The sequence below is a fragment of the Ailuropoda melanoleuca genome, chromosome 5 (genome assembly GCF_002007445.2).
Source record: "Ailuropoda melanoleuca isolate Jingjing chromosome 5, ASM200744v2, whole genome shotgun sequence".
In the NCBI taxonomy this organism is placed as follows: Eukaryota; Metazoa; Chordata; class Mammalia; order Carnivora; family Ursidae; genus Ailuropoda; species Ailuropoda melanoleuca.
This window is the reverse complement of record NC_048222.1, coordinates 46579213-46685650: the sequence shown is the minus strand read 5'-3', so window position 1 is coordinate 46685650 and position 106438 is coordinate 46579213. Positions and strand designations below refer to the sequence as shown.

The 106438-nt window shown below is 36.7% G+C and overlaps 2 protein-coding genes across 10 annotated transcripts in view; both read right to left on the bottom strand.

The window, feature by feature from the left end:
* Nucleotides 1–15869: 15869 nt before the first annotated feature.
* On the bottom strand, nt 15870–84634 carry ICE2 (interactor of little elongation complex ELL subunit 2). 6 transcript variants are annotated; one of them, XM_002922960.4, is made up of 17 exons: nt 84502–84634; nt 83640–83780; nt 83413–83546; nt 81326–81430; nt 74587–74848; nt 73342–73461; nt 61698–61835; nt 60779–60895; nt 60257–60416; nt 59196–59377; nt 51207–52197; nt 50331–50506; nt 45894–46023; nt 29502–29586; nt 28126–28176; nt 20797–21055; nt 15870–17014 (listed from the first exon to the last, which is right to left on the bottom strand). In XM_002922960.4, the coding sequence occupies exons 3-17, from the start codon at nt 83451–83453 to the stop codon at nt 16892–16894; spliced, it is 2940 nt and encodes a 979-aa protein (XP_002923006.1). In that variant the 5' UTR covers nt 83454–83546; nt 83640–83780; nt 84502–84634; the 3' UTR covers nt 15870–16891. The 6 variants fall into 6 exon arrangements, 5 of the variants coding, with proteins under 5 accessions (XP_002923006.1, XP_019659035.1, XP_034516788.1 ...); XM_019803476.2 differs by lacking the exon at nt 83640–83780 and having other exon boundaries at nt 84502–84627; XM_034660897.1 differs by lacking the exons at nt 83640–83780; nt 84502–84634 and having other exon boundaries at nt 74587–74688; nt 83413–83446.
* A 6506-nt stretch (nt 84635–91140) lies between these two features.
* Nucleotides 91141–106438, bottom strand: part of RORA (RAR related orphan receptor A) — a 702106-nt gene continuing 686808 nt past the window's right edge. For all 4 annotated transcript variants that reach the window (XM_034660892.1, XM_034660894.1, XM_019803475.2 and 1 more), the window contains 5 exons: nt 105584–105716; nt 104807–104914; nt 103220–103330; nt 102182–102294; nt 91141–100552 (listed from right to left, as the gene is read on the bottom strand). In XM_034660892.1, coding sequence (XP_034516783.1) covers nt 100388–100552; nt 102182–102294; nt 103220–103330; nt 104807–104914; nt 105584–105716 — 630 coding nt within the window. In that variant the 3' untranslated portion in view covers nt 91141–100387. The remainder of the gene's footprint in view (nt 100553–102181; nt 102295–103219; nt 103331–104806; nt 104915–105583; nt 105717–106438) is intronic.

Sequence of the window (106438 nt, the reverse complement as noted above, 5' to 3'; positions counted from 1 at the left end):
TCGCCCTAGCCCCGCAGCGCGCAGCCAGGCCCGGAGCCAGGGTTGGCATGAGAGGAACCGGTGGGAGGCCAAAGCCAGGCTCCAAGATCCCACCCCCTCCCACCCCGGGACGAGCCCGTTTTTCCGGAGCGCGGACCTCTCAGCTTCTCTCCACGCCTCCCGCAACCAGGCTCAGCGCCCTGGGTGCCTGGCAGCGCTACGCGTCCTCGTGGCAGGCAGGCCGGCCGGGCTGGGTGGGGCCGGTGGCGTTGAGCCTCGAGTTCTAACAAAGAAGTTACCTCCCTTCCTTCTTTCGTAACTGCCGTTCTTTTCGCAGCTTCTTTGCCAGCTCCCTTCACCCGGTTTTGCTCAGTTTCTCGCTTTTCTCTCCTTCTCTATTTATACGAACTACAGTGGCAACACGTAAGCAAGCATGTTTTTGTGTGTGACTGCTCAAATACTGTACTCGAACTTCAAACCAGCAGGAATGTTTGGCTAAGAATCCTAAAGACCTCTCTGCACCTTTGAATTCCTTCCTTTCACACACTTCAGGGAGCTCTTCTCCTACTCCTGATGCTTATGTGTTTTAAATCTTACACTCATCTGGAGGTCTATTTTACTTCCTAGCTGAGCATCATTTCACTCCAGGGAACCATGAAATTAAAGGAAAGCCAAAAGACATCGGTAGCCATGCTCCGGGTCACCTAGCCAGCTAGCCACAAAAAGGGGTCCCTGGACACTCAGCCCTGAGCTCATACCCAGTTCATTCGCTTGTAATGATACACAATGGGCCCTTATCAGAAGGACACATAGAAAATTAACCAACTCTTTCCATACAATTTCTGATTTACATTTTTTAGAAAGATTTTATTTTTAAGTAATGTCTACACCCAACATGGGCTCGAACTCACAACCCTGAGACCAAGGGATGCTGGCTCCACTGACTGAGCCAGCCAGGAGCCCCCTGGTTTGCATTTATAGCTCAATTTAGGCTGAAAGCCTCACAGGCAGAAATCATGCTTTTCTGCCTACTCGTCTGAACATTTTGGAACAGATGGGGAACACAGGCCGACTATAATGGTAGACAGGATTCTGCCTCCCTTCTGTTCCTTTAAGGGCAGGATGCACAGCCCCTTACTCCTACTTGTGTGTGGTGGGTCCCCTACAGAAGGTAAGATTTAATTCAAATCATATGGAGTACATAAAAGCCACCAAGTCTCTGAAAGAACATTTTTTGTTTATCTTGGTACTCTAGCAAATTCAGACATACAGATATGTGCAATAGCTAGTTTGCTTCAAGTTCCTTCCAGGATTTTACACTGATGTTATAAAAATGAAGCTATTAGAAGTCATGGTTTGCTATCTGAGGAATGTGGGGCTAATTCTGCCAGTATAAAAGAACTTTTTAATCTCTTTGTGCAAAGATTCTCTTTTTCCTTTCTTTTCCCCCCATAGCTGGGGAGAATGTTTACTACGATGGATCTCAGATTATTTCTACTACTGTGCATACTGTCCTCTAAAGCCTCTATTTTAGTCACACTTTGTCTGCCATATCTGTACACTGCTAATTGTAACTAGCTAGCAATAATAGGCACTCACAAAAATTATAGAATAACAGAATCATTCACAGAGTAATAGAATGTTAGAGCAGAGAGAGGTTTTCAGACTAACTTGTCTAATCCTTAATTTTTATAGGTGAAGAAGCTGGAACCCACATAAAGTCTTCTGCCCAGTCCAGAGATTAAATAATGCACTCAAGTTACTTGTTGCAATGTAACAAGTTACTACCAAAACTTAGTGGTTAAGACACACATAACCGTTTATTTGCTCATGATTTTGCAATCTGGACAGGATTCAGTGGGGACAGCCTGACTGTTCCACATGATGTTGGGTGGGGCAGCTCAAATGGGGTTGGAGGATCAAATGTGACTTAACCCATTCGAGTAGTGCCTCTGCTGGGCTGCTAGAAGGTCTGAGGGCAGGCTAGGTCTCTCTGTCCCTTGGTCTCCCATCCGTGAGCTCTTCATCTCTATACTAGGGTGGTGATGGTGTGGCTTTCCAAGAAGAAAAGTTGTAGCTACTAGGACTCTTAGCTTGTAGGCTACACAAAAACAGCAATAGGCTGGATTGGCATTATGGGTTGTAGTTTGCTAATCTTTGCTTCAGTCTATTGTCTGATCAGTNACAGCAATAGGCTGGATTGGCATTATGGGTTGTAGTTTGCTAATCTTTGCTTCAGTCTATTGTCTGATCAGTTTTGGGCTTCGCCCTCTAGCCTCCTCACTAGTCTGAAATATCGCCTTTTCCTTAAGAATGGCCCATATTTGTAGCTGAGTAGCTCTCTCAATCTGCCTCATGCCAGTAGAAACCCAAAGGTCCAGAAACTTTTCATTTTGTCCTGTTTCTGTGTCCAAAAAAGCTGGCAATTCTTTCATTAACACAATTTTAAAAAAATACAATTATCTTTAAAACTATGTGGATTGTCTATAAATCTTATTGAGGTTCATTCTATGCTCCAAAGATTTATAACCGATACAATTTTCTCAAAAACATTATGGGTTTTCTGTAAATCTTAATGTGGTTTAACTCCATGCTCCAAAATTCACATGTATTATTCTTTCTAAAAACAGACCTCTCTACTTTGTGCTTGTCAGGCTAGAACAATGCACTTAAGATTCCTAGAAGACCTGAGATGGTCTTCAAAGTATCACATTAAATCTCCCTGGGATCCTTTTTTTTTTTTTTAAGATTTATTTCTTGATTTTATAGAGAAAGAGAGTTCACAAGTGGGGGGGGGGGCAGAGGGAAAGGGAAAGAGAGAATCTCTAGCAAACTTCCCACTGAGCATGGAGACCAACATGCTGGGCTGGATCTCAGGACCCATAAGATCACTACTTCAACCAAAATCAAGTCCAACTCTTAATGGACCAAGCCACCCTGGCGCGCCTCTGTGGAATCTTAAAAATAAAAAAAGGTTTTGTAGCCACACGTGATTTGATTTTTATCCTGAGGCCATTTTTCACTTTGTAAATCTTTTACTGGCTAACAATTCTGCTTGAAAACCAAACATCTTTCTTCAGTGCATTTTTCTCCTATTATACTTTATCATAAGCAGCTAAAAGACAACCATTGGCATTTTCAGGATTCTGCCTAGAAATTTCCTTGGCTAGATTCAGAGTTCACTGGGCATATTTTCTATCATTCATGTTATCTCCGGCAATGGTAATGTTAAATATTCTGCCAATACATAACCTAGGCTGCCATTTCTCCAACCTCCTACTGCAATTTCCTCACCACCCTTTCAACCTCCACTAACCGTTTACTCTCTGGTTACTGCCTGGCAGTAGGGTCAATGTCACATATTTTAGGCTTTTGTTACAGCAATATTCCACATCCGGATACTAATTTGTTTCAGTTACTATTATAAGGAAATAAACTACCTCCAAATCTTAGAGGCATAAAACAACAACTACCATTTGTTCATGATTCTGCAAAGGGCAGAGTTCACTGGGTCAGCTCATCTCTGGTCTATTTAGCATTGGCTGGGGAGACCCAAATCGAGTCTGGAAAATCCAAAAGGTACCCCCTGCAGCAAGGTGGTTGATAGTTTTCAGGAATGAAAGTGGAAGTGCCAGGCCCAGAACACTTCCTCTGTATTCCACTGGTCAAAGCCAGTCATTTAACCTAGATTCAAGAGAAGGGGAAATAGATTCCACCTCTTCATAAAGGAAGTGACATGTATTGACATGGGTGGAAGGAATTGTTAGCAGTCACTTGTGCAGACAATCTGCCACAACCCTTAAACCAATAAGTGGCAGACCTAAGGCTAGAATTTATTTTTCTGCCTTTTAAATCACTGCTTTTTCCATCACACCATATTTTTCACATACCACCATTGCTTTGGTGAGACTCAGGCTGGCCCCAAGTCCTCTACATTATATGGTTTAGACTCTCTCTAGCCATATAGCTGTTATACCTTTGAGCCTTGTTATATAAAATCAGTATATAATAATGTCTTGTATTTGAAGACTTGGCCAGAAAAGGAAAAAGAACTATTTGTAAAATCCAACATCCAAATAATAGGAGTTCTAGAAAGAAAAAATAGGCAAAACTAAGGGGAGAAAATAATGAAGAAATAACTGAAGACAATTTTCTACAACTGATGACCATGAGTTTTTAGACTAAAAAAGCCACAACAAATAGAACCAACCAACCAAACAAACCAACCAGAGTTTGGCACATCACCATGAAATTTCAGAACACTGGATTGCAAACAGGGAGAAGTTCCTAAAAAATTCCAGAGATTTTAAAAGGTCATACATGGGTATGAAGGGTAAGAAATAAGAATGGCATTATACTCAACACTCAGATCCTAGTTTCTAAATACCATTTTCCAGTAAATGAAATAGTTCTCCTAGGAGAAAGGCCTGGCTCCAGAAATGGGGTAGAGACAATACATGGTGAGCTCTGTGCTAAACAACTCATCAAAAAAACACAAAGCCAATTAGAAGGAGCCTCTCCTGGGGCGCCTGGGTGGCTCAATCATTGAGTGTCTGCATTTGGCTCAGGGTGTGATCCCAGGGTCCTGGGATCAAGCCCCACATCGGGCTCCCTGCTTTGCTGGGAGCCTGCTTCTTCCTCTCCCACTCCTCCTGCTTGTGTTCCCTCTCTTGCTGGCTGTCTCCCTGTCAAATAAATAAATAAAATCTTCAAAAAAAAAAAAAAGGAGCCTCTCCTGATTAAAATTTGGGATAATCTGAACATCACATTGAAAAATGATGGGAATTGATTACATTACACTGAATTGTCTAAACTGGTAATTTTAAAAAGTACACAAAAGGTGGGATAAGGAAAGCTCCTATTTACAGAGGAATGCCAAATTATAAATGTATCAGGAAAGAAATATAAAGTCACTATTTTGCAACTAGAATTCCATACCCACCCAAACTATAAATCAAGGATAAATACATAATAAACATTTTTCAAAAATGCGGTTTATGCTCACACACCCTGTGTTAGTTTCCTAAGGCTGCCAGAACAAATCACCACAATCCTCATGACTTGAAACAACAGAAGTGTATTCTCTTACAATTCTAGAGGCCAAACGTATGAAATCAACGTATCTGCAAGGCCATATTGCCCTGGAGGCTCTAAGACAAACCCTTCCTTGTCCCTTCCAGCTTTTGGTGGCTGTCAGTGTTCCTTGTGGCTTCTTCACTCTGATCTTTTCCCATCATCATGTGGCCTTCCTCTCTGTTTCTGTGCCTTCTCCTCTTCTGTCTCTTATAAAAACATTTGTCATTGACCTCAGCCATAGCAACTTATTAGACATGTCGCTGGAGGCAAGGGAAACAAAAAAGTAAAAATGAACTACTGAGACTTCATCAAGATAAAAAGCTTCTGCACAGCAAAGGAAATCATCAACAAAACTAAAGGCAACGTATGGAATGGGAGAAGATATTTGCAAATGACATATCTGGTAAAGGATTAGTATCCAAAATCTATAAAGAACTTACCAAACTCAACACCCAAAAAACAAATAATCCAATTAAGAAATGGGCAGAAGACATGAATAGACACTTTTCCAAAGAAGACATCCAGATGGCTAACAGACCCATGAAAAGATGCTCAACATCACTAATCACCAGGGAAATACAAATCAACCACAATGAGATAGCATCACACCTGTCAGAATGGCTAAAATTAACAACACAAGAAACAACAGGTGTGGGTGAGGATGTGGAGAAAGGGGAATCCTCTTCCACTGATGGTGGGAATGCAAACTGGTGCAGCTGCTCCGGAAAACAGTATGGAGATTACTCAAAAAGTTAAAAATAGAACTACTGTATGGCCCAGCAATTGCACTAGTAGGTATTTACCCAAAGGATACAAAAATACAGATTTGAAGGGTTACATGCACCCCGAGGTTTATAGCATCAATGTCCACAATAGCCAAAAGTATGGAGGGAGCCCAGATGTCCACTGACTGATGAATGGATAAAGAATATGTGGTATATACATACAACGGAATATTATTTAGTCATCAAAAAGAATGAAATCTTGCCATCTGCAACAACGTGGATGGAGCTAGAGTGTATTACACTAATGAAATAAGTCAGAGAAAGACAAATACCATATGATCTTATTCATATGTGGAATATAAGACCAAAAAAATATGAACATATGGGAAGGGGGAAAAGAAAAAAAGGAGGAGAAACAAGCCATAAGTGACTCTTAATGACAGAGAACAAACTCAGGGTTGATGGAGGGTGGTGCGTGGGGGAGGCGCTAGACAGGTGACAGGGATTAAAGAGGACACTTCTTGAGATGAGCTCTGGGTGTTGTATGTATGTGATGGATCACTGAATTCTACTCCAGGAACCAACATTGCACTGTTATGTTAACTAACAAAATTTAAATTAAAAAAATAAAATAAAATGGAGAAAAATAAAGTAAATGAATGTGTGTAGAATATTATCAAAATAAAAATTACAGGACAACTGTTTAATATTTCTAATGCTGCAAAGGAATTTAGATTTCCAATACTGTGAGCCTGGGATATACTCAGGTAACTAGATAAGGGGATTTACACTGGGGACACCTGTATGCAGATGCTCTCACTACTGATAGGGTACAAATGTGTCAGGATGCTATGGGATGACATCAAGAAGTGGGGGAGATCTAAGCTAGGTACCAAGGGAGGGGCAAAGAACACCAGGACTCGTTCAAAAGTCCAAAGGACAAGAGCAGATTCTGGACTGGAGATGAAGCCAAGGTTCCGGCTGAAACAACGCAGAAGCAAGCAGAAGGGAAGCAAGGAGTGTGGTAGACAGGCTGCGGGTGGGGCTGAGGTGACATCTGTCTCCCTCTGTGGCCCAACGACATGTAATACCTGAGGGTCAGGCTTGCTGCACATAAAGAGCAGCCACCAATGGTAAATCATCTGTGCCATTTCTTCAAACAACAACGCAAAAGAGCAGGAGGAGGAGAGGAAGATGACAGAGGAGAGTGCTACGAGGGAGGGACTGAGCGATTGTGACACAGAGAGAAACGGATGGAGAGAGCTATCCTCCTGAACCAGGCATATCTGTAATCTCTCAGTATCTCCATCCTAGTTTCTGCATCTGGGGACTACACACGTTGGCCCTGATCATCTGTAAATTCTCTGCTAGCTCTTACATTTGTAGGGTCTTGCTAAAACAGAGTTTCAAATTCTTTATGAATCCGTGAAAACAATCTTTGGAAGATTCATAATCCAACTTTATTACAGGCAGTACCGTTTTAGTTCAACTCCTTAACACTTTGGCATCTAGTGCTCCTGGGGCCTTGAAAAGAATTCCTGATTGTGTTCTAATAGGGTAGAGCTCAGGAAGCTGTTAGAAGCACAAGGCGAAGAGATGGGTGCGCTGCTCTAAGCAGTGCTAGTTGCAGTTTTTTCTTTTCTCTTTTTAAATGAGAGGTCAGTCTTCCCCAAATCCCAAGGCTCCACTTCCTAATTTGGAGATGAACCAGATGATTTCACTGGTCTTTTCCTTCTCTGGTTTCTATGATTCATCAGCTATAGCAACTAGGGTGGGGTAAAGAAAACAATTCTAATACTCAGGTTATGTTGTAGCTCAAAAGGAAGGAATCTAAGAAAAACTATTAAGATTGTAAGAGAATGCAAAAACTATGACTCACAATACTCCTAACTCAGAAATTGTTCCCAGGAGGTATCACTACACCCAGTGCCCCGATTTCGCCTCTTTAAATATCAATTACATGAACATTTTCATTCATCAAATGTTTTACACATCTTTTCCTATGAAATTGATAAAATGCTTAATGTAGTACAGATAAATACCTAGTTGGTTTTGATCACCCATGTCTCTGGAAAGCTGCCAGTAGCTAACTATAAAAATCAAGGAATTCTCAAGACAAATGCACTCAATTTAACAAACACTGAGTATTCACCATATGCCAGGCACCTGGGCAGGACTGCTCAGCAGATGCCTAATAGGCAAAAACATGGTAACTCTGACCTCAAGGTCTAGTAGAGGTAAATAAGTAATTATAATTTGACAAATGTATCAGAAATGAAATCAAAGTGCAGGGGAACCCAATAAGAGAATGACTAATTCTGTCAAGGGCAGTTAACCATTAGAGAAAGGAAGTAAGACATTGTCTTGGCCAATGCATTCAGTTACTCATAGTTATGTGAAGTCATTGTGAAACCACAGGAGAGGAAATGAAGCATACACCAATGTATTCTATATCTGTGGACAGTGTCCATGTAGAGGTGTGACTGTTTTTGTTTTGTTTTGTTTTTAAACAAACCATACTGGTATAAAAACAGGTAAAGAGGAATAGTCACTCATGTGAAAATTTGAAAATATTTTTGGAACTCCTCTACTTATTTCCCTCAGAGCCTAAGGCAAATCTTGGTCAACTGAGATGAGTTCCAAGCAAGAGTTAAAGTCATTCTGAGCCAAGGCTCATGACTAAGTGGGCAGAGGATAGCAGGCGTTTCAAGTGGGGCTAAAAATACATGAAATCATGAATAGGATCTCATTTGGTTACATTATTTGATGGAATCAACAGTATTGATTTTCTGGTTTTAAGGAAGTTTGATCATTTTGATACGATGTCTGAAGTGGATATCAGTCTAATAAAATTTTTGTAGTTCCTAAGATACCAAATATTCAAAATCATGCAATACAATTTAAAGGTACTTTTTTTGGTGAAAATATCCCAAAATAGGGGTGCCTGGGTGGCTCAGTCATTAAGCATCTGCCTTCGGTTCAGGTCACGATACCAGGGTCTTGGGATCGAGTCCCGTGTCGGGCTCCCTGCTCAGCGGGGAGCCTGCTTCTCCCTGTCCCTCTCCCTCTGCTCCCCTTGCTCATGCATGTGCTCGTGTGTGCTCGCTCTCTGTCAAATAAATAAATAATCTTAAAAAAAAATATATCCAAAAATATAGTGGGCTGAAATGGAATCTTCGATAATGACATACCTATGGATAAGGTGCTTATACATCAAAAAGAGTTTCAAAAACCAATACTCCATGGCCAAGAAAATAGCCAACCAAGTTGGCTACAGTTTCCCACGAATGACCCTGGCATCATGTAGGTCTCTATCAAAATGGATTAAAACCATCAGTCCCTTTTCAGAGCCAGTAGCATTGTTGAGTATTCTGGATAGCAGGTACAAATGTAGACATGACCCCACACAGCTGAAGAGGAAGAAAAGAAAAGGCACAAAGTTAGTGGACTGTGTCTAGAGACACTTGCCAGCCACTCCTCACAAGGACTGACCACTCTCCTGGAGTAGCAGCTACGCTTCCTTCATAAACGGAAATCCTTTCTCAGAAGCATTGACATTGCTTCTGTCAGTCTTTTAATGAATTAGTCTGTTTGTAAGTTATGTACATAATAAAATTACCTGCCCTGTATTGTGGGGAAAAAAAATACAAGAAGCCTTTATACCCTTTTCAGATATCAAACTGAAAAGGAATGAAGGGCAGGAGGCATGGCCTGAGACCCACATGGGCTGGCAATGCTGGTCTACATATTTCGTTTTAACTGGGTAAGCCAATTTTCTCATTCAAGGCTGTAGTATCCATGTTAAACTTTTTTTTTTAAAGATTTTATTTATTTATTCGACAGAGATAGAGACAGCCAGCGAGAGAGAGAACACAAGCAGGAGGAGTGGGAGAGGAAGAAGCAGGCTCATAGCAGAGGAGCCTGATGTGGGGCTCGATCCCATAACGCAGGGATCACACCCTGAGCTGAAGGCAGACGCTTAACCGCTGTGCCACCCAGGCGCCCCCCATGTTAAACTTTTAAACATTAACGTAATTATCATACAAACATCAAAATGTTCTGGGGAGGAGCTCATGCCATGACTTACTCTGACCCTCAAGTCTCTAAAGGGAGGGCAACTTAGGTTTCAATTTGGGCTTCTGGGCTCAGCTACTGGGCTCATTTTATTTTTCCCTCGTATACCCCAGAGTCCAGTTTTCTTTAAAGGTTGGGAAAGAGACCAACTAGGTAAAAGGGACATTTAAAGAGTTAACCATTCTTTTTTAAGCGACTTACTTGGGAGGATACCAACCTTTTTTCCAGATTTAGAGTGTACTTCCAAATGATATAATTAGAGTTAATTCCCCAAAGAATAATTTTTGCAAAGGAACCCTTACTCCATTTAACTTTGGGCTGTGGAGGGAGGAGAGGCACCTGACCCAGCTTGCGTGAGGGTCTGCAGTACTTATCACTCCATTTCTGACTTGTTCAACTCCAGCAGATTTAAAATCAGCACCTTCCATCTCATGGGCTTGACCACATTCTCACAAATGTGGCAGGCATTATTTGGTACTGCAAGAACAGAGGTTGACAGATGGTCAAGTAAGATGGATCACTAGAAGCTTCGGTTTAGATTGAAAAATAACCTCCCCTGATCTCCCTGCTTTCAGACTCTGATCTCCCTGCTTTTAGACTTCCCTACTTTCCATTTTGCCCCCCATCTAGCCTACATATTATATATTGCCTACAGTTTCCATGTTAGAAGTTTAACTGTGTTGCCTATCTCTTCTGCCACCCCCCATTAAGAAGTTTCTCCTCATTTCCCACCTCAAGACAATGCCACAGTCTCTAAGTCAATCACCCTGGTCATGTCTTAGCCACACCAATGCTATGCATGTTGGTACCTCTGAACACTGACTATACTTTGTCCCTGAGCTTGAATTTCCCTTGCAGTCTGGCAAACTCCTTTCAAGTTTTAGCTCAGATGACATTGCTCATTGATTTGATCTGACAATACTTCACATTTACACAGGGACTTGCAGCTTAAAAAGAACTTTTATATCCATTATTTATTGGGAGGCCACTAGAGCCTATAGAATATGCTGGCAAGGTATAAATATCTGGATTTCGCAGCTGAAAGACCCAAGATCAAAGTGGGGAGAGATACAGCCTTAGCAAATGGAGGAGTTTAGACCAACTCTGTACTCCCCACTTCCCACCCCCTTCCCAACCCTATGCCATCAAACTCCAAATCTGGCTGCCCTCTTCTGAGACTCAACTTCTCATACTTCTCTCCAAGTTGTAGCAGACAGTCTTAACATTCTAAAACCTTCCCCAACTGCTGGATGTGAATTAACTCTAGCACAGGCTCCTGGGAGGCAGAAGGCTTGGCTGACAGCAAACTCAGCACTCCCTGATATGCAAAATGACATTTTGGCCTTAGGCACTTAGTAAGTTATACAGTCCTTGCTCCTTAAGAGTAAAAGTTTTCAGGCACTAGAGTGTAGCATTAAAAAAAGCCAAACTGAATTAGGGACTGACCCACCACTTTATTAGCTTCCCACCATGCACACATATACAGAGACATTCAAGCCTCATGCACTGTGATTTCAGTTTCCCTCACCCTCTTCCTGAACTCAAAAGAACTCATTGTGCAATTTTAAGAGATTGCATTTTGGAATTGGACAGAGACTTCTTAACAGTTGCCCATTGTGGCACTTGGGAAACTATAATCTGCATCACTTTTCGTGGGACAGAAGGCAGAATTTATACTTGCGAAATGCATTCCGTTATTTACTTTTCACATTAGCAAAACTGCTGTTTGTGTATTGTTAGGACCCATGACTAAACAGTTAAAAATACAACACAGACACTGTAAAATACAGTCTATATCTTAGTCGTCTAGAAATGTTAACTTTAAACAGACTGCACTCACTTGATCATTTACACTGGACTCATTTCTCACTTCGGGTTGAAAACTTCAGGAGCAAATTTAAATATTATCTCATGGAGAACAATGCAGTAAGACTGTCTCTGGGCACAATATCCTCTTTATTTATTTGGCGTCGTACTCTAACAGGTTAAACCAAAAAACCCTACAGTTTATTTCTGGAGCTTAAGTTAGGCAGAGGTTTGTTGAAAGACCAACTCGAAAAACTGTGGATGACTTACATTTACTTGGCATTGGAGAACATTACCTGCAGATGATGAGACCTCAGAAGTTGTGTGAAAGGAAAGGCTTTTTTTTTTTTTTTTTTGGCTACATCAGGAAGAATAACAGGTTTGTCCAGACAAGTTTTGGCTGACAGGTGGAATGCTTTTGAGAAGTTTTGAAATGTGGTATCTTTCAAATTGTTTAATCTGGATTTGTACATCCTTTGTTGTTCTAAAATGAAATAGAGTAACACTGAGTGAGTCAGACAGTAATATACCACCTAAGTAAGGTGCTCTTCTTGGTATAAGAAGCAAGAAACACACATTGTTGATTTGTCTCATTACTGGTGATACTAATTTTAATCAGTTAAGATAGTTTCTGCCAGATTTCTTCCAGATTGAGTAAACATATAAGTATGTTATACCTAATAGTAACTATCTTCTGGGGAGATTTTTTAATAAGACAATGTGAATATTCCTGGGCGATCAGGTGGCTCAGTTGGTTAAGTGTCTGCCTTTGGCTCAGGTCATGATCCCAGGATTGAGTCCTGCATCAGGCTTCCTGCTCAACGGAGAGTCTGCTTCTCCTTTTACCCCTCCCAACTGCTGGTGTTCTCTCTTTCTCTCAAATAAATCAATAAAATCTTTTTTAAAAAGGCTATGTGAATATTCCTATTTGCCATCAAATTTTCACCCACCATGTTTAGCATCCTTTGAGGATTCTTACCTAAATTATTAGCTGTATAATGTTTGCAAGTTGATTTTTTTAAGTCCATCACTCCCTCTGGGTTTATTGACTGGCAATCCACTGTCGAACAGAGTATTTCCTTCTTCCCCATTTATTTACTCATTTATGCTAACACGTGCTTGTGGATTACTATTTTACTTAAAGCATTATATGTTACTATCATTCTTTCATGCTCAAATTTTCCCAGACCTAAGAACTCCTTTAAGCTAGTTCCTATGTTCTTTTAACATGCATCCATCACTCTTCGAGCACTTTCTTACTTTCTGATGCAAGACAGTGTTCCAGGTTCAACTTGTATTTTCCCTGCCCCAGACTTGGGATAATATCTCCAAGGAACACTGATTTCTTTTTGGGAAGAATGGAATTTAGAAACCAAGATCTGGGTGCTAGGTGTGTTCATTGCTATGTGAGTGTTACTGCTTCTAGGACCTATCAGCAGAGTTAGGAAATATGTATGCATGTATACACATACACACAGCTGTCTGTTTCTCCGTCTCTCTATATAAAGTACCACAAATTCACTCTGATACTTCCAATTCCAAAACAATACCACCGGGTTTATTCTTGCCTTCCTCTTTTGCATTATTCTCAATATATTTATTTGCTCAGTTAATCTGGTATGTAACCAAACTCCCTGTCCCTTGGCCCTAGTAAAGAGGAAGTAGAGGAAAGAAAAGGCCAGTGTGGTCCCAGACATGCCAGCCCCAATTGCCTGGTTTATCAGCCCAAACGTGGGACCCAACCTTCCTTTCTATTTCTCTCCTTTAATTTGTAGACCGACATTTTCAGTTTACAGATTCCATAGGACATCATCACGTTAATTGTACTGTTGACATTTGGTTAAAAACATAACTAGTTGTCTTTTTACACCATCTATATTCTTCCTCTAATATTTTCATTTAAGTCAGTGGCAGCACTTAGGCTAAAAATTTCAGTTGTCTTTGGAATCTCTACTTCATAATTACACACACACAAGCTACTTCATGTGCCATGACCTTTCGTTCTTTTTTGTATTCCCAACACCTAGTGTCTATAACCTATTTGTGACTCTATGTTACATGAGGTAAACATTCACTTGGGGAAGAGAATCAAATCTCATAGCGGCTAACTCAATAGCTTTCCAATCTACACCTTTTCTATCCACCTGCTATTTGTAGAGTTACCAATTCCTTGCCATAAGTCTTTCCTCTCTCTAATCCTTTATATTGTAAGTTTCCTAAAATTGATGTCATTTTGCTCAAAAAGACCTCAGTATCTCCTCATTGCTTTTAGAATCAAATCAAACTATCTGGAAATAATAAATACCTTCCACTATTAAGCTCTAACTTACCTCTTCAACGTCACCTCCTTATTTCCTTTTACCCCCATGCTTGTTATAAGAGCATATTTGCTATTTTGAAGATCAGCACTTATCATAGGATTTCCCCTCATGCTGTAATGCTCTGCCTCCTTTTTGTTCATATTAATATTTTTCTTGTCTTTCAGAACAAGCTTAAAGGTCATTTTTACCATGAGTTTCTCTTATTTCTAAGCACATCTTCTTACTCCAATGCACTATTGTGCCACTTAAATTCTGCTCTGTATTATAGCTAATTGTACATATCCATCTCTCCAACTAGATTAGAGAATACCCTTAAGACAGAAACCAATCTTACTTATCTTTATATTCCAAGAAATTGGCATAATGTACTATATCCAGTAGATGCTCAAAAAAGTATTAATTCATTTCCAAGTTTTTCAGATCAATTGGCAACGAAGAACTTCATTGTTTCCACCTCACCTTCTCCTTTGTCCTTAATGTTTATAACTCTGATTTCCGTCCTAGCCACTTTAATGAAATTTCTACAGGTGATAATAAATCCATGTAGATATTGCTTTATGAGCAAGAGCATGCAGGTAGGGCCTCGAATGGCTAATCTGTGTGCTGGCAAAACCTGGCTGGAGCAGATGGCGCACTAATGCAGTGCTTGGAAGAGAGGTGAAACCCACAGAACCAGTGTAGCATTGCTTTGCTGCACTGTGACTCTTAAGATTAACATGCACTCTCCTGTGCCGTATATTTCTGGGCAAGCCAAAACTAGGATTGTGTCCTCCACTAGAATGTGAGCTCCTGGAAAAAATAAAATCTATCCTTGATACCTAGACATTCATTTATTCATACATCCAACTTACATTTACTAAGCGACTACAAGACAGTAATACCAGGTTAGGTGTTTGTTACATAATCGTGAACAAAACAAATATGTTCCTGCCTTTGCAGAGCGCATAGTCTATTCAAGAAGAAAGACAGTAAGTCAAACAAACAAATACTGCGATATGTGAAAAGTAACAATGGGGACCTACTTTAGATTGTGTGGCACACAAATGAAAACATTTATTCTACTAAATGTTTTCCAAGAGGTATGTGTAAATTATACCTTCACCATAGATATAAGTGGACCAGGTTCATCAAATCCTTGCCAACACTTACTGTGCTTAACACAGGGTTGCCACAAACCTTCAATCTGTAAAAAAATGTAGTATCTGCAAAGTGCAACAAAGCAAAGTGCAATAAAATGAGGTATGCCTGTACCAAAAATCAAGGGAAAAAACACAAACATGATCAAATACATGTTATAAAAGAGGATTGATTACGCACGAGTGAAAAAAAAAAAACTAAGACTAGAATTATATATACTATCAGGGTTACTCAAATGTATGGCTAAGATAATTTCAAAATAATTACTTGCAAGACCACGTTTTACTAAGTAAAAAGTAATATTAAAAATTAAAAGCCAAGTCTTTCCAGTATTCAGAAGTCTGAAGAAATCTTTGTCTAGTTTTTTTAAAAGAGCAAATTCCAAGGGAATCCCTGCCTCTCCCTTGGTTCACTGCCAAATGAATCACAACTAAAATATTTCTGGGATATGGGAATATGAGACAAAGTTAAAAAAAAAAAAAGATCATGTCCATTAAAAAAAAAAGCTCAATGTTTTAAAAAGGGAATGGCAGGAGGAGGAAATTATATATTAAAATACATAAAATAGTTTTAATAATTATTCATTAATTTAAAAATATTTCATAACAGACTAAAATTAAAAAACAAAACTTGGTATTTGAAGATAAAAATATTCCACTGTTACTGATAATAGTTGAGAAGATTTCTTGGACTTGTTTCTTATATTAACATAAAACACATTAAAAAATTCCAAAAACAAAGCAGATATTACTTTGGATTATAAAACTTGCATTTTATAAATGATGCACATATTTCTGAAACTTTTAATGCACATTAAAGGACAGAGACACAAAAATTAAGTAAGTTCATTCCTTCTAAAGTCCAAATTAGCTACAGTAACATCCGGTGATGATAAGCTTTCCAAATTCATCTATGTGGCCCTAGGAAATTTAATCAATATAGATGAGAAAAAATAGCTTATGTTTTATCGTATCACGTTAGCCTTGTCAGTTGAAATAATGAGATTTTTCTGGAAAACATGCTCATCTCTGCTTTTAGTAGCATATTTCAACACTCAGCTGAAATTTGTGCCAAGAGATAGAGGGATCTATCACCAAACCTATACCACCACAGGTTTGTTTTTTTAAAAACAAAGTGATGGTTGAACAACAAGAAACTGTGAACTTGTGACTTTTCAGAAGCATGGACTTTTTTATTTTTAATTTTAGTTTTTGGCTTGTGCAATGGAATCTCATCAAGTTTTTAAAGATGTTAACTTCATTAACTTGCAACAATCATCATTTTAAAATAGTATATAAAAACTGTCACTATGGGTCAGAAGCAAGGTTTACACTGGCTCAAAATTATCTCTGACAGTGGCAAGACTCAACTTTTTGAGCCAATCTCAACAGACTGGTGATATAATTCAAATTATTAACATAACATACAAGGATAAATATTGCTCTTGAAAAAAGCAAATTATTTTCCTATTTACAGTTTTTGGAAAAGGTCTACTATAAAAATATTTCTCCTCTATGTTTCCCTGCCATGAGAATGTTAAAACATATCTAGAGTCTCCTCAAACATCAATATTAAGAGTATAACGTTCCATTTTAGCTGAAACATTCCTTCACATAGCCAATACATTTTTTCAAGGCACTCTAAGAACTCTCAAGGACACTAAAAGAAAAATGTTCATCTTGTCCACTGATCTTCTAGGCATATTTCCCCTCAAACTTTTCTAAATTGAACATTGTTACAACTAGTTTTTCTTCATTTTCCATGGTAGAGTCCTTAAGTTATTTTTCTTTTATTTGGAGCTTCTCCTTCATTTTCAACTTGCTGAGCAGGCAGACTTTTGGTTTCCATGGAAACCGGATTCCTGCGGCTGCGTGCAGGCATTCTTGTTCCACCAACCTAAGAGATGAAGCAAAGAACAGTTTAACATGTTTACAACATATGTATATACAGTCAACTCTGTGTTATTTATATATGTACTAATTACCTTGCAAATCGTCCTTTGTATGTTTTCAATCTCCAGCTACCTGGTTGCTTCTAAACAAGCTTTAATCTGACACAGTTTAAGGTACGAAACTTTCAAATAGCAATCAGGGAAGGAATAGGTCAGGGTAGATGGAGAGAAGTGAAGGGGAAAACCACTCTCTGCGTTAAATCTGGAAGAGGCTGAAATGTTAAATTAGAAAATGATGGAAGGACAGGACTTTTGAGCAATGTGTTTGCAATAATGACACTGAAGGGCAGGAGAAAGGAAAAAATGAAAAATACGAAGGGAGAGAAAGGAAATACAAGAAACAGGTCAGAAGTGGCAAAGAAGGAGAAAAAATTACAAAATAGAGAAAGGGACAAAGAGTAAGAAAGACAGACTAATCTACAGAGAAAAAGGGGGAAAAATAAATGTGAAAAACAGGAAGGCAAAAGAGAAAATAACCCAAGTAGAAAGGAAAAGTTGAGGGACTAAAAGAGAAGATTCTTGCAAGAAAGAAGGGGAAGAAAAAATTGGAAGGAGGCTACAGAGGAAAAAAGGAAGAAGGGAAATGGGAGCAAGAAAGTTCGTTGGGGTTCTGGTTCTACCTTAAATTCGACTCCTCAGAACAAGTAGCTGCCCACCCTCACTTTCTAGTCCACACAGACCATAGAAATGAGAAGGCATATTCTTAGGACACAATCTCTTGCTAACTACAGTCCTGCTGAAGATGAGATCTGGAAATTCTGTCATCTCCTTGGCCACTGAGAGAGCATAGTTTTAAAAGGGGCAATGGAGAAAGTCAGCCCTTAGAAAGAAGGGCTAAAGCTGTACAGCCTTAGCCATTTGCCCAGAACCTGTCCATTTCTGCCTCTATTTTCCCTGGCCACCTTGTACTCTTGGTTTCTTCACACCATGTCCAGTGAATTAAAGACCTGGTGGTGATGGGTGATATTGTTACTTCAAACACAGTCATATTTCCTAATATATCAGACATATTATTAGCATTCCTCCAAGGGGCTATTGGCTCACTAAGAATGAATCAAACTCCAGCTTCCCTAACCTAGTATGTTATCTCTTCAGGGGCATTTTTTTAGTTTATGATCAGGTGAGACCAAAAAGGAAAAACTCCAGTTGAGATTTGAGTCTGCCAGTGTGTCTGTCTGAATCCAATGAACTTTTCTAACACACTGATTAGAAAAGAGTTGTGGGGGCGCCTGGGTGGCACAGCGGTTAAGTGTCTGCCTTCGGCTCAGGGCGTGATCTCGGCGTTATGGGATCGAGCCCCACATCAGGCTCTTTGGCTATGAGCCTGCTTCTTCCTCTCCCACTCCCCCTGCTTGTGTTCCCTCTCTCGCTGGCTGTCTCTATCTCTGTCGAATAAATAAATAAAATCTTTAAAAAAAAAAAATAATACTTTGAAAAAAAAAAAAAAGAAAAGAGTTGTGATTTTTAGATTATCTATACTACTGCCCACTCAGCTGGTATTTACTATTAGGACTATACTGACCACCCGGATTGTATGTACTATATCGCTGAGGAAAGCATTTTGAAGCTTCCATTGTAAGACTGTGTGTGTGTGTGTGTGTGTGTGTGTGTGTGTGTGTGTGTGTGTGTGTAAAATGAATGTTTATTATGGAAGTTGTAGAAGGAGGAAAGGGATGGGGGCAGAGCCTTTGCAAAAGGACTGGAAGTGGAAAGAAGTCAGGAGTAGCATAGGAAGCAAATGGATTCTCTTATTAATCTCTTCTTCATGCAGCAGGAGGCAGACACAGACTCTACTGGAGTATCTCTCAGGGTTAGTACCTAAGGCACTACACGAGGATGAGAACTGAATTCAAGTGGACAGGGACTAAAGGATTGTATCAGAGGCAGTAACATATGTTATATGAGCTTTTACACTATGAAATATGTGGATGATTTTTGTTTCATACAGGGTCTTATTTCCTTAGGTTTCCTGAAGCTTTAGTCTTTTCCTGTTGCTGCTAAGGCTAAAAACTCTATCTGTGCTTACCTTGACTGGACTAGAAAGACCCATTCCCATGGCCTGGCTGGGAGGAAGTAAGGGAGGAAGGTTGGGTAATTCTCACCAAACACAGGGCTAGATTGTAGCGAGATGTATAAGAGATCACCAGAAATTTTCAAGGGCTTGGAAACATCCCAAACCAAGCATTAATTATCTACCTGTCTACTCTACCTAACAGCTGGGTCTTAGATAATTTCACTAAGGATTTGTCCCTGGCACTGAATGTGTGAAGTGTCTTAAAAAATACAAATCAACAACTGCTCAGTGGCATACATATAATTGAATTGTTTAATTTTGTATCTCTGTGGCCAAATGGCATTGTATCAAAGTATTTCAGAATTATATGTCACAGGTAACAGGCCATAATCAAAATTTCTAAATTAAAAAGAAATCATTATCCTAGAAAGAACATAAATCTTTCAAAAGTAGTTTTCAATTATTATATTTAAGTTAGTGAAGGAAATTTTGCCTTAATAAGTTATAAAAATCACTACTCAAATGAAATTTAAACTGGAAATAACCAACCAAAACTGTAGATAAGATGGTTTAAAATATTAACAACTTCATCCACTCTTTCATTTGTAGCAACTAGTTAACCACATTTATATATTCTCATGGCCAAAGTTAGCTAAGACTGTTCAAGGAGTTCTCATTTCTGAAAAGATCCTTCCAAAAAGTAATTTAGAAAGAACTGAAAAACATAAACAACTTCATTCACTGTAAATTATTTTTAAAAATCCTCAATTTTTGCATTCCAGCTATTTCTAAAAGGACTTGAAAACGTTTATGGATTGATATAACACAGAAAGAAAAAAGAACAGAAGATATCCACAGGATACACAATTGACAGATATTCTGGGACACACATATTGAGAAGATTATGGAAGTCAGACAATAATTTTAACTCCAAGATTTTTGGCAGCACAGAAGGAAAATACACTCAGTTTTTATTTCCTGAACATTCAGATTTATTTGTATAGAACAAAACTTTTCCTAAAGCTAAACCCAAAGTGGAATATCTTATATGATATAAAGAATGAGTGACATGGTGAACAGTATCTCTAGCCATGGCTTTATAAAAGTTTCAGACAAGGAAAAACCATTCAATTGGTATTTCTGGGAAGGATTCTATAAAGACAGTAATGTTAACTATAACTCAATAAATACTGAGTAATACAATACTAAGCAAACAATTTAGTCCTTAACAGTTTATTGTACATTTAATAAGGTACTGCATTCACTAATTACTAACACTTACTTTTTAATTTTTCTATATCCTACTTATCAATTTTTAATTGTATCATAATTTTATTGTAAGTATTCTTCTGCAAATTGCCTCAAATATATAATGAAATGAAACAGTATACATAAATAAGAATCACAAAAAATATATAACTTTGCTTCTCACAAGAACACAGGGATTTAACTATGTGGATGCATTACTCATGCTCCCGCTGGGCAAGCTAATGGAATTTTCCTTAGTTGACTTATAAACTTAACAAAAACATAAACTTCCACTGACAATGACTGGACTCAGTAAAGCATACAACTTTATCTACCCTTCTTATGAATATAATTTTTAGATGATGTTGTAACTAATGTGGACATGAAGTTGAAATATTGTATTATCAATGAAATACATGATTAATAAACAACTTAATGGAACATTAATTGCAAAAAAGATCTTACCTTTTGTTGTGGTGTGGGACCTAGTGATTTAGGTGGAAAAGTACAAGGTATTCTTCCATGATGGATATGATATGGTAATAACAGACTGGGATCTAAAGGGACCCAGGGAACTGAGAGACTGGAAGGCACACCAGGAAGGCCACAATGTGTTTTATGCAAATTGTAGGCTGTCCGAGTAACTTTTCCATCAGAGGTCTTGTAGATCAGGAGTGAAGAATCTTCCGCTGCATGAGACAACAAGTAGGAACCCTCCTGCAAACTAAATCATACAAGGAAATTTCAACTCACTGGCTCATGGTGTCAATTTCAACAGAATTTTTGTAATCACGATCTATTAGTAAAATCCAAAACAATTATGAGAATGGAATACCACCTCTAAAAATATTTTATGACCAAATAAGATTTAAGAAGTCTTATTATTTTTTTTTGGAGAAAATACCTGCAAAACATATATTTGATAAAGATTTTTACCCCAAATATATAAATTATTCCTCCAACTCAATAATAAGAAAATAAACAATCCAAATCTTTAAATGGACAAAAGATTTGAATACATACTTCACCAAAATGAAGTGGTGTGGATGGCAGATAAAAATGTAAAAAAATGCTCAACATCATTAGTCATTAGATAAATGCACCTCACAATCACAATGAGATAACAGTACACACCTATTAGAAGGGCTAAACATTTCTTTAAATGCTAACAATGCCAAGTGCTAGCGAGGATGTGGAGCAATTCGAATCCTCATCGCGTTGACGAGACAGCCGCTTCGGAAATCAGCTTGGCAGTTTCTTACGAATTTATTTTATTTTATTTTTTTTAAAGGTTTTATTTATTTGACAGAGATAGAGACAGCCAGCGAGAGAGGGAACACAAGCAGGGGGAGTGGGAGAGGAAGAAGCAGGCTCCTAGTGGAGGAGCCTGATGTGGGGCTCGATCCCACAACGCCGGGATCACGCCCTGAGCCGAAGGCAGGCGCCTAACCACTGTGCCACCCAGGCGCCCCTATTTTTTTTTCCATAACAATATTTTTATTATATTATGTTATTCACCATACAGTACATCCCTGGTTTTTGATGTAAAGTTCGATGATTCATTAGTTGCGTATAATACCCAGTGCACCATGCAATACGTGCCCTTCTTACTACCCATCACCAGTCTATCCCATTCCCCCAAACCCCTCCCCTCTGAAGCCCTCAGTTTGTTTTTCAGAGTCCATAGTCTCTCATGCTTCGTTCCTCCTTCTGATTACCCCCCCTTTCTTTATCCCTTTCTTCTCCTACAGATCTTCCTAGTTCTTATGTTCCATAGATGAGAGAAACCATATGATAATTGTCTTTCTCTGCTTGACTTATTTCACTTAGCATTATCTCCTCCAGTGCCGTCCATGTTGCAGCAAATGTTGAGAACTCGTTCTTTCTGATAGCTGAGTAATATTCCATTGTATATATGGACCACAGCTTCTTAATCCAGTCATCTGTTGAAGGGCATCTCGGCTCCTTCCATGATTTGGCTATTGTGGACAATGCAGCTATGAACATTATTTAGCATATGGCCCTTCTCTTCACTACACCTGTATCTTTGGGGTAAATACCCAGTAGTGCAATGGCTGGATCATAGGGTAGCTCAATTTTTAACTTTTTAAGGGACCTCCACACTGTTTTCCAGAGTGGCTGTACCAACTTGCATTCCCACCAACAATGTAGGAGGGATCCCCTTTCTCCACATCCTCTCCAACAATTGTTGTTTCTTGCCTTGTCTATCTTTGCCATTCTAACTGGCGTAAGGTGGTATCTCAGTGTGGTTTTGATTTGAATTTCCCTGATGGCTAATGATTTTGAACATTTTTTCATGTGTCTGTTAGCCATTTGTATGTCTTCATTGGAAAAGTGTCTGTTCATATCTTCTGCCCATTTTATGATTTGTTTATTTGTTTCTCGTGTATTGAGTTTGAGAAGTTCTTTGTAGATCTTGGATACCAGTCCTTTATCTGTGGTGTCCTTTGCAAATATATTCTCCCATTCCGTGGGCTGTCTCTTAGTTTTTTTGACTGTTTCCTTGGCTGTGCAGAAGCTCTTTATCCTGATAAAGTCCCATAAGTTCATTTTATCTTTTATTTCTCTTGCCTTTGGAGATGTGTCGTGAAAAAGGTTGCTCTGGCCGATGTCATAGAAGTTGTTGCCTATGTTCTCCTCTAGAATTTTGATGGATTCCTGTCTCACATTGAGGTCTTTCATCCATTTGGAGTTTATTTTTGTGTATGGTGTGAGAGAGTGGTCAAGTTTCATTCTTTTGCATGTAGCTGTCCAATTTTCCCAGCACCATTTATTGAAGAGACTGTCTTTTTTCCACCGGATGTTTTTTCCTGCTTTATCAAAGATTAGTTGCCCAAAGAGCCGAGGGTCCATTTCTGGGTTCTCTATTCTGTTCCATTGGTCGATGTGTCTGTTTTTGTGCCAGTACCATGCTGTCTTTGTGATCACAGCTTTGTAGTACAGCTCGAAATCCGGCATTGTGATGCCCCCAGCTTTGTTTTTCCTTTTCAACAGTTCCTTGGAGATTCGGGGCCTTTTCTGGTTCCATACAAATTTAAGGACTATTTGTTCCAGTTCTTTGAAAAATGTCCTCGGTATTTTGATCGGGATAGCATTGAAAGTGTAGATTGCTCTGGGTAGTATGGACATTTTAACTATGTTAATTCTTCCAATCCATGAGCATGGAATATTTTTCCATCTTTTTATGTCTTCCTCAATATCTTTCAAAAGTGATCTATAGTTTCTAGCATATAGGTCCTTTACGTCTCTGGTTAAGTTAATTCCAAGGTAACGTATGGTTTTTGGTGTTATTGTAAATGGGATGGATTCCCTAATTTCTCTTTCTTCAGTCTCGTTATTCGTGTATAGAAATGCAACTGATTTCTGGGCATTGATTTTGTATCCTGCCACCTTACTGAATTGTTCTATAACTTCTAATAGTTTGGGAGTGGATTCCTTTGGGTTTTCCATATAGAGTATCATGTCATCTGCAAAGAGAGACAGTTTGACTTCTTCTTTGCCGATTTGGATACCTTTGATCCCTTTTTGTCTTCTGATTGCTGTTGCAAGGACTTCTAGTACTATGTTGAATAATAGTGGCGAGAGTGGGCATCCTTGTCGTGTTCCTGATCTTAAGGGAAAGGCTTCCAGCTTTTCCCCATTGAGAATAATGCTTGCAGTAGGCTTTTCATAGATGGCTTTTATGAGATTGAGAAATGTACCCTCTATTCCTACACTCTGAAGGGTTTTAATCAGGAAAGGATGCTGTATTTTGTCAAATGCTTTTTCTGCATCAATTGAGAGGATCATATGGTTCTTGAGTCTTTTCTTGTTGATATGATGTATCACATTGATTGATTTGCGAGTGTTGAACCATGCTTGCATCCCAGGTATGAATCCCACTTGGTCATGATGGATAATCCTTTTAATGTACTGTTGGATTCTATTAGCAAGGATCTTGTTGAGGATTTTGGCATCCATATTCATTAGAGAAATCGGTCTGTAATTCTCCTTTTTGAGGGGGTCTTTGCCTGGTTTGGGGATCAAGGTAATATTAGCCTCATAGAATGAGTTTGGTAGCTTTCCTTCTGTTTCTATTTTTTGAAATAGCTTTAGGAGAATAGGTATTATTTCTTCTTTGAATGTTTGGTAGAATTCCCCAGGAAAACCGTCTGGGCCTGGAGTTTTATTATTTGGAAGGTTGTTTATCACTGACTCAATTTCTTCATAGTTAATTGGCCTATTTAAGAAATCTATTTCTTCCTGTTTCAGTCTTGGTAGTTTATAGGTTTCCAGGAAGGCCTCCATCTCTTCCAGATTGTTTAGTTTTTTGGCANTAAAATCATATGTTATCTTGGAATTAACTTAACCAGAGACGTAAAGGATCTATATTCTAGAAACTGCAAATCACTCTTGAAAGACACTGAAGAAGACACAAAAAGATGGAAAAACATTCCATGCTCATGGATCGGAAGAATAAACATAGTTAAAATGTCTATGCTACCCAGAGCAATCTACACTTTCAATGCTATCCCGATCAAAATACCGAGGACATTTTTCAAAGAACTGGAACAAATAGTCCTTAAATTTGTATGGAACCAGAAAAGGCCCCGAATCTCCAAGGAACTGTTGAAAAGGAAAAACAAAGCTGGGGGCATCACAATGCCGGATTTCGAGCTGTACTACAAAGCTGTGATCACAAAGACAGCATGGTACTGGCACAAAAACAGACACATCGACCAATGGAACAGAATAGAGAACCCAGAAATGGACCCTCGGCTCTTTGGGCAACTAATCTTTGATAAAGCAGGAAAAAACATCCGGTGGAAAAAAGACAGTCTCTTCAATAAATGGTTCTGGGAAAATTGGACAGCTACACGCAAAAGAATGAAACTCGACCACTCTCTCACACCATACACAAAGATAAACTCCAAATGGATGAAAGACCTAGATGTGAGACAGGAATCCATCAAAATTCTAGAGGAGAACATAGGCAACAACTTCTATGACATCGGCCAGAGCAACCTTTTTCACGACACATCGCCAAAGGCAAGAGAAATAAAAGATAAAATGAACTTNAAGTCTTATTTTTAAGTATTTTCGTGATTTTTGGACAACTAATTTTAATTGTTATTCTGAAGTTCAGGATACATAATTATTTTCTTTTTACTGTTATCTCAGTCAATTCCAAGTATTCAATAATTTAATGGGAAATAGCCTGCCTAATTCTCTAATCCATGCACAACACATACTGAAAAGCATTTCATGAGTGTACATACACAGTATTCCTATACAGACCATCTAATTCATTCAACAAACATAGCTCTCGCTTTGTATCCAATAATACAAAGATTAAGAGATATAAAAGGGAATGTGGTATATTCACTACACTTAGCTTAAAGTGTAAGAAAAAAATGGAACAATCACAATACAATATGAGGTGCTATGAGAATATAATAATAACAATAGCAGCTGATAGGTACTGAATGTTTATCATGAGCTAACTACTGTTATACTGCTTATATCCATTTTGTTATTAAATCCTCCACAACAAATCCTCAAGGTATAATATTAATAATTCATCCCATATTACAGATAAATAGAAATTAGAGATACTAAGCAATTTGCCCAAAGTTCTGAGTGTAGGGCTTAGATATAAACCCAGGCAGTTCAATCTACAGCCATACCCTTAATCATGATCCACTATTGTTACAATAATCACTTCTGCCAAACATCAAATCTACATTTTCCTTTTCTCCTTAGAAAGTTTTAAGGACTTCAGTGTATCAAAATAAAGAGCTAAAAGGATACAATTAATATTTTGTGCTTTCTTGGGATTTTACATTCCTCTAGCTCAAAGACGCTAAGGAGAATTTCAGTTCTTTCCCATATCACTTAAAATAAGGATTAATCATACTTCCTTGTATCCATCTGCCTACAAGCCTGATAAGTTAAATTTCCATAAATTTTTTTTAAGCAGAAAAGTAATAGGTGTTGACAAAGGAGGTTAGAGAATTATTCCTACCCTCTGGAGAACTTTTTTTTCGAAACAATCACCTTCATATTTTTATATAAGGAAATGAGTAATAACTGATTTGGTAGTAGGAATAAATAACAATTCAAAGATGGAGCTTTTATTGATGAAAATCATATATTTTAACTACCTTCACTAAAAACGATGTAAGCTCTGGTTTATAGAGAATTCATGGAGAATGCAAAACTTCAAGAAAGAGTATTTTAGAGGTGCCATACAGTGCAATATACATGGATGGATACTAACTATAGTGGACAGAATAATGACCTTCCAAGATGACTAGATCCAAAACCCTAGAACCTGTAAATATGTTACATTACAAGGCAAAGGGGAATTAAGATGGAATTAGAGTTCCTAACCTGCTGATTTTTAAGTGGTAAGATTTTCCTGGATTATCTTACTGGGCCCACTGTAATCATAAGAGTCCTTCAATGTAGGAGAGGAAAGCAGAGGAGAGATTTAACTATGAAAGGAGTCAGAACGATGTGATGTGAGGACTCAACTTGCCTTTGAAACTTTGAAAAAGGAAGAGGGCCACAAGCCAAGGAATGCAGGTGGCCTCTAGAATTTACAAAAGTCAAGGAAAGAGACCATACCCAGAGCCTACAGAAAAAAAAAAAAAAATCAGTCCTGCTGACATATTGATTTCAACCCAGAAGACCTGTTATACTTACAGAACTGAAAGATAATAAATTTGTGTTGTTTTAAAACACCAATTTTGGGGTAATTTGCTATAGGTGCAGTAGAAAGCGAACACATAAACTAAGATATTGATAATAAGATCTCAAAAAGCAGTTGACACATTTCATGCATAAGTACTGCACTTCACATGAAGAACACAATAAACAAAAGAGAATTTCTGCCACAGAATCACAGAACTGAAAAGTACCTAAGAAATCACCAAACTCAACACCATCATTTTATAAATAAGGAAACTAACATCCAGTTGCATAATAAGTAAAAGAGTTAGAACTTTGAGATTTTTCACTTTTATTTCAGACTCTTGAATTGTTTTTTAGTTTATCTTTTGGTAAGGGCATAACAGGAGTACAAAAGTTCACACAATAAAACAGTCTCATAAATCATCAGGTAGAGAATCCATATTCTAAGATTTCTCACGGACTTAATGATTTTTGAACACTAGCTCTATGTTGCTTCCATAACGGCCCCCAGGATATCCATACCCTAATCTTCAGAACTTCTGAATGTTACCTTTAATGGCTTTCTAAATGTGATTAAGGTACAATGTGATAAAGGGCAGAAATTTGAGTGATACGCTTTGAAGATGGACAGAGGTCACAAGTCAAGGGATACAGATAGCCACTAAAAGGTGAAAACCAAGACAAGGAAATGACTGCTCCCTTAGAGCCTCCAAAAACAATCAGCCCTGCTGACACAAATTTAGTCCAGTGAAAATGATTTCGGATTTCTGACCTCCAAAACTGTAAAAGAGTAAGTTTGTGCTGTTTTAAGGCAATAAGCTTGTGGTAATTTGTTACATGGCAATTGGAAACCTAACACAACAGAGCCTTACAGAAAAATATTTAACTGCAAGGAAACCAGATACTATCATATGATCTTCTTATTTATATTTTCACAATTTCAACCTTGACAAAAAAGAATAAATCTTGCATTTCTGGGTTACACTCTATGACCCCTAATAGCATATATTCAAATTTTCTATGAATTTCCACCCAAGAAAATCACATACATCAATGCAAAATGTCCCAAAAAAACAAAACAAAAACAAAAACACTTACCTACTCAATTTCTTTAGAATGTGTTGGAGGATGTTAAATAAACTTGAAATCCTATTAAACAGAAGAAGATTCTTGTAAAATTAAATGACAAAAAAAGTATTCTTAACAATTATAGCTCCTTAGAGAAATACCCTCACCAACAAAGAAAAAAAAAACATATAAAGTAGAAAACACAGAATACCAAAATCAATTAATTATAATGTTTACTTATTTTTTGCCATTTCCTGATTTCTCTTTAAGATAATAAAGTACTTAGCCTGTGTGAATCACAGCAGTTGTGAAGAGATCGCTATTTTATATTCAAATTATAAACTTTTGAAAATATTCAAGAAGTCTTTAGCAGAACTAATCTGCAAAAGAGTTTGCCTTTTAGAGATGGTGGTGAATTAGCTTCCAAAAAAACTAAGAGGTATTTCAAATGTGTGATACCAGAGAAGCCACTGAATGGCAGCAGGAGAGTTAAAGGGAAATGATATATTTCTTTAGTATCTATTCTAGCCCGAAATCCAATCCCCCTACAATTTATTTTAAAATTGGTTTCATTGGGAAAGGTGGGGCAGGCAGTGAGTAATGTACAGAAAATCTTTTTTATTCATGTAAAGAAAAAGTTACTCCTCAAAGGAGGCAGTCCTTATAATAGAAATGGACATTTTTAAGGGCAAGCAGAGAATTCAAGACTGAACCTGAGATCCTTCAAAAATTGTGTCAAGCCCCAAAGCTAGAACTATGGAACCAGTCTAAGTCAGGACAATTTCTCATCCTAATGGTGAATCAAATATATTAACTACCAAGGCTGCCACTCTAGCTCAGCTGTATGCGCTAGAACAAGTCAAAGTCCCAGTTTCCCCACATATAAAATAGGGATAATACTCCCACCAGTCCTTTCTAGAAAGCTGTGAGATATAAATTAATTTTTGTAAATTATTTTCCTTTGCATTTAGGTATTTGGAGTCCTGAGCACAATAAACTCATTTCAATATGATGTACAGTAATACTGGCACAGGGGAAACTTTTAGTAGTTAGGCTGTCTAAATGAATGTATAAAATCCTTAGAGCTAAGAGTCTATATGACTGTCCTGTTGTTTCCCAGCCCTGATAAGGGGTGCTCTCGTGTACGTCCCAGATGGTGGGCTACTACTCTTGCTCTAGCCTCCTTTGTCTCAAGTAGAAAGACTGGTGTCACTGGTATTTGATTTAATTTGAAAGTAGACATGAAATGGATCACAAACTGGGTTAGGGGAAGAAGCCTCAATGTATAAAAGAATTAAAAGTCTTGAAAATAAATGACTTAAGCTTAACTAATATTTAGAAATAGACAAAAGTAGTGATTATGTTCACAAGTTTTAAGAATCCCACCACAAAGTAAACTTTCTTACTTGAGTGCTGAAAGTTTTTCTTTTAATTCTTCTGAGGTAATTTCTTCTAACAGAAAAAGTTTTGAAGTAAATGCATCGATATGACCTAAAATAAAATATCAAACTTAAAAAGAACAATTACAGTATTAAAAAAAAAAGTTATCCATTCTTCTTAAAGATGTTTATACAAAACTGTAACAACTGTAAAGGAATTTTACATTCCAAAAAGAGACTTACACATTTTATTAAGTTTATTAATTAAAGCCATATTTTATTTATTTTTCTAAAGGATTTTATTTATTTGAGAGAGAGAGCAAGATGGGGAGGGACAGAGGGAGAGGGAGAGAATTTCAAGCAGACTCTGTGCTGAGTGCAGACTCTGCCACGGGGCTCAATCTCATGATCCAGAGATGATGACCTGAGCTGAAACCAAGAGTCAGATGCTCAACCGACTGAGCCACCCAGGCGTCCCAAAACTGTATTTTAAAATGACACAAAAGTATTGGTTCTAAAATATTTGCTGAATATAGAAAAGTTTACACATGTGCACACCAAAAAAAATCTCTAAGACCCAAATTTAAGAATAACAACTGTTAAAATATTAGTGGTTCTGTTTCCTATTAGTTTAAGTTGCATTTTAATAGAGATTATATTTTTAGAGAGATATGTACCTATTATCAAAGCAAACGGATAGTCAAATTTATAATTTGGGCATGCTCTGCACATTTCTAAGAAACACTTGGTTCTTTTTTTTTTTTTAAGATTTATTTATTTATTTGAGAGAGCGAGCATGAGCAGGGGGGAACGGCAGAGGGAAAAAGGAGAATCCTGAAGCAGACTCCCTGCTGAGAGCGGAGCCTGACACAGGGCTTGATCCCAGGACCCCAAGATTATGACCTGAGCCAAAATCAAGAGTCAGCTGCTTAACCAACTGAGCCCCCCAGGCCCCCCCCCCCCATTCTTTTTTTTTTTTTTTTTTTTAAGATTTTATTTATTTATTTTACAGAGAGAGACAGCCAATGAGAGAGGGAACACAAGCAGGGGGAGAGGGAAAGGAAGAAGCAGCCTCCCAGCAGAGGAGCCTGATGTGGGGCTCGATCCCAGAATGCTGGGATCATGCCCTGGGCTGAAGGCAGACGCTCAACGACTGAGCCACCCAGGTGCCCCACACCACACCCAATTCTTAAGATAAAAATTAGACTATAACAATCCAGTTTAATTATTTACAATAGCCAAGATATGGAAACAACATTAAGTGTCCATCAATGGGTGAATGGATAAAAGAAGATGTGGTGTATATATACGGTGGAATATTACTCAGCCATGAGAAAGAAGGAAATTATGCTATTTACAAAAACATAGCTAGACTTAAGGGCATAATGCTACATGAAATAAGACAGAGAAAGAAAATACTACATGGTATCACTTATATGTGGAATCTAAAAATAAAAGTCAAACTCATAGAAACGGAGTAGAAAAAGGGTTCCCAAAGGCTGGAGCAGGAAGGAAGGGTACAAACTTTCAGCCATAGAGTCTGAGAATCTAATGTATAATATGGTGATTATATATGATAACATTATATTGTATGATTGAAATTTGCTAGGAGAGTAGAACTTAAGTGTTCTCATTTAAAAAAAAAGGAAAAATATAAATATGTGAGGATGGAGGTATTAATTAACTGGATGGGAGGAATCATTTCAGAATATATATGTTTATCAAATCATCATGATGTACACTTTAAATATCTTATAATTTGATTTGTCAATTATGTCACAATAAAGCCCCCCAAAAATCTGGTTTTTAATTAAAGCACACAAGATTCCTCATGGTTAAAAAAAAAAACAACAACAGTCTGCTTAAAGTCTTACTTTCTTACAAACATGACTTAATTCCAGAATCCCAAGAAACAAAGTAGCAAATGGTGATACTTCCATTTTAAAGAGTAATGTGTATGTTCTACAACAAAATAGGTTAGGACAGGACACTTAGGCCTTGAAATGTACCAAGGAAGAATGATATAAAAGACAGCCCTGAGTTAAATATATAATCAAGTCAATACAAAAACCAGAGTTAAAAACATCAATTAGTATGACAAGAGTGTAACATTCATCAATGCTGAAAATAATACCATTTTTTGTTTTTATTTTTGAACTTGCAGTATTTAGTTATCAAAACACATTACCTGGGAAGCTGATGTCAATTGCCGGGACAACAAAAAATACACATATCATCTCATTTTCATATAAAGCCCCCTTTCATTTGTTTTCAGCTCATAAAAAGAATTAGAAACATTTTTTACCAGATGCTTTTCCTTAAAACAACGGATCTATTTTTCCCACGCCTACTTACTTCCTATGCCAAGTTTTAGTTTCACCTCTGCATTTCTAACACTCATTATACAGTGACATTTCTAATAACAGACATATTTTAATGCTTTAATAACTGTAGAAAGGGAATATTAAATACGATAAAACATATCTAGACATTTATTAAATATGCCTTTGAGGAGACTAACAAGTCTTAGCTTTTTAAAGAAATCTCAATAAAAAATATGTATTATAGTATATGTCAAATATGGTCAGCCGAAAATAACTATATAGAGAACACCAGACTAAGCACTATGAGGCCTACTTCGAAGCTCAAGGAGTTAACAATTCTCTCAATATCGGAACATTTTCACCTGTGGGCCTCAAATGACTCATATGTATGGTTGAAATATTTATCTCCCCAGCCCTTGGGGCAGCTGAGCAAGGCTTAGGATGTAAAATTTCCTGGCCACTGCCCTTCAACCATTAGCAATCTCTTTTGTATATCATGGTGTGCTATCCAAGTATTTTTGTGTGTGTCAAGGTTGGGAATACTGCTTAACAGAGTACAAATAAGGCCTTTATATAATACAATTAAAGGCTTTGTATACATGCATCCAATCACACATACATATAAACAGGCAGTCCTTGCTTTGCATGCAGTATGGGATGATAAAAATAATCATACAAGCTGAAACCATGCAAGCAATTTTAATGATCAATGTGAAAAATTATAATTGTTCCATAACCTTTAAAATTTTTTGTCAAGGGGTGCCTGGGTGGCTCAGTCAGCTAAGCGTCTGACTTTTGATTTCAGCTCAGGTCATGATCTCATGGGTCATGAGATCAGCCCTGCATTAGGCTCTGCACTCAATAGGTAGTCTGTTTGAGATTCTCTCTCTCTCCCTTTCCCTCTGCTACTTCCCCCATTTGTGAATGTGCATGCACACTCTCTGTCACAAATAAATAAACAGATCTTAAAATTTTGTTGCCGTTGTTGTGGCACCTGGTGGTACAATAGGTTAAGCCTCCAACTCTCGGTTTCAGCTCAGGTCCTCTCTCAGGGTTGTGAGATCCAGCCCCCGTTGGACTCTGCACTCAGTGAGGCATCTGCTTAAGACTCTCTCCTCTGCCACCCAACGCCCCACGCTCTCTCTCTAAAATAAACAAATAAATCTTAGAAAAATTTTTTGTGAGACATTATGAACTCTCCATCAAATATAAATGTATAGGGAAATGAAAAAAGAACAAAATTAATATTTATTTAGTACACTGTAATTTAAAACATTAAAAACACTGCAAATTATTTTATTTCTTTTTAAAAAAAACTTATCAAGAGCAATTTGAACACTGCTTGTCACCTTCTTCTGGAACAACTTATGATAGGAAGCAAGTGTCTTTTCTATGCCATGGATTGTCATACTCCTTTCTAAGTTAGGATCAGCTTCCAACATTGTATCCTTTGTGCTTTATTATTTTTTTAAAAAGATTTTATTTATTTATTTGACAGAGAGAGAGAGAGAGAGTGAGCAAGCACAGGGAGGGGGAGCAGCAGAGGGAGAGGGAGAAGCAGGCTCCCTGCTCAGCAGGGACCCAATGCAGAGCTAGATCCCAGGACCCCGAGACCATGACCTGAATCAAAGGCAGATGCTTAACCCACTGAGCTACTTGGGAGCCCCTCCTTTGTGCTTTAAATGTCAGGAAATATCTCCAAGAGTTCCTTTCATGTAAAATCTTATGCTGGTATCACTTTTTCATCCTTTATGTCACAACCACTTTCCTCATTTATGTCCCAAAGCTTGCCTTCACTACGTTCTTGTGGCGGCATACCTTAAAGTCTCTTCAACATCAGCACTGTCAACATTCCCACTGTCAGCTGTTACTCCTGTAACTCCATTTATGTTCAGTTTTGAATTTCACTTCCTGCAGTATCACTTTTTATTTCTTTGCTGTGCTTTAATCATTGCTGGCCAACTCTTTGATTATCCACTTTTATAAAATTACATCATGAGTTTATCACTGGGAGACAAGGACAGAACACAAATACACTACTTTTTGCGTATGAACTCAGTAACAGGTGCATAGTGACCACTGACAGAGTTTGGAAAATGGGACATTACTGGTCACTGGTCATGATGTGCATCTGTTATTTATGTAGTGATACGTGGACTGAAGAGACAGCAGTGAAGTCTGTACTCTACCAAATCAGTTATAGTCAATACACTGTAGTAACTGGGGGCGCCTGGGTGGCACAGCGGTTAAGCGTCTGCCTTCAGCTCAGGGCGTGATCCCGGCGTTATGGGATCGAGCCCCACATCAGGCTCCTCTGCTATGAGCCTGCTTCTTCCTCTCCCACTCCCCCTGCTTGTGTTCCCTCTCTCGCTTGGCTGTCTCTATCTCTGTCGAATAAATAAATGAAATCTTTAAAAAAAAAAAATACACTGTAGTAACTGAAACTGGTTTATTTCAACTTGCAAAAAGCAAGGCCTGCCTTATATCAACTATATAGAACTGATATATATTAAAGGATTAGAAGGTAGATACAGAAGTTGTGATAAGATAACTTTCGGAGTTTTCTTTAAGGAATATCTCAATGTTTTTATGGGACATGAGGATAAAAAGTACTATAATTGAGGGGAAGAGAACACGTTCATAGTAAAGTGAAGCAGACAAACATTAACAACAAAAAGTACATTTATTCTATCTGAAAAACAGACTATGAGCTACAGAAGTGGTTCTCAAGACGCAGTTCCCAACTAGGAGCATCAGCAGCACCTGAGAACATGCTAGAAATGCTGTGTCTTGGGTCCCGACCCAGACCTACTGAATCAGACACTGTAGGGTCAGGGCCAGCAATTTCTACTCTAACAAGCCCTACAAGAGATTCTGATGAACCAACACGTTTGAGAATTACTGAACTCATGTCCTACAAACCAATGTGCTCTTAAGTTTAAGAAAGTAATTGAGATCTTGTATCACTTTACCTTATAAGACATGTTTTATCTGAATCACTCAATCATGAAGATAAACTTTATCCTCAATGTTTACTCCAAAGGATCTAATGTACAGACCCCCAAATTTGATTTTTGAGGAGAAATTATCTTAAATATCTTTGAAATCTTGAGATTATAGGCTGGGCAGGGAAAAATGACAATGAAATGCTTAAGCTAAATGGAGGAGTGGCTAGCACTGGTTGAAAGGGAAACTCAGGCCACAGTTGAGGAAGGACGGTGGTGCGTGAGTATATGGGAAAGAGAACATAAGCTTGGAAACTTGGAAAGTTTCTGGTCAAGACTTTAAGAATCCAGTTTCTAAACAGTAAAGTCATTTGTTTTAATTTACATTGATTAATACTGTCACACACAAAATGCTTCACTTCTGTTACATCTGACACCTCCCTGCCCCTCCCTCAATTCTTCCCTAGCCCTTTTTAGTTTTATAGCAAAGTTATTGACACTTAAAAACTGTGACTCAATTCTGGTCCTGCCAACTGATAAACTCTGTATCTATGAATAAGTTACTTAATTATTCTTTACTTTCCTCTATTACTTATAGCAGTGGTCCACACACATTAAAAACTGTTCATTAACAGCACTTAGACCAAAATTTTTTTGAAAAACAAAAATAATCTACAATGTATGGTTAACTATGCTTTCTTGTTTTGAGAAATCTTGGTTTAAAACAGTGTGATACCACTATCTGAAGGATGGATTCAAAGTTCAATTCATTTTGCTACAGGTTTTAGTGGCTGCCATAGCTAGAAGAGATAAAACGATACAAAGATCCACACGCACTAAGTGCTTCACTGTTGGGCTCACTAAAGTGACACCGATTGTTTTAACACCTACACCAATAACACAAAGGTTTTTCTCTAAATTCTACTAGTAAAAAGCCATCTTCCCTGACGTTAACCAGTTTTTCTTACAAACGTTAAGACAGGGGCCACATTCCTATCCTTGAGGCTCTCTGGAAGATTTTAAAAGAGATTTTCCCCCCAATCTGATTCCAAGTTTTTAAAGTATACTGATATATAAGTTTTTTGTCCGTTCTTGTTTAAAATTGTGCCATCTTTCATTTTTGGCAACAAAATCATACCAACAGGCCCAAGGACACTGTATGGCACAACTCTGGGGGTAGTCATTCATATGGAAGGGATTAAGCACGCTGTCTCCCTACAGGTGTGCTCTGTGGAGATGATGAAGATTCTTTCAGTATGGTATATGACAGGACTATATGACAACATAAAGAGATAGTACCACTTATCGATCCACATACTTAATATGAGTAATGTTTAATTGTTATTTGGGAGAAAAAATAAGTTAGTTATAATATTCTCTTCCTACATCCCAGTGGTTTATCTTATGCACATCCTGGGACAGTAAAAAGAATAAAGTATATAAATTCAGTGGTTTGTTTTCCACCATTTCTATTCTCCCTGACTTTTACTGTTCCTTCAACCAATTATCAAAGGCAACCTAACTTATTCTAAACATAATTGAGTATCTCCATGTGCCAGATACTGTTCTATGACCTTGGGACATTGACAATAAACAAGAAACACAAAAACAGGCAATAGATATTATAAGTAATTAAAGTATATAATTTGTTAGTGGCAACCAGGAAAAGGGACTGGATATACACTTGTGTGGGTAAAGGGTAAAGAAGCCAAAAACTAGAAGAAGAAAGAAACCCAGAGATGTGAACCTGGCCCTTGGGACTGCTTTTCTCTGGAAAAAGCAACAAAAGGCTAAGAAATACACCAGGGCTTTCAACAGTCTCTCAGAATCAGAGGAACAAAAACTGGATTTCAGGATCTATCAACGAATTGAACACCTAAGCTCTGAGTTGGGACCTTGTGGTAACAAGGGGTCCCCTCGGTTTGGTGATTCTCCAAAAGAGCTCATAGGATTCAGCATATAGTTGTACTCATAGATAAGACTTATTACAGCAAAAGGATTTAAAGCAAAAAAATTAAAAATAAAGAGTAAAAGGAAAAGGTGTATGGAGTGAAGTTCAGAGGAAACAAAATCTCTGAGTCTTTCCTGAGTTTCTGTCTGGGATGATGAAAAAGTTCTGGAAATAGATAGTGGTGATGGCTGCACAACTCTGTGAATCTACTTAATATCACTGAATTGTATGAAAAATGTATGCTGACTTGTACACTAAAATGGTTAAAATGGTAAATTCTATATTATTCTAAAATATGTATATTTTACCACAATTAAAAAAAAAGTCCCTCCCAATGAAGTCACATAGGATGCACTTAATTCTTCTAGCAACAGTTTTTTTTTGTATATTGGAAAAGTTCATTAGACAATCAGCACTCAAGGTTTTTACTGGAGGCTCATGATATAGGTGCCTTCTGCCTAGCACGTACCACGACTCTCAAAAGGAAAGCAGATGTCTAGAATAAGCCATATTGTTTGTACAGTGTAGGTACTATAAGCCATCCTTATCAGCTACAGAATGTCTTATATCAGTACAGGGAACAGTTTACTAGCCAAGTTTCCAGATACCAGCTAAGGGCCAGCCTTGCAAACAGGCCTTTTCAAAGACTGGCAGTGTCAGTCTGGCTATAGCAACTCTTATATGCACAGACCCTGAATAGCAACACCCTAGCAGGTAAGTGGGAAACAAACTGGTCTTTCTAGGGTCCAAAGTCAAGCTTCAAATTATCTAAATCCCTGTAACGGAATTAAGGTGAATCAAAAGTAATCTTGTGTAGAGGAAGATAACATTTTAACTTTCTCATTATCTCCACAATTTTTCATAATCCAATAGCTGGCTCTGGATAAAGAACATCCTAGCATACAATGAAACAGCATGTTAAAAAAAAGAAGCATGTTAAAAAAAAGAAACATGTTATGAGATTGTGTCCCCCGAAAAAGATATGTTGAAGCCTTAACCCACAGTACCTCAGAACATGACCTTCCTTGGAAACAGGATCAGAGCAAACATAATTAAAGATTAAGATGAGGTCATACTGGAGGAGGGTAGGCCCTTAAACCAATATGACTGGTGTCCTTCTAAGAAGAGGAGAGAGACACACAGGAAGAAGATGCCACATGATGAGGGTGATGCATCTACAAGCCAAAGATGACAAAAATTGCTGGCAGATATCAGAAGATAGAAAAGGCAATGAACGGGGCGCCTGGGTGGCTCAGTCGTTAAGCGTCTGCCTTCAGCTCAGGGCGTGATCCTGGCATTCTGGGATCGAGCCCCACATCAGGCTCTTCTGCTGGGAGCCTGCTTCTTCCCCTCCCACTCCCCCTGCTTGTGTTCCCTCTCTCACTGGCTCTCTCTCTCTCTGTCAAATGAATAAATAAAATCTTAAAAAAACAAAAAAAGGCAATGAAGGATTCTCTCCTACGGGTTTCAGAGGTAACATGGTCCAGTGATACCTTGATTTTGTATTCCTAGCCTCTAGAACTATGAAACAAGAAATTTCTATTATTTTAAGCCACTTAGTTTGTGGTACTTTGTTACAGCAGCCCTAAGAAATGAATACACAAAAGGTAATAGAAAAGACGCACCAGAAATCTAGATATCACAGGTACAAGACACAGACTTTAAAAGAGTTTTGCCTAATATGCTAAAGGAAAGATTGAGAATTTCTGTCAAAAACTAATCTATAAAAAAGAACCAAATGGAATATCTAGAACTGAAGAATAACTGAAATTAAGGACTCAAGTCATGGGTTAGACAGGTGAAGAGGGAATTAATGAACTAGAAAAAAATATCAAAAATGATGCAAGAAGAGTCAAAAGGAAAGATAAGAAAAGAATGCACAACTAAAACCCCAGAGGAGAAAGAGAGAGAATGAGGAAGAAGCGATGTTTAGTGACCTAATGCCCGAGAATTGTCCACAATTGTTAAGAAGTCATCAGGGCACATATTCAAGGAGCAATATAAACCCCAAAAGAAATATTTATAAAGAAAATCTAATGTAAGTACATTGTAGGAAAATTGCTGAAAAGCAGGCAGAAAGATAAAATTTTAAATTTGCAAAGAAAAGAGACGTATTACGTTCAAAGGAGCAAAAACCAAGATGGACAGCTGACTTTTCAACAGAAACAAAAGAAGCCAGAAACAATGAAATATCTATCCTTCAATAAAGGTGAAATAATAATAATTTAAAAACCTCTAAGATGAATTAAAACTGGGTCTTTGTCACTAGATATCTGTAATAAAGATAATACTAAAGGGTATTCTTCAGGCAGAGGAAAATGATACTAGTTAAAATCTTAGAGATATGAGAAGAAAAGCATCAAAAAGGGTAAATATATGAATAAATGTAAATGAATATCAAATGTATACACTAATAAAAATATATAGAAAAAATACTATTTAATGGGAATACGTCAGGGATGCATGTTATAATTATTTAGAGTAGCACTGTCCAAATGAACTTTTTGTGATGCTGGAAATATCTGCACTGTTCAATATGGTAACCAGATGCAGCATTCAAGCACTTGAAATATGGACGGTATGACTGAGAAACTGAATTTTAAGTTTTACTTAATTTTAATAAATTTATAATAGTCACCTGTGTCTAAGAGCTACTGTATTAGGACACTTCTAGAGTGACCCTTAAAAGAGTAGTAAAAGAGTATATAATTATGTTAATATAGAACTATTAATCAAGGGGAAAAAATGGAATAAAAAATATTAAACTCACAAGAAGGCACTAAGTCAAAAAAAGGTCCTTAAAACAATGAGTCAAATAGAATACATATATTAAAACGGTAGATATAAACCCAAATTTATTAGTGATGTGTAGTAATTACTACAGGTACTATAGATATTAACAGATCATAAGAGGATATTATGAAGACCTTTACGCCAATAATTCTGAAAACTTAAACTGAACAAGTTTCTTAAAAACATACACACAAGTTACAAAACTGATGCAAGAAATTAATCATCTGAATGGCCCTAAAACTAACTTAAAAACAGAACTGATAATTAGAAGCTTCTCAAAAAAGGAAAGCTTTAGTCCATGTGCTTTCTAGATAGATTTTACCAAACATTTGTAGGAGAAATAACACCAATTTTACAGAAATTCTACCAGATAAGAGAAGAAGAAAGAAGACATCCCAACTCATTTTACGGTATGAACATAACCTTAATACCAATACCTAGGCAAGGTATTATGGGTCAGTCTCACTCATAAACACAGATGGCAGAATATTAACAAAATTAATATTAATGTTAAACTAAATCCACCAACATATAAAAAGAGTAATATATTATGATCAAGCTGGGTTTATTGCAGGAATACAAGGTTGGATTAATATTTTAAATGAACCAACAGGAGTCATCACATTAGTAAAATAAGACAAAAGTCATACCATCATATCAGAAGCAAAGAAAATATCTGATATTTTTTTGCCCATTCATGGTTAAAATTCTTAAATTAGGCATACAAAGGAACTTCTTTATTCTAATTAAAGGTATCTACAAAAACCTATACAAAATGCCAAACACAATGGTGAATTATTGAAAATGTTCCCTTTTAAGATTAGAAATAAGGTAAAAAGGCCCATTATTCACCTTGTATTCAAGTGCTAGGCAATGAAGGCAAGGGAAAAAGGTATAAAGATTGGAAAGAAGAAATAAAATTGCCATTATTTGCAGAAGATATGACTGGTTACTTAAAAAACCTGAATTATTACAATGAGTAAGTGACTTTAGCAAAGTTGCTAGATAGATCAATATACAAAATCAATATGTAAATACATTTTATACTTTAGTAACAAACCTTAAGAAAATAAAATGTCAGAAATACCATTTATAATAGCTTAAAAATATCAAATGCCACAAAATACACTTAACAAAAGATGTATAAGAACTCTACATAGAAAATCATAAAATACTAAGAGAAATTAAAGATATAAAGAAATTAAGGAATATTTAAAGTTCACAAATTAGAAGATGTTATCGTGAAGCTATCAATTTGCTCCACATTGAGTCAATGCACTTGCTAACAAAAATCCCAAACTTCTTGCTGTTGATAGAAACTGATAAGCTGATTCCAAAATTTGTAAACACAAAGGGCCAAGAACAGCCAAGAAACACCTGAAGAAAAATAAGTTGACAAGATTCACTTTACAAAAGAGTAGAATATTTATTATAAAGTTAGAGTAATTTACAGTGCTAATTGTCTAACTAGAGTACCTAGAAAAATTAAGTAATTACTCTAGCTAGAGTAATTAAAACAGGTACTGCCTCAAGGATACATAGGGAGTCAAGAGTTAGTCACACACATGATTTATAACACAAGCAGCATTAAAGAGCAGCAGAGAAAGGGGGGTCTTTTCAATAAGCAGTGCTAATAATTGAAAATAAAATCTTGATATTCCATGTAAAATTAAATACCACATAAACTGTGTATCTAAAAATTAAGGGGTAGAAAAAATTAAGATTCTAGAAGATAAGATAGGAGAGTATCTTCATGATCTTGCTGGGGGAAAATTTTTTAAATAGGACAAAGAAAGCATGAATCAGAAAGGAAATGACTAATAAACTGGTAAGTTTAAAACATACCATTAAGAGACTGAAAAGATAAGTTACAGAGTGGGAGAAAAGCGTTTGTAAAATTTAAAACCAACAAAGAAGGACCAAAGAAACAAAAACCTGACAATAGGGGGCACCTGGGTGGCTCAGTCAGTTAAGCATCCTACTCTTGACCTCAGCTCAGGTCTTGATATCAGAGCTGTGAGTTCAAGTCCCATGTTGGGCTCCATGCCAGGCATGGAGCCTACTTAAAAAACCAAACCAAACCAAACCAAACCAAACCAAACCAAACCAAACCAAAACACACACATACACACACACACAAACCCTGAAAACAGAAAAATGAGCAAGAGGTTTGAATAGGCAATTCACAAAACTGTATATCCAAATGATTAATCACGTGAAAGAGTGCCCAATTTCATAAACAACCAAAGAAAGGCAAAGTAAAACAATAATGAAGTATTAGTAAGATCTACCCACCAGCATGGCTAAAATTAAGTAAACTGATAAGGCCAAGTGTGGGCAACAATGTGAAGAAACTGAAACCATCACATATTGCTATTATAAGTGTAAATTTGTTCAATTGCTTCGGCAACTTTCTGAAATTATCTACTAAATTTGAGTGTGTACCTAACATATGACTCAATAATTCCACTCCTCAGTATATGCCCAAACAGCAATATGTGTGCAGTGTACTAATAGACATTTAAAAGAATTTTCAGTTACATTAAAATGGAAACAACCTAAACAGATTCCTAAAGTTAAATGGATAGGGGGCATGTGGGTGGTTCAGTTGGTTAAGCATCTGCCTTAGGCTCAGGTCATGATCTCCAAATCCTGGGACAGAGCCCCTGGTTGGGAATCCCTGCTCAGCAGGGAGTCTGCTTCTCCCTCTCCCTCTGCTCCTCTCCCCTGCTCGTGCTCTTTCAAATAAATTTAAAAAAAAGAAAAAGAAAAAGAAAAAAGAATTCCTTTACTCTTGTATCATAAAGATGATTTTCCATATTTTCACCTAACTCTAGCTTAATAGCTTTTTCCTCAGTACAAAAATATGCAAAATATCACTTCATTGTCTTGTGGTATCTATTTTCATCAAGAAGAAGTCTACTTTGGGGGCAATATATTAGGTAATTATTATGATTTAAAAAGATCTGAAATACAGTCCATGAAGTAGGTTGAACAAAATATTATTATATTCATTATGTATAGATGAAAAAGCTCAAGCCTAGGGGGTTAAATGATTCTACCCAAGGTAAAAGAATTATAAAATACATAGCAATCACACATATATCTTCTGACTTACACATTCAGCATGATTCTCACTATTCCACTGTAATGGAAAAAGCACAGGCTGTGGAATCAGAAAAGATATGGATACTCTTGAGCAATAAACTTAGAAAACCTTAGTTTCTTCCTCTATATAACAAAGATAAACATCACCTTTTTTACAGAATAGTGAGGATTAGCAACAATGGATAGATAGTCATTGACCCCCATTTCATATTTCATAAATGAGTTAGAAATATTGTTCTGTGGGGCACCTGAGTGTCTTAGTTGGTTAAGTGTCTGACTCTTAATTTTGGCTCAGGTCATGATCTCAGGGTAGTGGGTCGAGCCCTGTGTCAGGCTCCACACCCAATGAAGCCTTCTTAAGATTCTCTCTCTTTCCCTCTGTCCCTCCTCTTGCTTGTGTGCTCTCTCCCCTCCTCCCAAAAAAAACCCAAAAAACAAAAAACAGAAATACTGTTCTATTATTTTATACACACCCACACACACATATATTTAACAGTTTCTAGGGACAATTTTGGAGCATTTCAAGTGCATCATATAACTTGGTTTGTGAGTGGTAGATACATAATGAACCAAAAGGAGAAAAAAAAATACCTAACAATATTCTGTAAGTTGTACCTTAGGAGGCTGCAGGAAGTTGGGAGGAGGGGAAGCTAGGAGGAGTGTAATAATGAGAGGAAAACTACAGAGAGGATCACAGAGAAGATCAAAGAATAGAATATTTGAAAAGAAATACATTACTGCTTTTAAGGGTATACCGTAACCCATATCTAGTAACTCATAATTTCCAATTTAGTCTGTTATTTGGATGTCAGAGGCCACTAAAAATACTTCTGAAGTAAGATATCGTAAGTATCTTATACACATCTTAACTCTATTTGTTTTTTTAAAGATTTATTTATTTATGTGACAGAGATAGACAGCCAGCAAGAGAGGGAACACAGCAGGGGAGTGGGAGAGGAAGAAACAGGCTCCCAGCGGAGGAGCCCGATGTGGGACTCGATCCCAGAACGCCGGGATCACGCCCTGAGCCGAAGGTAGACGCTTAACGACTGCGCTACCCAGGCAGGTGCCCCTATACACATCTTAACTCTTGACTATCTGTAGACCGCCACTCTTCTTGAAACCAAAGCATTAAATCTACATTATGTTAGGTATGACTGTAAGAGACGAAATAATGAGTCATGCAAACTACTTTATAGTCGCATCTGATATGTAACTTTTTAAAATTATATTCAGTCATTCCAGACACTACAATGACAAAATGTTGCTTTCTATATTTATTTTCTGTATTGTTTTTCCACAAAGTAACTATAAGAAAATCCTACTTAGGAGCCGTTTCTCCTACACTCCCTTCCTGTTGCAACATTTTTTGAAATTAAAAGTAATACAGGATATTAAAAACAAAACAAAACAAAAAACAAACACCTCTAACCCATAGATGCTTTATTTTTTTAGATTTTTTTAAATTTTAAGTATTCTCTACACCCAATGTAGGGCTTGAACTCACAACTCTGAAATCAAGAGTTGCATGCTCTACCGACTGAGCCAGCCAGGTGCATTTTAAACATATTCACCCCCACATAAAAAACCAAACCCATTCCCAAACCCAAAGAAAACACAACCATACGACACACGTTTCTCATCAAACAACTGTAAAACAAACCAAATACACTATCCTATTATGTTAAAATGAATGGCTTCTAAGTGGGTAGGATTTACTGAGGATAAAGAGCACACAGAGCAATAATTACCGAGGACTTCAAAGAATACTTTAGATGAAGTTAGCCATATAGATGATGGCAGTTTTATCTGTTAAAGTGTACATTTAAAAAAAAAACAAAAACAAAAAAGAAACACTTCATATTGTTTTAGACATGAGTCTCTATTCTCTTTCAGTACTTTACAAAGGATTAAGCTTTTGTTTCATCCTTTCCTAAAATGAATGTGGCTAACAACTGCTTTGGAGTTGCTAACATGAAGACTGTTGGTATGTTTCAAGGCAGAGGTCTTTTGGAGGAATACTGCAATTGTGGTTAGTGGCTGAAAACTACAACAAAAACTTCCAGCATTCAGTATGAAACAGGAGGAGGGGCTAGTGCACCACCAAGTAGTACATTTAGCCACTTTCTTTTTCAGTTAAGCACAGAGAGCAAATCAGTTATCTTATTAATACTCTTCTACAATAAAGACAAAATATTGGTTAACCAAAATATGGAAAAAAATTTTCAAGAGAGTAACCTTTTTTTGATTAAGAAGAACATACTCTTAACAACTATTTCACACCAGGAATTATGCTAAGTGCTATGAAAATACGAAGTTTCATTGGACACTGACCTTAAACTACTCACTGTCTAATGGGAAGATAGGACAGGTGTAAAAAAGAATACAGTAGAAAGTAACAAGTTATAAGAGTGGTAAAAAAACACAAAACAACAACAACCCTGGGTTGCAGGGGTGCCTGGGTGGTTCAGTCGATTGGGCATCTGACTCTTGGTTTTGGCTCAGACCACGACCTCAGGTTCCTGGAATTGAGCTTCGAGATACTTCAGGCTTTGTGCTCAGTGGGTAGTCTACTTCTCTCCCTCTCCCGCATTGCCCTTTCCCCACTCATGAGTGTGTGAGCATGTGTGCTCTAAAATAAATAAATCTTAAAAAAAAAAAAAAGACCCTGTATTGAAAGATCAAGGGAAGGAAGTGACTTCATAGAAGGGCAGCTTGAGATAGTGGGGATGGACTGAGACATATGGGATGAACTAAAAAGTATGGGAGGAGGCATTCCATTGGGAGGCAGCAAGATCAGTAAAAACTGGCAAGTAATCCCTCATATGACGTATGTTAACTGTACATGAACCCAGATAAGACAAATCAAATCCCCAACCCCCCCCACAAAAACAGCAACACAAAAAGCAAAAAAAATTGAAAAAAATTTAAATGTCATTATAATTTTAAGAAAATTTCAAAATATGTTCACACCAATAGTTTAAAAGAAACTTGTTAGAAAACACTTCTATAGTTTTAGATTACACTGTAAAATAAAAAAAAGTATTTCAAAAATAAAACAGTTACGTTGACATCAAACACAACTAAACAAGATGAGTAAGAGGGAAATGAAAACATCTGATCTCACTAGTCTCACCCCACCATTTAACTCTGCAGAAGGAATGGTGTTTTAATAGAAAGGAATGTTAACACAATAAGAGAACTGCAGAAAGTATAGAATGGAAATATTTATAACTGATTAAAAGTATGTATTTACAATGGCATTAAAAAGGAGAGTAAATCCTCTTGTATAACTTACCAACATAAAATGAGGAGTTGGAATGCAATAAACTTTCAGTCCATAAGCGACAAAGTTCACTTTCAGTCAGAGCTTCAACTCCATAACAAGCTTGATATTCCACTTTTGGTAATACATAAACTGGAAATTGCTGAAATGCAGGGTTATACTTTTTCAAAGCTGCATTAATTTACTCTTAATAGCAAATACATTTGCCTATATAGTTTTGCCACCTCAAAATGCTTTCAGGTAATCTTATTTTATCCTTTCAAATACAGTAGAATTCAGACAGAAAGATGGAAAGAACTCTTGTTAGATACGGGCAAGAGGTGGCTAGATAAGAGATCCTGAACCAACAGCTCTCCCCCATCTCCACCCAAAATTCACGTATCTCTCTACACATGCACACATTTTATTAGGGAATGTAACTGATAGTAGCATCCTTGGAACAGAGCCTATGATACATAATTGCCCAAAGGTTCAAAGCTGAATGCTAGAAAGCAAAGACTGTTTAACTAGTAAATCTCAGAGGATTAAAAAAGGTAAGAATTTTTTGCCCCTTTAAAGCATGAGACACATGGTCTCAGGCTCAAATACTCTTGAGCAGCTTGTTTTCATTCTAAGAATGAAGGTATAAGCATTAATACCTACATTAACACCTGTGAGTGTCTTCATTTTGATTAACACAAAAGCTTTGTTACGAACACTAACTACCTGGTAAACTATCCACTCAGAGTTTATTGGTCAGGACACTAAATAGATTAAGTAAAGTCACTGTGGCCATTACTCATGTAAAGGAGGATATGCAAGGAAACCCATGCTTGTGAAATAATGTTAGTCATGTTCACTGTGCTCATGTTATCTCATTTCTGTCAAAGAATATTCTACTCTTAATAGTAGTCTCTTCATTTCCAGCTGCAGAAGGAGAAATACATGACTTAAGAAATTTATTCAAAGTGATATAGCTAGTTCATACTTTAGAAATTATACTAAGTTGCCACTATTCATATACTTGAAAATATTTCATAAATGTTTCAGAATTCCTGATTTTCACAAAGTGGCAAATTTAGTGGGCTTGGAACAATGATGGTGGTAAGAACAATTCAAATCCGGTAAAACTTCTGTTAAGCTTGGTTCATATGATTACCTGTGAATGGTGTAAAACTCTTTTAAAGCAGTATTTATTCAATTTCAATGTATGTATGAATAACCTGGTGAATAACTTTGTTAAAATGCAGAATCTGAGGTGAAGAACAAGGTTTTTGTCTTTTTTTAAAACTGAACTATAATTAATGTACAGTTTTATATTAGTTTCAAGAGTACGATATAATAATTCAACAATTCTATACATTAGGTTTTGCATATTTGATAAGCTGTTTTTCCAGGGGTCAAACCTTGAGTACAAGGCCTCTACAGTGTCTTCTCAATTTAAGAAAGTTAAATTATGATTAAGATAAATTTACTGGTAAAAGCATTTCATTATTAAGAATTCTTCAGCAATTGGTAATCTGCATTTAACAACTATAAGCTAGAGATAAAAAATGGAGGTCAAGAAATTTGCTCAGGGACAGAGCCAGTTTACAGCAGAGTTGAATAACTGATAAAGAAAATACCCTTTTTGGATCATGAGTAGATTTTCCTTGATAATACTGCCTTAGATCTATTAAACTAAGTCCTGAATCTGGTTTTAATTTCTGTATGTATTCTACTGCCACCTCCAGGAAGCCAAGGGAAAGAAAAGTCTGAATATTTTATGGTAGTATTCTAAAATTAAAGTGAAATTTTAAATTCAATCAAAGTTTCAAACTATAAAAATTAAATATGCTATTCCTTTCTCCCTTGAATGGTAACTCCTATTCTCCCCAAATGAAAGCTTTTCTTGGTTCTGCCTTCCAATTTTTCACACTAACCTTTTAAACTTTTCCATTCCTAAACAGATATTTCATAGCTAGTATCAGAGGTTGAAGAGACTTCTAAGTATTTTAAAGCTTTATCTAAACAAGTTGGTTTTTAACTAGTACATATCAAGAGAATAGCTTTCTTACCTAGAGTTTAAATAGTGCTACTTTAAAATTTCTCAAACTAGTGCTTAAATTATCCTAAAGTTCCCTTCCTTAATAATACTATGCTCTCTCGTCACTCCTCAATTCTTCTCATTTACTTAGTACCTTTTTATTTTGTTTCTAGGATACAAAACATTTGGGAGAAACAGATAAATAGGACATGATTCCAAGGGAAATGCATTCTGCTAAGGGATTTAAACCACGTGTACTAAACTATTACATATAAATAAAAGGTACAATATGATAACCACTCACTGAAAATTTTTAAATTTTACTCTGGGTTTGACATACTAAAAAACATAAGGCTCCTCCGATTTAGATATTCTTTGGGGATCAACTGTTTTGATATATTTTGATCAAGAGTGATAAACCTATAAGGTTTTATCTCAACATTTACAAACTGCACTTTAGTGAACTGAATGACAATGTCCTTAACAGGATGTCTCTTTCAAGAATTAATGTAGTATCTGATATTTCCCTAAGCTATTCTTTCTTAAGAGATACTGGCCATCAATAGTTTCTAACTGCTGTGAGCTGGCAGATTAATATAAAGTGGTATGGGTTCAAGGGGTAGAAAGTGAAAGAAATGAGGTTAGCCCCCAAATAAATCAGAGAGATAAATAAAAATTAAAGAAATAAAACAGAAAATACAATACATAGCACTGACACTACATATATTCAAGATGTACGTGCAACAGCCATTAAATTGATCATAATTAAATACAAATGAGATGGGAAAAATTAGCAAATAAAGTAAAATCTTGTAATTCAGAGAATATTAGCATTTATTTAGGAGCAGACTAATACAAAATCTTTAGTATTTTGTTATTCCTTGACTTTCTCTTATAAAAAACGCTATCCCATACATTTAATTCAAAACCATTTAGTTTCTAAAATTTAAAGTCTGAACCACTGATAAAAAACAAATTATAAGAATTAAGAATTTAAAAATGTATTCAGAATCTTCCTTCTATTTAACAAAGGATAACAGCATCATCAAGCAAAAGATCCTCCAGGTCCACTGGATTCTGGTGGACAAAGATCCTAGACCCTGATGGGTTAGCCTTAGAGTTTTTTCATGGAACACCTGCCCTGCCTCCTTTCTTCCTTCCTTTCCTCTCTTTCTTTCTCTTCCTTTCTTCCTTCCTTTTCTCTTTCTTTTCTTTTCTCCTTCCTTCCTTCCTTCCTTCCTTCCTTCCTTCCTTCCTTCCTTCCTTCCTAAGTTATTCCGTAACATGACAAAGCAGTAGTCAGGGACCTGATCCACAAGGGTCAATGAATCACTATTTTTGATCACCTGATTCCTAGCCCCTAGTAACATTCTAAAGTGTTCACTGAGGATTCTTTTTTTTTTTTTTTAAAGATTTTATTTTTTAGTATTTATTTGACAGAGATAGAGACAGTCAGCGAGAGAGGGAACACAAGCAGGGGGAGTGGGAGAGGAAGAAGGGCTCATAGCAGAGGAGCCTGATGTGGGGCTCAATCCCATAACGCTGGGATCACGCCCTGAGCCAAAGGCAGACGCTTAACCGCTGTGCCACCCAGGCGCCCCCTCACTGAGGATTCTTATCTGGTAGTAGGTTAGGGAGCAAAGAGACACCAAAATTTAAAAAAATAATAATATAAAAATATAAATATAAATAAATACACAATGACAAATGTACACAACAGAAAAAATTATCTTAAGTAAAAGCGAAAGGAAAGACATCACTATAATCAGTTATAATATAGAGGCTCCTCTTTATTTACCAGAATTCAGTGGTCACACACACAAAAATCAAACTAATCTGAATGAGAACTTCAAACATCAAATACGGAAAACTGTTTAAAGAACCAATTACTCAAACTGTAACAAGAACTTTTTAACTGAAAAAAATTTTTTATATCAATCCCCACCCCCCCAAAAAAGAACAGGGGAAAAAGAAAGGAAAAAATCTGGTCTTCTAACAATTCTGGGAAGACTTCAAATTAGTGTGAAAGCCCACTTTTGAAAACCTGGACTTTCTACAATGAACAAAGAAGATCCCCAAAGAAAGAAAAAAAGGGACTAATATGTCACAGTGGACTTCCAAATTTACAGAAACCAGGAATATATGTGCCAGTCCAGGTCAAATCTACGATGGTGCCATTTTTCATTAAGTTTATAAATTCCATGTAAGAATGTTACGGGCATTCAAGAATTTTATATTTAACACTTTCCACTTCCCCTTATTAAAAGTGTTTTCAGTATTTTACTAAAAAAACAAAAACAACAAACAAAAAGCCCCAGCTCAACCTGGAAAAATTCCAATAGTGATCAACAATTTAAAATTAAACTTCATAACAATGGCATGCTAAATATCTGCTGATTATCTACTTATACTACCACATCCTAATTCCCCAAGTAACAACTTACTCTTCTGATTTTCTTCCGCTTTTTAGAACGTGGTCTGGTCTCTATCCTCTGGACACTGCATCGCACAAGTAACAACAGGTCTTGCAGGCTAAATAACTTGTAAACAAAATTTCCTTCCTGGGGAGCTACATATTCTGATGTATCTTCAACATAGTCCTGTAGTTCATACGGCAATCCTTTAAAAATAATTATATTTCTCATTTTTATTTTAAAATACATTAGCTCTTTATCCATCAAATTCAAGATAAAACAATTCAATTATCTAGTTTTACGTTTCTATCAACTTCAACTTTCTATTTTCTCTGAGTTGAACATTTACACTATTACTTTTACTGGAACTGCAGCCAAGAGGTGAGGACAAAGCTTTAATTACAACCTTCACTAAACCTAGGCAAAGTTTTTAAATTCGTAAGACAACATATGAAGAAGAAAAAAGTTTTAAAAAAGTAATGTTTTTTCTAATCTAGGCAGAGCTGAGGTGCAGTTTTATATCTATCTCAGAAAGTGAAAAAGTATAAAACTAGAGTCCAACACCATGAATTAGTAAATTTTGGACTTATAAATGTTTATGATTATTTTTGATCACTTCCCCTTCATCAGTTCAGTGAGTCATATTACCTGTAGCTACAGTAGCCACTGTGCAGGTTGGATAAACACAGGTTACAAAAATCCATACAACTTCGCACACATATTTATAGAGAAGATTCTGGAAGCTGATACACTGATCAGTACATTGAAAAATGAAATATCAATGACCATGTAAATATTATAAGACAGGTCATAACAAAGAGAAAGTGAGGGAATAAAGGAGAAAAACCCAAGGATAAGGAAGAGGCAAAACACTTAACATAAAAGTCTTTGTAAATATTTACTTACGTCCTTTTGGCTTCTGAAACGCAGAAGGCCATACAGATTTTGGCCAACTAGAGGCATCTGAAGGAGCAGAGGATTGCTCCAAAGCAGGAGGCTGTTTAGAATTTTCCAAATTCATTAAGGGCAATTCCGGTATTTTTCTGGAAATTGGCTTTAGGAGTTCATCCTGCATTTTTAAAATTTCTCCAACTGGATCAAATTTTTTATATACCCGTTTGATAGGTTTTTTTAAAACACATGACTCCTCAGGACTACAAGTAGCATTAGTCTGGTTTCCTACAGAAGGCTGTGCTGAAGAAGAATTGGGGCTAGCTGGTTTAGAACTTAAATTAGAATTCATATCGGTTGTCTTTCCATTACTATTATTTTGACACTCTGTATCAATGATTAAACAGTCTTCATCTGTATCACTATTGCAAAGAATTACATCTTCACTTCTTACTGCTTCTGAGGTAACAGCCTTTTCCTTTGAACTGTCTGAGTTCTCTAGAACATTTCGTTTTTCAGGGGCATATACCATATCAGTAGCCAAATCATTTTTAGGAGAGGTTTCAATTTCTGTAGAACTTTCTAACTGTAAGGAATCAGATGTTTTCAAGTCATTATCCTGCCCCAAAAACTTGTCAGAATTTGATGCCCTTTCACCACATGGTACAAATCCCTGATCATTATTTTTGCACTCTTCAGGGCCACCATCCATGCCAGTCACCAGCTGTTTCTCCTTTTGCAACTGTTCCATCAGAATCTGAGATAAACTTCTGGAATGAGCAGAAATGTCTGGTGCGGTTGGTACCACAGATGTGGTTGCTGTGCTGGGAGCCGTGGGAATATCTGTTGTGTTGGGTGCTGTGGAAGTGCTTACTGGACTTGGTGACTTTGACGGTTTGGTGGTGTTTACTCCAAAAGTTTCAAGTTCTGTGACATCACCATCAAAATCCAGGTCCAAATTTTCAAGGGTCTCAATTTTTCGGCACTCATTAACTTCATAAGACATCTTAAGAAAATATATTGGTAAACTGTTAGCAGGTATTCCAGGACACACCTCACCTATCTTTTAATGCCCCTACCCCTCACAAAGATAGTCCATGCTCTTTAAAAGCAGAAAGAAACACCTAATGGCTTTGAAAGGTTCTTGCTTAAGATAATGATAAACTACTAGCAACTAATTTATTCACTCTTCCCTTCCCATTAAAATGGTTTTTTTTTAAAGAATTCAAGAGTTTAATGGATCGCTTTTTTGTTTTCAAATTATTTTTTAAAATTTAAATTCAATTAACATATAGTATATTATTAGTTTCAAAGGTAGAGTTCAGCGATTCATCAGTTGTATGTAACACCCCGTGCTCATTAGATCACGTGCCCTCCTTAATGCCCGTCACCCAGTTACCCCATCCTCCCGCCCTGCTCCCCTCCAGCCTTCCCACTGAAATGCTGATGAAACACAAGACAAATCTGCCAAGTTGTAATAGCACAGGAAATAGGGAATACTTGTAAACCTGCATAGCTCAAAAGGAATTTCACTAATCAAAAAACAGAACCACAAAGAACAAATGTGAGGCCAAATAGAAAGGTGGTAGATTTTTCATTGATACCCACTCCATACACTCTTGCAGAGACACCTGTATTTAACTGATCAGGAGGAAAGCCTCTTTGCCACTATGAGGAAGTTGCTTTCTAATGCAGCTGGAGAAGGGTGACCAGCCGCTGATGTATCCCTAACATCAACAGTGACTTTCTATACCTACTCAGAGAAAACTCTAAATAACATGGACAGGAAATGATTTTATTGTATTCTGGGACGTGAAACCATTGAGGTTGTAGTTTTTCATGTACTGTTTTGGTAATGGAAGACTATAGACAGCTTTAATTTATTCAAGAATAAACTGCCCTCTCCCCAAGCAGCAATAGATCTCTCCTCAGTCTAGCAAAGGACTTTAGATAAATACTAAAAAATCTGGTTACAAGCTATACACACCCACTATCCATACAGTTTAGGATCTGAGGGAGAAATATTCTAACAGCAATCACACAGTGCGTGAGAAAGAACAACCCATGTAAGTTATTCAACCTCTCTGAACCTCTATTTCTTCATCTCTAAATAGTGATAATAGGGTCATCTTCTTGGATTTGTTCTAAAGATTAAATGAGAACTTGTATATAGAAAGTTTCTTGGCATAGTCCCTGGCACATAGTAAGAAATTTCTCAGTAAATGGTAACTCTTATAAAACAGACCACCAGATTCAGTAAAATAAATGATAAATAAATAAATAAATAAAAGTAAACCATATGCTGTTTACATAAGGCATTCTTACACAGAAAGGTTAAAAACAAAACAATGGGACATAACATCAAGAAATGGAAATAAGACAGAGCAATATTATGTGTTAGACAAAGCAGAATTCAATGCAAAAAGCATCAGACAAAGGACTCCTATATTGAAAAAAGATGAAATCCATGAATAGGTAATGAATTGTGACATGCCAAATAACTTCAAAATATGTAGTCAAAATTGAAAAATAAAAGGAAAATTAACAAACACAATTGTACTTGGTCAACAGTACACTGTCTCTGAGTAAAATAGGGATATAGGAAGTACGTACACTATTAAATGAAACCAATATATATGAATGACTGAAAACATATATATATAGACTGCAAAGATATACCTTTTCCCTCCCAAGAATCCAAGGGGCATTTCCAAAGATGGACTACAAATTAACATATAAAAAAAACATCAATATAGCACAAAGCAGAATCTGCTAAGATCTTACTCTCTGTTTAAAAGGAAATAAAGTTAGAATTAAGAAAAACTGTAAACAAACAACAATAAACCCAAACACTTGGACCTTAACCCTCCAAACAGTTGGATAAAAGAAGAAATTAAAAATAATTGCAGAATAGTTAAAAAGCAACAAAAAATAGAACACTGACGTTAAAAATCAGAAACATCATTCACAGCCTTTCAAGAAGAAAATACTAATATAATTATAATAAAATGAATAAATTTAATAACTATAAAACCAAAAATTAATGAATTCAAAAACAATGATCTCATCTCTAACAGAACTTAGATAAAATTTTAATATCATTTATCTGTAAATACTTAAAAGGATTTTTCTCTAAAACATATCGTTATATCAATAAAAATTAGTACTTCCTTAATGTCATAAAATATCTAATCAGTGTTGAAATTTCCAAGTCTGATAAATGTCTTTTTACAACTGTTTATTGGAATCAGGATCTAATCAAGATCCCCACACTGTATTTGGTTGACATATCTCAATTTTCTTTGTCAAATGCCTCTCCCCCATATTCTGCCAACTTCCATATCACCAGATATTTGTAAGAAAAAACAAGTTAGTTTATTCCGTAAAAACTTCCAATTCTGGATTTTAACTTCTGCATCCCTCTGATGTCATTTAACACATTCTTCTATTCCCTAAATTTCCTATTAAAACAATCTAGTAGTTTTATTAGATTCAAGTACAGTATTTTGTTGTTGTTATTGTTGTTGTTTTTTTTTTGTTTTGTTTTTTTAGATTTTATTTATTTATTTGATAGAGAGACAGCCAGCGAGAGAGGGAACACAAGCAGGGGGAGTGGGAGAGGAAGAAGCAGGCTCCTAGCAGAGGAGCCTGATGCGGGGCTTCGATCCCAGAACGCCGGGATCACGCCCTGAGCCGAAGGCAGACGCTTAACCGCTGTGCCACCCAGGCGCCCCTATTGTTGTTGTTTTTTAACCTGAATATGGTGGTACTGTGTACTTCCTACTTCAACCAGGAGGCTAATGATGTCTGGTTGTCTTTCTTCTTGTGATATTACAATTGATCTGCTGGTTCATCAAGTGTCCTCAACTTAATCTATCCATTATGAAACTCCTCATTGATCTAATGATTTTAGGAGCCACCACTGATGATTACTGCTTAGATTCACTATTTCATTACCGGCTGCAAAATGGTGACAGTCATAGTCTATCATTACCCCAAAATATAGTTTGTACTAGAAAGGCAAGACAAATATCTGGTATTTTTTCTTTTTATAAACAGTTTTTAGAATGACTTTATGCACTCGCACCCTCCAAAGGCGACTAGTACTTTTTTAAAGTATCATTATGAGTTCAGGTGTTTTAACATATTTCATATGTTTAATCCATTGCAGTCATTCTTTGTCATGTCAAACTGACACATCTCTGGTCAGTAGGAAACCCTCCAACTGGCTCTGGCATCTTTTTGATACTATTCCATTATTATTATTATAGGGCTTTTACTTAACTTCTTTAAAGACTTTATTTATTTATCTCTGAGAGAGAGAGAGAGAGAACGAGCAGGAGGGAGGGGCAGAGGGAGAGGAAGAAGCCCGCTGAGCAAGGAGCCCGATGTGGGACCCTGGGATCATGACCTGAGCTGAAGGCAGATGCTTAACCGACTGAGCCACCCAGGCATCCTGGGCTTTTACTTAACTTCTTGATTGGCATTTATATCTCTTGTATCTCTTCTATCTCTGAAATTCTTGGTTCCTACTATACACATAATTACTTGTTTATTTTACCATACTATCTAATGTGTTCAAAATAACAAAAGTAATATCATTTCTAACATTATAGTTGCTAAAGGCAGTTTAAGATTTTTTGGCAGTTTTTTTGTACTTAGGATATAAATCTTTAGGGATGTATAGTCAAATTAATAAGTTTCTAATCATTTAAAATAATTCACTGAGTGGTTAAGCCACTAACCTGATATACAGTGGATTAATTTGTTTCATTTCAGCTTAGGTTGGCTTTTATAACATTTCAAAAATTTGCTTTAGGGCATGTAAAACATACGACTCAAAAGTCAAAACTATAAAACAAAACACATTTAGAGAAATCTAGATGGCATCCCTGCTTCCTCTACTTTGTGTCTTCCTTCCAGTTAACCATTTTCATTTGTTTTAGGTTTATTCTTTACTATGTAGGGTTTTTATTCTTTTTAATATAAGCACATATAAGCAAATAAGTGTATGTGGGTATATGTTTGTACTTCCCCCTTCACAAATAAAAAGTAGCATATTACACAAATGTCTTCTTCCTTGCTTTTTTTCACTTAACAGTAATGTCTAGGTATCATTCTACAGCTGCCTATCTATAGCTTTCTCATTCCTTTTAACAGCTGCATGGTATGCTACTGAGGATGTAGCTTATTTATCAATACCCTATTAAAAGACATGTGGTTTGTTTCCAGTCTTTGGCTACTACAAACAGTGTTACAATGAATACCTTGCACATACATTTTGCTCTTTTCCTAGTGTACTTCTTTTTCTCTGTGTTTTTTTTTTTAAAGAATGTACTCATTTGTCAGAGAGACAGTGTGCGCATGCGCACACACACACACACACACACACACACACACACACACACGGAGTGGCAAGCAGAGGGTGAAGAAGGCTCCCCGCTGAGCAAGAAGCCCGGACTTGGGATTCAATCGCAGGACCCTGAGGTCATGACCTGAGCCAAAGACAGACAATTAAGCAACTGAGCCACCCAGGCATCCTGGTAAGATTTTATTTTTAAGTAATCTCTACACCCAAAGCAGAGTTCGAACTAACAACCCCAAGATCAAAAGTCACATGTTCTACCATTAGAGCCAGCTAGGCCCCCCCTCCCTAGTGTACTTCTAAGCTACATTTCTAGAATTGAGATTTCTAGGGCAAAGGATGAACCCATTTCATGTTTTGTGGGTACATCTTTCTTCACTTGACTATGGAAATGTTATAGCAATTATCTTTTTTTCTCTAGTACTTTTATAAGCACTTCCATCAACAATCTTCTGTTTTTCATCTTTAAATTAGGTAGGTTCTCCTGTTCCTATGGGAGGACAATCCTGTATAAGGGCATACATACCAAGATAGCTTTCTGAACTTTACGGCTCTAAGCTCATGCTCCACTGCTACGACAAGGTATGTATTTATATATGTAGGTAGGTAGGTATGCATGTATGCATATAAATTTGTGTGTATGTGTATAAAATCTTAAGTACATTCTGAAAGCTGCTTTCTCTATTCCCCTCTCCCTCAGTTATATGAAAACTTCTCTCATCTTTACCTTTAATGTCCTTGTTTTGCTCAATATGAACTCTACTACTAGCCTGAGTGAAGGCTTTTGTTTTGGAAGGGGCTTTGGTTGGTTAGTTTCTAGAGTTTCTAGGGCTCGAGGCATCTCAGAACTCTTAATTTCCTAAGTGCCCCTGGACTTATCTATCTCCTTAGAGCCTATCCATATTATTTTCACTTGTTTTTCTTTATTCCTTCTTGCATCTATACCATGCTCCTTCTGTCTGGGACTATTTTCCTTGTGCCTGAAGAACATCCAACAGAGGCTACAATCTCTGAGAAAGTGGATTTATTTCTAGTTCACTCTTACTCCTGGGGGTAAGGTTGGGGTACCAACCTTGAACCCCTGTAGGGTTCAAGCCCTTGGTAGAAAATCAAACTTTGACTTTTGTCCCCCTAGTCTTGTGATGCTGCCAAAAGCATAGTTCATTTATTGCTGCCCCTTCAGAAATGGCAAATACCATTCAGGGCAAAATGACTCTGAGTGAAAGACTTACCTTTCTGGATTCTGGTCTTCTCTAGCATCCCAGCCCTGTAATTCCTCACTATCTTGTTAGCTCTCTGATGATTCTAAGAAAGAAATTTTCATGTTTTGTCCAGCCATTTTTAGTTGTAATCAGTAATGGTAAAGCTGAAAATTACTTGGTTTGCCATTACAGAAAGAAGTTACTCTGTCGCTTTTTATCCCTTTTAACCTACTTCATGTTTCTTCATAGTGCTTGTTACTTCCTGACATTCACTTCACACCAAGTACGTAAGGTAGATTTAAAAATGTAAAAAAAGAAAACTCAAATTTTGGAAGTGCTTTATGATATTGCACCATAAATATATTAAAGGCATATGGCAGAGAAAAATATAAACAAATATTAAAGACAAAAGGCCAATATTCTTAAAATAGTATGAGCTCTTAGGTATAAATAAAATTAAAAAAAATGTTTTTCTATTTTATTTTCTAATTTTGTTTGCTGTTTCACTTTATTCAAGTCTCTGTTCATATCTCCTGTCCTTGGAAAAGCCTTCTTGATCATCAATTTAAAATAGTCCCATTGCCATCTCTTTACCCTAACCTACTCTATTTTCCTACATAGCATTTATCAGTAGCTGCTTGTTTGCCATGGTTTTATTAATTATGTGCATCCTCTATCACTAATGTAAACTGTGAGAGAAAAAGAGACTTTATTTTTATTCACTGCTGTATCCTCAGTGCATAGGACAGTATCTGCTCAATAAATATTTGTAAAATGAGTAAAATGAATGGATAAAGTTTTGTCTAAACACGAAATAATAAAAATAGTATTTATGGAGTGCCAAGCATTGTCCTAAATGCTTTACTTGTATTAACTCACTTAATCCCAAATAATCCTGGGTTAGGTACTATCATGAAACCCATTTTACAGATGAGCAAACCAGAGACAAAGAGAAATTACGAAGTTGCCTAAGGTCACTCAGCTTCTGAGAATACTGAAACAGATTAACAATCTGGCCAAATACTTTTCTGTACCAATCAAACTCATCTATTCCTTTTCATACTTAAAAAACTCTTTGAATATGAATGAGGCCAATTAAATAAAACCACTGTCATGATTACCACCACCACTGACTAAGTTTTTACATATATACTAAAGACTGTACTCAGCATTTTACATAAAATATCAAACTTAATCCTTACAACAGTCTTTTGAAGTAGGTATTACCGTCTTTCTTTTACAAAAGGAGTTAACTGAGGCTGAGGGAGGTTAAATTAGTTGTTTAAAGTCTAGCTTGACCTGGCATTTAATTTTAAGTTTCAATCTAAAGCCTTGATTTTTAACTACTAGATTTAAAGACTTGCAATAAAACTTTATGCTTCAAAAAGATAAAGAAGTACATTCCCTTTAAAAAAAAAAAAAGCAGGCATTACATACTTCCATTTCAGACATATAATCTTCTGGTTTGTCCATAAATACTGCAGAGACTGGAACAGATGTGTTTTTGGACATCATGAATTTTAATGGAACTTCATGGAAGATTTGATTTCTCTCTCTCGTTGTCATTTTCTTTTGGGGAAGTGGTGAATTAATATAAACTACTTTAACCGGTTTTGAACCTTAAAACAAAAACAGCAGAAAGAGGGTAATTAGTGTCTAGCTCTATTTCAAAACAAACAAACAAACAAACAAACAGGATGTAGGACAGAAAGATCACCAAACAAAGAAATACAGCATAGGAAAGTGTAGCACGTCTCATGTATTTGTCCCCCTTGAACTTGTGATATTTAATGTCCCTAAGAGATATAAGGGTGAGAGAATTTGGCAAGAAAAATATGTTCTTGTTCCAATAAATTTTAAAAAAGGTTTTCTGCTTTTTATCTCTTATATTTTTACTGTCATTATGACTCAGTTCTTATAGGACTATGTTTTCAAGAAGTGATGAAATTCAACCACAAAGAATATATTACATTTAACTCTAATCTGTAGTTTTATTTCATTAGATATTTACTATATGTACTATAATTGTTATATACAATAACATGAATTCTAGAAGATATTAACTTTACTGTCCAAAGAAAAACTATCCTATGCTTGCAAGTATAGGCCTATTTTAATTCTGAATTATATCAGACAAGAAAATAAATCTTGGAAACTCACCCATTTGAGGTTGTCTAATAAGGTATTGCATTTTCATTTCGATGAAAGAGAACCTCATTATTTCATGTATTTTTGGCTATCCTAAACCATAACTATTTCTCTCTCACCCCCCTATACGAATACAAGTTTTATAGATCTAATTATTCATGCAGGAGTATGAACTCTATAGCAGCATTATATATTTAAAGTTCTACTAAATGTAAATGTAAAATTCACATCCTCCTTAAATCAAAACCTAAGATTTTTTTATTTGACAAAAGACCACCTATGTTTAGACAGCTGATAGAACTGTTCCAACTCTCTTTTAAGAGCATTACTTGATATGGCAAATCACAAACCTGCAACGGGTATTACTTGAATACACACAGGAATTTCCCACTGTTCCTTGTAGTTTGGTCCATGATTATTTAATAATGTAAATAATGATTGACTGGTCAGAGCTATCTGCGGGTGGTATCTTGACACAAGCTTCTCTGCATTTGGATCTTTACTAATATCCTGAAAAACAACATACAATTTGTTACTTCATTATATTTATTGGAAATTTCTTTGATAAAGTACTGAAAAGAAAGGAGACAGTCAAGAAGGGGAATTTATTTATTTTTTTAAGATTTTATTTATTTGAGAGAGAGAGAATGAGAGAGAGAATGAGCTGGGGGAGAGGAAGACTCCCTGCAGAGCAGGGAGCCTGACGTGGGCCTTGAACCCAGGACCCCGAGATCATGGCCTGAGCTGAAGGCAGGCACTTAACCGAGTCACCCAGGCACCCCAAGAAGGGGACTTTAAAACAATAAGATCATATGTACTTTATGAGGTACAGATGATTACTTGGGAAAATCCAAAAGTACTTTCCTACTTACATAATGCATGGCTGCAGCTGTTTTTTCTGGTGTCTCAGTGGTAGATATGTTATCTTTTGAGAGCTGCAACTTCACAGGCATTGAGGGAAATACGGTTTTCACATATTTTACACTGCCCTAAGAAGAAAGGGAATGTCTTATGGCAAATATCACATGTATTTTTTCCCCTAAGAAAACTATCTTTTCATCATATGAAACTCTTAAAATGCTCCACTCTACTTTATTTTTTTTTATTTTTATTTTTTTAAAGATTTTATTTATTTATTCGACAGAGACAGAGACAGCCAGCAAGAGAGGGAACACAAGCAGGGGGAGTGGGAGAGGAAGAAGCAGGCTCATAGCGGAGGAGCCTGATGTGGGCCCAGAACGCCGGGATCACGCCCTGAGCCGAAGGCAGATGCTTAATGACTGCGCCACCCAGGCGCCCCTCCACTCTACTTTAGAGCCTTCTTAAAGCCACGACTTCCATGATTTTGCTTGACAACCTACATATCTGTTTTTTTCCAAAAGAATCCAAGGCAAGGGTGCCATGCCATTTTCCTTACCACTTTACATTCTAACCTCTCATTTTATGAGGTACAAATATAACAGAAACTCTAAAATATCTTATCTACACACACTTACTTCCAATGATTGTGAGTAAAATCATTTAAAAGAAAAGAGGTTCCCTGCTTCCATATTTTGGAACATTAAGAAAGATGAGATATGAAGAAAAGAAAACCAAGAAATAAAGTTGGTAGTGACATTTTAAAAAAATATCAAATATTGATATCCATAAAATGAAAAGACACATTTGCATTGCATATTTTAAAAGTTATATCTCATTATTGTTCAAAACCTAAACATAAATATTGTCTATGTGAAATATAGGTGATGTTTCAGACAAAAGTAAATTTATACCTTCATCGGTAAATCTTACCAATGCAAGAAGAGTTTTTTCTAACTTTAATCCCATCTCTATTCTGAATGGGAAGAATCCCATTAAGCTGGTGACTTCATGAAGAGTATAGAACTCTGGATACTTCTTCACTTGTTCAATACAAGCTCTTAAAATTTGCTAGGAAATAAAAATGAAGAGAAATTCATTTGTATCATACTTCCCTAATAATACAACAAAAATAATTTAGTTATACGTGACTATATAATTATTCATTATAAATATTAGCCTCATTTCATTAATCAAACTTCTAATAATCCAAGCATAATGTATATTCCTTGAGTTAATCTCTTATTTTCATAACAATTCTTTTTAACCTAATTTCTTAAAAGATTGATATTAATAATAATAAAATTAACAATAGTACTAAAATTTAAAATTAAATAAAAAAGATGCATCATATTTTCTGTGCTATTTAAGAAACTGTCAAGGAAATAAAGCCACATGAAAATTTCAACACATTTTCTTGCAGTAAAAGCAGTTACCTGACTAATTAGAAATAAATAAGTTTAATACACTAGAAAGATTCCCAAGCACGATGAATTAACAAAGTAGTTATCTAACAAATCGCTCTAATCTACAATCTAAAAAAATAAATAACAATGTTAAAACTAATTAAATTTAGTATTTTCTTCTCACCAAACTTTTCAAAATACTAATAACTCACCAGGAAATATAATCAAGAAGGAAATAAAATTCATAGCTTTACTCAAGCAGAATATATGACATTGTGATAACATGTAAATAACTCAAAGATGCACAGTGGTTTTGGCTGGGAGCGGGGTTATAATTAAAAAACATATGTATATCATCTTCAAAGAAACTTATTTTTTCTTCTACTGTCAATGAACCTAATCTGAACCTTTTAGAATTTACTTAATATCACAAAAGTAAATTAGCAATAAGCATATCTTTGTAATCTTTATATCCTCTTTTCCTTCAGACATTTATAAAATTTGTCAAGTTACAAATTAATAACTTTACTCCAGTCTCTTTGCATCTAATTTCATATCCGCCTCTCCCATCCTCACTCCCAGCTGTCTTTCACATTTTCCCCCTCCATCCATTCTTTTCAACACTGACTTTGGTATTTTATTCAGGATATTACTTGCAACTAAGGCAGATGTGGGTTAACATGGAAACGTTTGGTTTGTTTTTAAAAATCCCAGTCAACTGCAGTCAGATCTGCATAGTATCTTTGCTCCTCAATTACATTAGTTAACTTCCACCGTAGCATTCCCACCCTATAGCAGTCATTACAAGAACTTGAACACACGTGCAAAAGAAAGCAATACATAAGAACTATATGACATAGAGCCTATTCTACTTAGATATTTGCTCATACATCTTTCTTGGTAAAACTCTGTTGGATGTTAGTGCTTGTAACTCAAGTTTCACTTAATTCAGTGATTAGGAAAGAGAAAGTCACAGGAAAATCTAACACGGTTTTACTCTTATACTCAGATACATTACTATGTATTATTAGAGATATTTCACAACTGGTAGGTATTAAGCAACTACAGGATCATTACTTGATATATTTAAAAGGTTTTTAACTAATAATTTATTTGTCTTTGAAAAACAGCTATGAAGGTTAAGAGATTCTGGCTGTTTCCCATCACCCAACCACCGAATATTATTTACCATTCGAAATATCTCGAAAACTAAATACACCAAAAGCACATGCATGTACATAATACAGATCTATCATTACAAAGAAAGGTGAAAATGACTCTGTTCCCTAGATTTTATTTTGGGCCAGAAAGGAAAAATATGGTATCATAAATGTTTGAAACGTAAAAACATAATGGACACTACTTCTGGCAGTGTGGTAGAGTAGGTATACTTTGAAGAGAGAGCGCTTCTATCCAAATCCCACTACATACTGGGTAAATTACAAATAACAATTTTCATGCATGACTGGGCTTGGTAAAAAGCAGAAAGAATCTCAAGGACCATAAGTAAGTAAATAAACCCCAGACATCTAGAGTGAGAAGAAACAGGAGCAGAAAACCCATGAAAGATGAGGTATCTTGAGGTCAAATGCCTCCATCAGTGGGAAGATCAGGTGAGACGCTGAACATGAGACTCTTACATTTAAGGCTCACAAAACAGAGATTTGAACTGATATTTGTACACTCATGTTCAAAGCAGCATTATTCACAACCGCCCAAAGGTGGAAGTAACCAGAGCATCCATCAATGGATGAATGGATAAGCAAAATGTCCAAATACATACAATGGAATATGTATTCAGCCTTAAAAAGGAAGGAAATTTAGAAACATGCTATTAGAAACATGCTAGAACATGGGTGAATCTTGAAGACATTACACTAAGTAAAATAAGTCACAAAAAGACAAATACCATAAATTCCACTTACATGGGGTTACCTGGAGAAGATCAAATTCAGAGACAGAAAGTAACATGGTGGTTTCTACAAACTGGGAGGGGTGGGAATTGAGGATTATTGCTTAATGGATGTGATAAAATAAGAAATATGTATTTGGTCTTTGTCCTTGTTCCTAACACAGGGCACTAAAACGCTAGGAATTTCCTGAGTGACAAGAATGAATGTCTTTTGTACGCTAATGACATGACTCCTGGCTCCTAGATAACTTCAGGATGGGGGATGGTTGACAGAAAGACCAGGGCATGATTAGAGGGCTGGAGATTGACTTAATCACCAACAGCCAATAATTTAATCAATTATGCCTAGGAAACGAAGCCTCTATAAAAACCCCTAAACTATGGGGTTCAGAGAGCTCCAAGGTTGGTGAACACATGGGTGCTGGGAGGGTGGTATGCCTGGAGAGGGCGTAGAAGCTCTGTGCCCCTTCCGCCATTTCTTGCCCTGTGCATCTTTCTCTTTCATTTGGCTGTTCCTGAGTTGTATCCTTTATAATAAGTTAGAAATAGTAAGTAAAGTGTTTTCCTGAGTTATGTAGCAAATTACTGAACTAGAGGAGGAGGTCATGGGAACCCTAGGCCTACTGTCCAGAGAGTTGGATAACTCGTATTGGTGGATAGTGGTGAGAAAGCTGCCTTCCAGAGAGATGGAGAACTGGCTGGTGCGGGGAAAACAAAACAAAACAAAATACGTATTTGGTATGAAAAGTGTTTTTAGCAGAAACAGGACAGAAATGGGTAGAGAGTCTCAGTTTTGCAAGGTGAAAAGAATTCTGGAGATTGGCTAAATAACAATATGAACGTACTTAATATTACTGAACTGCACACCTAAAGATAATGAAGATAGTAAATTTTAAGTTATGTGTATTTTACCACAATTAAAAATAAATTTTAAAAAAGAGAAGGGAATTCTTTTTTTTTTTTTAAGATTTTATTTATTTATTTGGCAGAGATAGAGACAGCCAGTGAGAGAAGGAACACAAGCAAGGGGAGCGGGAGAGGAAGAAGCAGGCTTCCAGTGGAGGAGACTGATGTGGGGCTTGATCCCAGAACGCCGGGATCACACCCTGAGCCGAAGGCAGACGCTTAATGACTAAGCCACCCAGGCGCCCCAGGGAAGGGAATTCTGACACATTCGACTTGAACCTTGAAGAACACATTATGCTAAGTGAAATAAAAATCACAAAAGGAGGAATACTCCACTTATGTGAGGTACCTAGAAAAGTCAAATTCATAGAGCTAGAAAGGTGAATGGTGGTTGCCAGGGACTGGGGAGAAGAGGGAATGATGCATTATTATTTAATGGGTACAGAGTTTCAGCTTGGGAAGATGAGAAATTTCTAGAGGTAGATGGTAGAATTATATTTACGAGAGTATAAAAAGTATTTTATGCCATTCAACTGTCCTTAAAAATGGTTAAAAATTTATGTTATGTATATTTTACCACAGTTAAAAGGGGGAGAGAGGGAGATGGGGCAGGGACGGAATGGAAGACAGACTGAGGTCTAACCTAGGGATGGGAATCCCATGAAGACAGAGTTGAGAAAATAAAGGCGAAGCAATAATAGAAAATGGCTGAGAATTTTCCAGAACTGATAAAGGACAGGAATAACAGATACAAGAAACATAATGAATGAAGTATGATTTAAACACACAAACGTTGTAGTTTAACTGTAAAATACCAAAAATACAGAGTAGTCACAGAGAAAAGACAGATTCCCTAAAAGAAAGGACAGATGACAAACTTTTCAAAAACAGGAGCCAGAAAAAGTAGAATTATATCTTCAGATTGAGAAACAAAACAGTCAACTTAGAATTATGCGTGGAGTAAAACTATCATATAAGAAGGAGAATAAAATAAAAATATTTTCAGATAAACTGAAAGATTGTTCATCACCAAGAGGCGGTCATCAAAGGAACATCTAGAACACAAAGCATTTCAGGAACAATAAGGAGGATCTCAGAATGTGTATTTGAGAAGAAGAAATGGAAAGCCAAACATTGTCAGAATTTGTAGATAAATTAAAACAAACACTGTTTATATAAAATAATAATGTAGGTTTTAAAAAGAGACAGCATTAAACATCACTCAGGAGGGATGTGATGAAAGTCAAAATGCTCTATGGTCTCTGTAGATCCATAGACTAATAGAAACAGAATAGAACCAGAAACTGACCCACACATCAATAATGACAAGGCAATTCAATGAGGGAAAAAAATCACTGTAAAAATTCAAGGGTAACCATTAGGAGAACAGAAAAACAAAGAATAAGTTCCAAATCAATAAGGAGAGAAAAAGAAGGAGAAAAAAAGTCAATCCTCTTAAAAGAAGTAAAATTAGAAAGAACTTTAGGAAAAGACAAATGAAATCACAAACGAGTCCATTCTACAGATGCGAAGAAATCCTATTGATATCCCACCTAACTCTTCTGTAGAAATTGACAAGTGGGTGCCAAAATTTACATGGAGATCCAAAGGACTAAAAAGAACCAAACAATTTTTAAAAAGAACAAAGTTGCAGGACTTCCACCACATGGTTTCAAAACTTACAAGACCAGATGGCAGAGGCATAAAGACAGATTTATAGATTAATGAAATAAAATACAGTCAGGAAATCGACCCACACACATATCATTGGTGATAAGGCAATTCAATGAGGGAAAAAAATAGCTTTTTCAACCAATAGTGCTAGGCAGAGTTTCTCAATATTGGCAATTTCCACATTTTGGACCAGATAATTCTTTGTGGTGGGGGCCATCCTATAACACTGAAGGGTATTTAGCAACACCTTTCGCTACTCACCAGATGCCAGAAGTACTCCTTCCTCAGCTGTGACAACCAAAAATGTCTCCAGACATTACCAAATGTCCTCTGGGAGGCAAAATCACTCTCAGCTGAGAATCACTATGCTAGAACTAGATAGCCATATGAAAGAAGAATGAACTTTGAACCAAACGTCACATCTTGCACCATAAAAACTTGAAATGGACATTCACATTAAAGTTAAAACTATAAAACCTCTAGGTCAGGGTTTCTCAACACAAGCATCAGAGACACTTTGGGCTGGATAAGGCTTGGCTGTGGGAGATGTCACGTGCATTGTAGGATGCTTAGTAGCATCCCTGGCCTCTAGCCAATAGAAACCAGTAGCACTCAGCCACTTGCGACAACCAAATATGTCTCCAGAGACTGCTAAAATCCATGGGGCAGAGGTAAAGAAGTAAAAGTGATCCCAGATGAGAACCACTTGGGGTCAGCAAAGACTTCTATGCTTGAACACATAACAGCATCAGCCATAAAACATTTTGAAAAATGAGACTTCATTATAATTAAAATTCTGTTGAGAGACACTCTTTAAAACATTAAAAAAACATGTCACAAACTGGAGAAAACTACATATATAATAGACTTGTATTCAGAATATATACAGAACTTTCAAGACTCAATAAAAATAAAAACCAATAAAATCAGCAAAAGATTTTAAAACATCATTGCTCATTAGAGAAATGCAAACTAGAACCATAATAAGACACCACTACATACCCACGAGGTTGTTAAAACATAAAAAGAGTACTTGGGAATGCAAACTGGTGCAGCCACTCTGGAAAACAGCATGGAGTTTCCTCAAAAAGTTAAAAATAGAACTACCCTAGGATCCAGCAATTACATACTAGGTATTTACCCAAAGGATACAAAAATACATATCTGAAGGGGTATACGCACCCTGAGGTCTACAGCAACACTATCAACAATAGTCAAACTATGGAAAGAGCCCAAGTGTCCACTGACTGATGAATGGATAAAGATGTAGTGTGTATATACACACACACACACACACATATACATGTATATACACATATATAACACACACATTATACATACATAATGGACTACTACTCAGCCATCAAAAGAGCAAAATCTTGCCATTTGCAATGATGCAGATGGAGCTAGAGTGTACTATGCTAAGTGAACTAAGTCAGAGAAAGACGAATACCATATGACTTCACTTACACGTGGAATTTAAGAGACAAAACAGATAAACATATGAGAAGGGGGAAAAAGAGAGAGAGAGGGAAACAAACCATGAGAGGCTCTTAATGATAGAAAACAAACAGAATTGATGGAAGGGAGGTGGGTGGGAGATGGGCTAAATGGGTGATGAATATTAAGGAGGGAATTTGTAATGATGAGCACTGGGTGTTATATGTAAGTGACAGATCACTAAATTCTACTCCTGAAACCATTATTATACTCTGTGTTAACTAACAAGAATTTAAATAAAAATTTGAAAAAGAAAAAAAAAAAACCAATTGCATGGGTGTGACTAAGGTCATCAACAGGAAGAAAGATGAAACCTGAGATCAAAACTCTACTTTCACTTTTCTAAAAAAAGAAAAAGATCACCAATACTAAGTGTTAGCAACTAAGTATAGGGCAACTAGAACTCTCATACATTGTTGATGACTGTAAAATGGTACATCCATTATGAAGAAGTTTGGCAGCTTCTAATAACACTTAACTATACTTGCCATATGATCTGAAAATTCTACCCCTAGTTCTTTACCCAAGAAGAATGAAAACACGTGTTACCAAAAAACCTCGTACAAGAATGCTCATAGTAGCTTTATTCATAATTGCCCCAAACTGGAAATAACACAAATGTCCATCAACAGCTGAACTGATAAACCAGTTTTGGTATAATTATACAATAAAACAAAAAGGAATAAAAAAGGAACACGTTATGCATATTTGTGTCAATGTGGATGAATCTCAAAAAAATGCTGAATGAAAGAAGCCAGACATAAGAATACATTGTATGTGACTAAGTTTTTATGAAACTCTAGAAAAGGCAAATCTAATCCATGGAGACAGAAAGCATACTGGTAGTTTCCTAGGCCATGGATAGAAAGAGGCAGAGAGGGGCGCCTGAGTGGCACAGCGGTTGAGCGTCTGCCTTCGGCTCAGGGCGTGATCCCGGCGTTATGGGATCGAGCCCCACATCAGGCTCTTCCGCTGTGAGCCTGCTTCTTCCTCTCCCACTCCCCCTGCCTGTGTTCCCTCTCTCGCTGGCTGTCTGTACTCTGTCAAATAAATAAATAAAATCTTCAAAAAAAAAAAAAAAAAGAAAGAGGCAGAGAGATCTTTTTAGGGTGATGGAAGTATACCCTATCATGATTGTGGTCATGGTTACACAGGTATATGCATTTGTGAAGACTCAGCGACATGCACTTAAAATGGATCCTTATTACATGTAAATTATACTTCAAGAAAATTGACTTAAAATTAAATATGGTAAAAAGGAAGAGCTTATTTAGTATGTAGTAACTATATGCTCTAAAAACATAGATAAAGTACAACCTTTTAAAAACAAAAAGTAGGGGAGGGGTGCTGGATGGCTCAGTTGGTTAAGTATCTGCCTTTGGCTCAGGTCATGATTCCAGGGTCCTGGGATGAAGTCCCACAATGGGCTCCCTACTCAGCAGGGAGTCTGCTTCTACCCTCTCCCTCTCCCGCTAGTGCTCTCTCTCTCAAATAGATAAAATGTTTAAAAAAAAAAAAAAGTAGGAGAGAATAAGAACATAAAAAAAGTTTTCCAAACTGTTTTCAGTATCCTATTGATTGATAATACTGTTATTCTAAGGTTATTGTATGTGGTATAAAGTAAATGAGATACACGTGGTATTTTTTCTTAAGTAAATACTTCCTAGTTCCATCTACTGAAATAGTCTCAGAAACAATGACCAATCCAGCAATGAGCATCCCCAGTACCCAGACTGTAGTCTTGAAATACTACTTGCCACTGAAAGAAACAAGGGCTCTGGAGAATTGCCGACTCCAGGGTTGAGGCAGGAAATGTACAAAACGAGCCTCAAAGACTACCATGGTGACTCAAAAAGACTCAAAAGCCAGTATGAAGAGTGGTCACTGGCTAAAGCTAGTATTATTTGAGCTTCAAAAAGAGTAATTACAGTGGACTAAAAACCATAATATTTTTTAAAAAGAAAACATTGATCAACATTGGAGAAGAAGGAATCAATTTTTTCAAAACTAGCAATATAAAGGTAAGAATTTAGCATTTTTTTTCTGGTACATGAATCGGGAAACCACATAGATAAGGGAAAACATCTCAATAAAATTATAAAAATTATTCCAACTAATAAATACAAATAAATGATGCAATTAGAATCCTACGATTTTATAAACCCCAGTGAATGAGTAGATCTAGGCATCGAATATGAACAGCAGCAACCACCACAAAAAAGAAACAACCAGACATATGTGCCACCTGAATAAAGAACACAACATCTATTGAATCCATCTGGCCAAGACTAATTCTGATCAAGCTTCCAGATCCCATCAACAATTTGTAAGAAATACAGAGAAAAGAGGAACATGTTGAATGTCACTGTGAATAAGGAATCATCAAAATCTAGACCGTGGGAAACATTACAGGTCAAATGACCCAAATTCTTGAAAAGACCAAGTTTAAGGAAAAGAAAGGAATTGAGGGGAACTTGTAGATTAAAAGAAGCCATTTTATCAAAAGAAAAAGTTTCCAACACACATAACCCATAAAATTTGTATATTTCAAATATACAAAGAACTCCCACATACCAATAATGAAAAGAAAATCCAGTAGAATACAGGGCAAAACTTGAACAGCTGATTCATAAGAAAATACCAATTAGTATATGAAAAGATGCAAAGTCTTATTATATATATATAATAACATATCCTCTAGATTGGCTAAAAGTGAAATGACTGCCATATAAGCATTAACTTGAGGATATGGACCAACAAAACTCTCAAAGATTGGCTAAAAGTGAAATGACTGCCATATAAGCATTAACTTGAGGATATGGACCAACAAAACTCTCAAAGGTAGACTGTAAAGTGGCATAACACTTTGGAAAACAGTTTGACATTATTTACTAAAGTTAAAGATAGTGTATACTCTATGACTCAACAATGCCATTCCTGGGTATATACCCAGTAGAAATGTGTGCACATGTGCACCAAGAGACATGTATGAAAATTTTCATAAGAGCACTGCTTAGAATAGTTCCAAACAGGAAACAACTCAAACTGTGATCAACAGAATAAATTGTAGTTTATTCATATAATGTAATAATGCACAGAAATTAAAATGAATGAACTACAACTACACACATACATGCATATGAATCTCACAAACATAATGAGTGAAGGAAGAATTCTGTTCACATAAAACTCAAGAACAGGCAAAAGTGAGCTCGAAGAACTACCAAAAAAAGTGTATGGAAATTATCCACACCAAACTTGTGACGGTGATTACCTACTTCTTCAAGAAGGGAGAATGTTATTATTAGGAGGGATACACAGGGAGCTTCTGGGTTACTGGTAATGTTTTATTTCTTGACTTGGAAGAGAGTTACATAGGTGTTCACTAGATAATTATTTGTTTAGCTGTATATATTTGTTCTATATACTTTTCTGTAAGTATAATGCATTTCATAATATACGATTAAAATTTTAAAACACTAAAAAATCAGAAAAATATCAGTGACCCTTTAGGGTGGAACTGTAAAATGTAAATTAGACAAAATATACTGCCAAGTCAATCTGACTAAAAAACAAGACTTAATGCTGATTGTTACCTATCAAATAATGTACTTTGTTAATAAACACTTTTATATTCACTAAATAATTACAATGAGCAATTGAGAACTTAATGCATGTCAGGCATTACTCAGTCATTGGGAACACAGCAGTGCACAAAAAAGCACTTACGTATAGGTGTTGTGGAGAAAGACAATAAAAAATAATAAAACATGATAAAGGGAACCCTGAAAGTGATGCTATTTGTTACAGGGTAATTAGGGATAGCCTCATTGATAGTTGGCATCTGAACAGAGAGAGACTTGAATCAAGGAACTAAACCATACACTTATCTGGGGAGCAGCTTGCCAGAAAGATGGGAAAAACCTAAGGCCTTAAAGCAGGACCATGCTTGGAGTATTCAAGTAACACAAAGAGGCCAGTAGGCTGGAGCAGAACTGAGAGGGAGTTAGATAGAAGATGAAGCAGGCTGGACTGGGGCAGGAGGGCTGAGCGAGGAGTGTGATCATGTAGGGCATTGTACAACTTTGTAAAGACACTCTCTTTCTGAATGAACTGAGAAACCATTTTAAACCAGTGACATGAGGGGATATGACTTATGTTTTAAAACCATCATTCTGGTCCCTTCAAAGGCACTATTAAAATAGGAACAGCTACAATTTCTTTTCCATATTGAAAAATAAGACACTTGGTTTGAGTATATCATTTGTAGGTTCAGAGAAAATAAAAATCCAATGCTTCCTTTTATTTAGAAGAATCGTTCATCTGGTTCATATTAACAGCAAAATTTCACCTTAAAATGTGTTTTAAAAATGGTAAAACTAATATCCTCTGCTGTCCCTAAATCATAGGGACCAGTTGTTTTGGTTTGTTTTTTAAATTGTAGTAAAATGTACATAAAACTAACCATCTTAACCATTTTTACATGTAGAGTTCAATGGTGTTATTAAGTGGATCACACTGCTGTATATAATAACTAGTTTTAAAGACTTCAAAAAAATTCAGACTGGTGTTGGTGTTTGTAGATAAACTCTAATACAATAATATATATTAATAGTTACCAGTTAATTAGTGTACTCTGAATTTCTCCTAAGCCCACTGAACGATGGTGGGGTACAAAGTATATTGATTCACATGATTTGCTAATACATTTGCATAAATGATCTAAGTATCAAAAAATGAACTCACAGTTGAAATTCTTCCATTTGCTGGCTGGTTATCCTGAAGATAATGAGTACAAATTTATGTGACTAAGTTATAAATGACCATTCAGATTTTTAAGGACCAAGGCAACTCCTTAAACACCCGTTCTCTCACAAGGGAAATCAGTGCATCAGATCAAACCATCCATGTGAATAAGATATAATTCAAATTTGATAGTTGGATCAGTAAAATAAAAAAATATATATATACGAATACCGTATATGATTTTGGGTGCTAATATTTTCATTACTAAAATACATGAATAAAAGACCTACACACAATTTGGTCTCTAAATTGATAATACTGATATCTTTATATAATTGTGGCAGGATCATCACACATTTTAAAATGCTGCTATTGCCTATTACTTGGCAGTTTAAATAAATTTTTGGGGGGTTTTCTTTTTGGTTTTTTTTACCTCTGTGAAGAGACGAGCATCATCAGAAAGCATATTATAATCTTGCGCACATTTCTTTGCAGAATTCTGCAAAAACTTTAGGAATTCCGTAACTTCTTCATTCACATGTTTTTTCATATCCTGATTTTTAAAAAAGTAGACATGTCTTGGAATAAGAAGTTTGATTAAAAACAATCACTTCTCAATCCCTGCTCTAATAATTTGGACTTAAAGACTAATTAAAGTATCCCATCCAAAGTAAAAATCAGAGAAATGCTAAACACTATTATATAATAATGACAAACTTATTATTAAAAACTTCACAATGTTATATAATAACAAACTTATTATTAAAAACTCCACAATGTATATAAATCTTAAATCACTATGTGGAACACATGAAAGCAATAAATACTGCCTATCAACTACACTTCAATTTAAAAAAAAAACACCTAACTCCATAAGAATAGAAGAGCAAATGACTAATATTATAATACCTACTTAGAAATTAATAAATTTTTGCATAAAATGCTCTTAATTGACATGAAAAAAAGACTAACATCCAAATGGAAAAATGTGCAAACAACATGAATAGGCAAGTTACAAAAGAAATAGAAATGGCTTATAAATACATGGAAAAGGCTTATTTTCATTAGTAAACACTGTAAATTAATATAAAACAAGGCATCACCATTTTTTCCATACCAAATTAGAGGCAAAAAGGTAATATCCAGGGTTAGTGAAGATTTTTTTTTTTTTAAAGAAAACTTTCATGCAATAATGGTACAAACAAACTGGCTTAAACTTTTTGCATTACAATTTACCCATGTGTAAATGCAAATCTAAGCCTTAAAGAACATGTATAATCTTTGATATGGCAATTTTATTTTTAAGAATTTATCTTAAGGAAACAACTATAGATATGAACAAAGAGTTTGCAATCAAGATGTTCAACGGCATCATTTATATAATTGAGAATTTGAAACTACTAATCAAACAAAAAATGTAAAATTGGTTCAATGAGCAATGTAAAATTGTTCTGCTGGTACTTAAGATGAACTGGAATGAAATATGCTCAGAACCAGAGCAAAATGCCTGAACTATAATAGAACCAACAAAGAATGAAAACACCAATGCTCTGTCAATTAAACTCCTTAAATTTTCCATTTTTGTAAATATAGCTGCACCTAAAAACATAAAAGCAAAGTTAAAATATTTTCTAACTTTTAAATATGGTTTACTGAAGCTGAAGAACAGAATACATACCAAGTACTGCAAGTAGTCATTTTTATTTATTCCAACAGCTTTGGAATTTGCAGGAATTTTTGCGTATTTAACCAACAAGTCCACATAACTCCTCTGCTCTCTCTGTGAGAAACGAGAGAAACGAGGATAAGGAACTCTTGGTTTTGGAAGTAGAACCATTCCAACTGTGGTTTTAACTTTTTCCTTTGCTTGAGTTGCTGAACTAACTGCCGGCTCATTTTCTACAGAACTTGCTGATGCATTCAAATTTTCTCCTATACGTCTGGAAAAAAAAATACAATTTACAAATATGTGCTTTTCACATGAAGATTACTATCATGGAATTTCATGATTCTCAATCACCAGGGAGAATATAGCGTGATTAACGTAGTAAATTCTGGATTATTATCTAACTCTGCCACCTGCATTTTGATGTTTAGCCATTTGGTGTAAATTAAGTATTCTGCAGGATAGGATCACACTACAAGTTTACCTTCAATTATCTGACAGAGAGGAAGAGGCAAAATCCTTAAACAACTTATTCAGTTTGGAACTTTTTCCCCTTTATTCAACAGGGGAAAACTGCTCTTACCAATTATAGATGCAGGTATTTCATGTTCACCTTTATCACAATGCAAGTTGTTTTCAAAAGCTTAAATTCTTCAGTAAACTATATCAGTTAATATGGTGAACAAAAGCCACTAAAAGCAGGATATGCTTAGGTCACAGGTTCACAAATTGACTGAGATTCTAAATGTTCTAGTTTCCTTAAAAAGAAAATTCCAACACTGTGTGCCATACTTTATGGAAGCGATAGTGGTTTGAGAAAAGTTGAACAATCCTCTATCACTCATACATGGCTGAGTCCATGGAAATGTGTTTATGCTTTGAATGAATGCAAAAGAGAAAATCTGTCGTATCTATAAAGAAATGAACTAGAGGAGAAAGCAGTAACTAGAGAACCAGTTAACCGTATTTATGAAACAATACCCCCAATTGCTAAGAAAGAAAAAAACTAAAACACCTTTCTGCAACAGCAAGGTACATGAATACAAAGTTCTTATCTTGTTCATAATTTGCCGCTATTCCTAGTATTTGACTGTCGTTATCTACATTTTTAATAAGAGTTTTAAAGTACACAAATACATACACACAGACACAACTACTTCCTCAGCCTCCACAATTCTAATTTCCACCACAGTAACTGTTCCCTATGATTTAGTTCCAAATTAAACAGCAACAGTAACACAAGAGGAAGGGAAACTAATGAGAAGGATGGAGGTCTGCTGATTCGTTCTTCATCCCTTGTTCATTAATATTTTCTGAGTGACTACCATGTATCAGCCTTGTGCCGGACACAGGAACAATACAGCCTCTACTCTCTAAAACTTTACAATCAAGTGGATCAGACAAATGAATGGGGAAGAAAGATAAGTAAATATGTATATCGATAGAGTGTAACTATGGAGATCTCAGATTTCCAAACCGAACTTACTGAATAGGTGACCAAGAATCCTAAAGATAACATGATCAGGGATTAAGAGGGGGAAACAGAGGGGTGCCTGGGTGGCACAGTGGTTAAGCGTCTGCCTTCGGCTCAGGGCGTGATCCCGGCGTTATGGGATCGAGCCCCACATCAGGCTCTTCGCTATGAGCCTGCTTCTTCCTCTCCCACTCCCCCTGCTTGTGTTTCCTCTCTCGCTGGCTGTCTCTATCTCTGTCAAATAAATAAATAAAATCTTTAAAAAAAAAAATATTAAAAAAAAAAAAAAAGAGGGAGAAACAGAGAGGGGTGCACTCAGTCAGTCGAGTGTCTGCCTTCTGCTCAGGTCATGATCTCACGGTCCTTAGATCAAGGTCCCCATCAGGCTCTTTGCTCAGCTTAGCGGGGAACCTGCTTCTCCCTCTGCCTCTGCCTGCCACTCCCCCTGCTTGTGCCTTTCTTTGTCAAAGAAATAAATAAAATCTTAAAAAAAAAAAAAAGAGGGAGAACAGAAAGGGGCAAGAAATATTCAGAGCTGTGGTTCTCAATTGTAACAGTATTAATTTCTTTAGGGAATTTTAGAAGACTATAGTTGCATCTGGGTTGTCACAAAAGAAGGGGAGAATTAAAGGCACGGAGAGGTGAGGAATACTAGCTGCCTGTAATGCAATGTATGAGAGTATACTACACAACTTTCAAAGGTGCCTTTAGGCTATCTCTTAATCATACACAAACAAATCTGGTCTGTTATTACTTATCCTAACAATATATTTTATTCTCTTTTATTTTTATGATTCTTCTATGGCATAGTTCATAGTTTATATTAACCTCTCTTAAATCCAACCTCGTTGGGATGCTTAGGTGGCTCAATCGGTTGGTTAAGCATCTGCCTTCAACTCAGGTCATGATCCCAGAGTGCCAGGATGGAGCCCTGCATCTGGCTCTCTGCTCAGCGGGGAGTCTGCTTCTCCCTCTCCCTCTGCCACTCCCCCTGCTCATGCTCTCTCTCTCACTCTCGCTCTCGCTCTCACTCTCCCTCTCCCAAACAAATAAAATCTTAAAAAAAAATCCAACTTTGTTCATTTTAGCTGGTGCATCTGCCTACTTCATTATATCTTCTAGTGCAGTAGTATATAGATTCCACTATTTACATATTAAAATATATAATATAAATTATTTCCTTTGATTTCACACTTTTATATCTGAGATATTTTTTAAAATATAATGTTTTTGGCTATTATTTTCTGTGAATTTTAATTCAGGCTAGCAAAGGAGGTATCTTATTTCTCATAAATACTTGTTATGAAAAGTGGGAGGGTGTTGGTCTGATAAGGCTGAGAATTATCAATCTAGATCTGTGTCTGGACAAAGGGTGAGCCTCATCCAAAACTACTGATAATTTGTTTTAAATCAGCTTTATAATACTAGAATAACTATGGTAAAAGTGCCAAGATTCTTAGAAAAAAACCTTAAGTCCCCAAAATAAAGCAAAATATCCAACCCCACCCTTTAAGAGTTAAACTAAAGATGGAAAACTAATCAAGAGAGCTGGTTAGTGAATAGGAAAAGAATTTTGGAAATTAATATAAGGATGCTTAGACTGGATCTGAAAATAATACAGGTGAAAGAAGACATACTTAGCTACTAAAGTTTCTCCAATAACTATAAAAATAAGCATATTTTAGGTTAACAAAATGAATATTAACTGCTGATCTTGGGAGAAATGTATTACAGCAAATTGATTTCTCACTAGAAAATGTCTTGAGAGCTATTCAAACCTAACAGTATTGTGTCCGCAACTCTTAACAATACTGCTTCACAGCTGTCTCTCTGAATATGAGAACATGTCTGTCCTTGTGGCACAAACTGGCAAATTTAATTAAGCTGCTGCAGCAACAAGATGCTGACTCAGATATGCCACAGTAAGAATGTCAAGAAATTCTAGCAGCTTAAATTGGCTACATTCAGCAAAGAACGAAATGGCAGCACATCAAGATCATTTCCAAGTGCAGTGCTGTCAAAATCTTCATCAGGGTGCAAACCAAAAGCATCTGACAGGGTTTCTCTATCCACATTTACAGCATTATATTTTATTTTAGTTGATGGTTTGAAGTTTTCCCCCTTCATTTTGTCAACCACCCATTCTCCTTTTTTGCTTAAAGTTTCTTAAAAAAAAAAAAAAAAAAAAAAAGCAGAATCCAAACTTTTAGTCTCCTATCCTTTAAGTCTCCTGGTTTGGGTGGCTTCTTTAAGTAGCATTTGGAAATGGTGCTTCTAGCCCCCATCTAAAGTCTACCTGAACCTCCTGAATTTGATTTATACTTTTCTATATTAAACATGTTAAAATTTCATATTTTATTTGAAGCTACTTTCCCCATTGTTGGCTCAAAACTCAGTTATAGGTGTCTACAACCAAAACTTTAATTTAAAAAAAAAGGTAAATGTTTACCTTCCAGTAGAGGGAGAAGGGCTGAATAAAAACTTCCTATTGTAGAAAGCAGAGTGATTAGAAGTATTTTCCCAAATATGTTAGAGAACACAAAAAACACAAAATTAGGGCTAATAAAAATTTTACATTTTTCCTAATTTTTCCATCAAGAAAATATCCGTAAATAGTCCGAAAATCCATTCCTTACTGTAACAAAACTTAGTAAAATTTAACATGAGCAAAAAGACTAGAAACATATGAAATTGATGCCTTATGTCATTATTCTTTCTATGCCAAAAGGCAAATTATATTAATAAATTATTTTGTGCTAATACAGAAATCTAAAGAAAAACAAGCATATTCTAAGAAGAAAGTATTTTAAAAGCTGTACCCGATTGCCGGCAAGATGTCACTTCCCTTACATAATTCAGACTATAACCCATACCTACGACATACTGACTAGAGCCAAACTTGAGAAGAACCATTAAATTAAGAAGCAGTGGCAGGATGAAGATTAGTATTAGAAATTTTTAGTCTGAAAAGGTGAAAGCTGAGATAAAAGTACATAAAGTGGTGAGAAGTTTTTGTTTTTTGTATTTTCAAGATAAATGTTCATTTTACCTTTAAAAAAAGGTAAAGATATACATGCTTACCCTCCTGTTCCAGGATAGTAGAATTGGTAGGCATTCTTTGATTCAAATAAACAAAGACAATTCTTTATTTGATAAGTTTTAAGAAATTAAAAAAGTAATTAAGTTATCCTCAAGAAATGGTACAAGTTGAATAACAAAAATAGTTTTAAAAATCCATAGATGCATTTATATGGGATCTACTCAACCTTCTATAGGTGATATTAGCAAAGACATTATAATTATGCACTTAGGCAAGAATGTTGCTTTTAAATCGCCTTTTTTTTTTTTTTAAGATTTTATTTATTTATTTGCCAGAGAGAGAGACAGCCAGCGAGAGAGAGAACACAAGCAGGGGGAGTGGGAGAGGAAGAAGCAGGCTCTCAGCAGAGGAGCCTGATGTGGGGCTCAATCCCACAACACCGGGATCACGCCCTGAGCCGAAGGCAGACACTTAACTGCTGTGCCACCCAGGCGCCCCTTAAATCGCCTCTTTACTACAACATCTACTTGCTTTTATGTGAACTTATTTATTCATCTGATGAATCAAAAAAGCACTTTTTAAAAAATGTTTTTAATGGCACTCTGGGAGTATCTATCAAAATAAAAAACATATACATACCCCCTTATAGGAATTTATCCTACTTATATCAGCATATGTATAAAAATGATGCTCAGTGTTTTAATAGGAAAGGAATGGAAACAACCTAAATGAATATCAGTGGGGTCAATTAATGGATTCCACAGACATCCTTAGAGATTCAAATTCAAAAGTCTGAGTTGAGAGTACAAATCAGTATTTCTAAAAGCTCCAAAGAATATAATGATCCAGTATGGCAATCCTGAAAATGACGATGGCAAAAGAGACTGAGAAATACCACCATCACCAGAAAACTAGGAGAGTGAGTTATTTTCATAGTTGGGAGGTCACTGATGATCTTGAGAGGAGCAGTTTTAGTAGACTAGTGAGGGTGGAGGCCAGATTAGAGGGATGTTCAGTGAAAGCAAATGCAGTGAGATGTGCAGTGAAGTGTTTTATCCTGTTTTATTAATCTATTCTCCCAATCTGTCTTTTGACTGGAGAGTTTAATTCATTTAAAGTAATTATTGACAGAGAGGGAATTATTATTATTGCCATTTTGTTAAACATTTTCTGCATATCTTATAGCATTTTGTCCCTCATTTTCTCCCAGTAAACACATACAAGTTTTTAAAGAAATCTAAGTACAAACAACAGAAGAGGAAACAAAGTAACATGGACTCCAGGGATTGAGACAGGAAATACGTGAGCACCTTTAAACACTGATCAAGAGAGAATGAAAATATGGCAGTAGGAAGAGATGCTAATTGACAGGAAGGGTACAGAGAAGGCAAGGAACAGATGGGGACCCATTCCAAACCGAGGCTGGAAATATGCTTTCTCAATTGCAAAATGAGTGGAGAAGGATGAAAATAAATGTTGAGTTCCTCTAGAGAAGCTCCCCAATTCCTCACTTCGCGTATCTACAGTTCATTCTAGTAAACCCAATTACTTGGTTGCAAGACTCATCCACAATAGAATAGAAACAGCCAATCACAAAGGAAAGAAGAGCTGTTACAGGCAGGTAAGCAGTGAGAAGGGAAAATTATCGTTCAATAGGCATGTTCATATGAGAGAGGAAAAAAATCTCTGGCAATTTGGCAGTATCTATTAAAAGATAAAATGCATATGCCATCTGACTGAACAATTCAATTTCTATGAATTTATCTTATAAAAATTATTACAAGAATTTCATCAATGTATTGTTTAAAATTACAAAAAAAGAGGAACATATTTTGCAATATCAGACTAAGTGAATTAAAAAGTATCTATATAATGAAGTATTATGCAACAATTAAGAAGATTAAGCTATATACAGAGGCATGGAAAGATACATGAATATTATTTTAAATGAAAAAAGCAAACTGTAAAACAGTTTTATAGTATTTTATATTATTTATAGCATGATCTCATTTTTGTTTTTATATATCTATATCTCTATCTCTATATATCTGTATCTATATCTATAAATACACATACGCCAAAGACTAGTCATCCTTGGGTACTGGGTTCTTCCATTTTCTAATTTTTACATTTTTATAATTTGAATGTTTAATAGTGGATATAGATATAAAACTTCAATTGCCAGAAAAATAACAATCAAATATGAAAATAAACAACTAAATAAATAAATATATTACCTGTTAGATAAAACACATAGTTCTTTTAAACTTGGAGCCATGGAATGGTCTTTATAATTTTCTCGAGAGAAAAATGTCTTAAGGCCATTTTTTGGGGAAACATCCCTGTGAAACAAAGTAATTTACTTATATTTGACAATTCAAAATCTCATGCTAGACTAAGCAGCATAATGGTACAATTGTAGTTTACAACTACACGCCCCCTAGAGCCCCTTTCCCAGTTAATCACCTCTTAATAATTTTAATTTCATGTATCAGATGTTTGAGTTTGGATGTTTTACTTGGACAGATTTTAGCCTAGGCTCATTTTGAAATTCTCCAGTTCAAATAATCAGCCTTGCTTTTTCCATTAATACCCAATTAAATGTCAGAGATACTTAAGAGTTAAAGATAGAACACAGTGAGGTACAATAAGAGTCAGTCAGGGGCAGGGCTCACCTCAGGTTCTGGGGCATAACATTAAGATGTTGGGTTGCTGAAAGAAAAGCTTCTCAATTTAGTTTTGTTTCATGCACTATTGTACCAGGTTACAAGACACTACAAAGACTAAATATCCTACGTATTTTCATTAACTTGGCCAATGTGATAAACGCTGTGCCTCTGCTAAAACCACTTCTAAGGTCTTATATGATTTTCCATAACATCATAATTAGAGACTAACATTATAGTCAATGGTTTCCATATAATAAGGAACCAATAAATGCTGGTTGAAGGAATTAAAAACGAGAACCATAACCTAGAAAGGACAAAGATTATTAAGATTCTGTGGAAAAAGGTAGGTCCAAGGGCTACAATACTGTGCAAAGGCTGTAAACTACATTTGGTTTCACAATGTCAATGGCATTTAAAACCATCTGTGCTGCATCTGAACACATTCTTTATAGCAAGGAGCATAAATGTATACACCTCCTAAAACTTACAATAGAACAATCTGTTAAATGGTAACTTCTGGCTGGCCCATTCCCAAAATAGGAAACTTTAGAATGCTCCATACTCACTGTTTTTAAAGGTATTTATCAAAAAACAAACAAAAAACCCACAACTATGGTTAAAGTATAAATGATAAAAATTAGAATGTCTTGGGGCGCCTGGGTGGCACAGCGGTTAAGCGTCTGCCTTCGGCTTAGGGCGTGATCCCAGCGTTATGGGATCAGGCCCCACATCAGGCTCCTCCGCTGGGAGCCTGCTTCTTCCTCTCCCACTCCCCCTGCTTGTGTTCCCTCTCTCGCTGGCTGTCTCTATCTTTGTCAAATAAATAAATAAAATCTTTAAAAAAAAATTAGAATGTCTTACTTGCTATGCAACAGTGTAATTTATTACTTGTTATGGTACTATATCTGTGAAAGCTCATTAAGTTATAAGGATTTTGCATATCATACAAAAACAAGCTCATGGGCTCAAGGACAGTGAGCTCCTTGGGGGAAGGGAGCACTGTTTGCAATAAAAAAAATACTTATTGAGCTCATACCGATTGAATCTTATCAGTCAGGTACTATTTAAATCATCTTTGTAATCTCTTGTAACTTTGGTATTCTCTTCGGCTAGCAAAGAGTGGATGCTCAGTAAATTTGTGTTAAATTGATTTAGAGCAGCACATGTATTAGATCCCTACAAAACTACACTTACCAAGTCTGCTATTTGTGAAGTTCTCATACAATTCTAAAACACAGTCTATGCATTTATACTATCACTTGATGTAGATTCTCATATAACAAAATGAAGCTTGTCCATTCTTAAAGAGGGTCTTTCTATTAGTTGTACAGAAATGGGCAAGGTTTTTGGACGCAAGAGATTTCTAGCCTCTCTCCTTCACTAAGAGACCAAAAATAAACAATAAATACATGATGAAATTATACCTAGTAGCATTCAGAGTGATCAACTTTTGTCATTTTAGGAGAGGAAGTGCAATCAGCTACGACTCAAAAGTGCTCAGTATGTGAAGGTAAGACCAGGGCATATTCTGAGCCACTAAACTTTTATCTCCTTTTTGTTTCCTCCAAATCTCTCCAGGCCAGAAATTCTCCTTTCCTAATCCAGCCACCAGTCCCACTTCACTCATCTTCAGATTTCAAACAGATGTAACTCACCAGTTCAGCCTTGGTTCACCCATGGCCAGCATGGAGCTCATATTCCTAGACTCTGCTTCACTCTAGCTCACAATTCTGCTGCCTGGCAGTGCAGACTCCAACAGAGGCAGAATTTCTCCAGAATCTACGCTCAACTGAGGAAAAACAAAAGGTCAAGATCAAAAGCAGGTGACTGGGTGGGGGCCAGGGGCTGTTAACTTAGGTGTGGAAGAACCTGTAACACCTACCCTCAACTGACAGGGACACCTAAAACAGAATACAGCACACAGATAAATATTCCCAAGGTTCTTTGCAGCAGAACAGCAATGCTGATGTAGGAGTCCTTTTCCATTTAACTTACTCCAGTAACATAACTTTCAGGACACTCACTGTGGAAATAAAGAGTCAAAACTAGATGGTGTTCATTGCTTACATACTAGTTCATTTAAGAGCACGGGGCTGTAAGTCAACTCAGCTCCCCTCTATTCCCTTACTGCCCAAAAAAATCTTGCTTCCGTTTTCCCAACCATACACGATTATGGGACAGATTCTGGCAAGCAATGCTGAACAAAAACTCCCTGCGTATCAAGAATCTTTCAAAAAGAACCTCACTTTTCAGGAGGCTGAGGTCCAGGTGACTTAAATGACATTTCTCAGAATCATAAAGAGGAATCACTAGGACGGCAAATCTGACTTGACCACTCTATGTTCTGTGCTTCTCCTGTCATCCCAAATGTACTGATAAAGTGGTATGTTAGAAACTAGCAGTCAAATTTAGAAGTCCGTCTCTTGGTACCTGACGGGCCTGACCTGCCCCCACATAATCCACCTCTCACATTGTGACCCCGTCTGGGGCTGGGGAGGGAGAGTTGATGAGGACAAAAGGAATGGCTGAGGGAAAGGGGAAGGAAGGAGAAACAAGGTTCCAGTAAGGCAAGTAAAGGGGCGAGCAAAGCCGGGGGAAGGGGCCGCGCCAAAATCTAGAGCGGAGGGTCCTGGCCCGGCCGAGGGAGCCGCCATGTTCCCTCCTCCCGCCCTCACGAGCGTGCCCGCCTGCTAGGCAGCGCCCTCCCTTCCGCGTCTCGGCTGCAAGGCATCTTTTCCGCCCACCTCGTGGTCCGCGGCGGCTCTCGCACGGGCCGCGGCCCCCACTCCACACACGCTCCACCCCACTCCTCACACTGTCGCGCGCGCGCTCGTAAGGCCTTATTTAAAGGACGTGGCCGCGCCGTCTCGGCCCTGCGTAATGACGTCACCGGCGACGCGGCGGGCGGGGTCCGTGCTCTTTTCGCTCCGGTACTCCGAGCAGTTGGGCTGGTAACTGTGAGGCCGGGTTTGCCAGAGCTCAGCCCGCGGAAGGGATTAGGGGCTCTTTGTTGTCTTAGAAAGCCCTCGAACTTGAGTGGGTGATAAATTAGAAGAGGGACAGGCGACAAGGACAATACTGGAAAGACCCAAACAGACTTGGTTGTAACCTTAGGCAAATGTCTTCGTTTCCCTAACCCGATTTCCTCATCTGTGAAATGGAGATATTATTAGCACCTACTTAGGGTTTTTGAAAGGATTAAGTGAAATAATGGATGAAGCTGTGCTCATAATAGTACCTTGGCACATAATAGTACCTCAACTCCAACCCCACTCCATTTCCAGATGTCAGTTTTTACCAGCAACCCCTCTGGTGGCTCCCACTAATTGTATTTTCGTTCATTAAGGAAAGATTTATTGAGCTCTTACAATTTGTGTTTGGTGTTGGGTACACATAGGACAAATACTCGTTTTTCCAAGAGCTTTTGATCATTCACATTAAATAATTATAAAACAAAATAGAAAGTAGTAAGCTCCATAAGAGAGATCGTATGAGTTCAGAGAGGGAGAGAAGTTACTAGTAAGAGGGACAGAAAGCAGCTTTGAATAGCCAAAGATATGTGTTGAATACTTACATGTCAGTTACCATATTAGGCACTTGACATGGCAGCTCATTTGAAGAATTTGAAATATGTAGATGATGGGAAAGGGCATTCTAGAAAGACCGGCACAAGAAGCCACACAAAGCTATTGCATGAACAGAGTCCAGTTTGTATGCTAGCAGGAAAGCATGTTCTAAATTTTACAATGATTTATGATATTGTTTAAAACTATGTCTGTATAGAAATTATATTAAAAATCTTCCTTGAATACAGTGACCCTTAGGTAATTTATTTTTCCTGGAATGCAAGGACTATAAAGAGTGGTAGAGGAAAAGGGTTTGAAAAATAGATTGGGACTAAGCCACAGAAGAACTTGTAAGCCAGACTTAGGATTCTGACTTTATTGTATAAGAAATGAAATGCTGGGCTGGAGGGGGAGGTTGCTTATCAGCAGAGGAATGACACAGAGGGAGTTTCTATGTTTCAGGAAAGTTTATCTGGCAACGTATCGAATGAGTTGTAGGGAAGAGGCAGGTTAGGAGACAGTGCTTGTGAATACTTGCAAATCAGCTGGAGCAATGCCGGGCACTGTGCAGGTAGCATTTATTTATTAGGTGAGTGATGTTGACTGCCTGTGCTAGGACAGAGATGGAGGTCAAGGCAGTGTAGAAGTTTAATTGTTGGATACTATCTCATAAAGCATGCAGTCAGAGAATTGAGAGTCCTGTCCTGCTCTTTAACAGCTGCTTAAGAAACAGCACAAGAATTGTTCAAGCACTTATGCTGCTGGGATCAGCGCATAGTAGTGTGCTATGGTAACATCATCAGACATGACCTGTGTTGAGATTACAGTTTATCAACAAAGAGCATGCTCTGGTTTGGTGTATTTGTTTCCCGGTGATTGTGAGATAGCACATAGAATCATAATTTTTAGAACCAGTGGAACTTTGGAGATTATCCTGTCCAACTTCTTATTTTCCTGATAAAGAAACTGAGGCCCAGGTTGTCAAATGACTTTTCCAACATTAAATGATCAGTGATAGAACGGATACTAAGACTCAGGTCTTACTACTCCTGCCATTACAATACATTAAATATATGTATCCTTTCTTCTTTATGCTCTACTTGTGAACCAGAAGCAGTTTAGCGAAAAGAACATAGGTTTTTGGAGTCCAGTTGATATGGGTTTTATCTCAGTTTTCCTGAATACTGTCAGTGGGATCCTACACATCTTTTGTCTCCTCTTTGAGCCTTGGTTTCTTCATTTGGGTAATGGAGACAGTAATATCTCGCCTACGGGGTTGTTACGAGGATGAGAAGTAACATGTAAAAAGTACATTGCAAAGAGTAAATGTTCGACATGAAATAGTCGTTAGTATATAGGGGTTTTTTTTCCTGCCTTCTAAAAAACACAGAGACCCACAGTGGAGGTGGCATTGAAAACAAATGATTATAATACAAATAAGAAATGGTACACGCACACACACGCACTCAACACATGCACACATACACGTAACGTTTCTATGGGAACACAACGAGGAAGGAACTTATCCTGATGAGACAGCTTAGGTACCAGTTCAGAGAAGTTTAATTTACACTGCGTCTTGAAAGATGAGTGGTTCTCTGTGTAGAGAAGGAGTTATGGGTTTTCAGGTGGGGAAAAAGTGCAGAAATGTGAAACAGCCCTGCATGTCCTGGGAAAGGGGAAAAGCTACTGCATTCTTGTGTGTGTGGAAAATGAAGGCCATCGGATTGGAAAGGGAGAGGGGGATAGAGAGAGTGTTCATGCTGTGGTACAGAATTTGCACTTTACTCTCTGGGTGATGGAGAAATCAGTGTGTATGTGTGTCTGTGTGTGTATATGTGTGTGTCTCTGCGTGTGCGTCTGTGTGCACATACTTTTAAAACAGCTCTGTTGACGTGTAATCTATGTATCATAAAATTCACCGGTTTTACTTGTATCATTCACTGATTTTTAGTAAATGTATGGAGTTTTGCAACCGTCAGTCAATGCTGTCAAGTTTTAAAACATTCCGTTACCCTGAAAAATCCTTTGTGCCTTTTTGCAGTTAATCTGTCTTCCCACCTTCCAGCCCCAGGCAAACACAAATCTGCTTTCCATCTCTATAGATTCGCCTTTTCTGGACATTTCATATAAATAAAATTATGCAATACAGATTCTTTCTCTTGGCAGAATATTTTTTAACATCATCCATGTTGCAGTAGGTGTTAGTAGTTTTGTTGCTGAATTGTAGTTCATTTATGGATATGCCCCATTTTGTTTATCCATGCAACCGTTGACAGACATTAGATGGTTTCCACTTTTGGGCTATTATGAGTAATGTTGTTATGAGCGTTTGATTACCAATCTCTGTGTGAAATTTGTATTTTCGTTTCTCTTGGGCAGAAACCAAGGAGTGGAGTTGTTGGACTGTATGTAAATTTATGTTTAACTCTTTAAGACCCTACCAAACTGTTTTTTCAAAGTGATTATACCATTTTATTTGGTCGATTTTTGGGCAGAAGAAAGATTTCATTTTCCATTCTTGCTAAACTGAAAAACAAACAAACACGGAAGTTGAATGAGAAATCAATTTCATTTTAAAAGAATTTATAACAGTAGGTACTTATTTTGAGTTTACAAAATGTTTCATTGAGCCAAATTTCAAAAAGAACTCTTAAAACAGCAACCACCTGGCGAAGTAAAGTTGTTACAGTTGCTTCCAGATGGGTCTTTCTTCTTGTGGACCAGGTCAAGACAGAGAAATACACATGATCATCTATTTTTTTATTAGTACCGAGTCATTTTCCTCCCCTTCAGCTAATGAGCTTCCTCCGCCTGATTTGGGATAAACTCAGCCTTGGAGAGTTTACTGTGTGGCAACTACTTCACTCAGGGAATTGCTTCATGAACGTCCGATCATCCATAAAGTCCTCTCAAAGTGAGAATCCAGAAACAGTTCTCTAGGAAAGAGGTTTCGATCTAGGAGTAGATTCAGAGCCATTGGGGGAAATACTGTTGCCAACAGTAGTTTGTTCAAACCTGGCTTTTCAGCAATAAATGTATTTTCACGTGGGGAGGGAATTATCATCACTCCTGAAAACCAGCATAATGCTCTGGTCCAGGCTATCCTGTTTCAGAGGAGAATAACTAACATGCTCAAAAAATTTTCCACTCAGAAGGTATTTTGTGAAGTAAATTTCATAGTGTTCTGTGTTACATGGTCCCTGAACTAAAACAAAGAAACCAAGACAAACCGGAACTAACTGTTCATCTGAATGCTGGTCTTTTATAGGGAGCCTCTAACTCTCCCACAGAGAGAGGCTGATGACCGAAGAGATCATTTCAAGTAAGATAAGCAAGCAATTATTTAGATTTGCCTTTAGAACACAGTATGTATTTTACCGGAGGGGTGAAGAAAGAATGATGGAAAAGGTGGAGTGAGATTTGTTAGGAGGTTACTATCACAATTTTGGGTGAGGCTAATCTTAAATTTAGTTTTTGTTCTCTAAGCACAGAACAATTAATAGTTGAAGCAACTTCTCCCCCACAAAAAGAGGAGGTCATCCTGGAATTAAAAATGTTGTTTGAGAAGCCCATCAAGTGGATAAACAATAAGTGGATTGCTGAGACATGACCGTATTGTACTGGAGGCAATAGTCCCCTTCCTGAGAAGAAAAAAATCCAGAGGCAAAGTCAATGTATTAAGGCTCGTTCATCTCTTTCCAACATCAGAAGTAAATGACATTAGAAAATTAAAAAGGGCCTTTTCTCCAGCTCACAACTAGTGGTGCAGTGACATTACAGAGTGCCTGTTAATTTAGGAGTAGGCTTCTGCCAATATTGAGAGTCTAGGCTTGCCTGAAGAAAAGCTGAAGATCCATTAATCTGACTCTTTTGGGACCCAGGAGTGTTCTCTTAACAAAAATTCCCTGCTTCCTCCCGTGTGCCTGAAATCTCTTAGGAAAGAATGTTTTTATTCTTCTTGTCTCTGGTGACTTATATGATAAAAGGTCTCTTTTAGACCATGGCTTTGAACAGTAGGGGGCCCCATCTCCAGTCTCTTGTTCAGAAGGTGACATGAACATGTGCAGCATCTCAGCACATCAGCAGTTACCCTCCTCAGCACACGGTCTTTTCACAGACCTGTCACGAGAAGCCAAGGCCTGCTCTGCACTGGTCCATTTGATCCAAGGGCACTTTAAAAGTGGATGTCTAATTTTGGGGGGCTACACTGATCTTGCCTCATGAGACAAAGCTTAGTAGTAACAGTACCAACCAAGACATACTGTGGTCAGGTCTTACTGTGATTATTGCTTTTGCTTTTCCCCAAGAGGTTATTAACCTGACATTTGTTTTCCTTTCTATTTCTCCCATGGGATCATTATATACAGAATGGTGAGAAATCCCTCTTATGCTCCAGTTACAGTATCCTTCTTGAAGCTGGGCAAGTTAGTCCAGCATGGAGAGGAGAGTGTAAACCATTGTTTTTATCAGAAGAAGCTTGGGCATGGGTTTGGCCAAAGGCCTGGAGGTGACAGATTTTATAACTTGAACTCCATTATGTCCATTAATTCCCAATTTCCTGAGATACTGGAAGGTGGTAAATATTTATAATTATATAGAACTTGACAATCTACAAATATTTCACATGCATAATCTCATTCTTCCTCTTCTCTGAGGCAGTTGGAAGTAAAAGCAGAATTAGGGGCTGTCACATGAAGCAACTTTTGGGATCAGTTCACATATTTATTTTACCGAGTACAAGGGACACTTAGTTGCTATAGTATGAACGTGGAGGAAAATCCCAACTCAGTTGCCTTTATTCTGACTTCAAGATATTTTATAATTTGGATGTCCTTGACATTACTTTCAAAATAATTTATGATGAGGTGTTTTGCATCATTCAGATAGTGTGATACTTAGCTTATTGTGAATCTATTAGTTTACTCCTATATAATCCACTCAAGAGGTGGTTGGGCTGGGTGGGGTAGGGCAAAGACAGCTCAGGTAAAGTCAGATTTGTTAAAGTCTTTGGCATCACTTCTGACTTCCCATTTTAATGATTTCCAAAGCAAATTTTACAAAGTATGGTATGCATTCTGGATTTCTCCCCTCCCATATATCAGGGCAGATACCACTAATCAGTCATGGCATCCTCCTTTGAGACAGCAAGCAGCCTGAGAATCCTCAGTTCTGCATTTCTGGTGGCTATGACCAATCAATAGATATTATCTCACAAGTTAAAATTTCTTTCTTTGACTTCTCTGATCCAAAGGATAGCTTGACCCTTCTATACATTTTTCCCTCAGCAAACAGAAATGAATTATATTTTAAAAAGTACTGTACTACTGGGGCGCCTGGGTGGCACAGCGGTTAAGCGTCTGCCTTCGGCTCAGGGCGTGATCCCGGTGTTATGGGATCGAGCCCCACATCAGGCTCCTCCGCTGTGAGCCTGCTTCTTCCACTCCCACTCCCCCTGCTTGTGTTCCCTCTCTCGCTGGCTGTCTCTATCTCTGTCGAATAAATAAATTAAAAAATCTTTTAAAAAAAAAAGTACTGTACTACAGATCAGTACTTCCTAAACTTTAGTATGCAAACCAGTCACTTGGGGATCTTATAAAAATGCAGATTCTGATTTAGAAGGTCTGGGAAGGTGTCCAGAATTCTGCATTTCTAATAAGGTCAAGGTTGTAGGTGATGTCAGTGCTACTGATTTGTGGACCACACTTTGAGTAGCAAGGTTCTACTAGCCCATTTTCTGGAGACAAAATGTGAGCTAGAAAACTATGTACAAGCAACCCAATAACCGAGAAAAAAAGAATAAAAACAAGACAAGTGTTCCATTAGAAGCTGAAGTTTTATTATAGGATAACGTACATAAAGCACATCTAAAATTGATGTGTTCAATGCACTTTTAATAAAGGTAATGTAATATTAAAGGTACAGTTTCTAAGTACAATATAACAACATTCATATTAGAATGAAAATCGGAGTATTTAAAAGACAACATTAAATCTCTCTTTTTTTTTTACAGCTTGTATTTACAAAATGAATCAAAATATTTTTTTTTAAATTGAGGACTCAATAAAATAATAAACAGCTGGAAATAAGCAGACTACTGTAAGAGTGAATTAAAAAGAAAACCCAATGTAAGTGAAAAGTTAGATGATGTGCTAATAAAGATCATTAGCAAAGTTTTAGTACAATACTATTTTAGGGTTCCCATAAATGGCTTGCATTTTTAGTGTGGCAGAAAAGGAGTTTTTACATACTGTACACAAAACAGACAGCATATATTTATAGGTACAGTATTACTGTTTCCAAACTTGCATGTATATTTACAGAAGGCTGAGTTCGTTACTCACAGAGTTTTGTGAAATTTGTGTGCTTAATCTTCAAGACCTACACACAATTAGAATCAGCATTTCATGTGGTCTTTTTAAATGTGGCTTTAATAGTTGGTTGTAGAAGAAAGTGTTAACCATAAGGCTTGACATACTTTATAAATTTACCGCACACAAACAAACAAAAAAATCCTGGGAAAAAAATTTTAATTTGGGCACACTTGTCATTTAACAATTATCAGATGCTGACATGTGCTGACCATTGTGTAGACATGAAGAGATACAATCTCTACTCTCAGGAAGTGTAGGAGACTAAATGGTGCTTAAAAAACAAAAACAAAAGCAACAGGTTTCATCTCCAAGTGAAGCAATAAGGAATGACATGATTTGTAGTAAAAGAGATTTCTCCCTAAACTGTAGCCAATTCACTTTAAAAGGTTAACTATTAGCATTCGCTCTCATTAACCACATGATTGCATTTATAATTAAGGTAACAGCAACTCTTCCATAAAAATGGAAAATGTCTAGAATTGTGGGTAAATATGCAGTGCATGGAAGCCAATAACCATGGCTTGAGAATTTATCACCTTCAATTACAAAAAGTGCAGTAAACAGAAACATTTGCTCTATATTTATAAATTGCTCAAAAATCTTTGCTAAAGATCTTACAAATTCAGTAATATTACAGAACAATTCTAATCAATATTTAATAAGGTTAACTACATCCTTAGTTAGATATTTGATATACTTTGATTTTTAACAATGCCAATAGGTCTTGGGAGGATAGGTGAAAGAGTTTAAGTTCACTGTTAAAAGACTTTTAAAATGAAGGTCTTTCAGTTCATGGAACTGGTTGAGGTCATATTGAAACAGAATGTCCTTTGTCAAATTTGACTTATGGCCCATGTTCTGCCATGACAGTGGATGTCTCCATGCTTCTCATGGCTCAGGTAGGAGGGGAAAGGTTTATTCTGCCATCAAGCCACCAAGGATATTTTGTATAAATGCCTATTATCTATAATAGGAGCTAAGTACACAACTCTGTCAGGTGCCAATAATATAATTCCTTAGTAAGAAAAAAAAATATTACTCCATTAAACTAGAGTGTTTCTTTAGGGTCTTGAAGGCCTGGCAAATTATTTCTCAGCTCAGGAGATACGGTATAAAGCCAAGTAGCAAAGATAAAGTAAATGCTAAGAAGTTTTCATATATCCATATTTATAAACAAATTCACCCTATAGATGTCAAATATCCATACTAAGGAAGTAATTTTATCCTAATTAAATACACTCTAGAATAATTTATATAATGATATTATGTATTTAAAGAGAAAAGCATGTCCCAAATCCAGCACTCTGATACAGCTGCCAGTTGGGAACAGGTAGATATATATATATATGTATATATATACAAATATATAGTTATACTCAGTGAAATTAACAAGACCCAAAGGTGGTATTGTCTAGGAATAAAAGGGATTTTTTTTGTTCACAAAAGTAACTTATCTAGCACCACACATCAGAAAAACACAAAAATAGCACACTCTAGTTCTAAACAGCTATGTCTAAAATAGATTATATAGTAAAACCAGTATTATACAGCATATTGTGGATTTGATAAACAGATAAATATTTGCACTGAGTAGGCTGTTTATAATATAACATTTTCTTATCTATACAGAATGAAAGCCAAAAAGTTAACTGTATAGAGATGTGCAGAACAACATTAAATATTATGACTTAAAAGCAGGGTCAAAGGTAAATTTGAAAGAAGAGTAAGAGAGAAAATGTTTACAGGCCATTACAAGTTCTTAAGTTAATAGTAAATAAGGAATCAATTGCTCAAGTTGAAGAAAGCAGTAAACAAGAGATTGCATTTACATGCAGATGTCTAAAATTTGTATTTGTTTAAGTCTATGCACAAAAGTCATTTGTTTTATTGCTTGACATTCAGTTATGGCTAGATTATTTAACCTATTTTTTTTTTTTTGTACTTTGGAAACAAGAATATTGTTAAAGGTGCCATAAAAATGGACAACATTGAAAACGGTTTGCAAATGAACCACCTAACACTGCAGTTCTTTATACATATTAAAAGCCTTGTCTGGGGTTTGTCTTATGTTAAATATATTTAAACTGGGAAAATATGTTGTCGCTTGAAGCCTCCCATTGGCCCAAACATCCAATACAAAAACACATCTCCACAAAAGGAGCAGGCAGACGATACAGGTACATTTAAAGAAGCAGCCAGCTAATGTCCTAATGTTTAAAAATTTACCACTGTTTTGTATAAGATTTCAAACCACTGTGGATAAGAGAATTTTGGATTTAGGAAGATGTGTACAGTACATACGGATTTTTTTTGTGTGTGAAATCATATTCACTGTATTGCTCAAGAATTATCTGCATTTACATATGCAATCTGTTCAATAATAACCAAGTTCCTAGAAATAGTTTCATCCACATTAAAGTAATAACGAGCGAGAAAGGAAACACACGGGACGCTAGAGAGAATTTAGTTGCTCTTAGAGAACAACATAATGGTGTGTGCAGTGTGTCAAACCTAATAGCAAGCTGTCTTTCATTAGTTCTTAGAAGGAAAAAAGTGAAAGAAAATGTGGCAGACACACTAAATGTAAACAGCAAACACGGATTCTATAGGCAACTATTTAAAATATTCATATTCACTTTCTTAACACAAGACTCCATGTTATATTGCATTGCTGAAAAAAACATTGTGTTTATTTGGATTGAATACTCTGTCATTCATTTATAAATAAGTAAATGACGGAATGAATGTATTTATTGCTCTAAGATCTGAGGGTCTGGTTAAACATGGAGATCCCTCCATGTATGATTTTTCCTTGGTATAAAGCCAGGCTTCTGGATTACTTTAAAAATTATTCTGAGAACCTGACAAAACTGATCTTACTTACACAAACAAGCAACTGACCCAGAAGAGAAACCGATTGCTTTGTAAAGACATTGTCGTCAGCCTTCTCATGTCTTAAGAATAAACAATAATAGGAAGGCCTCTTTAATCAAATCTGGTGGAACCTCTTTAATGATAGTAGTGTTTAGGGATAGAATGAAGACTCGTATCATAGACTATTAGCAACAGATCAAGATTTACTGTTGCATTTATATTTTTGTTAATCTGATCCACAGTATAAAGTTGTTTTTATAGGATTCTGTCGTACATATCTCTATAAGTAAGATGTGGCAATCACGTTACAGTATGTGAAAATGTCAATAACCTGTGTGTGTGTGTGTGTGTGTGTGTGTATATATGCATATGTATGTGTGTGTATATGTGTGTGTGTGTATAGGTGGAGAGAGAAAGAGAGAGAGATTTCTGCCATATTCCTTAGTCTTTATTATCAAAAGTAACAAGGTCAAAGTTTCTTTTTCATCTAAATGACATGGAAAGTTTTCCCAAATTATACTCTGCTATGGTAGTAAGAAAATATGCAAAAGCTTCTTCTGAATGTGTATTCCAGGTATGGAAGAATCAAAGCCAACAATTATACTGAGGTTCACTGACCTTATGAAAATACATGGAAACATGAGAACGAAGCTATATTGCAAAAACGTCAAACGTAAGCCTAAAAGCTGGGTCGTGGTGCTGTTACATAGGTGGGATTTGTCTGTCTTTAAACGTTAGCTCTTGTACTAATTTATCAGATGAAAACTGTATGCATAGAAGTAAAAGAGGGATTTTACATAGTGGGATTTTTTTGGTTTGCTTCTAGAGGAGAACACAATGAAAATAAGTTATTTGCTGGTATTTGACAAAACGTGTTCAAACTTTCACCTCCTTCACTGCACTGATAGGCAGGGCTCTCGTCTCATTACTGGTTTAAACAATTTTTTGCATACCATGTAGAATTGGAAGGTTTCTAATACATAATGCTATGAATATATTTATCATGAATATTTTAATTCTTAGAGGAAGGTAAATGGAGTACGTAGGCCTGCACTTGAAGTGATGTTCTGTTGGTATACTGCCTATTTATCTTGTGAACATACTGGCATAACTTTATACTGCTTTGGAAGTTATTCAATGTTTTTAAACACACGAGACTGAAGAACACATATGTTTTGAACTCAAAATGAGACGATAGTGAAGTGTTTACACACACACACACACACACACAGTTCTACACAGTTCACTTGTGCCTTGAGGGATAGTATTATTATCACTATTATTAATAATAAAAAACACAATTTGTCCCAGTAGTACTGGCCACCCTGTTTGAAGAGTTTTAGAAGATCCCTGAGCACATTGTTTCTGACTCTTAACCCCAACTCCAAAGTGATAGGGCTTCTATTGTTGATATCAAGATGGATTGTCATTCACAGTAAGTCAATCATAAGGTGCTTATTTACCCTTTCTTTTTTTCACCAATCAGCACAAAGAACTGTCAGAAAATAACTTTTTATTATTATTATCTTAAAATAATAGCACTGGAAGGACACATGATTTAAACAATCAATGTTTGAAAACAGTGGCTTTAGGATTATTATCTGGCTGCCCCTCAACAATAACAAGTGATTCAATCGACATTCCTTAGCCAAAAACAAAAGGCAAAAAAAACCCAAAAAAACCCCCCAAAACCAAAAAACCAAAACTGTACAAATATGTATTTTTTCCCTGAGGGATCAAGGTACACCCGCAAGTGCTCTATGTACATATTGCACTAGAGAGGAATGAAGAACATGTGCAAAAAAGCAACAATGAGAGAAGCTTACATCCTACTTAAACCTTTTCATTAAAGATTCTACTAGGTTGTTTTGCATTTTGGAATGTCGGAACACAAACAGCTATTCCTTAGTCTAAAACTAAAAACACATATTTCTACTATGGCACATTCAATGAAATAAAAAGTTTTCCAAAGACAGATAGACAAATTCCATCAAGAAAATAATACAAAGTTTGTTTGTTTGTATTTTTTTTTTTAGAAAATTACATTACTTTCTTTCTTTGTTTCACATTACAAAATCATTTTTTTTCTTTACACAAATCACATTTTATTGCAGGAATATTTCAAGTGCCATCAAATATTTATAGAAGGGTTAAAAAAATAGAAGTCTCTCTAAAGTGGTCCAGACAAGGCTTTGTATAGAATAAATCTTTTTTTTCCCCATCTTCTAGTTTTGATTTAAGTATTTTGAATACATTTTCATTTCCATTGACACTTAGTAGCCTAGAAGCGGTCCGACACACGCACATCATACACACAAAACCACACACACACACACGCACACACACTCCCTCCTCACCTGGCCCTCAGCCCACCCCCATACGCTCACAGAGATCTGGGTATCCACACTATAAAGAACAACCAAACTTAGAAGCAGTGTCTTAAGTTATATTTCCTTTAAGTTAGGAAGGGTGATTAGGATGCTGAAGACTTTTAAAAAAATCCATAGCTTTAACGCAAATTAGGATGCTGAACACTTAAAAAAAAAAATCCATAGCTTTAACACAATTTGCAAACTGTCCAAAAAAAGCACTTTCATCTGCACTTTTGTTTTTCATTGTGACCAAGGCCAGGTTCTTCAGAATATAATGCAACCATCTGACACCATTGTAACCAAAGGTATTCAGGCTTTGTACAAAAAGCCTTAGGTACCCTCTCTGAAAAAACTGTATAAAAGGCTTTATAGCAGCCGGGATGACAATGATGTGATTCCAATCTTCAAAAGACTGTTGGATATTTACGTTTAGGAAACTTTAATTATAAGAACTCTTAACAACCATTGTTCTGTATCACCAAGTAGTTTGTGTCATCACACAGGTGTTTCTATAAGAAGAAAATAAAAACGCCAAGTTTTTCATATCCTTTTCTATACTTCATTTTTTTAAACTGAATTTATTGTTTAACTTCAGATCCCAACTTTGATCCAAATAATAGTTGTTCCCTCTGTTCACCGAGCACGTCTCCCCTGCTCTGTCCCTACACTGTCAATGTATTTTGCTCTTAAAGTCCTCACCTTGCTTTTCTTTCAGAAAGACCTGGTAGCAGCATCATGTCAATGTACGTTGGTTTATTCTAAAAGCAATGTCACCACGGCGTGACGACTACGGAGATTAAGCATCGTTTTTTGCATTCGGTACATGCAAAATCCTTTCTGGGAAAAGGAATTTTTTTGAAGCTCAACATTATGCTCTCTCTCTCACCCTTAGAGAAGTTCAGTTGGCTCTTATCACTTCACAAATGGACACTGGAATTAGGTTTAGTTGCTCTTTAATGCGCTAGCACCTGAGGCTGGTCATATTCAGAAAGCTTTGGTTAAAAAGAAGTTAATACACTTTAATAAAACCATCCCCAAATTTAGTGACTCAGAATGACAAAAAACAAAAATCAAACCAAAAAAAACACCACACCATTTTCCCCCCACAAAGGAGAAACAATAGGAAAAAAAAATGGACAAATAAATAACTGAACTAAGCTTGTTACTCTTTTCAGAGTATAAATACTATTGATCTTTAAAGAAACTATGCTTATTTAAATTAAAAATTTGATTTAACCCTTCTTGCCCAAATATAAATACTATATGCTGATAGTTAACCTCTCTATATAAACACTTACATAAAGTTTAATATACTTGTAAGAAATTTAAGTAAATATTACTCTCGTCTTCTATTTATGGTTAAACCCTTACTATATTTTTGAAAAAAAATTAAGATGTTATTTAGGCTTCATACACACTTCTGTGTGAATAATTCCTTCCTCTTTTCCAAATCCCTCAGGAAACAAGTCAGAAAATCAGTTGGAGTTAAAGCCAAAGTAAAGGGCTCTGGGAAGCCCGTGCTGTGATCCATATGACATCAGGAGTCACAATTCCTAGGGAAGATTCAGGAGGACCCTGACATTTTCTCTGCTATAAAGGGCTGCCTGGAAACTCCCACCTTTATGCTATGGGAAGATGTTCCCTTTTCTGTTTTAACATGGTCTTTCATGTCAGACCAGAAGTTTGAATCCCACCCGGACTAAAATCAACTTCTAAAGGCCTACATTTCCAAAGGGCACTTATTTTTAAAATATGCACACTTGTATATCAGACTGTTCATTTTCCCTTCCCCTACTGGGAATTATTAAAATAAAGGAAAAAAAACCCGAACATGAAATTAAACAAAAACATTCAATATTTCTCACCTGAACACAAAAGCCAAACAATCTTCTAAATATTTAATAAAATAAATTACAGTCCACAGTTTTCTAGTGAAGATAAATACAAAAGTAAATGTTTGTGGCTAGCATCAACTTCACTTTGAATGCTTAAAATATTTAATATTTAAATAAGAGAAACTGGTTCAGTGTTGCATACCTCCCTTGCCCCTCTATCCATTGCCGGTGAAATATGGAGAGCAAAATTCTAGAATTATAGCATCTAGAGGCAGCTAGTCCAGAGCTAGTTCACTCTGAGATATACTCTTAGGGTTCTTAGATTATACCAAGAACATAATCATTCACAAAGTAAATGCTTCATGTCCTCACATGGGGAGTGTGTGTTTGCTCCAGACATAATCTTTGGGTCCTTCTTATAATAAAAGCTGAATTCCAATAAATATTTGGGTTACTGATTTGTTCTCAAAGCATAAGAATTCCAAGTTGAGACTGAGTCCATTTAACCACCAAATTGTGAGAAATGAGCCTCCCCTCCCTCCCCTGCCTCCATGAGGTGGCATTTAAAAACGCTTTTTAAAAATAACGTGCATGATGGTATAAGTCCATAGCACCAATCGATCATTCACCTTTGTATGAAGCATAAACACATCTATCCTTAAACTTACCAAAAAGCAAAGTATAATTTAGGGAGAGTTCCTTTTCTAATTCTGAATGAAGTGTAAAAAAAAAAAAAAAAAGTAATAATCCACATTATGATTTCTAGATATGACCAGCCAGTCTTTTCAAAGTAATTTGTAAACAGCAGCATAAATACCTCCTGACGTACCTTCCAAGCCTTCTCAGTTAAACTTGTGTTTCTGGTGCACATGCGACACGACAGTGAACACGCTAGCATTTCATTTAAAGAAAAAGGTGCAAAATGAAAGTGCCTTATCAATTCAACAGGAAAAGCTACACCAGTAACTACATTTTATATTAATTAAAACAATATATAAACAATATCTCTTTTAGCTATATATAGTCTTCATGCCCATTTACCCTGTAATATATTATAATGCTATTGTTGCTAGTGCTATGGACCCTTTTCATGCCATCCTGCTGACGGGCAATAATCGGTGAAAAAAATAAAAACTTCCTTCATGAAACAAAGAGCAAGTTGTGCAAAGTCATGCCGCCACCTCCGCTATGCACACCAGGCACCGATTATTGCTGGACTCTCTGTTGTTACCGACAGATTGGTGACTCTGCAGAAAGTCTGTGGGCAGTGAGCTACAAGAAAAGGAAATCCTCCGACTTTAGTACCCTCCTTCAGTTGTAAACAGAGGTCAACGATCAAGAAGTTGAGACAGAAAAAGGGTCCATATCTGTAGGCATAATGGAAATCATATGCATGAGAAAAACAAGTTCAACTTTTATTTGTTTTCATTGTTTCCCCTCCTTTGCCTGACCCCGATCACCAAAAGATGTGCAGTGATCACCAAAAGATGTGCAGTGTGTTGGCGCTCCAGGTCTGTGCAGGGCCATATAAAGTGTCTCGGTTAATTTTTTTGTTGTTGTTTTTCACGTTTTGTACTTCAGACATTCTAGAAGTGCTCAGGTGATACATTTACCCATCAATTTGCATTGCTGGCTCAAATTCTGAAGTGAACAACTCCTTGTATAATGGAGGAAAATGAAGTCGCACAATGTCTGGGTATATTGCTTTAAATGCCATTAGCTTTTCTGTATGTCGTCCACATAAGGCTCTTAATGTAGACACCTTGCATATTAACTGTAAGTGGAAGAAAGGACACGTTGTGAGGAGAGAACAGACGTGAGTATCAGACATCAGGGAATCTGCATGATCTTTACAACATTGTTTACAAAGGTGAAACACACTCGAAGCGGCTTACATGTTCTTCCAAGAAGGAAGACTGGTAAAAACAAATTTTAGGCATATCATAGAATACCAGGTATACATTAAATACAATTTTGAAGACAAATAAGATAATAACCTGAAAAGATGTTCATGAGCAAAAGTGGCAGAGCTGAGATGAGAACCGAAGCCTCTCACCTCCTTCTCCTATTCCAACATGCTTTCTGCTCTCCCATCCCCAACCCTGCCCTCCACCACTGTGGAGAACGAAGACGTCTGGTGACAGAGAAGAGGACAAGGAGGCAGGCATGGGCAGGTGTGGTCACTGCAGCTGGAGATGATGGAGCCCCCTACATATTTTATCCAGAACCAGTATAGCCAACTCCAACAACAAGTTTCTTCTTGGGAAGACCTTTGCCTGGACAAACCAATTCTGGGTCTGAGTAAAAGCTCAGAAGAAAGAATAGTCAGAAGGCCTAGACAGAAGTCTCAGCATTGGCCATTTACCAGTTGAAGACAATAACAGCTTGAAACAATGCTTTTTAAACTCCAAAGCACTGTACAAATGTTGTTTTATTTCAACCAGAATAATCCTCTCTAAGAAACATACTTGACAGATCTTGTTCACGTGTTACGTGCTCTCTGTAACGAAAGAAATGAATTGTACCCTTGCATGGGGCCAAGAGGATGGAGAAGAAGGTAAGGGTCTGGAGAGTTCTTCTGTTTTCCATTCCTGCCTCAGTCACTCAATGAACGGGTGCAAAATAAAAACAAAACAGCAATTAACCTCCAACTCCCCCTCTCTGACCTAACCTAGCTATCAGAAGAAAAGAAAAGAAAGCAGGACGAGAAACCCAAACCTCTCAAATCAATCTTCTTGAACAACAAAACACATACAATAGTCTAAGAAAGAATAGGGTTGATTTTTCGAAGACCAAATACATATCACCAGCACTAGCACTGAAGAATATTAGCATATTTTAAATTGACATCCTAATTATGTTTTTATTGCAAAAGGTAATAATTAGCAAAAATGAAGCCTTATGCTTTGAATACAGGGTAGTAATGGGAAATTGATGAAGAAAATACAAAAGTCACTTTCTGTTTGATTACTAATGAAGGTAATGGAAATAGAACTAATATTAGAATATGTGATTATCCTGCTTGTTTCAGTCCTTTACAACTTCCTCCTTCTAAATTCAAAGATTCTTTCTCTAATTTATATCAATGCAGAACATTAACTCTGTTTTACGCACAACTTGGAGGAATAGGAGGAGGATTTCCAGAATGTATTAATGCTTAAAAAAAATTCTACCATTGCCCTATTATTGCGGGACCCTTCGCAACCAATGGTAGTAAGTAAAACTTAATCTGAATTTTGGCTTAACCAAGTTTTCTGAAATGGAGATATTTCTTTCTTTTCAATAGCCTATTGCTTATGGATACTTCTGGGGGCTGGTAAGAGGACTTGTAATGGTGGCTGGCAGCAAGACCTGTGGCAAGGGCTGGTTCAGGCTATGCCAACTGGACACCTTTCCCTCTTACCTTTGTTAGGATTCCATCTTCTCGGTGATTCTTCTGCAGGACGTGTTGAAGAGCTAGCTGAATTTTCTGTTGCAGTTTTTCAATTTTTACCTTTTCCTGCAGCCACGAGCGATCTAAACATGAAAACCGATACTTCTTAGTATTTCTCCTATGTGGCATTGGGACACCCCAATTCCTCCAGACTCAGACACAGATTCTTACGCCACAATGAGGAATTGGAGAGTAGGCCAGTTTTACGCCTTCTTCAAAATTGGCTCCTAAAGAAGTGGAAAACTATCTATGATAGAGTGGGGAATCTTTCCATATTTACTGATACTTAAAGGAGGGGAGAGTCCTTTCCTTCCAAAAGCATAGCCATTTAAATCTAAGGCCATACACAAGGGCAGATGAAGCCACAAGGGATGCTCAAATCTCTTAATTACATTTCTGGTTGAAATACTCATAGCAATCCTGCTAGCCTTTCCGGCAAATATGAAAATTGCCTTATAATCCAAGGCAACTAAAATTGTCAAGAGCCTTCCAAGTGACTTAAGGGTTGTTAATTCAGTCTTTGTGTGTAAGAATGCCAAACAGAAGACAGTGAATTTGCAAAACAGATTATCCCCAGGAGGCAGAACTAGTTGAAAACATAGATTAAATTGAGATAAACTTGTGGATGACATCCAAATGAATCTTAAGAAAAAGTAGTATGTCTTAAAAACCATGTTATCTTGGAGATTTGTGTTAAGAAGGGCAACCTTACTCTGACAGAGCATTTCTCATGATATCCGGAGGTTAACTGTGGACTGGGTTTTACTCAATTCTCATTTCTTAAGATTTTATCAGAATGGCATGAGGTCTTCTTAAACAGGTACATGTATGTGTGTGGGGGGGAGGGGGTTTTGCTGTTTGATAAAACTTAAAATTAGATTTAATAAGGGTGGCAACCTCCCTTGGTAGGCACCTGAATATTCTATAGCCGTCACAACTTACATACCTTGTAAGAATTCTTTACCTGGACAACTTTTAAACCATTTCATTGCTCTTTGGTTATCTTACCTGCTGACATTAGCACAAATGCAGAAAATAATGCAATTTCATCTTCAGTCAGGTGCATAGAACATAAACTCTTTCCAAATTCAAATACAAAGCTAATAAAGTCTTCACAACCTGCCAAAGTTAAAGACAGTTTAAGATTTTGGTTATTATCCTTGGAGAAAAATATGGAATAAGGTGAAGAGGGATCTAGGAGCTGAAGATCCAAAGGGATAGTAATAACATTTCTACAGTTTAACAGTTTGAAATCTTAAAAGAAAAATCTGTTTAGCCATCATCACTATCACCACCATCCTAACCATTCAAATAATGAGAACGAAATTTGTTGCAAGGTTAGCATGTTATTAGGTACCATTCTAAGAGGTTCCTTTGGGCACCTTATTGCTTCACAACAACTTAGTATTTTTCTTCTTCTTCCCATTTTAGAGGTGAGTAAACAGATTTGGAGAGAAAAATTATTTAAGTTTATACAGGTAGAAAGGAACAGCCTGAAATTCAAAGCCAGGCTGCCTGACTTCAGGACCCACCATCTTAAACAACAGAGTCGAACAGCTACAATCCAACTGAGATGTTACATTCACTGATTTTTTTGTTTTCTACTCTATTTAATCTAAGCACCCTTAAAAGTAATAGCAAATGACACAGTATGGTAGTAAAATCGTTACAGCTATTATAGAACTGAAAACATAGAATGTGAAAGTCCCATAAAATAATAATCCATCCTCAAAAGATTGGTTAAGTTTGGGGGTGCCTGGGTGGCTCAGTTGGTGAAGTATCTGCCTTTAGCTCAGGTCATGATCCCAGGGTTGTGGGATCAAGCCCCATCAGGCTCCCACCTCAGCAGGGAGTCTTTTTCTCCCTCTCCCTCTGCTTCTCCCCACTTTGTGTGCGTGTGCTCTCTCTCTCAAATAAATAAATAAAATACTAAAAAAAAGATTGGTTAAGTTTGGTGTCTACTCTCTCAGATTTGCATATTATGTATATGTATTTAAATGGCAATAAGCTTTCCTAAAGTATACAGACATTCTGTCATTTAATGGTTTTTAAAATCACTTAACAACTTTATCTTGGATACTGTTTCATTCTTCTCAGTGATTATATCCCACTTTACTTAAATTATAGAAATCCAAAAGAATTTTTATAGTATATGTCAGTTTCACTTAGCTATACTTTATTTCTTTGATATCTACATTTTATTCTTATTAATGGGTGTTATTTGAGGAGTACAGAAGGGCAGACATTTAGCTCTTTGCTTGATTTTATGTATGAAATCACATCCTCTAGTTTATTTGAATTATTTATCCTATGAAAATCTGGTTCTTAAAATCTGCAAGGGAACTGAAAGGTTAGACAATATAAATTTCTTCGATTACAGACTAGATAAAACAAAACGCTAAACCTTTCAATGCTCTATAGACAAAAACCGTTTGAGCTGTGTGAATTATCGGTGACTATAAAGTAACATAAGCATAAAATCCTTTATTTTTGTTTCCAAATAACAGTTTCCGTTTTGTTCAGTAAGCTGTTTGGCAGGGCTCCCACATTTTCCTACGGCCCTGATTTAAAGACAGAGCACCCAGATTTCCTTACCCAAGGATTTGAAGACATCGGGGCTCGCATATTTCCCGTCAAAGTACACGGTGTTGTTCTGAGAGTCGAAGGCACGGCACATTCTGATAAACACCACCTCTAGAGAACCTAAGCGGAGACAGAAATGGTGCGGATTGCCTTATCGTGGTGAACATTTACCTATTGCGAAGGCACTAACGTAGGGACCCCTTTCTGATTCAGCGCAGTGGGGGCTGTCTGGCGTGTGGCCAGTGGCTCTCAGTCACGTCAGCTATTTAAAGGGGCACAGTTCCCTAGGGTAGTTAAAGAGTTATGCTGAACCTAACTAAGGCCTGTATTCCTGAAGAGATACGGGGTTACAAATTACTTCTCTGGCATTCTTCTGTCTCGCGATAGAGTCTCAGAGTCGCCAGGAAAATGTATTGATTCATATTTATTAAAACAAACCAAGAAACCAGGGGTGTCCCTGTGAATTCCACAAATAACGTTCCTAACAACTTATTGTGACCTGCCGAGGGTTTGGAGTGGTAGAAACAAAACACAGGTGATGGTAAGAGGGGGGAATGTGGGTGTCCTTCAAATTAATCGTTTCACTCCGAGGAGAAGCAAAATGAAGGGCATGTGTCCCGCAGATAGCTCAAAAACCTTTAAAAAGGACTCAGTTTCTGCGAGAAGAAACCCAAGCTATTATCATTGGGGAAAAACTGTTCCCAACACCTTCCTTACCAAGCACTTCTTTAATAGGCGTGTGAAAGCAGGTTAGGAAGAGATCTCAAAATTCACTTGCAAAGCACATACCTGCTTTGAGAAGCACAATTTGATCATTTTGACACAGTTCCATAAATCCGTCAATGCGTTTGGCAAACTCCACCACGTACTGTATAGCTTCCGTGATTTTGATGGCACACAACTGCCACATCACCTCCCGCTGCTGTGGAGAAGCAAAGCACGTAACACACATGGTCGCCCGCATCCCGGACACGAGTGTTCTAACTGTCCCTATTTTGTAGCACAGCCTTCTTTGGAAATGGATTAAAAAAAGCTAGAGGATTAAAAATTAATGTTTGGGTTATAATGATTGCTTCCAAGTCCCTTTTGGTCTCCTCCGATTCCTCTGTTACCATTTTGGTGGCAAAGGGGCAGGGGGATGTTATGAGCAGGTGAGAACATGAGTCAGAAGAGCGCCACATGGCACCGCTTTCCCCTTGGGCTTCGGAGAGCAGCAAAGTAGGATCTTCTTCTGAGCAATTATCTTACCTTGGGGAATTTAACACCACTTGACGGGGGGAAAGGAAGAGAAGGGGAGTCAATTACACTTACTGTGCACCTGCTTTGAGCCAGATGCTGTATGACATCCTTGTCTTGTTTCATTTTCCCATTTTCCATAAATGGACATAAATTCTCTTCGAGGTTTCACAGCTAGGAGGGGCTGGAGCTGGGATTCAAATCCCAGCATCTCTGACTCAGAATCCCATTTCACATGCCTTGCTGTTTCTTACTGCTTTCTGGTTTCCCTCTCTAACAACACTGGCTGGCTGCTGGTGTTATCTGCTATCTCAAAGGCAAACGAAGTGATGTGTTGCCTGTCCTGTTTAATTGCTTTTGTATACCCACTCTTTAATTTAGTTATAGGGGGACATGGATCTTACTTTA

Excerpts from the sequence above, each read along its gene's own strand:
- ICE2 (XM_002922960.4), bottom strand. The coding sequence starts at position 83,453 with ATGAGCTCCATGCTGGCCATGGGTGAACCAAGGCTGAACTG. Across the intron at positions 61,836-73,341 it reads ATGCTCGTCTCTTCACAGAG|CAAATTTTAAGAGCTTGTAT; the intron begins GTAAAAAAAACC and ends TTTATTTCCTAG. Across the intron at positions 59,378-60,256 it reads TCAAGTAATACCCGTTGCAG|GTTCAAAACCGGTTAAAGTA; the intron begins GTTTGTGATTTG and ends TTTTGTTTTAAG.